Source organism: Gasterosteus aculeatus, chromosome 4 (genome assembly GCF_964276395.1).
Source record: "Gasterosteus aculeatus chromosome 4, fGasAcu3.hap1.1, whole genome shotgun sequence".
Lineage (NCBI taxonomy): Eukaryota > Metazoa > Chordata > Actinopteri > Perciformes > Gasterosteidae > Gasterosteus > Gasterosteus aculeatus.
In genome coordinates this window covers 31,113,531-31,222,411 of record NC_135691.1, presented here as the reverse complement: position 1 = coordinate 31,222,411, position 108,881 = coordinate 31,113,531, and the positions used below count along the sequence as shown (strand labels likewise).

Here is a 108,881-nt window from a genome sequence, read left to right as displayed (position 1 = left end):
AGGCTAAGCACAGCACAATCGATGTGCGTTGGGAGTCAAGAGAAAGAAGACGAGGGAGGATTAAAACAAAGCAACAAAAGCACAGTGAATTAGCGAACCCATCAGGGGTTGAGAAGGAAGGATGCACGAGGTGGGTTCCTGTGGCTGAGAGGGAGAATGTATGTGTCAATATTTGTGTGTGTTTGGTCCTAGTTAATTGGGGGAAATCTTACTTTCAAAATGCAGCTGGAAAAGAGGCTGACATCTTTTTTTGTGACAGTTCCGTGGAAAAGAAAAAAGCCATATCAATTCCATAACTACTGTGTTACTGCTGAGGCCACTGGTGATGTACGAAATGGAGGTACAAGTGAGTATAATAACGTATTAATATTCTGTTTGGAGAAGCCGGGGTCATTCACCATTCATGCCTCGTGGCAGCTCTTCAAGGAGCTTCTACTTCTAATTTAATGAAATACAGATTTAATGCCTTTCTGAAATCTTCATTTCTCCTCCTTTTTTTGCTCCACTGATTCCATTACAGAGGTTATGAAAATCAAACATTACTTTAGCCGCTGGTTGTAAGCCACTCTGTTAATTGTGCGATTTCTCACATGGCACTTTAATTATGTAAAGTTGAGGCTTTCAGTTTAAAATTGAGAATTGATTATTTCTTTATACAGCATTCCCCATAATCGGTGGGTATATTACAGTAAGATCATGAACTCGAGCTAAAAAACGGAAACGGTAGAGTGTTTTTGTCTGGAATGTATTTGTAACTCCAATCTGAACTTTGACCACCTGCACTTTGGTACGTTTTATAATTAAACTTTCAGAATCGAGACATGTCGCCTGCTGCTGTAGCGTGAAATCAGACCTGGTTGCTAGATTTATCCTGCTGGCATTTCATTTGCTCTGCTGCCTCCTTTTTTGCGTGGCGCTATTACAACTATTGGTAGACTGACAGCATGAGATGTGTGTCGGACCCGTTTGATCGCTCTCATCGGTCTCTGTTTAATGCCGTCAGTGTTGATACCTTTGTTGGAGTTTCACAGCGGGAAGACGGGGGCAGTCTGTCTCTGGCCGGAGGCGAACGTAACTGTGATTCTCATCCATAAACCATACGAGCTGGGCAGAGTGCCCACCGCTGCCAAATACAAAAAGCCCTGTGCCGAACCTACTAGCAGTACAAACATAAAATCACATGCACGCAAACACACACGGACACACACACGCAGTACAGGAACAGGATGAGCCGAGGGGTGCACATGACGGACGCAAACCGAAGTACACAAACACACCTCCCAGCCCTCCTTGTGTACAGACTCTGAGCTCGCCTCACGCTGACAGTTTTTGTCACGGTAAATTCGTTTCATAAACCACGCGACTTCCCGTCTCCGGCTGAGACGCCAGCTGTCATGGCAACGGTAGAAAACAGCGGTTTCAGCGCGAGGGGCTGGTTTGTTGGGACAAGCTGCACCACAGCAAGAGAATGGAGATGCGGCAGAAGGCCGGGCTGGAAGAATTAGTCATGAGCGTGTGTCCAATTACCACTCTGAAGCCCACAAAAGGACGTCCAAATAATGAACAAAACCAGCTCCCTTCACTTCACAGTAAATCCACTCAACGCAAGGAGAAAGCTGCGGATGCACGTGTAGAAATAGGAGTCAATGATCTCGTACAAACAAAGATTTTGCATCCGCAAATGAGATAAAAGCTTTTGTTAATATTTTTCCAAATTTAAAACTATAGTCTGTGCATAACACCAAATTGTACATATTGTATGCTATTAAGACATAATGTCTAGACTATAAATATTTGACTGATGACTGCAATGATGGTAATTGCAACCGCATACCTTGTTTAAAACATCATCGGGAAATGAAATGCTAAAGATTATGTAGCAACTGTTTATGCACGTCATGAGCAGCTCGGAGGGATAACAAACACAACCCTATCTATCTCAGGGCTGAGGAGTGTGTGTCTGGCCCGGAGAGACGCTTCACATGCACGAGGGATTGTTAGGAACTAGGCAACCACTGAAGGTCAAAGGGCAGCAGCTGTCCACAATTGCCTTTTGAACCTCCCGGAGACGGCAGAGACACGAACGGAGGGAGACGAGGGAATGAGGTCAAAAGAGGAGATGTGGGACTGAGCAAGTTTTTGGAATTCATCAAAACCGGAGATATGTTTCCGCTTGCACGGCTGTGTGTCTGTCACTCAGGAAATGTTGCCATCACCTTCTCAGCTCGCAGCGGAGGAGGAATCTTCCAGAATCGAGTTGCATGAGGTCATGCCCAGATTCCAAATACCCCTCTGTGTCTGTGTACAATACTCGGAAGGGATTTGAATCAACTTGTTGAAGCAGTGTCTAAAGAGATTTTGAAGTGTGCGTACGCGATGACACTTTGCCCCGAGGGAGAATTTACTTCATAAATTTATTTTACACGATACATCATTCAGGGCGGCTGCTTGCTGCACTCGACTTACTCCACGGAATACTGAGCCGAATGCAGGTGCTTTTTGTGAAATAATACCCTTTGGTTAACGCATTTGGACAAAACTCCATGAGGGTACATCTGTAGACAGAATTGAAAATGTGTCGAGGTGAATGCTTAACAACCTCGGTGCAACACATCAGGCAGAAGGAGACAGAAAACCTTTTTGTGGTAATTGTTGAACACTGTGTCTGAGTTTTGCATTTATGTTGACGCCGATAAACAGAGTTAAGCATCCAGATTTAGTTCTGTGTATTAGTAATGCAGAGGTTGAATGTATATAATGATCCCTTGGAAAAACACCTGATGTTCATTGAAATCAAAGACGGTTTAGTTATAAAGGTGATCTTCTTGAAGGAGTTTGCTGCAAGACTTTGATTTGTTTGTTTTTTTCTGCTCTGCTAAACCTAATCCAGCTTTGGTGAGCAGAGCAGAACAGAGTTTAACGGAGTTTGCGGAGTAGGACTGTGAAGGACAGTAGCAGTGTACTCAGGTATGCAGCATAGCCCCATTAGATATGGACATTTTAAGATGACAGTAGCCCAAAATGTAACTTTCCCTGAATGTTACTAACAACGAATCCCATAAAAGAGACCATGAACCCATTGGTTCCTACTGAAGAAAATCATTTGTAAAGGTACAAAGTCCAATTTTAGAGCATTAATGTAGCAGAAAACAAATAATGGAGTAACGTCTACGTGGCCGTTGATCGTACTTCGGTCATCACTGAAATCGCCGCCCTGACCCACGTTGTCGTTGCCGAGGTGTAATGCCCTCCCTGCCCCCCCCAGAGGTAAACACTCTCCTTTTCACTGTTACCATTGTTTGCACTGTACAGGCTGTTAGCTACTCAAGGCAACAGATATGCTCCCAATTTGTTTTGTAACTCGTAGCCTCTTCGGTTGTTACCGGCAGTCACAACAGGAAAAGTGTGGGTTTTTTTCAGCGATGGATAATCAGGATACAAGTTGATATGTGGGTACTGTGCATGCTGCATTAGGTATGCACTCCGTCCATCAGCCTGGCTCTCGACTTTGTGGAATGTGTCTTCTTGTGTTTGACAACATTACATGTTAGCCACGGCCGAGAGATGATGCAAACACACACACACACACACACACACACACACACACACACACACACACAAGCAGAGACAAGTCTGCTGTATGTCTGTTGAGATCAGGTCATTGGAGCTCATTGGAATGGAAAATGGCCTGGGGCGCATTGTCTGTGTGTGTGTGTGTGTGTGTTGAGATGGTGGCTATAAAAGTAGCAGCTACATATGCATTATACAAAGAGTGTTCACATAATAAATTGGGGTAAGTAATTGTTTTGCATATAAACGTGGCAGCCAACGGACATCCGGAGAGGTGAATGTGGTTAAACAACACAGACAAAAAGTTGGTAGCACGATTCCGAACATTATCTACGACCTGCCGTGTGTTTTCATTAACTGCACAAGGGTTACCCTTTAGAATGTTCAGATTTTATAGAAACACAAAATAGATAAAGACAAACTAAAGCTCTGTCGGATCCATCGACTGCATCAAACCCTGCTGACGGACCTCCACAAACTCCGGCTGTCCAGGAGCGATTAGATCACAAATGTAATAGAGCTTGAGCATATGGTGGACGGAAGGATTTCAAAGGGGGACCCCTGGGGGTCTTCACAACCGTCACATGACCTTTGTCCTCACAATCCACCTCTCTCCGCCTTCTGCTGTCTATTTTGACGCTTCTGCCCCCTTTGAAAATTTCCCTCTTTGGTCTCATTTAATATGCATGACACAATTTATGTGCATAGCAATTTGTTGCATAGTCAGAGGCCCTTCCTGTGAAGAGAAAATATTCCGTGCATCACTCGACATCATGGGAAGTAGACTGTGGGCGTAACGAGGCAACAACTTTTGGTAAATGAGCTGGGAAAAGCTGGGAATAGGCAGTAAAAGCTGGAAGATACAATGACAGAAGAGGAGGAGATGGTAATGAGAATAGCATAAAGAAGCTAGAGTAACAACTTGAGTGGGTCTGAGGAAAATAGCTAAAAAGAAATGATTTCTGAATGACAGCATGAAATACGAACCCTAATAGGATCATGCACAGGGGGGGAACGGGGTGCACAATAAGAAAGAATGAATTATGTTTATTGCTAACACATGGTGTGTCTGCGGAACGGTGCAGCTTTTCTTGCTATCACTGTGTGGTTGAGCGCTCCTCACGGGAGGTGGAAGAGTGGGAGGCAGGAGGAGATGGAGACGACGCGACGCGCAGCAGGATGAGAGGAACACAATGGAGATGGGGGGAAAAAAAGGTAAGAGAGTCAGAAACACGACAGGGCAGTGAGACGGCGACGTGGAGGTTTATGAAGCCGGATGTCATTGACCATTAAGTTAAGTGAGCTCAAAGGTTACAAATGCAAGGTCAGATCCAAAAGTGGACACATTCAAACAGACACAGATTTTTTTCATGCGCATACAGTGAAATTCTACCTGCCTGTAAATCCCACAACACACTCAATCTCCTTTTCCTTCCCCTTCTGAGCCGAGCTGGTGCTCGGGGGGCCCTAAGGCTGCCGTACCCTGGCTTCCAGTGTCCAGGTGAGGTTACCCCCTGGGGGGGGGGGGGGGGGGGGGGGGGGGCAGTCTTGTTGCAGTAAGGGTATTTGTCTGTGCATGTTCGCCACCTTCACCTACTGAGAGCTCCCCCCACCACTGCTGAACAGCCTGAGGGAGGGGGGGGGGGGGGGGGGTGGGGAGCAGCCAAATGTTAAAAAGATACATGAATATATCTGTTTCTCATTTAGCTCTGTCAAGTTAAGTCTTCTTACCTTTTGGACATTATTTGTCACTTCTAATGTATGCAAAGTGGCTTGCAGCCAAACAAATCCTCTGTTGTCAAATTGTGCAACTTAGTTTGCTGCAAGGTTTGTATTTGATGTAGTGAATCTCTGATTGAATTCATTGTTAAATCCAGTCGGACTTTGTCTCTTTGCTAAGCTTGACGTTCCTATCCTTGACGGACAAACAGCCCTGAAAAGATTTGTGTCATCCTTAAATACTGTGAAGTTGGTCTCTTGGTAATATGTGAAAGTCTGCTCTGTTAGTTACTGAGGCTGCTTTATTGAAATGTCCCACCATGCTGTACCAAGGCAAACACAGCATGACCAATTACTGCATAAATAGCCGGTAAGTGAACGAGGGCCAAGCATTTGTTGGCTCCTCTGAGTGTATTGATGAATGGCGAGTTCCTTAGTATGCACCGTGTATTGATTATTGCAATTACACACTATGACGGTTCTATTATCTATGCAGAGTGTGTTTAATTACACTGGAGAGCAAGAGGAAGAGTGAAGGAGGAGCGAGGGAGTCAGTCAAAGAGAGAGAGAGAGAGAGAGAGAGACCATACAGATAGATGGATGAAGCGAGACACTGCACCAAACTAATTAAAACAGAAACTTTTTGTTTCGGCAAGTTGACGGGGAATGAATCTGGCAGGGAATTAATCTATCTGCAGGGAACACAGTGAGGAGTCACACACACACACACACACACACTCACACACACACGCCGACACGTACGAGTATAGGGAGGTGCATTGCAGTGTGCCGTTGCCATAGTTACTTGGGGTGGCGCCGCATCATGCAGCAGAGATAATGCAGAGGTGTGCGCTGTGAGTGTGCCTCTTATTTAAGCTTTCATTATATCGCCAGTCTGACCTATTACGACATCCTCTACACGAGCACGGAGGGAGAAAGGTTGCAGAGATGAATCTGTGAAGTGTTTCCGCCTAAATAAGCCGAGCCTTTGCCTTCGGTAACAGCTTCCAATCGGCAGCTCTTACCCTCGGGGTGAGGCATAATTCTGTTTATGGTGGATGAAAGGAACCGAAAGGCAGCACTTGGGAAGGAAAGACAAACGCTTCATGTCTAGTCCTCAAGAAAGTGCTGCTTTGGTTGGTTATGAAAGGGCGCATGTACAACCTGATTATTACTCTTTTATAGGGTTTGCTACGCCGTGAATACTGGCTGTTGTGTGTGTGTGTGTGAGTGTGTACATGAGCTGAGAGCTGAAAGTATTCACATCCCTTATTTATATGAAAGCATAGCAAAAAAAGAAAGCATAGTACACGATGTGTAATATCTTCTTATTTGTTATAACTGATGAATGAACAAGTATTCTAATGCAAGTGACTGTGGAGTAATCGGATACCACAACCGCCCTTACTGGCTGTCCAGCACTTTGAGTCCAGGACATAAAGGTCAGCGCTACGCTTCGTCACCCATTCAGCAAATGTCCAGCACTCAAAACGGCAGATTCAGCATGAACGCAAAACACCCGTTAGAGCTTTAAATGAGCAGGCACGTCCCCTGCCCTCGTCCTCCACGATGTGGCCTCCACGTGGGCCAATTGTCCCCACGTTTCCCGCAGCACCTGTGACTTATTGTTTCACTTTCACGGGCTGTTTTTCCTGGTCGTTAACCTCCTTCTCTCGTCTCGTCTCGGCTTGATTGAGTGAAGCAATCTTATGAAATTGGACAAAGTAAGTCTATGTCTGTCCTCTGTCCTGTGTTCAGACAGAGTACCCGTGAGCACAGCACACACTGTTTGGATCCACCGTTGTCAAATTGTGTTTTCTTTTAGGTTGTTCTACCTCAGCATGACAGCGGGTTCAGCCGGTTTCGTCCTGCGTTAGCACAGTAACACGGAGCGGGGAAGAAGCTCCGGCGATGCAGGATTATCGTTGTATTAAACTCAAGCTGACTGCGGAACGTGACTGAATACATTAGCTGTTGAAAGCAGGCTATTTCTCACAGTGCAAACTAGGAACATTTCCGGAGATTATCTTTGAAAGACTACTCTGAAATGGGCACGTTAACAGTTTATCATAGTGCCATTGTGGTGGAGAAAATTACATATTGTATAATTTAGCACTGAGCCATACAGGAAAGACATAAATTGAAGGTTAAACCGTAAAGGGTAAAAATGTCTGCATCATGTAATATCAATTGCATCCTCTATTGATTTGCACAGGAATATAACTACTGCAGTATGAAATAATCAGTCAAAAGGATTTAGTATTGTTCCAGATTGCCGTTATTTCTCACTATTTGTTGTATTTCGAGCAACATCCTCTCAGAAATTGAAATACAGACTAATTATCGTCTCTCCTCCAGTGGCTCCAGTTTTACAAATGTCACGCAAAATTAATTTAAAACATCAGGCACTTCAGTTTTGTGAAAACTGATAATGTGCTTCTGCATATCTCTCCCTTAACAACTCCCTCCTGCAGGCGTAGAAGGAAGCCGGCCTTTGTTTCTCCCACAGAATGTGCGCTCCTTCTCTCTTTGGTGAAGTGTTATGTCTTGAGGAGTTATGTCAAGATGAAAGTGTCCGACGCGTTTATGTCTCAACGGCTTGTAAAATGAGGGAAGGCGAGTGGTTCAGTAGGCGGCGGGGTGTGTTGTACGTTCACACGGCATGATGATTTAAACTTTCTCCGCGGACAACGTGTTGAATGCCATTGTGGTTTATGATCAGAGAGAGAGAGAGAGAAAGAAATACAGTTAAAGCCACACAACCGCTGTCAGAAGCAAAAAGACATTCGATTTACTAGATGTTGTCTTTTATCTAGTTAAACATTCGTGAACCACTAGCTGCTGCCGTGTACTCCAGCACCGCAGACACACACAGAGACAGATGCATGAACGATAGATAGAAGCCAAAGCAAAGGCGGCGAGTGCAGATCTTCAGAGAGTAAATATAACTGCACATCCACGAAGAGGCAAAATTCCCAGTCACTCATCTGCTCATCTGTTCCTCATGTCGTTCGTCTCGCTAGGCTTGAAGGCTTTCGCAAACTTTATCGTGCACGTAGCTGCATCCACTTATGTTAATGCACAGGAAGACAACATGTTAGTCCACGATAAGGCGCGGTGCACACTGCAGTGAAAGTAGGTTAGACCCCAGGAGCCCTACAGACACTGTCGGCTCTCAAACTCCAAAAGAATTATGACGGGGTTGCAACATCTGCTGCCTGTGAGGAGGACAGACATTGATGGATGGCCAGGTGTGTTTTGTGTGTGTGTGTGTGTGTGTGCAGAATCCCTGCGTACACATGCACACTATATGTGCTAATTCACATGCACACTACAAGCACACCGTCTGCGGCACCATGTGAATAAGCAATGCATACATCTGTGACAGACATTTCAGACAATTTCAAATTACAATGAATGAAAAATGAAAACAGTTCAAAATTTAAAAGACACACGCAGGTGCACAAGTTTGCCTGTATGTGCAACACACACCACACACACACACACAATCTGACAAAAACAGTTTTTGGTATGGCTCACTGTTTAATACCTGTCAACACATTCCATATGAATGCATTTCCAGTTGAATAAATATTCCCATCAGAAAAGATTAATGATGTATTTATCGCGCATTGATAAGAGCTCCACACTGCATACGAAAGATCAGCTTCTAGATGTCGATGGCGAATCCTTCCCGACGACATCGCTGAACAGTAGGACAAGCGATGCCACTTCACTGTCAGGAAAATGAACGCCGAACTCATGAAACATGAAATGTATCACGTCCTTTGTAGACATTCATTTTTTTCAAGATGACCAGACACTAAATGTGAATAAACGAAGAAATAACCAGTCGTTAACACATCACTCTATTCCTCATGACTGAAATGCAATCTGTGTGGGAGCTGTTTTTTATATAACAAATGTCAACACTTTGCCTTCAGGCCAGTGAGCCGGTGAATCTACAAAACACAGCTTTGCCTAGAATTATAATCACATCTCATTCTATATGCATGGTTAATAATGCCAACACTTATCTTTTTTTAATATAGCATTTGCAAAAGATGACGGAAACGTTTCACAGGAAGAGACCAGTGCTGACAGTTCTAACAAGTGTTCATCACATCACACTCTGGGTTGACTTTTACCTTTTGCCGGTACAGACTTTTCATTTCATTTCAGTTTAACCGAATATGCTCATATTTTAAGTAATATCCTTCAATACTTTTACCGACTGAGCTGAGTCTCTACTGAGCTACGTGAAGCTTTCCCTCCCTGTCTACGTCTCCTCCCTCTCGGACCGCTGCGTCCGGGTGGACGGCACTGGGCTGGGGCCACTGGGGGCCGGGCGAGGCGGGGGTCTTGCGCCCGGACGGGATGGGTGGCAGGATGGGCTTGACGTTGGATCCGGGACGTCTATCGGAGGATGGAGACACGGCCACGGCTAGCAGGTCCGTGCCCGGCTGCGGGGCCTCGGGGGTTTCGCCTGATGCCGTGAGGTATGAAATGATAACATATGATGATATAGAAAAACATATTGATTTAATTGAAGCTTATTTATCTCAGATTGAATGTTTTGGCGATTAACATACAGTAAATATTGTTTATAAACTACACAATGAATAACCAAAGATGAATATAAAGTGTTGATAACACAGCAGCATCCTCCCTGGACTATTGCCACTCATGAATCTCTCCACTCTTTGAAATCAATTTATGGCAACACAAAAATGCCCTTTGACAAAAAAACAACAACAATAACAACCTTTGAGTGTTTCCAAGGTGTGTCCCAGGACAGACATGTCTAGTGGCTGCACTGAGGCAGAAAAGCCCCCGGCAGAACCGGGCACATTCAGCGCCGAGCTGGCACGGGACTCGTTGGAGCTGCTGGTGGGAGGAGGGGAAAGGACGGGACGGATGAAAGGACGAACCCCAGGGGGGATGAGGAGAAAGACAGACAGACAAGAGGGGAGGAAAGGGGGGGGGGGGGGGGGGGGAGTTAATGAAGCGACAGGTCTGATGTGTAAACTTAAACGAATTATTAAGTTGTTCAAAGACTAGTGACAACAGCGAGCAAAAGACAAAAAGCAAATGTGTTGGAGGTTTTACCATCATGCTGAGAACATCAAGCAGGACCTCCGCAGCTGGATGTATTTACTTTATCAGCAACAGTATGCCACAACTCAGCAAGGAGAAATTCATCTGAGTAATTCTTGATAAACGAACCGACGCTGGACGCACACATGCAAGAACACCCACAAGACTAAACGTGAAGAATCAAAGAGATACAAAAATATCCTCTGTTACGATATGTGAGAGAGAAACGCACAAGTATAGACACATTCCATTTTTTTTATGCGTTGCCAACAAGTAGACAGATGTCTAGAAGCTTTTGAAGGGAAATGCTGAAGGGTTGAGTAATGCAGACGGCACGTACTGGGGGCGAGCATCGCTCACACCGCGGTGAAACAACTTGGTTTCAACAGGTTTCTCAAAATTGCCCTCCTGAAAGCTTGAAACTGAAGGGGAACAAATGAGTTCGGACTGAACCCCTACTGTATCTTTGCATGTGTCTTCAGTCTCAAAGCGTCTTTGCACAGGTGCTTTTTATAACCATAAATAAATTGTCGATTTCTGATTGAAGCCATCATTTTGCAGTTTGCATGTATATTGAGTTTAAGTGTGAACGTTGACAAGTCAAAAAATTACCGGCAGATTCGAAAAATCAGAATTCAGTGTGTGTGTGTCTGGGAATGTGCGTTTGGATATGTTCCCACATGGCTTGGCACAGTCGAATAAGCTTTATGAATGTGAATATATTTCACTCTGCTCATACATTTTTTGCTTCACCTGGTTTTTATGAAACCACAAGTCTTCCCGTAGATTCTCTCATCTCATCTTAAATGTAAAGTGGTATTATTATGAATTCAAAAACCACAAAGGGGGAAAATCATTCACAACTTTGACGTATTTATCTACATCTGTTATCCTCATATGTCATACAAATCACTTAGTAGCGTGGGAGCACTTGTATTCTGTGCATTTGAGTGTGTGTGTGTGTGTGTGAGTGCTCTTACCTGTTGTCCTCACTAAAATGGGGATCGGGATTCAGCACGGGTGACGGTGCCGTTTGAGCAGAGCTGTGGCGAACAAAAATAATGAGTAAATCCAATAATTCTCCACACGCATGTGGAAAATCAATTTTTACATTCACCTCTCTTCATTCAGATGTCATATGTGGTGACAGGTACATTTTAAGGGCAACAGAGAAGAGAGCGCCGCTACACAAGCCCGTGGTGACAAACACCACGGACCCGCATGATGGTGGCCAATTCACCTTCAAGGTCAAACAATGACCCCAAAACAACCCATCAAAGCGCACGTAGGACAAGTGCACTCAAACCCATTTGGCCCGGCTGAGTGTGTGTTCTTGAAATTAAGCACTGGAGTGCTGTGCGCCGCGCGCCACTCATGATGAACCTTTTGAAGAGCTGGCTGTAGATCCCGGGACTCTTCCCCACAATGGCCTCTCTCACCAGCCGCTCACGCCTCCCGATGGAAGCCAGCTCCTGAAGAGGAGAGAGACAGACATGAGGAGGAGGAGTTGAGAAGAAATAGAAGGTGATTAAAGGCGAGGAGGGCAGTGCTGGGCGGCAGGAGTGATGATGTATGGAATCGAGGAGGGGATAGAATCGTGTCTGTTTCACATTCACTCGGAGGGAACTCACGGCGGCGCTCTTCTGGGGGCCGAGCTCGAACTGGATCTTGTTGAAGTAGTGTCTGTAAGACAGGTCCGAGGGGTCAAGCGCTTTGGCGGAGTGTGGCGTCAGTGACCTCGATCCTGACCTCGACGGGGTTGGAGACAGATGCTTCTCCTCCAGCTGGGGACCTGAGAGGGGAAGAGACCGCATGGTTGGATGGAGCTACAGCCGTCACATTTCCAAGCCTAGATCCTCGAGGGGATGCTAGTCATTTTTTGTCGCACTCAACAAAGCTGCTCCAGAGCCACAGAGGATATTATACACACGTATCACCTGTTTTCACAGGCTCAGTAATGCTTCCTGTCAAAATTTAATTTGATATTCAACAAAAAAAATGTGCAAGGCCTCCCTAGACTGCACTTTCTTTTGCAACTAAAAATGATCCCCTGAGTCTGCAAATGATGATCTGAACAAACAAAGGAACAAATGCACACCAGTTGAGGGGTCGTCAGGCGACGCGCTGTGCTGGCTTTCTCCTTCTTCCTTCTCCTCGACCAACAGGTACTCCTTCACTATTTGCTTCAGCGTCTGATAGGCTTCCTCCCAGTCATCTACCCACACATCCCATGGGCACACACACACACAAGGCGTGACACAAACAATATGGTCGTGAACAGAGCCACTGCATCCCCCATCAAACACTAATGAATCAAAGATACGGGGGAAGATGACCTTGGCGCAATGAGGCGGAGGCTAGCAGTGCATAAAAGTGATGAGGCTCTGCGCTCCCTGTATGTTCATCTCATTAAGAAAACAGCCAACAAGTCTAAGTGCCTTCATGAGGGAATGATAAATACAGCTATTGCGCGACTCCATGCCCTTAATACATGTGGTAATTGGATTGAAAGTGTGGCGCATGGATTTTAGTGAAGTGAGTTCATTTATCCGAGGCTCCACCGATGACACTTTGACTCTGAGCAGCAGGCAACTTCTTCTTAGCTCTGCCACGTGAACAGAGGGATCATATCCAAACGTAGGACATAGGATGTTGTAAATGAACTGTCAACACGTATAATAACACGTGATTATACACTCTAACCATTCTTATCATCTGCAATGTACACTTAAATCAACCGGTAGCATAAAACAACACAAGAAAATACTCGAAATAAAAGGGGTTTCTTTGCCGTACCACAGGGGATGACGTTATCGAAGAATCCCAGTCTCTGCCTATGTGTACTGGCATAGAGCTCCACGCGGGACATCGCCAGTTCAATCTGCGCCGTGGTATCGAGGCCGCGGCTTTTCAGGTTGTCCAAATACTTCTCCACCTGGGTGGGGATGAGCAGGATGTATCGAGGCTCGAAGTGGCTGTTCTTCAGACTGAGCACGCCCTGGGAGGATGGACAAACAGTTGTGCGGTGGTGTTACAATGAGTGTGATTGATATTCTCCAGACGTATTCTCATACGTTTGGGGCACAGTGTGTGCGTGTGACATTGTGACATTGACATACAATGTCACAATGTCACACGCACACACTGTCAACACGTATAATAACACGTGATTATACACTCTAACCATTTATGACTGTATGGTTGCGTCGATTCAAAATTTCCTTAAAAGGCATTTTGTCACGCGCTCCATTTTGGCCTTTTTTGGAGCTTAAAAAGTAATATCTGCAGAAAAAAGGTTTCCAGTTTAGTGTCTGTCACTCGACTGTCTATATCGAGCAACTGCTTGATGCACTCTCAGATTACATACGCACCTCCAGCTCCATGTGCACACAGCAGGCCAGTCCTTCTTTGGCTACTTCCTCTACGGCGTCTCTGCTCAGACCGTAGCTGCGACCCCCGTTCTGCGTGGTCTGGATGAATTTACCCTACGAGGTTTCAGAGACGAAGGGAAAGGATGACAGGTCATTTCATTCGTGATGGTTACCGTAGCAATCAGCTCCAAGTAGTGGTTGACATGCAAGCAAGTCCTGTCGTCCCTCTCTTCCACAGAATCAACGTTGGAACTGGTCTGTAGATTCAATTTCCACATGTGACTTCATTTTGTTCCCCCCAAATAAAAAATGTCTGCTGACTCGCTGCCTGCTGACGGTGTGACGGACACTATTGCATCATAGTAATGAGGTGAAAACTCATTAACTGTGGCCGACTACATTTGAATTCAGTTACATTCGACTGATACATTTTACAAGAAACACTGTGTGTATCCCAGTAGGTACCAAGCTGAACAGGAATTAAAGCTCACTCAAGCACTTGTTTGTGTCCCTGGACCTGGTTACGCAGGTAATTGAAAAGCACTCAAACACTCGATTACCAACGTTATTCTTGTGATTCCATCTTACCGGTCGGACGCTATTCAGACAAAATTGCCCAGCTGGTGTTCCTTGTGTTTACATCACTGTGAGGCCCGTAATAAGTGCCAAGGACTGCTGATTAGGGTTCATTTTGAACATCCGCGAGAAGTGGGTTCAAGAGGTTATGATTGCATGGTTACTGAAAGCGCACGCGAGGGTAAATAAATCAGGGGAGAAGAGAAGGACAGCTGACAGAAGAAAGCTGGGAGCGTGATAAGAAAGGGAGGACGGGGCGGCAATAAAGCACCGAGCTGACAATGAGAAAATCTAGAAAAGAGGGTGAAAAGAAGAATGGTCAAATCAGACGGGGGGGGGGGGGGGGGGGGGGAGTGACGGACTGTAAAGTTAAGCCGATTCCACTTCTACACAAAAGGAATCAATTCCAGCATGAAAGCCACGGCTGTGTGAATCATTACGTGACCCGGGCCTCCATTTATCATCCCCCACAGCTCTTACATAACAGGCAGCTTGACAAGATGGACAAGATGGGAAACAAATGTGTCGGATCCCTCGGCAAGCGAGACGAAAAGATTGTGTAATGAATCAGATTCAATTTCGGGTTGATTAACACAAATAGAGATTGATCATGAATACAAAATAGGGCCCTGGAATTTGCTGACCCTCGATGAAAAGAGGTGTATTATGGAATTTTGACCACGGTCTGCGTGATGATGATATTAAAATCCATAAACTCTCGCTGTCCTTGTCAGTTATCTCAGATTAATAATCAACACTGGCGAGGACGTGTTGAGGGGAGATGCCGTGTCATCGTTTAGAAAAATGCTATTAATACATAACCTCATTAAATAAGGCTCAATTAAAATGAAACGTATCTGCGTTACTTTAAATATCACTAAAATCCATCTATCCAAGTAAAACTAATTAGCTCAACTTATTGAGAAGGCAATGTGAACCTTGCTCGGAGACTTATGTGACTCCAGCAGAAAATAAGCTTTTCAATAGAGCACATTTAATTAGCTTGTGGTGAGCATCTGTTTACATGATTCACGACGCAGACTGAAGATGATTATATGATGATTGCTCAAAGTAACAATGAAACCTTTCTTTTGTCACCTCTGGTGTACCGAGAAAAAAAAAAAAGAGCGTAATGACACCCATAACTCACCATGTGAATCATGTTCTGAAAATTGTCTTCACTGACAAAATGGTAATCAATTCCATCCTCCTCTCCCGAGCACGGCCCCCGAGTGGTGTGACAGGTTCTGTGGAAACACACGGGCGACGGACGTTTGGGTCGCACGTCGGACACCGAACTCTCAAGATGTTTGCTTGACTTGAAGGACACAAAAGACATTTGGCTCCGTATTTTTTTCACGTATGTTTGAAAGAGTTGTTGGTTATCACGGTCTCCGCCTCCTCTCCACAGATGCCCTCGTGCCGAGACTGTTCAGTGCGAAATGCGGGAATCAAATCTGCAGGCCTCGTTCTGTGCGAAGCTGCTGAAGCTTCGTCTGAGGAACAAGGGCTTTCATTCCGTCCCCCATTTCTCACACAAACAGGTTGACTGATAATAACAATTAATACGTCTCATAATGGACACAGGGTGCGAGTAGTGTGTAGAGACAGACTCCAGAATAGCTGAGCTATCTTTTGGTACGTTTTGGTAGCAGATAGGTAGTAACACCTTTATTCTGATCAACAATCGAAGGGTGGTCAGTGCAAATTGCACATCTTTGCAGCTTTCAGCTCATGGCTTTGGTTCACCGGGTATGGTTAATGTTATTAGCAGCTGTTTGACCACCAGAGTACGTGATAGATTCTTCAGATGAAACTGACACAAGTAATTGTTTTACATGTCTGCTAATGCTACAACAGTGTGGGAGCTAATTTATTAACGTCCCCATTAAGGAATATTCTTCGGCTTTTTCAAATAACACCTTGAGCAGATACATTATTTCAACATTTCACATAATGTATATTTTCAGTTGTATACACGGAATGTATTTTAGTACGAGCGCCAGTACTATTAAGTATGTGACAGGTGATGTGTGCACAAAAGGTTTGGGACCGACCCGTAGGCGAAGTATTCGCTCAACTCCTCACACAGTCTGTGAGCCAGATTTCTCTTCCCACAGCCTTGAGGACCGGTCAAAACCAGCATGGGATATGGTGTGTCAGCACTGGGCATGGTACTGTTTGGAGAGAGACACACACACACACATGTAGACACAGGACACCGGTTTCTGAATCACTTCACCGGGACGTTGTCTCTAAGCTGAGCGGGAGTCACGTGTATTAAAACCATTTGAGCACAAGCTTCTTCCGTTAAAGCCACTCGGCCACTCGTCACAAACGAGAGCCGCGTGGGCGACGTGGATGTGCGCGGGAGAACGGCGAATTCACTGTAGCTCCAGCAATTTATTTGCTGACGATGGATGTACTTGGAAAAGCGCTGATGCTTGGACTCATTTCTTTCTTTTAGGGAGTGGACAATACGAGCATCAGAAGCCCTGCAGCTGCACCGCTGCACAGCTGTGTTGGTAGTTGACTTTAGAAGGTGATTATGACGGTTACAATTGGAACGTAAACTGTCACATTCATCTCTAACGAGACATTCCTTTTCCTTGTTTTGTTTTCATTAAGAAAAAACGATTTGTACTAACCTGTCATAGAGCTCCTGAGGCTGCATCAGATGATACACCAGGTGGGTCATGTGATCCCTGGCTGCCACCACATCCAGAGGAGGATCATACTTGTTTACTGCCGACACCTGGAATTTAATGTCAGTAATTACGTTCATCCTAGCTTACAAATCAGATCCCTGATTAAAGATAGAAATATTGTCTATGTGCTTGTAAAACTGAACAATTCCTCATTCCATCGTGGAATGATGAAGGATTCTGTTTGTTTATACCTTTTCTTCAGCAGTGACCTTCTCTTTGTCCAGCGTCGTCAGATGTTGGAGGAGGAAGACGCCTGCCGATCTGTAATCGGGTTGCTCCTACCAAATACATTCACATGGTACTTATTCCAAAAAACAGTATTCCATCAACTTTAAAAGCTCATTTACAGATGGGATGGATCGACTGCCGGGGGGCTGCTGACAGGCTGGGTACAGAACTCTGGTCCGGTGGGGGGTTTACCTGCACAGGGTTTCCCAGCAGGTTGAGGTCCCTCAACAGGAAGAGATCATGAATGTGTTTGCACTCCTGAATTTCACTGATCTGAAACATAACCACAAACTTAGCGGACAGTTGAAGTCGTTGACTTGCTGAGTTTGAAAGTTCACTCTCGACCTTGTCTACGTATTGTGCTGTCGTTTAGAAGGTACATGCATTTGAGTCTTTTTGCTCTTTATTTTGTCTGTACTCATCTATTAACTATTAACCTTCTAGTTTGACTTTTATGTGTGTTGGTACAGTACGGTTCACAAGTGTAATAAATCCACATCAATTTCTGAAATGTAATCCCATTGACTAAAATCGCATTTAGCATTTAGGCTGCCTGACGTCTGTTAAGCCTTAGATTAAGCTCTTAGATTAATACCAGGTTTTTCTCCACATTGATAGAGCCCAGTAGGTGGAGACTCTGGAGGCCAGAGAGAGCGATGATGCGGTTCAGAGACAGGTCGAGAACCTGCAGAGACTTCAGCTTATCCAACCCTTCAATCCTCTCCAGCTGGTTTCCCCTCTGGACAAAGACGGGAGAAAAAGAGAGATGCATGACATTAACGATGATGCCGGCATACATAAGTAACATAAAACTCTACTTTATACGCGGTTAACGATTCCCACTACTAAATATTAAGGACGCTCCGTGGTCACTCCGCAGGGTGCCTGAGCCCCCTCTCACCTCAGTACCGAGTTGAGTGGCAGGTCTGCCTCTCTCCGCTAAATTCTGACAGGTGAGGACTGACAGCCAAACAGCTGGCGAGGGGTGGGGGGGCGCGGCACGCTGCTAACCAACTAAAGAACCTGACCTAAAGGCCCTCCTTCCTTCTCAGGGTTCCCAACCCTGCAATCCCTCTGCATTCCACTGAGTAACGTTGTTATCCAGCCGTCTGGCCGCACGCCCCCCCCCCCCCCCCCCCCCATCCTACTCTTGCCAAGCATGTAGCCTGCTGCACGCATGACTTGAAGCTCCCAGGTCGGTGCCGTGACGGGCTGGGGAATACGGGCCGGATGACAGGGTCGAGCTGCTTTGGGGGGGCGCCAGCGCAGACGGGGATGGGGTTTAGATGGACGCTGGACGGATGACGTACCGGAGGACTTGGTTCTCAAACATCAGCAGCTGGTTTCTGAAGCAGAGCTACAGACACAGCCGGACCGATGGCTGCTGACAACCAGGAAACACTGATAAAGGTCAGAACACACAAACACACACATGCAGAAAGGAGAGAAAGGGCCTGCTGTTGGACCATATGGTGATTCTCGAACAGGGGTGGCAAGGTTTTAAGTTTTAAGTAAAAATGAAGTCAAAAACACAAACATGAAGAGAAAGACCGAGGGAAAAGAATAGAGGCAGGTCAAATTAAAGCCTTCGTGAGGTAAAATACTTGCAATAAAAGAGAACTCCTCTGAAACAACTCCTGCTGTGTGTTCAATAAGAAATAGACAACACATGGGGGGACATGGTCCTGCGAAGGAAAGCCACACATGTAAGTGGAAGTACTGCCAAGCCCGGACAAAAAAACACAAATGAGATTGCTGTTTTTTTGTGTGCCCATGTGCGCGTCATATTCCTGAGTGAAATAGAGCTGGACCTACAAGGCAGAGGTGTGTGAGAGGCAGACTGTCCAGGCCGCTGATCCTCGAGATCTTGTTGTGTTCCAGGTTGAGATTGGTGAGCTTGCAACATTGCTCAAGCCCCCCGATCGCACTGAAACGGTTGTCTGAGTACGAGCAGGTTAAGAAAGACACACAGAGCAAAATGTGTGTTAGGCAGTTAGTAGGTCAGTTTCATGGATATTACCATATATAAAGGAAACTCCATGGGAGTTTTGAAAAGGTTGTGTGTGTACGAAGGAGAAAGAGGCAAGTTCAAGTACTCATGGATTAATGTAAATGTCTCTCAGTAAGGATACGGCCCAGATCCAAATTACTAAGAGAGGAAAAGGCTGACAAGTCCTTCATTTTTGTTATATGGTTGTGGGAGAAATTGACTTCCTGGAAGAAGAAAAAAAGCAGCACAGTGTTAACAAAAGTCATGAAATGCCTCTCGCTAAAGAAATTCCTCAACCGAGTCCCGGGGAGGCATTTTCAAATTGCTAAAGTTCACTGTCGTTCAAGGGCAGTAAATGCCTTGCAAGAATATTCAAAGAGACTACAGATGGGCTATGGAAATCCAGGGCTATCATGGGGGAATAGCACGAGAGAGTGAAGCCCGAGCCACCAATCAAACGTGGTCTTATCCTGTCAGCTCAAGGTCTTGCGGTACTTTTAGGTTCTTGGGGGGCTGGAATCCAAAGAAGCTGGAGATTTCGTTGTGAGAAGCGTCCAGGATGGCGAGTTGGGGCATGTGGCTCACACAGGATAAATCTGGCAGATGAGAAAAGTTAAGAGTAACGGATCAAATAGGATGAAGATGGAAACAGGAAAGTATAATCTTCAAATCCTGATTTGATTACATCATTTTCAAAGTAGTGACAGGCTTTTAAAAATACCAGCTCTTTAAAGGGGACTATTAATGAAATAGAGAAAAGTCACCTTTGATTTTGTTGTGTGGCAGTTGCAGCTTTTGAAGATGGACATAATTGCATAAAACAGAGATGTCCCTGAGATCCTGACTCTAAAGTAGAGAGAGAAAAATACCCAGTAGAGAAAAATACCCAAATAATAAATATTCCTCACAGTTACACTACAAAGAGAACAGTATGACATAAATAACATTTTAAATGGATTATTCACAGATTGCTTGGTCATAAATTACACAAATCAATCAACCAAACAGCCCAATGGCATGCTGTCTGTCTTACAGGCAAACACAGGTGGTGGTACAAATACTGCAGCCCGGTGCCAACTCGCCCCTGGCTGGACACGTGCCTGCAGACCATGTCCGCAGTTAAAACGCCATTCTTCTGTAAACGTAAAAAGATGTTGAATTGTTCAGAAATAAGTATGTGAAGATAATGCACAAGGCCACTATAAGAATCCCCTACACACACACACACACACACACACACACACACACACACACACACACACACACACACACACACACACACACACACTCAAAAGAAGGATATGCTCTATCACAAATTGCATATAAAAAATAAAGTATTTGACCTTGCTGTGCTGTTTGGCCTCCTGGGATCTCTCGTGCAAGGTTATCTGCTTTATCTGTTGCATAAGGGAACAATTATGGAGTTTTGTAGTAAGTGCTCCAAGATAAAAACATTTTTTTTAAAGATATCCACGTTAGCTTTCACTTAAACACCGATTCTAATTTGACTAAAAAGACACCGATGACGCTGAGAAAACGAACAAATGAAGGCAAATGTTGAGGTTTATTCTTAAGCAAAAGGAAAACGCCTCACCTCCATCTCGGCGTCGTCTCCCCCGCGAGGAGCGTCACGGGGGCACCCTGGGGGGCGGCAGCCAGGTGACGCCGACGGAAACTCCTCTTTCGTGGCTTCCTTCATGGTTCCGTGTTAAATAAACTAAAACACTCGGCAAAGGCTTAGCAATAAATTAAGAAAACAAACAGGAAAAATCCCATAGCGACCTGACAGGTTAGCTTTCCGGGTGAAGTGTACGGCGCGGTCGCCAGGGCAACGGCGAGACTGGTGAGCGGTGAAAGGGATTGTGGGCCTTGTAGTTCCTGTGCTCGCCGCGACAAGGTTTCAATGTCCAACATTGAACAGAATAAACATAAAAACCTCAACTGCTTTGACTAATTGTGAGTTTATAGAAAATGTTGATTTTTTTGTCTTAGTTTAGTCTTCCAATGTTCAGTCTTGTTGAATTTGGATTTCGCCATCAGAAAGACTTTTGTGCCATTAGGGCTTATAAGTCACGCATTTGAAATGTCCCACTATAACAGCAGATAGCCCACAGATTTATAACAACAATACGAGCCTTTGGGTAGTTAATGTTGTCTGCGTTTATTTATTTCTTACTTGGCTGCACTTCACACTTCAAATCATGCCAGACAACACATCACAGCTGTCAGGTAAAATACATCCTCGAAATGTTGGTTTTGGATTCGTCGCTGCTCATATGACATCTCGGGTGTATCAAAACAGTGATGGACTACGCTTCATGTGCACAGACGGTGTCAGTGTGAGCACAAACTCACGTCAGCTGCACATCTCACAAAGGAAAATATGACTAAAGCAGCCACACAAAGAGGAGCGCTGTACAAAATACACAAGACATGAGGGACTTTGAAGGCTTTATTTTCTTAGTGGATTAGTGTATGCGTTAACAAATCGTGTGTGTGACTAGGCAAACATTTCAGAGCATTTCAAAGATGACACTCAACAGCTAGAGCAGCCATGAGGATGTTTCAACTTGTTCAAGAAAAACACAGATTTAAATACATTCTTCTTTGAAACACACGGTTTACTGCAAATGTGCAAAATAAAGATCCTTTGAAAATAAAAAGAAACATGACATAGAAATGTGTATGAGCAGTTTTGCCAAATATTTAAAAAATGAATCTTTATTACATTTTACATATTTCATCCGTGAATAATAGAACGGGGTCGTACGTACGCCCCCCAGGACTTTTAGGGGCCGTCTGTGTGCAGTGGGATGATATTATAATAGAATCTCTTTGCGAAAAGACACAACCTTTAACATTGTATTGAAGTTTTCCATTTATAACATTTTCAGAGACGCTCTGAACAGCTGAATGAGCGGATATGAGATTTTACAGAGAAGGCCCGTTTTCAGAGTGGTGGACGAACGCCTCAGCAGCTACACGGTTGTTTTCCCATTGATTTCAGCCCACGTGTCATTATGATGGATTGCTTTGCGGGCTTCGGAAGACCACTACCAGGCCCGCAGTATCGACAACGCTCCCTTTCCTTTCTCTGGCTCTCCGTTAAGTACTTCTCCCCCAAGTTAATCAAGTGGAAACAGGGAGGGGAATGATTTGGGATGGGACGACAAAATAAAGATTCAGAATCGCAATGTTTTAGTTTGTAGAACTAGTTGGACAGATAAAGGGTATTCGTACACGTGCCGTTACACAGAAAGTGCGAGCCACGCGACTGTGGTGTGCTGGATGTGAAATATAACATTTGAAATAAACCTTATCTGTTTTATGGAAGGATTCAATTGTATTCCCGCAAAAATATATTTTATTACAGAGTCCCTGTTGTTCAATTTGTACCCGATGTTAATCAGCTCACAATGTTCCACACTCGTTTACGGCTCCAACTGTAAGAAAAAAGACAGCTACACAGATTTTTAACAGCAATGGTTATGATACTATTCTCTGCGAGGGGGAATCTTTGGGGACCACCTGAAATTGGCAGCAGGCGGGCGACGTGACCTCATTCAGACGGTCTAATCCGACATCTGTTATTGCAGACAGAATCAGTGGGCTCATGGGGCTGCCGGGGGAGTAGAGCTGGGGGTGTAAACGAGGGCACCAGTTTAGATCTAATAGGAAAATGAGATGAGATGGGGGCCTACGTTCGGTACAGTGTCCAAGACAATCGCCTTTTATCTGGAGTCGCGGCAGAGTGTGTGGGGGTATGTTGTCAATTGATACATCCGTGGCAAACTAGACCGCAAAGTCTGCAGTTGTGTTGGTTGTCACCTGGCTTCCCAATTAGAGTGGGCCTTTGCTGCATCCGCTGAGGGACCCTGGAGTCAGGTGTAGCTATGCATACACATGTATTTATATATATATATGATCACATTATAATCTGGGTGTCGAACAAGCCTCTACATCACTTTTTCCCAATTCTAATCTGCAAGTTTTTGCCCTACCATCTATAACTTTTGCATCCATGGCCGACTCATCTGTTCTCACCATACAGAACTGAAGTCACGTGAATCCGATTTCTTTTTTTCTTTTTTATAGGACAGAGGTACTTTTGACGGGCCCTCAAACCCCTTCTGGTGTTTACACCGTGGTGATCTTCTTGTCCTTGGTGGCCTGTTTGATGGCGGCCTGCTCGCAGATGATCTCCTTCAGCCTCTGCAGCCGGATGTTTTGGGTGCTCAGGTCCCCGACACCGGTCTGGCTGCGATGGAGCAAGGAGAGAGCATTGATGTACTCCAGCTCTGTGTAGCGAACCCCCTGGTCCACCACCAGATTCAGCAGCTCATCCGCAGTGTTGTACAGCATCTCATAGTACTGCCTGCGGGGAGACACGTGACACAGGAGGTTATGGGCAAAGAAAATAAAAGTACAGGGAAAAGAATAGAAAGGGAAGTGACTGAGAGGAAGAAAAGAAAAAGGTAACAGCACTATCGCGGTTCGGAATAAGAAGGAGCAACATCAACAAAGGGGAAACACAAAATCCGAACTGCTGTTGCCGTCAATTTTCATTACAATGGTCATTAGAAAAAGGACCGTGAAGTACATACAGATAACGAAAGCACCAAGGGAGCGTAAGTGTTGGTGAATGCCACACAATTCCAACTGCTGACTGTAAGATCCGATATAAAAGGTCACATTTGACAGACAGAAGTGAGTCAGTATGTTGTTGTTTTGAATATCTAGAAGCAGCCCTCCAGTGTCTGTGAGCATCGGATGAAATGCTCATTAGAATCATTTGATAGGGACAGTACACACTATTTAGTCATGAATATGGACACGATTAAAAAACAATTTACACAACCATGGCAAGAAACTGGAGGCAAGGTGATGCTCAGGCAAGTGTTGGGATGCAGGGTGAAGAGGGTTCTTTGCTCGGGGGCAAAACAGGTCAAATAACTTGTGATTGTGTGTGTGTGTGTGTGTGTGTGTGTGTGTGTGGGTGTGTGTGAGGGATTGAGTTGGACTCGCAAATATGCCTTAAGCGCTCGCAGGACCAACACAACGGGGCGCACACTAGAATGGATGTCACCACCATCTGCCCCCGGCTGAGGACAAATCCCATACTCTGAAGACACGCTTAAAGAAAGCCATCTGTGAAGAAGTCATAGAAACAATAAAAGCAAGAGGACATCAGGTGAGATGCTATGACAAGTATGTCTAATGTCTAAAACGAGGGGGCAGGGGGGGGGGGGGGGAGTAGTTTGTGCGCTGAGCGTCCATTTGTAGTTCATCTGGTGCTAAGCGGCTATTCTGTGCGATACAAAAATCAATAGGGTGACTGATGGAGTTTGCTTGGGTTAGGTAATTTGTTTTTGTCAATACAAAATTTGTTTTTGTGTGCCAATTCAGTTAATTGATGCACATATTTTATGGAAATGGCTACAAACCAAAGGCAGGCTGCAGCAAAAAAAGAAAATGGGATTTGTAAAAAAAAAAAAGGCGCTCTTTGCTGTATGGTTTTTATGAAAAAAAGTATTTAAAGAAGGCCGGCTTAAAATGTGTAAAATGCCGCCGCGACGTTTTGTCCACTTCTACATTTGGTGTGTAATTAATATTGTGATTTACAGAGTTTAAAACTGACCTGGAATCTATATTAGTTCAAATATATTATCTTTCCATTTGTATTTATTCAGATAACTACAATAATTGCGCGTTGGCACAACTGTGCCTGAATGCATCCGGCGGACCGATGCTGCTGCTCCTGCTGCTCCACCAGCGTAGACATGGAAACACGGCTCCCCGCGTGGCAACAGGAGCATACGCATTTCAATCAGCCCGCGCCGCTGTGCGTCAGTGAATATAGCGGCAGTTTCCGGGCAAAAGGAGTTTCCTCTATTGGCATTAACTGTGTGATGTGTCATAATGTCCAGCAGAGCAAATGGAGTAGGCGGGTTTAAGCTCTCTGTTGCGCCGGTGGGAGATGAAAGTAAGGCCATCGTGTCCTTTAGTCATTTCCAGAAAAAAGCGCAGTAAAAGAAAAAAGGGGGGGGGGGCACTTTGGCTAGAAAAACATTCTCCATCTCATTTGTTTAGTGCATCACCCACCTGAGAGCGATTCCTTTCTTGAGATGATCATTTTTGATGCTTAACGCGGCCTTAATGAGCACTCAGGGAGCTTCTGTTCCAAGGCGTTTTATGCACTCATTTAAGAGATTCAACAGCAGCAAAAGACTAGGGAAAAAGTAACGGAGGGGACACATTGATTGAAATGGAGAGGGAGGGATACAAAGAGGGGACAAAAGAGCGATGACTGAAGAGATGTGTGAGGACTACAGGTGCATAATATCTGTTTTTTTGGCCTTCCGCTGACAAGAAATACCCTTGGTCATCAAAGCATTTGCATTCTGTCTCACTCGCCGGCCTGCTCTCAATTTTATCGCCAAGGTCTCCTATTTTTCCTTCCATCCTTGAGCTCATTTCATGAATACGCTTGTCAATATTGATGAGGGTCACAATGGTTTTCTCTTTACCCGGGGGGGCTGGGGAGGGCAGGCCAAGACAGACGAAAGGAAAAAGAGCGGGATGAGGACGGATCCCACGTGTGGTTTTATCTCATTAGGATTTGCGCTGAGGGTTTGTGTAAATGTCTGAGTGCCTCCGCTTCGTCCCCGGTTGTGTATGCAGCGCATGCGTTACGAGTGTTGGAGCGTTCACCTCTCTGAGGAAAACACCAGATCAAAAGCGTAAGCATTTCTCTAAAAACCCGGCGGTTGCTCGAGGAATATCGTATTTCTTTTCACCCAATGGGGAAAACACATACAACCGAGACAAATACAAATATTTCTTCTTCTGAAGGAATTGCTTTTGGACAGAAGGCACGCAGTCAAATATCCATCCTGGTCAATCAATGATGGATGCGCATCTTAAACCTCCCCCCCCCCACACCCCCAAAAAGGGACTGATCCCAGTACAAATGATCTCAAGAGTTGCATTGGCTGACTCACTGACTTGTGGAAGCAGCTCGTCGTTTCAATTAAGGAAACCCTTCTGGTGGACTGCTAAGTTATGCACACAGTGGGAAATGAACAACAACCTGCCGAAGAACTCAAATCATCACCGTGAGCGCTTAGGCAAACTCAGGTTGAACGTTTTCCCAACGACAGCAAAAATCATCTTCACAAATAAACACCACTTTCATGAGTCTTTGAAGCGGGAATACTTGGCAGAGGTAAAAAGCTTTCTAGGCCTCAATCACGTGAGCGAGACATCACGGCGCGGCTGTGAAAGCTGACAAAAGGCCACTTGTGAGCTACCGCCTTTTTGAAGGCACGTAAACGGCAGGGGCAGTTAACAGAAGCAGTTGGTATTTTAGAATATTGTGTTTCGTTAACCACTTACTTCATTTCCGGTATCTGAAAAAAAACAAATAAACATTGATTTTTAGAAGAGAAAAGTACAAAAAATGCTGATTGAATACTCTCCGTACTAGGATTGTGACACCATTTGTCTGATAGAATAGTAAAAAAATAAATAGAAAGTTCTGGAATCTGTCTGTTGATGCATCAGTAGCTACCGGGTGACATTAAGAGCTATAAAGCAGGGCAGAACTCCAGCATAATAGCAGCTATAACTCACCTGGTAGTGAAAACACGCAGGATTTGTTAACAGCTACTGGTGCTCATTCACTGAGGAAATCCACTATGCATCCGAGAATAAAACAGGACGCTGCAGCTACAAGACTGTCTGCTGGTTGTCAGCATCCGCCCGTGTGTGTGTGTGTGTGTGTGTGTGTCTCTCTGAGTCAAGACGACAGCTGGCAATCTGGCCTCTGCTCAGCACAAAGGGGGTTGTGTCAGAAAGAGAAAGTGTAAGATGTGCTGGTGTGTGTGTGTGTGTGTGTCTCAGAGTGATGTACGTTAGCGTGTGCCGAAAAACCCCTTCAAACAGTTCATTACCCAAGCAGTTGGTAAGCCATTTGCCATTCAGGGTAAGCGCTGTTAATAAGATTAAAATCTCTCAGCACCCCCTCCATCAAGAGGGACCCCCCTCCACCTCTCCGTTGAAAACACACAACATACACTTCTTATTTTCCTTTTCTCCATTAAAGAAATCGCTAGTTGATGGAACCTGAATCCCTGCCTCTTGCCTTGAAGTCCCATCTCTCAGGGCACCGCTTGGTAATCCGCAGGCGAGAGCGCCAACGTGCCTCCATGGTGCACTTTCGATTAAACTTTAATTAGACAACCCCCCCGACACTCCTCTTTCCTTGCATACAAGAGAATATTAAGTCAATTTATGGTGCGTGGATGTAGCATCGGACGGACCGCTATGTATGAAGAACATGGGGCATGCAAGGCAGGAGAGAAAGACAGGAATCAGCACAATTCGTTGGCCCCTTATTTCCGTCGTGGACCCTGTTGAGGCCGTTACAGGCTGCCTCCGTCAGCGTGTTTGGAGCAACACGTTAGTTAGTGGGGCCGAGATGAGGCGAGGAAGGAGGAGATGAGAAGCTCGCTGCTGCTTTAACAGATTCCGATTGGCTCCCTCTCTTGAAGTGTGAAATTGAAATGATAATGTGAGGGATCTTTACAAAACGATTTTCTTGTGTTGTCTGATGCTGTTTTCAAATAAAACACTTTAGTGTCTTTACACACCCTTTTCAATCTCTCTCTAAAGTATCTCTCCCTCCATTCTCTCTCTCTCTCTCGCCCTCTCCAAGGCAGCACATTGGTCTCTCTTCTGGTAATGAGCAAAAAGGTCTGCTCAGAGACTTAAGCTTCATCAGCAAAGACCAGTCCCATCATGCTTCTGCAGACACACACACACACTGTTCACAGCATGGATGGTGGACGGTTGCAGAGAAAAGAAGGAGGGAGGATGAAGAGATCGAGACACAAGGTGACAGAAGCAGAGCGAAGTGACAGTGTACTGAAGTCGGGCCTAAATACAAACAGATTTATCGGTTGACTCACTACCTCCTGACACAGACGTCAGCTGTACTTATCGCCACATTCTTTGTAGACACACCAGCCCCTCACCTCGACACACACGCAAGCAGACACGCGCACACAAACCGCAGCTGAGAGACGCGCAGAGGCTCGGGCACTACGCTTCGGGACAATACGTAGCACACAACGTTCTTGTACGTTTCACACGCGGGCACCGGCGCGCCGCGGTACTTTCCAGTAGCCGACAGGTGGGTGCCTCGGTCTGAACTCTGGAGCGTCTCTGCAGTGGGCCTGTCAGACCGCTGTTCAGCTTAGCCACGGGGTAAAGGGCCCGGGAGCTAGCTAAGGATGTTATGACAGCCCGGCATCCTGGCTGCACGGGTCAGCGGGCAGCACAGAGCTCCAGCGCGTGTGTGTGTGTGTCGTTTGTTGTATCTCACCGTGTTCTGAAAAATAACCTAAATGCTACCACACCAGAGAGAGAATATATTTACACAGACAAACATTTATTTACATACGCTTTTGATGTACACACACACACACACACACACACACACACACACACACACACACACACATTTTCCAATGATCCTATGCTTCGGCATCCAATGTAGACTCCATTAACGGCATTAAGCCAGTCATTCCCTAAGCTTACCTGGTGACAATAATAATAACCAGGTCTCTTGTTAACCGAGGAAACAATATGTGCTTCACATTTCAAGTCTCAGTGACAGCTCATTATTTTTAGGCTACTTTTTGGGGCTTTCTTTGGAACGATTGCGGTCTCCTCTTCATAAAAACGCTCACCAACAACATCACCTTTATCTCATCGCTGCCTCTGTAATTGAACTAGCAAGCGGCGGCAGAGGTGGACAATGAGCAGATCTCAGCGGAGTGATAAGGTCGAGGGCGCAGCCATCACAGACACACACACACACACACAGATGTGACATTGCGGTGCCACTGTTCTGCAGAGCCACTCAACTGTATTCTGAGCAGATGGTCTGTGTGGGTCCACTTGCGCGCGTTCAGGTGCGTGGTTGTGACCGCGTGAACTTGACCCACGGGCTGATGTCGCTGGCAAACGTCCTGACAGAAAGACACAAGACTTTCCGTACAGACGCGCAAACTCACACACATACGTGTGGGTCTCAACACCCTGACAACAATAACAATTGGGATGCTGTAGAACGATGTGCAGCCACAAGGGCGCACTGTTTCCCCATCCTTCTTCACATTCGATGATGGAGAGAGAAAGAGAGAGGGGTGAGGGTGTGTCTGTGTGTGTGTGTGTGTGTGTGTGTCTTCATGAGTTCTGCAGTGCAGGTTACCGGGCTTCTCCTTAGTTTTAACTCAGATCAATGGTTATTACTGTGCCCTTGCCCTTCTCTCTCCCTCTCATCTCTCTCTTTCCCATACAAGCGCACAGATGCAGCAAAAACAGCCAAAAACACTCTCACAGGAACCTAAAAGTACACGGACAGACGGGCGAAGATCTGCAGCCTCTCTCTCCCTCTCAAAAGCAGGCCTCCCCGCTGTCAACCCTTCCATCTCACTCAGGTCCCTCTGGAGGTGGGGGGGGAAATAAAGTACTGATGAATGAATTCAACTTTTAGTCCCTTGCTTATTTCGGTAGGCCAATTTTTTTTTCACAGCATCTCAAAAGGGAAAAATCTTTTACAGTAATTAACTTAATTCAATAACTTATAACTCAATTATGAGCCGGAGTCTATCATTCAATATCTCAAAATCAAGGTCTAGATTTTTGAGACGTCGAAGGATTGTTTATCAGAGTACGTCTTCTGAAAAATGATTTTTCGGTAAGCAACAAATGCATTATTTTATGTCTATCATATTTTCCCACACAGGCTGTACGGTCACTTCCACTCACAGGTGTGTGCTACGAAGCGTGCTTCATGAATATTCATGGCCTCAACATAAATATGGTGATTTCAATATGCTGATTGGCTTTGGCTGAGAGTGTGCATGGGTGAGAGCAAGGGATACATATCACATGTGTGTGTGTGTCTTGTAGCCGGAGGCCGACCAATCCAAAAAGCCATGAATGTGTAAACAATGCGGTCTGCAATTCCCAATCAAAACCTCCACACCACCCACGCCTCGTAATCAGAGAGTGGGAGAAAGAGAGAAAAGACAGAGAAGCCATCACCGGCGTTTCTCCATAATCAAAGTTGACAGAGGGTAGGAGTAACACGCTAAGCGCTGGTCCTCCACATCCAGCACGGCTCGGGGCATTTTGGTTCATTTCCTGGAGGCAGAGACTTGGCTGGCGAAACCGGCGCGTCGGGAACAATAGCGACGTCCAAACAGAGCGCACCTATCCGCTCAGACACACAGCGAGCACCCAGAGGGGGGCCGTGAAAAGAAGCTAATCGACCGCATAGCAGCCCGACGCGTCCCACCGCAACAAGTACACGATGCGGGAAAACCGAGGCTAGGAAAGTTAGCGCATGGCACAAAGTCATTACATGTGAAAGTCAGGGGAATAAAAGTGTTCATGTGTCCTTCTCATCAAATATTCTTCATATTTCAACTTTCCCCTGTACTTGCCTTTCTTTCTATTTGTGCCTCTCTCACTTACATCTCTCAATGCTCGCTTTCTATCCAGGCTGTCCTCGGCAACTCCCCCCGATGCCTTTTTCTATTAAAGACATCTTCTCTAGAACTCCCTTTCACTTAGTTTTTCAATTCCTCCCCCAAGCCCTCCTCTCTTACTCCATCTTTTCCATCACCCTTCCTCTCACACATACTCTTCTGTCAAGGACACAAGCTTCTGAAAGAGCGAAGAAAAGAACACATGAATACTATGAATTACCCGACTCTGTATGTCTTCTTTTCTCTATCCACCCCTCTGCTCGCTCCCTCCCTCCTTCTTTTTCACAAAGACATCTGAGGGCTGATTGCTGCTGCCCCCCCCCCCCCTTCCCCATCCCTGTCTGTCAGGGCTGGACATCACTGTGCAACAGCAGGTAGACTCACAAAATATAAATGTACAAATACAAAATAAACCCCAACGTGCACGCACGCACAAACACACCTACACACACAGTTTGCTTGACAATCTGTCTGACCATCTGCCAGCCTTGTGCATTGATATATTTGCTATCTGAACTTAAAGGACATTGTGCATGTCCGTGTGTGTTTGTGCAGGTGTGTAACAGGGTCGCACCGAAAACACAGCTAGATTTGATCTGTTCACCAGCCAGCGTGTATCATCTATTCCCGAATCCATACTAGAGTTGATTTGCTTCTATATTTGATGCATCTTATTAAGAAATGTTAATTCATGATCAGTGATTGTGGAACAGATTGCAACACATTAATATGTGTTGATTTTACTATTTATAATGTTATAACCATCTTGGGTTTCAGGAGGAAGTCCTGAGCCTTTATTGCCATGACAACGGCAAAAAGCAAAGGAAAAAAGGCGAGCACTTATGAAGTGTTGGCAGCTGCCAGCTCCTCCGGTACAAGGTTACGAGCCTTTCCCAAGCCACACTGCAGGAAGTGTGGGTTTGGACTAAGTGCACCTACAAGTCGAGCCTTTCTGGTTGAGCGTTTTTTCATCGTCGCAATCTCGTCCTTGCAGGTTTGCATCCACGTCCAAAGCGCAATCACTTCATCATTTTACTCTGTCAGACATAAAAAATGTCCCTGCAAGCGCTCCGCCAGTGGAGAGGAACCGTGCAAAATATGTTAAAAAAATAAATAAAATCCCTCTCACCTGGCAAAGTCGAGGTCAGCCTCCCGGGACATGGTGATGTTGGTGAGGTTCTGTTGGAGGACAAAGATGTTCCTGCACATCTTCTTGATTCCGGACTCGCTGATCCTCTTAAAGTACTGGGCCCCGTTGATTAGAATACAGGAGATCAGGTGACCCAGACCTGGTGAGAGAGGAGAGGAGAAAGACAACACGGGCCGTCGTCAGCTTGAGAAGACTCAAAAGGAGGGAAGGGCACATGCAACGACACCCCACTCTCGCTCCCATGCTGACCTTCAAAGATGTACTGGAACTTGTGCTGCTGCAGAGCGGCCCCCATGGCCTCCTCTATGGCTGAGATGTCCTTGTTCAGTTTCACTACCAGTGGGTCGTAGTCCATGCTCTCCACGTTAGCCACGATGGAATAATTGCCTTCCTTGGCCAGCGGGATCAGGTAATGGAAGCAGTGCACCCTGGAGGGAGACGTGGTAGGAGAAAGAAGTGGAGGGTTAGGGAAGGAGAAAGTGGAAAATGAGATATTTGACTTTGTTCTCTTTACATTTCAGGTCAGACGTATCCTTTAATTCCCCAGAAGTGACCTGTTAATTCCCTCACAGTTCACTGCTGATGTGTTTGAAAATATCACTGGTAAAGTCAGGGAAAGAGAGAATGTACGAGGGGTAATTTTCTTAGAGTTCCTAGTAGTTAGAAGCAATTTATATATACCTACTCCAACACCTATGATTTAGAATAAATGATGTCTAGAGTACACAGAACGTATCCACTTACTCACTTATCACTATTGAGCCAAAAAATTCTGCTAGTTAAAGGCAAGAGCACAGTGCCAAATTATTTAAACAACAGTTTGAGGGGTCAAATATACTTACACATGCATTAAATGCAAAGCCTAAATAAAAAAAGGGCGTCTTGAATTGAAACACAACAACCTTTGAAAGTCGGATTCCTCTTCATACCACGAGTCCTGTTGTGTGCCTTTATAAGCATTTGTTAATAATGGAGAGTATGTCAGAGACGCTGATCCTTCCAACCTGAAATAGAGCCTATCGTACGTTTCGTCGCTCATTTTAACAAGATTTCTTTTCAGGGAAAGTTGAATAAAAGATGTGTTCCAGGGCTTTGTCACCTTGGTAAATAAGTTAATATCTAACATAAAAAAGGCAGAAAAATAACACCCAAAAAGATAACTTTTAAAAATTGATAAAAAAAAATAAAAAAAATCTAACATTCTGGGGCTCAACATAAAAACAAAACATGATATATCTAGTGACCAATGCAAGTATACCATCTCTATTTATGTATTATTTGGAAGACAGTAACGCAACGGTAGAGGGAGTTCATTTTAACACACATTTTAATGGGGGTGCTACATCTTTCTGCCCTTTTAAACACCTCCATCACAGTCGGAGCTCCTTCAGGTCCGGAGCAGGCTCATTTGTGACGAGACTTTAGAGAGTCAATGCTCTCATAATTCCATCATCGCAGCGCCCTGAGCAAAAAGGTATAAAATGATATGGGTGAATATCTATTCCGCCTTGAGGCAAAGCCAACAACTACACCAAAGCCTTCATCTCACCCCCACCCACTCCCCCCTATTCAATCATTTCTTCCACTTAGCTACTGTATCTCCCTTCTTTAACCCCCACCATCGCTTTAACCTCCACACTCATCGCTCCCCCATCTCCTGTTCCCTCCACTCTTGGTCTCTTGGTCATGGCTTCATTTAACTGGTACCACTATCAGGGGAAATTCACTAGATGGGGAGAGTCAATGGAGTGTAGCATATAGCTAGACATCAGCCTCGGGTTTTCTGCTGAAATCATAAACAATATTGCATCAGCTAAACAATGGTCTTCGGGGAAATGGTGGTACATGGAGGGATGGAACGAAGGGGAGAGGGGTGATGGAGCTGGGAGGGGGGGGGGGGTATATGGTGTGGTAAATTAACTTGGTTATTGGCATTCACACAAACAAATATTCAAGAGCAGAAAGTAAAAAGCGAACTCCTGAACCTCTGCTTTCATGGTAACATTTAACGAAATCTCCTCTAAGCTTGTACAGTGCGATGGCAGACAGAGATACTGATCGAGGTGTGCTAGCCGGGGGCACAAATGTAATTAAATATGCTGCCTTTCTGTTGAGTTATCATGCATCCAACCTTGAAAAGAAGCCAGCGGCACATCGGCACTTGGAACTCATCAACCCGCGGTGGCGTGCTTCAAGATGCCGCCACTCGGCCCGGCTCGCGTGGTGAACATTGGGTGCACTTGTTTTTTTTTTTTGTACATCACGCCGCTGTGGGCTTTATGGAGTTCATTTAGAAAAATGGAACCTAATCAACCTGCTGAGCAGCATGTAGAGATTATAACGTGCAAAAACTAAGTGGTTTAAAGCACGCTTAAATAAGAAAATTGATTTATTAGCAATATTCGCATAATTCGAAATAGGTAGACTTCCATTTAGAATTCAGTGTTTTACCAAATAAAATTAAGCTCTCTTAAAGATTTATAGTCCAACAGTAACAACAGTCCCCCCCCCCCCCCCTCACCCCTTTGCATACCTGACCTCCAGGTGCAATACCAGGAGACACCGGTCTGCAATATCCTGGAACCCCCTCGACAGGTCACTCAGGGTCTGGAGAATCTGCTCTCGGCTCCGCTCGCTCTCGCCGACCACCTGGCTGTCCGCCGAGCACGGAGACACACCTGGATGGACGGAATGGACAGGAAAACAAACGGTGATCATCTGAGTGCTGTTCAGAGTGCCCGAGCAAGCTCCTGAAGCCCCTTTAGCTCCACAGGTGTGACTCTGACGCAGTTGACCCTGACTCGTGCCCGCGCGCGCAAACGCACGCACGCACGCACGCACACACACACACACACACACGACCATACTTCAAAGTTAAATGAATGCATGTCGTTACGTGGCAACATGATCAGGCAGTGAAAGTTGCACCAGACACAAGAAAACCTTTAGCTTAGCCTCCACTTAACACCGACTTCCTCGTCAGGTTCTTGTAATTTCTTCTGGCCACTTGGGTGCAAGACACCAGGAGTGTGTCGGTGCGAGGCATTGTAAACCGCACAAAACACCTTTGTGTGTATGTGTATGAGGGAGAGGGAGCACAATGAGTGTATATCAATTCAGCCCGGCGCAGATCAATGGCCATAAATTAGCAAGTCGTGAAAAGGGAGAGAAATTGGCCCCGTCAGTCATATGCGAGTGTGTTTGGTCAATGAGGCGAGTATGTGTGAGTGTGTGTGTGTGTGTGTGTGTGTGTGTGATTGTTGAGCAGCAGAATGCAGGGGTCTGCGATCGATGTGCCGCAGTCAAAGCCAGCTGCCCAGTTACTCTTTCTGCCCTTCTGAAGGTCACACGTCCTCCGTTTGTGCTGACGAATATGTGCTTCCGTCCCCGTTGCGGTCGCTCTAATTCAACCACCCGATAAGAGAAACTATTGGCTTACTCAAACAGCGCGAGGGGTCCGTGCGTGGCCGTCCAATCAACAAAGCAAACACACCTGTGACATCACTCTGACAGCCGTGCTCATCGCCTCTGTGTCCACACAGAGATAAATCCCCGAGACTGTTATTTCCTATTAAAATGTTTCCATGCAATGTTTGGCGGCCGTGTATGCAGAAGCTTTCAACCAACCTCCGCAAATTAACGGACTTCTTGAGTCTACCTCTTGAGAATGTGTGTGTGTGTGTGTGTGTGTGTGTGTGTGTGAGAGAGATGGGAAACTGCAGCCCAGAGTCATTTGCAGTAGTTAAAGACACAGAAAAAAAAATCCTGCTTCAAATATATATTTAAGAAAAGCACGTCTGATTTCTGACTTCTAAACACAGATTATCAAGTTTCTATTATCAACAAGACCAAACGAGTCTTCTTTCATTTGTTGCTACACAAATAGGTAAACCAAAAATGTTAAGCCTAAATTCCCTCTTTTCAGATTTCTTTTACCACTGCTGGAAACATCACTATCGGTGGAGATAATAAGTGGATAGCATGGTTAACATTTTACGCTGATAATATCGCTTTATTTTTTTATCCATCGTACTTTTTCACAACTATATAATCATCGATCTCAAACAATACACAAAATGAACATATCATATCGTCACAAGCAGCAGAAGTGTGAGAGCCAAGGATTAGATCTTGACGGTGGCAATGTTAATGTTAATCCGGCTAACTGAGCCACAGGAACAACAAACGAGAGAGAATCCACAGCGATTTCTCAAGGGAACGGAGCACAATGACGTTAATAGACTTCATTTGATTGTATTTAGCGGTTGTTGTTTATTCTCCCTCCTCATCTTATCAGATCATTAATAGATACAGAACGCCGCACTGAAACACAACACTGCCACTCAAAGCCGGCGCCACCGTCAGCAGGCAGCTGAGCGGCCTGTGGGCCGCGCTGACTGATCGGTGACTATTTATGTCGATTGGCAGCATGATGATACACAACAAGAAGTGATTGGTCCCGTTTGTTTATACAGAGATACAACTGTCCTTTGGATATATATGCATAGTCTTACTTAAAGCACAAGACAAAAAAAGGCACAGGTATTTTTGTTGGATAAAGCCCATTTCACCTCGTCTCAGCTCGCGTTGGTTGTGGCCCTCGCTGGACTCTTTTCCCACCAAAAGTGCATGTGCACACAGGCGAGTGTGTGAAAGTGACTCGAAGGCTTCTGCTTCCTCTCATGTGCATTGCATTCACTCACTTTGGCAGAGGATAGAAAAAAGAAAAAAAAAGTGCTGCGGCACACACTGCTGGAGGTCTCTCCAGGGGGCATTCGTGATAAAAACACACGCAGAGGCACATAGACAAGCTCTGATCCCGCCCCCCCTTATTGCCTCAGTGCTTTGATGGTGCGAGGGAGGGGTCGCAGCATGGGGGGCACCATTAGTTGGGGAGGCGAAAGGAGACAGCTCATTGGTCCTGGCAGACATCTTTCTTGCCCTCCTTTTCTTACTCTGCAGTGTTTTTCTCCCCCCAAAAGTATAGAGATTAAAAATATATGTACACCACCTCTGTGTATGAGCGCAGAGAGCAACAGTATTCCCCCAGCGGAGCGGTACTACTGCACCCCCCGCTCCCCCCTCAAAGTTGTAAACCTTGGGGAAACACTGTTCTGCGGACAAGATGCGAGGATGAGCATGCGCCTGTCATGCATCTCTTTACGCCCTCATGTGCTCGCGCACGTGAGCACTGTGCTTATCTAATTACTTCTCCATCCCGTCTAAGACAAACGTCTGGCGCTCGCCATCTGCAGACGGTGAGGGAGGGGGTCTTTAAGGGAGAAAATCAGCGATAGAATTCATATTCTAACAAGCATATACAGCATGCGTCCATGCATACATACGCAGACAATTCATATGAAGGCAAAGCTAATCTTGCACTCTTTGAATTGCGATTAAGGGGATCAACAGTATCAGGAATGCAACAACAATATCACTTGACATTTGTGAGTGCCATTGAGACATCCAGATGGTTATATTTGATGCAAATCATGATATGCTTTGTTTAAAATACACAAAAAAAGGAGCATGAAGAGCAAAACGAGAGATGGGACGGTCTCCTGCCGTAGTGGAATGATGAATGATTCATAAATGACGGAATAGGAGAGAGAGGGGAGTTATTAATCATTTTGCTGCCTCTGGTGGAGGATGAACATTTCAACACGGGGATCTCAACTTCTGTCCGGAGAGAAAGTGAGAGGCAAGAGAGTTCCGATACATACATTTGGACAGACACTAATAAAACCCACATGGATGGAACCAAAGACAATATTTCACACTGAAAAAAACAACACCATCTTCTCCCGTGGCAACGTGTCCCAGAGGCGTCTGCGGTGAATGAGTTCTCGGTCAACTAGCCGAAGGGGAAGACCTGCACTCACCATAGTCAAGGTCAAAAAAGTGCATTCCATAAGCGCTCTGCATCTCAGCAAGAGAGAGGGAACTTATTCCCACGAGGAGATCACTTGCTTATTGTACAGAGGCCCTGCGGCGCGTTTCTGTCTAATGTTGGTCAGGCCTCCTACATGAACGCCAGCATTTGCACACAAGACAATTAAGTGTTGCTCAGCAGCAAAAAGTCTGCAAAGAAAAAGAAAAAAAAGGGGGAAAAAGAAGACTTTTCTTGATCCCCTATTTGCTGGTTGATGTCGAGTACACAGACATCCAGCGTGGCTACCAGACTAGCAAATATTATTAAAATGTCTAAACAAACAAACATTGCAGTCCATGGTAAAAAAAAAAAGAAGAAGCTGTCAAGCTGACATGCCCTTCAGGCGCGTGTGTGTGTGTGTGTGTGTGTGTGTGTGTGTGTGTGTGTGTGTGTGTGTGTGAGCGCGCTGGCGGGTAAATATTGTCAGAGTGGATTAGAAGTCCAGTCCTGCGACCAGATGGGTGATAAGACCCTCTCTGCAGCCACCTTCACGGCCAATCACCATCCGTGGACTGTCTGCATATACGCACGCACGCACGCACATCATTACCAGAACATACACACACACACAAAAACAAGTCTGACACTCACAGATATTCGGCTACAAAGCAGAAGTACACACTAACTGAAATGTATTTTTTATACTTCAGAGAGTAACAATGTGTGCAAACTACACAACTACACACAGAAGGATTCAATCACACAGGAAGGGGACCAAACCAAACATCCACTGAAAAGATTATCCAGCCGTGGACAGAATCCACTGGACCCACACCACTCAAAGAAAGGGACCAGTGCCACCCCCCCTCGACTAGGACTGGAATGAGGAAGGGCAGAAGGAGGCAAAGAAGGACGGGAGAGAAAGATTTACTGACAGGTAAAAGGAAATGCAAAGAAAGAGTTAGGCAGTAATGTCAGAAAGAGAAATGAAATAAAGAAAAGAAAAAGAGAGCAAAATGAGTTGTTCATACCTGACTGCTTCTGTAATATAAAATCCAATTTGGAGAGGCAAAGACGTGAGGCACTGGACGGGATTGGGGGGGGCTGGCTGAGGGTGGAGGAAGAGATAAGGCGGGTCCTTTTCCCCCGCCGTACCCTTGTCCCATCTTACACAGTGCGTGCTTATGTACACCCGCACACACTGAGACCCAAACCAGCGCACACGTAGTTGGTCATCAGCTCGGCAAACACTAAATAATGAACAATATGGAGGCTGTCCCGGCATGATAAGTGACCCATTAGTGCCACCCACCGGAATTAATGATAATTATGTCACGTCCCTTGCCGTACTTTTATTGAATTCTTATCTGTGAACAAACGAAGGAAGCTGGCCTCGGAGTGGGAGCGAGGGGAACAGTTAAAAAAGAGAAGATAGTGACAGGCGAGTCCAAATAAGAGTATCTGAATATCCTCATTTAATTATTTCATGACTGAAAGAGAGCAAAATAGTGACGAGCGACGGACGCGGGAGAGTTGTGACTATAGCAGATAACTCTTTCAAATTCAGCTCGATGGCGTTAATATTAAATTGGCGGTTCAGAATGACGCAAACAGCATATTAAATGAACATGAGGATGAAATAGTCCGAAATCTGATTATGTTGTGCTGCCACATTCACACAAATAAAAGACTGCACCAACAAGTTCAAGCTACAAAATCCAAGCTGGCCTGTCATATGATGTGGAAATAAAAGATACAGACTTGAAGAAGAAGATGACAAGATGCTAGGAGCTCTATAGCGCGAACATGTGCCCAACATGAGTGAGGATAAAAGCAATACTGATGAATAAGTGGTAAATTGTGGTCAAAATAACACACCTAATTTTGACCAGTGATTAAGGATACAAAGTTGATAACTGAGAAGGGGTATGAAATGCAAACAAAAGGCACAGGTAAGAAGTGTAGCTACAAAAGTGCCGCAGCTGAGGATGAGCAACCTCTGTACAAGCCTGACTGTGACCCTCAATAATCCACCCAGAAAATGTTTTTGTTAATCCGCAGTGTATTCTTGTCAATAACTTAATGACCCGAGAGAGACTAGAAGCGACGTCTCCCTAAAAGAAATGTCTAAGATGTCACATTGCTCTCCAGGTGTCTGCTCAGGCTGCACTAAACACTCATACTCCTTAAATCAGTTGGACGTAATGTGAAATCACGCACGCTCACCTGAATGGTTATATTTTTGTCAACAAAACTTGGAAAAAGAAATCAACAACAAGAAACTGGGGATAGAGAAAACACCAGGAAGGAGAATGAAGTTGTTGGTGCAACGCGACCATCTGCCAAGCAGCATTCCTGTGTCAGAGTTGAAGGCAACAATCAAGTTGACGGCAACAGATGTCTGCGTTGGTGTCAGTGTGCGTACGTAGGTGGAAGTATGCAAATGCGCTTGTCAACACTATCACAAACCTTCTTCTTAATTTAATTCCATCAACTATAGTCGCACTATAATATATATACTATAATATATATATATATATAAATATGAGCGAGAGAGAGAAATACATATATATATATATATAAACACATACATACAGTAGGTTGGTCAGAAGGAACAAGGTGTTGGGGAAGAATCCCATATGTCGACCACTTTGCAGATTCTGGCACGTGATGTTAGAGCATCTATGCACGTCATGTCTATGCATAGATACGACAGGCTAATTATGCAAAGAAGTAAAATGACTCAAATGTGAGTGAAGATGTTCTTCATAAATTATTAATTTACTCATTGGTGTAAGCAATGAGTACCATGCGCTAGGCACAATTTTAGTCAATGGTAACCTGTAACTTTCCAAACACAATTTCCCATTCTCATTTTTTGGAGGTTTACAACTGGGTGCAACTGATTGAAGGCCCTCAGTGGCTGAAATGCACGGCGCGATTATCATTATCGAACAGCTTTCCGCGAGGTGTAGTAGACCACAACCTGGTCCTTGGCAATTACATCAACTGACCGTCGGTCTCGATCACCCAATCACAGCATCGAGCACTTCCGCGTCCCGAAGGATCGCTGCCCTTACTTACTGGAGGCATGAGGCAGGTTGGTGAAGAAGGTCTTCAGGCGACTGGCGAGCCACTCCATGCTCTCATGGAGGTTGGCCAGAGCCTTCAGGTCACTGACGTCGCGCAGGATCTCGTTCTGGGGGATCAACTTGTCTCCGAGGTTCCCGGTGAGCACCTCCGACTCCTTGGCAAACGCCGCCCTGTACGATGCACAGAGTCCGCGGGTGAATACAAGGATGTGCGCCACTTCTTGTTGGCAAAGAAGAAACACCAGTTGGCCGTCACTCGGACAGCAAAACACGCTTTCTCAAAAACGGCCGCTATCAGAGAAAAGGCAATTATATGTCTGATGAACCGGAGGTACGATGGTTAAAAAAAGAAAAGAAAGAAAAAAAGCCCATAATCATTCTACGGCATGAAGTTTGCAGACAATGACTAGTTATGGCTTTACGATTAGACTCAACAAGTATAAAAGGCAGTGAGTGGTTTACATAAATGCAATAATTGAAGTCAATTTTCCAAATCCAATGTATGAGGGCACAGCGATGTGGGAATGAGCAGGAGCAGGGATGCACAAATGTCGAAGAATGTCAGGAAGAAAGAAAGTTACAGTGATAAAAGACTTATGTTGCTTGTAGCTAAACAGTCGGGGGGGGTGAGGGGCGGAGGGATGGGACAACAGACGATGGAGAACTTTTAGAAGCGGAACACAAACAGACGGCGGAGATTTAGCGGGTAGAAAAACAAAGGCTTACAGATCAAAACCCCCTTTATTATTATATTTACAAGCGCTCGCGGTTTAGGAAGAACAACCGAATCTGGCAACTGGCAACAAAGCGGGACAAGGCTCAATCTCAACACCGCAGTGCTGCACACTCGCGGCATGTGGATCCGGCCTCTGGAGTCACCGGGGTGCCCACAAGATCAAGATCCTTTGAACAACAAATGGGTGAGGAGAAGCGCCAGACACACAAGCGCACACGTAGCCATGGGTAGTTTATTAATGAGGCTTCATTAGCGCACTGGGTTGCCAGTCGTGCAGAAGCTAATCCCCTTTTCATGGTGATGGAAATATCTACGGCTCTCAAATCAAACAGCGTTGTGGTCTCCCCCTTCTTGCTATCGCTGAGCCCTCGGTGTGTGTGTGTGTATTTGGAAAAAGGAGTTTACGAGAGGGAGTGTGGGAGAGAGCGTGCACACAACAGATTGACTTTCTTCGGCCACATAACCAATTTATTTATTTACGTTAGTATTCCGCTTCGATGAGCTCCGGTGTTCCCTGAAGAGTGCGCACTTTCAAAGGCAATTTTGATAAGACTGACCCCCCTCCTCCTCCACCGCCGTCTGCTCTGCTTACATTTTCGTATTTGGTTTGTCCCTTGTTTCCTTACTTCCTTCAGATTGAGGGTGTTTAAAAGAGCAATCATGACTTATTTTATGGGTGCATCTTAGTCACCAACTGAGGGTTCGACATGTGCAAATAAAAGAGCACAGACGGGAGGGATTAGCTGATTGCTCAAGTGTGGTAGTGTATGTCTACTTTTACTTGTGTGTGTGTGTGTGTGTGTGTGTAGCGTGCGCTTGTTACTCTACTCTAATAGCGTTTTTTTTATGACACAATTACAAATATGCAAACAACTGCACATTTAAATGAAATAGTACATATGGTTTGTGTGTGTTTACCTGGTAAAGTCCTCTTCATCCTCTCTCTTCTGCCGCGCCTGTCTGGGTTGCGCCATGTTGGCCCAGTTTGGGAGCGACTGGAGAAGGCGGCTGATGTCCTCGTCTTTGGACCAGGAGGCACTGATGGTGAGCTTCTCCTCACACTTGACCACGCCCCTGTTGACACACACACACACACTCAATATATATTATACGGTTGTCATCAAGACCATCATAGGAGACACGATCCGGCTGCCCGCAGCTCGGCACGTTACGGCACCAAAAATGTTGGTGTTAGATCAATATACAGTTACTAATCCTATATAACCATGGTTGAGTTGAACTCATTCCAAAAAGTAACCCTCTAATATAGAAATGTCAAGACATTCCACAGAAAAAGTGATTTGAAAATGTCCAGCGACAAACTGCCACGCAACAAGTGTGGCTTAGAAGTAGTCAACTCCATAACATTAAATAGTCAAGTAGCTGAACAGGAGCATCTGTACCGACGTCAGAGAGCAGCTCTGATTTGGCGTGAAGAGGAATTGGGGCAGCCTGCCAAAAAATTTGCTTTGTGTGCATGTGTCTTTGTGCTTGGTTCTGCAATTAATACCCTAATACACCATGTACATGAGACACACACGCAGAACGGTGGTTTCCTATCCACAACTAACACAAACAGTCCTGTTCATGCGCAAGTGCACACACACACACACACACACACACACACACACACACACATTTTGGCAGCCTCGGTTGGGCTGTTTTTTAGCACTGCGAGGCCCCGGTGAGCCCGAGGGTGACCTGTGACTGAGTCCAGATGGACTCCCAGCAGTCTGCTTTCCTTTTCCCTGCACCTCCTGGCCCGTTGCTCACTCCCTCCCCATCCCTCCATATTCTCTACCCACACCCCCCACCTCCCCTCCACCTGGCCAGGTGTTACATGATCCCGGAGGAGCACAGATGGAAGAAAAAAAATGTCAATGCTATGAGCCTTCAAGAAAAAAATAATCTTTTTTTCAAACACTTCGATCAAACTGAAAAAAAAAAGTTTTGTTTTTGTTAATGTTACAGAAAGGGTAAAAGCATATTGTTAACGTAGCTGTAATCCTCCGGTTAAAGCATTGCAGGTGAGCCATCCCCCTCTTCGGTCTACTTCTTTTACCTGTAGGCCGAGTTGCAGATGTCCTTGTACTCTTTCAGCTTGTCGCAAACCATCTCAAGGAACTGGTTGGAGTATGCGCTCAGGTCCTGCATCAGGCTCATCAGGTCCTGGATGGACTTCTCCACCACTACTGTGCTCTGGGGGCAGCAAACGTGAGGAGAGCAATGAGGGTTTGGTTACTTTGATTTAGAGGAGATAATATAGAATTTGAAAAGCCTCAGTGGGATCCTGCCGACGTATAACGGGACTGATTGACTGGTGCCGGGGCCACTCCTGCGTGACTAATATCTGGCCTGGGAACAGCAGAGACACTTTGCGCCCTCCCACCCCCCCCGGGCGCGCTCACACATGCACACAAGGGAGCAAACTTTTCAAAACACACACCTTTGAGCTGTTAAATGAGATTAAAACTCAGCAGGCTCCCGTTTGCCGGCTCCCAGCAGTTTACCAATCCATCCTACATCTCCAATAATAGCGATGACTCTGTATTAGTCACCACGCTCCCTGCATAACTCCTGCGTGAGAGGCAGAGCCAATCCCGCGCAGAGATCCACAGAGAGGGGATCTTAAGTTAAACACGCGATTTGTATTCATCATTCACGGATTCTCAATGTTCCCTTCACTATTCTTCCTGCACAAAGTTAATACACCGCCGCGTTGTTTAGGTGTGAAATGGAAAAAGAATAATGGCTTTGTCCATGATGAATGAAATGAAAATTATAGGTGTTTCGCAAACGAGTGGGATGTTTGGTCAACAACTGTGGGCTAGTACGAATACAGCAGAAAACACAGATCATCAACTTCTTGGTTGCTAGAAAAATACTATATGTATAATATATGTGTTCTGTGGCAGATTCTTAGAAATCTCTGACTCTGCATGATATAATAATTAGTAGTAAATAGTGTAATTAGTGTGTTTTGTCGTCGGTCTCCTTTTTTAACTTAAATAATACTCAATGATGTACGGCGCAGTGTAATGGCTCATCAAAACTGTGGAGAGACCCCTGATGTGTTGAATGATATCAATATTAATAGCTAGTTTCAGTCCCCCCCCCCATCATCTCATTCTGTTACAAGCTGGTAAGCATGCGCACGCACGCACGCACGCACACTCACACACACACACACACACTCCACTGAGGGGAGTAATGATCCATAGTCGGGCCCGTGCCCATGGAGTGCTAACCGAGGCCTCGTCTCTGCCAAGGGAGCACCCTTTACTGTCCATGCCTGACTCCCTGTCAGCCTGCCAGGGTGGGAGGGAACCCAGGGACCCCCGGAGGAGGGCGGGCTGTCAGTTCGGCTCTGGCAGCCGCCACCACCACATCGTAGTGTGGGCTGCTGGTGTCGTCAACAAGCTATTCTCAACCCGTGGGCGAGGCTGACAAAGAATGACTATTTTAGCCTTTACAATTTGATTTAATTGGGAAGGTGGTTCTGAGTAGAGGAAAATACTTATATATTATATAAAAAAAAGGGTTGAGAAACCCTGCTGGAAACCACATGACAGTGACCACTGCTCAAAATGCAATGACAATTCCTGATACTGAGACTACAGTAGTGATCCAGAGATAACAATATGCTACTTTGTCTAATCGCTGGAGGGAAATTCTTTTGTTTTCCCCTGTGCTCCAGGTCAGATTAGAGGGTCAGCTCCGCTGAGGTTAAAGGGGATTCAGAGATTGGCTCCAGAACCTCAGCATGACTGTAGTGTGAAAGCTGTTATTATAAAATTGATGTTTGCAATGATTAAACACCTTTGATTGAGGAGATAGCTAGATAGATAGGGAAAGTAAATGAGGTAAACGTAGAATATCCCATAACTACTCATTTAAATACAGTTATATCAGATACTAGTTCTATCCTACTTATACGTGTCATGCGAGGTGTGCTTCTTATTGTGCCCTAATCCAGCTGCTGTTGAAAGATTTTTAAGTTTCAATATATGAAATTAATAAAAAAATAGAATGTTCATGTAAATGTGTTTTCAGAATCAAAAGGCTGGCAGCCCCCCTTGCTGCCTCCACTTTGAGGCATAGAGCTCGACAGCGGGGCGAGCCGACAAATGGAGAGGAGTAAACAATGGACGCCAGATCCATTACTCGCGCTCTAACAAATGCTCTTCCGCTCGGCTCCCTTGTCTAATTCTGCTCATTCAACACCGCCATTCGTCTTAGGCAGCAGAAATCATTAAGAAGTAATCAAGGGACAGATTGAGAAAGGGAGGAGAGAGAGAGAGAGATAACATCCAACATCACACTCTCTTTCACACTTTTCAGGGTCAAAAAGGTCAAGATTCTGCACGACCATGTGAGAATCACCTATAGTTCCAACTATGGATCTACACCCCCCACCCCCCCACAACCCGGCGACACTTAGCTTGATCGCGCTTTGCCTTCGCTCTGTTACATATCATCAACATGAAGCCTGGCCACCAAGGGAAATTAGACTATGAGGCGCTCGTAGTGGCGCCTCAGCGGTCTGTTAATGCATGGTCATCACTACGGCAACCGCACTCAGCTGCCGCTCACAGCACTGAAAAGAACAATGCAGGGCACCGAATAAAGACCGCAGGTGTGGATGTACTTGTCTGTTGCATTTCTTTTTGCTAAGGACATGAATTTCATGCCGTTTTAATTGCTTGTTTTGATAAGGTCTCTGTGATGAAGAGGTTGAAGAGGAGGAGGTAGCGGGGTTGCTGGCAGGGCCTCAGGCCATCAAGGTTGCACCGGGTTGAGAGTGTTTAACCCCCTTTGCCGTCCCAATCAAACCCGGACCCCCGCAGCGCCGACTCGAGTGATGCAGAGACCACGCCTCCCACTGAGGGGTTTGCCAAAATAATACTCGACAGCGGCCAGCCACGCTGACCTGAACACACGCAACAATACCCTCCTCCCCCCCTTTTCAAACCCCCTCGCTGGCTGCCCCTCTCCTAGGTAAAAGGGGGGAGCTCGGCATGAGTGGGATGTTGTCTTGACAGATCATTCATCAACGTCACGGTGGAGGAACGCCCTCAAAAACGTCCCCCCCCGGCGCACACCGCACCCGGACAACAAGGCAGCGGTATATTGTCATTATGGGATTCCGTTCAGTCCAATCCGCAGCCGTCGCTTCAAATAAAATCAGAATTAGTCTACAGAACTCCACTGACCTATTTTCACGGAAGTCCAAATAGAGTGTTTCTCGCGCCTACTTGGGTTCTTCCTACAGTTTATGACCTGGAAGCCACCAATCAGGCGCTGTCCCCTCTAATGAAGTGCGAGGAGTAAACAATCTGATGGACTGCAGCATATAACATAACCGGCATAAGCCCATCATTTTAAAATGTAGCTGGCTATGATTGTCTGCTCGGGACAAACATTCATTTAATTTTGACGTGCCCGGTGTGGTGTTAAAACATTTGACTGCAAAGTCAAGAGAGAGCTTCGCTGCTGAATAAATTGAGATACTAAGAGGAAAGCATCTAGTTTCCCACCTAACACAGTGTTTGTAAGTGCATTCTAATTGAGAGATGAGGAGCCATGTCACACATGGCTGATTACAGATGGGCTCCCATATTACACACACACACACACACACACACACTATTCAAACCCACACAGGCGGAAACATGGAGCTGTGTGTGTGCGAACTCTAGGGATAACCCAACAGCACAGATTGCAAAAAGTAGCCCAAAGGTCAATTTATTGAACCATCTTCACATTGGTGTGGGAGTGTGGGAGGAGGGCGGTTGTCGTTGCCACTTTATATATTCAGAATCAATTATTACAATCAATAAATCACAAGAACAGTTGGTGATCTGCATAAGGTATTATAATGACAATCAATTCTGTCGGGTGTTCTTCTCTGAACCGTATTGATGCATATGGACACAAACACATAGACAAATTCCCACAAACACGTAGGTGCTGGCGGCAAAACAAAGATTGTTATTTGCAAATTCAGAACATTACCTCGCTTCGGAAAAATTCAAGCCGCAACTTTTAATCAGGGAGCTCACAGCCAAACGCTTCATTCAAACCAAAGGGCATGTCTGTGGCACAGCTGACCTTTCAACTGCTCTCTCTCCCTCCGACTCGCTCACTCCGAGGCAAAGATTACGTCTCGTTACCAAACGAGACTCCGTCGGGCGCTGTGAACCTGTACTACCGGAGGCGGCTCTTTTTTTCTTTTTTTTGGCAATTAAATGGTCTTGCACCGCACGCACAAACATATCATGTATATTATACACCTGGCACTGGATGTAAAAAGCATCAACAAAGCACGGCCGTGTCAGATCTGTGAGGACATTTCCGTGACAGGGACGGGTTTGCGGCCCGGGGCAGCCGGGTGAGCGCCTCGGGGGTGTATGTGGTAGGTGTGAGATAACCAGGCGCAGGTGGGTGTTGGGGATTGTTACACCTTGGGGCGGTGAGAAGAAGGCAGATAAAGAGAATGAAGAAAAGAAGAAAAAAAAGCCTTTGAGGGGAACTCGACTTAGACTTTTATCAGGGTTTTAGGCTATTTGGCAGAAGAAAAAATGACTTGCTTAAGAGCAACTTATTAAAGATATACCATTAAATAGTGCTGTACGTAAAGTCAACGGACAAACAGAGAAGCTAGCACAAAATAAGGTTTAATTCAGACACAAATACTGATTGAGTTTATTAAATTAAACCAAGTAAAGTATTGTCCATTTAAAAAAAAGTAATTAAAAAACTTCCCTGGGGTGTTTCCGTGCCCGTGTGGCGTTTGTGTTTCTGGTGTTTGCACACGTGTCCGCACAAAACCACCCCAGTGTCCCGTTTCCTTCTTCTCCCACTTGTGTCCCAATCACAGGGCACGGGCGATGCAGCTAACGGGTGTATTGTGTTATGATTGCTGTCTCTGTTGATGGGGGCAGTGGTATATTGTGTGTGAGCGTGTGTGTGTGTGTGAGTGCGCAGCGGGGAGCCAATCAACAGGAAGTGTTTAGCCCCCCCCTGCAAATAAACCTACACACATCATCACGAATAAAAAGGTCAGTGTCATTACAGTTTCTGGCGGTTGGTGTGCAAGCGTGTGTTCACATAAAACTAACAACTGTGTGTGTGTGTGTGCGTGCGTGCGTATATATATATATATATATATATATACATGTGTGTGTGTGCATGTGGATATGTATATGGCCGTTTCCACCCTCCTGTCTCACAAAGCTACATGTGAATATGTCATTTCCAAAAGGTCAACATCATTAGCAGCTGACCGCATCTGCGATACAGTTGGCTCTGTGGCGGGCGACAGAGGTGAGTAAAATCAGCCCTCATGTGGCTCCAGTCCCAGTTCTGTCCGCATACAAACACATGTCGTCCATGTTTTAAGAATGAATGCGGGGAGACACACACACACAGGAACAAAAGGACTAGTTAGTGACTGTTGTTTGGAGACACTGGGGACGAAGCCGGATGATACGTAGCTGCAAGGAGGGGGCCAATGGGTAATGTAACCCAGCGGTTGCATGTGGCTCAGTGCAGTGGTCTCGGCTGATGAAGTAACGGCCCGCAGAATACAAACAAGTCAGCCGGTTCGGTTCGCCCGTTTCCGGTGGTTCGCTCGGTGAGCTTGTGCGATCTGATGGACTGCAGCAGAATAACATAACCAGCATACGGCCATCATTTTAAAATGTAGGTGGCTATGATTATCTACTTAAGACAAACATTCATTTTATTTGTGTGTGTGACGTGCCGGTATGGTGTTAAAACGTTTGACACTAAAGTCAAGAGAGAGCTTCTCTGCGAGGCCGCAATGTGCACATTCTGTGAATGTTCGCATGTTAGTGAGCGTGCAAAGAGGACACCGGAAGGGAAGGGGGGGGGGGGATTCTACCAAGATTAATGGGGCCAATCTCCAGTGCTATCCAGCAGGGTGACCATACCCTCCCTATCCTACTTTCTTTTCTATTTCCCATCTCTCTATCCCCCTCCTCCATTTCCCTCGATCTAACTCTAATTAAATGAATCAATCAGCGGCGACGCGAGTGCTGGACAGATCACATCGCCCTGCCGGGGCTCGCGGCGCGTACGTTTGTGTGTTACTACAATGTTAGAGGGGAAAAACAAAGAAATGAAATGAGAATAACTTTGGACACTGCTGCCCCTCCTCAGACCCATCGGCTCAGACTATGCGTTCACACAGACGCTTGAATGGGCGTTCACGTCTCCCACTGAACCATGTACTGTCCCAGTCAGCTCTTATCTGAGGCTCCTAGTGGAGGATTTATAGCCAGTGTCAGACTCATAATCACATCATTATTATGTAATATATGCACACGATACGTAAACGTGGCATTAGACACGCTGGTGCATAGTGATAGGCAAATCATTGCCTATATCGCTACGATTTGTTAACCTACGCCCCCGTGCTGTATGTGCATTGCCTTTTGCCGGACTGTTTAAGTGAACCTGTATGTATTCACCTTGACCCCTGTACCGCGTTTCCACAAAGTCAATTTGGTCATTCCCACTGGTGCGATAACACACACAAAAAGGTCAGAGAAATCATACGACGTGAATGTATTGAATAATGTGGGTCCACTTCAAAAGTTAATGCATCTATAAAATATTCTCTCCATGGACCAGAGGCAAACCTCTCGTATGTACGTTGGACGTTCGGAGGCCAAATTTCATGCAGCAATACTTTGAGCTTAAAGTGACGGTAAAGTAACTGCTTAATGTGCATCAATGAGGGTTACACAAAAACTACGACAAATAACGTCTCTGTTTGGCTCAACTCTACTCCAGAACATACAAAGCACACACGCTAAACGCCAATATCCTCCGCCGATTCCAAACTACCGCACACATCATCAACTTCTGCTTCGGTCGTTGCAGAGAGCAGATGCGTCTATAAAATGTGCCCCCCGTCTCTTCCCACCCTATGGGTTTTTTTTTCCGTATGCGGCTCCAGCCACGGTGTTTAATGTGGTGTGGCGATATTGAGCTCTCTCCCGCTCGTCAACCACGCTGGCTCGGGTGCCAGCGGTGTGTGTCTCCCTCTGATGGCACCTGGCACAGTGAGCCTCGCTGCACTTAAAGGGAGCACATACGGTGGGGGGGGGGGGGGGTTGAGCGCACAAACATGCTCGCACTCGAGCCCTGGCATGGGTGGGCGCAGGTAAAGAGGCACACAACGACACACCCACAAACGCATCTGGTCCATTATTGGGAACTAGCGACCATTATACAACACTGTCACGATAATCTTTAATTATCTATTGCATTAACGGAGTTGGTAGAGTTGCCACCTGGCCCAGTTTGAAGCTCCAGTCAGGAAAAAAAAAAAACTCCTTTAGTTTTTACTTTCAGGATTAAAAAGGTGTCAAAAAGCTTTATCCAAAGCACTCACAACAACTGAATGAATAAAATCGACGGACTAAAGAAGCGAGCGGGCTGTCACTGGGGATGCGGGCCATCTGAACAGTGGGAAGGCTCTCAAACTGCAGACCGAAAACAGGTAGCAAAAAAAGGACGCACAAACACACACACACACACACACACATGAAAGACCACTGAGCACTGCCGAGCCCGGAATGTGAACGGCGGGGGAAGAAGAGAGCAAAGCGCTTTTATTTATCCCAATTAAAAAAAGGGAAAAGGCCCAACAAAAGGAGTGTTCCATTGCGCTCCTCGCTATCAGCAGAAAGGCTCATTAGCCACAGCAGCATAATTAGCAAGATGCTGCACTGCTCGTTAAGGAGGGGCCCGAGCCGTAAACAAACCCCGCTGAACTCCCAACGCCCACGGTCTCTCTCTCTCGCTGTAATGATCTGCCACCGCTGTTCCCTCCCCGCCAAAGAAGCAGGCACACAGACGGGAAGGCTCTGACAGCAACAAATACGCTGCAAACCACACACGGGCGTCCGCACACACGTCCGAGGTCTGCTACACAAACACCCAGAGCGGAGACAAACTACTTCAACGGGACACTTTCTTCGTTGACAACTGCATGGACAAACACACAGGTGAACACACAAAGACGCAAGAATTTTAAATATTGGAAAATACAACCAAATTCGGAGAACCTCACAACTGAAAAATAGAAAATCTTGTCCGGTCTGGTTCTCGACTTTGCCACTGCGGTGAGCTTTGAGAGCGAGATGTGAGTGGGGGCAGTCAATGTCACGTTTGGTTAAGTTTGTATTTCGGAGCTTTAAGTTGAACAGTTTGGTGTTTGTGCGGATTTCTTTGAATCCAAGTGAAATGTAATTCACCTTTGTTGAACTTCGGGGACGGCACAAATTTCACAGATGGAGTTCTGAATGCATCAGCACACATACACACACACACAAAACTCAAATCTGCTTTGAAAAATACCAGTCAAAGAGAGTAAATATGTTTTGACTCTGATCTGAGTAAGCCGACAACTTGATTCTCAAAAATGATTCTCAGGCAAGTTGCATACATGCAGCAAGAAAGACAGCTCCAAAATAAGCGCACAAGCAACAAAGCAGTGAAGCAAAGCTTTGTTTCTCGACTGCCGGTGCGGCCATGAAGTCATGATGTGCGACACAACATCTGCGTCTCTCTGGGTAGGTGAACCATCGTAATCGCAGGCTCGCTTTCTAAAGAGAATAACCCTGGGAAACAGCAAATGGTGGATCTCAGAGTTTGGGACAATGTGTGTGTGTAAGTATCTAACTACCAGTGAGCAAAAGTTGAAAACTCAAAGATCGCACCCTATTTCAGCTGCAATTATGATCCTGTGAAATGGATGGCAGGGTGGGGCTAATAATCAAAGAGCAATAGAGAGGTTGAGAGTGTGCTTGTGCACCTGAACCCATTGTGATCTGCAAGGTGAGAGCGCTAAAAGGAGCCCTCCTCCATTGAACAGGAGTATAAAAAGGGAAACACTGCCAAACAAATAGGCCGGAATGTTGTTGTTTTTTTAGCCTCTCTAATTGCCCCCTTGCGGATATGAGACACACACATAGAGTGTGTGTGCACGTGTGTGAACCTGTGCCACCAATAGTTAAAGGCCACTTACAGTCTCTCACCAACACCTGTGCAATCAAAGTCCAATCCAAAAAACAACATGCAACACTTTTTAATGCGCACACTCTGGACTGAAATGGGGTAAAATTGTGAAGCCGTGTACTTCAAAGCTTATTATTAAGTCCCCCCCCTGCGTGTTAAGTACATATTCTGTGTGTTGAGAACGTGAATGCTTGATGTTCCTCACCTGAAGCAGGGGTCTCTGGACGCCCAGAACCTTCATGGTATCAGCGCTGGCCAGGAGCTTCAAAGGGTCCGCTGCCTTGCTCACTGCCTCAATTTCCTTGTTGATCTCTGTTCGCACCTGAGGGTTCGGAGTTCACGTGAAATGAAATCGAGCCAGAATAATGAACAACTTGACTTTTGTGTGCGGACATCAGCTTGATTCAGAATTAGTACAACTGCACAGTCCTAAAAGGGCACTGTACACAATTTAGACCAATTTACCTTAAACAGCCCCACCATTCCATAAGTTGTTAGAAAAAAAATTGTCATGTAAAGCTTTAAACCACTCTATCAATAGGTCATTTTGTTTACCTGGTTGAGGAAGAGGTCGTTGATGTAGTAGGTGAGGAAGGCTCGCAGTTGGCACTGCTTGGCCTGACCCGGGCCCATGTTCATCTCTACCTCCAGAATGAACCTAAAGAGAGAAGACAAATATATCATCACCGCATGCGAGCGAGGGAGGAGGAGGGGGGGGTTGGTCGAGTCACCACCGTAACGTCACCACAGGTGAAACAACTTGCGGTGGCGGGGTTATTAACGGCACTAATGGCGTGAAACAATCTCTCCATTCCACCGGCGGGACGGTCAGTGAGGGCGGGACAGTAATGTATGGCTTTGGCAGAAGCCCGGTCACGCCTCGTTTGTCAGAGAATCGGTGGTCATCGGCCTCGCTTTCGCGCACACACACACACACACACACACACACACACCACGGGGTCGAGCCACGGCACAGCGAGCGCCCTCCCGAGCGCTCGGCACAGATAAATCAAACTCGTCACAAAAGTATTTGACCTAAGAGACGTGCAAATGCATACGACCAAGACCTATAGACAAGAGAGGGGAGGAGAACTGAGAACTGAAAATAAAATACGGTATAAAAGAACTCTGGACGGCCATTTGTAAAAAGAAAGCAGGAAGACAACGACTCCGTTGCCTGGAATCAGTGTGCGCGTGCTGATGTGCAGTGGTGTTGGAGGCGACCAGGGACACACAACCTCTGTGGGAAGGTGGATGATTGATTGGCTGAAAGGTAAGCTTGCATGTAGTTACACATAGAAACACACGCAGGCAACCACACAAAGCAGATCACACTACTTAGTATCTGTCCCCAATTAGACAGCAAGAGTGTGTGTGTGTGTGTGTGTGTGCTTCTTTGTGCGTCGGACTGAGCAAGAGAGAGAGACAGAATGAGTGCAGGACCTAAACCTTTTTCTAAATCCTTCATTGATTACCGCTGAAACTCCACCACAACGGAAAGTTAAGTAGGAGAAACTCTTCTGTGGCCTCATTAAAACCGTCAAGATTTGCGGGACAATGGAGGGAGAGAGGGGGGGGGGGCAGATGTATAGCTTCTCCGTGTAAATGTTTAGAGAGCACAACTCAAACTAAAAAAATATATATATACAATTTCTGCTGACAACTTCATTTCCAAAAATCGATCTCTGAAGGGTAAAAACATCAGCGGGTCAGAAACGTGCATCGTGCCGTTGCGACATCCGTCTCCGGCTGTCATTATTGTCATTGTTTCAATACGGGTGACAAGTTGATGGATCCGTCAAGTTAGCATGTGAGCACAGATGGATTTTTGTAGGCATGGGCGCTAACGTTTGAGTAATGTAGCCGGAGGACGAGGCAGTAAAGCGGCTCTGTCCATCCATCCGGAGCCGAGCAGAGGGCCCCCTTCGCCGAGGACGCCGAGCCCACGGGTCCCTGAAGGGGGCTTCGCCAAGGTAAGTGGGCTAAAAGGACTGTAGGGGCCGGGGGGCTGTTAGCATTACCTTACCATTTACGGCAAATTTACATTCATTTCAGTTGTTTTCCGAGAGGATTCGGAAAAATAGCTTCCTAATGGAGGGATGCGTGCCGGGGGGTGGGGGGGTGGGGGGGTGTTGGAATGCAAATGGATAAATAAGAGGAGCACAGCAGAGCTCAGAGTTCCAAATGGATCCTGAAAGAAACATCTCTCCCAGCTCATTATCATTACAATCCCCGACTTCCAAGTGCTCATGCTGCAAAGTGAGTAACAGCTTCTGGTGAAGATGATGGCGCCGATAACGAATGACACCAAACAAGTTAACACACACACACACACACGAGGGAGCCATCAAACTCACGGACCACCACAGGCTGTACAAGGCCATTTGCAAAAAGCCGCGCTTTGTGCCAAACCTCCCACACAGAGACACGGAGAGACGGCCTGACCTCTCGACGAGACTGACAGCCGGCCTCATTTGATCTCTCGAGGCTAAAACGGAGTGCGGTAGTCTAGAAAGACATTTTCACCACTTGTCATGAGATGCGTACTGCGCTGCTATCCGCCTGGCTCCTGGCAGTGGAGAAAAGTTTTCCAGCAAGTGTCAAGGTTTTAGCAAAGGCAATGCAACGCCGTTTTAAGCGAGCGGTCCCGAGGATGCTACTGGAATGAACATGGCCGCCACCACGGTTACATACCAGCCACTGCAACAATAGTCAAAGCAGTGACCTCACACATGCCCGGGCTGCTATCAACTCTTTCAGAAACACGGGAATTCAGCAACATGGTTCGCCTCATCGGCTGAGGGCCGTCGTAATTGGACCCGTTTAGCGATGTCGGCGCCGGGTGACACACCAGTCGGCCATATGGCAGCTGCAGGCGCGGAGTGCGAAGTGTCGGCCGAGTCGCAAAGGAAGCGCAGCGGAGACACAGCGGCAACTTCACAGCGTGGACTCGCCACTCCGTGTGAGATCTTAATAACCTCAAGTAATCTGCTTATCCACCCTGAGAAACACACACACACACACACATTTCCAACCGGCCTCAAAACCAATGCGTGCGGCAAAAGAGTAGGCGTGGATTACGAGAAGGGAATTAGAACTAAATCGCTAAAAAGGACAAGAGGACCAAGACGGACTTTGAGGTGCCGGGGCTGATTCACTAAATGAGGGCTAGTGATGATCACAATAAATCCCAGTAAGTCTTACTAACCAAACAATTACACAGTGACACTATGGAAGGTGCTTTGGTCTTTGATATCTGGATGCTTTGATATCTATATCTATATATGAGACTTGTTGTTTTAGCCGAAAACATGCATTTGTGATTGAATACAGAAACAATTGCAACAACAGATGTGTAATGATAGCAGAAAGAGTTCGCTGATTAAATTATGAATAAAATCATTTGGAAAATATGATGGATTCATGGTTTGAAAGTGTGTCATCAAAGGAGCTCAGCCAAGATGAATTTGTGCTCTTTTTCTCTGATGTGACGGTAAGGCAACTTTATCCATCTATTTCTCCTTTTTTTTTTTAGTTCATTATTTTTAATAGGCCTAATAATGAATCCATCAATTAAGAAATAGTTGAAAGATTACTCAATAATGACAATTCATTAATCCTTCTATTTGCAAGCAGCGTGTGATTACAGAATGCTGTTCCTCCTGTCAATAGGCTACAATTACAGAGATTCACCTCAGAAGACTGTCAATTCATGACCAAAGGCCCAACTAATGCATCGCCGATGCAAAACGTACGACGCGGTTGACCTGATCCTCAAATTAGAGGGTTCATCTGCAGTTTCTTCGTCTGGATCCAACATGGCTGCACCAGTCGCAAACCCAGTTTCTTTAGCAGCACTTGATTGCACTTGACAGCATGCAATTATCTGTCATTAGCAAACAGATGTCAGAACCTGGGGTCTGGAGCTCGATGATTGTAGAAGCCATGCTCTGTGTGTATGTGCGTCGAGAAAACAACATTCATGAATGTATTTATACCAAGGATTTGGCTAATGAGTGAACTCCCTGCAACCCTGTGGCTCCTGGATAATTCAGAGAAAGCCACGGTTTTGATTCTTTTAAGATAGCAAAACAAAACAAAAACAATAGAGAACAGACAGTGACGAAAAATGTTTCACAGCAGCGCCTCTGAAGTCTTTTCCTGTCGGAAACTAAACCCGAGGAAAAAAAAAACGCTCCTTCGAATGGAAAGGGTTTGGATCCCATCATCCATCTCTATCTGCAGCCGCGGCGTAATGGTGCCGAAAGAGAGACGGGATGAAGACAAAAGATTTCAGAAAGACCGCGGAATAAGAGTGTGCGAAGATCGATTAGAGACTCTGGACTTAAATCCCACCGCCCTCCCCCTCAAGGCCCCCAGCTACGGTGAATTTTGATTTCAGCCGACCAGAGAGAGGAAGGCTTGTTCGGTAAAGACCTGTCACACGCCAAGGACAGGACGTGCTGAGGAGAGGGGGGAGGGGGGGGAAGTGCGACGTGTACCTCTGTCCGCAACACATACTAAATCCCTCTGTCTTTGTCTCAATCACGTTCACACGCACACACACACGGACTGACATTAGTATGTACAGTCAGACGTCAATACATTACTAAGCCACATCCAGTGACACTCCAAAGCACTTATTCTAATACCATTGTCCTTTCTCGAGGCACCTGGCCGCTTAGTAAAGATTTGGAAATCACAAAAAGGATTTTAATGGACGGGGTCACTTTATGGGGTTTATGGCACCGCCAACATTAGCTTTCATTTCATCGGATCAGACAATTAATGCCAGAATGGCGGCCTTTAATTGTTATCAAACGGCACAGTCATTATTTGTTAGAATAATATGGACTCCGATCGACACAGTTTACTGATTTCTAGAGTGTAAGGCGCAGAATAGATCTCTGAAGACCAATTGAAGAGGTTACAAAGTACAGATCTAGCAGTGCGTTCAAAATAAGACGTCTAAAACCGCAGAATAAAACTCACAGTTTGAGGAAGAATCCATCCAAAGACGTGTTGTTTAAAAACGTAAATTCACATTTCAGATAAATGCGTCAAGACCACCTCGCAATCCCTCCCCACCACCACTGGATGGCACTGTGACCAGTTCACTGGAGTCCCTTCTTTTTAAATCACAAATGTTTTTGAGAGAGAATTGAGATTCCAGTTGGTGTGTGCCATCTGACGCCTGTTCACGATTTGTTGCACAGTGAGCGTGCACGTGCGTGGCAGAACAAATGGGCGAGTATATTGTTGTTTTTAACGCGACAATACTGCGGGTAATTAAGTGTACCGCCGTGTTTTCATCAGGGCCTGGTGAAATGCATACGGTCTTCCCACGCAGCGCCCACGCCGCTGAAAAGACTCCCTGCTGTTTACATCCCTCTCTCGCCCCTGATGCTGCATCACACTCGCTGAAGGCTTTCGGTGTGTTTGCACATGTGAGAGCATTTGTGTTTTTGTCTGCAGGGGAGAGAAAGAGGTGGGGGGCTTTAAGAGAACAAAAGAAAGACTGAGAGAAAGAGAGGACTGCCATGGGAAGTTGCAGGGACAGAAAACAGGGGTCCATCCTCTGTGAGCTCCCCCCCCTATAATAATCATGACTATCTTGAAGTCCACAGGAAATCACTGGTAAAAAAAACACATGAGCGACAGGGGAATTTCATTTGGCTGCTTCACAACGTAACAGACTATTGACGACGTCCAAAGTAGGAAAAAAAAAGAGGCCTAATGTGACACAGAGGAAAACTGGCACACATCTGTATATTAGCCACATATGTGCATTCAGTGGCTCTATCCACACGTGTAATGCTTGCATGCAGCTTCTGTCATTGAGTGTGTGTGTGTGCGCGTGTTGGCGCAGTGTGGTGCAGCCCAATTAAAACGGGGGAGATTGATGACCAGGGGTTCTGAGTAGCAGCAGCGGCGGTGGTGGTGGTGGCAGACAGCTGCTTCCTGCAGACAACAGGAAATGAGATGGCCTTGTTTAGCTGACGCCGCCAACACCAACGGCACAGAGCCGCAAAAGACAAATCACCCCCTTACCGCCGCCAGTGGCCTGCTCCTCCATCTTCCCGCAGCGCGCGCCCCACCCTCTGTCTCTTCATCTCTCTCTAATTCCACCCAACGCCGTGGCTCTCATTAGTCTTCTCTCTCAGATTAATGCAGTGCAGGTATATTAACGCAGTAGAGATGTGGCGCACAGATGTGCGAGGACAGATGCCGCCTTTAGACATCACTCGTTGGCCGTTCATTCCTGGATTTGCACTATGGATTTTTATGGAGTGTTTGGCTCAATTTGAGTGGTAATGTAATGTACGGTAAAGTAATGACAATCCATCTTGTGGTCGGCTCCACAGTTCCAGTTTACTAGCTCAACGGTAACAGCATGCTGGTGAGTTGTAGCTGAATCCATGACCTGCTTATTTCTGAATTACTACAGTCACAATTGTGTGTAATGAAGGTCCGTCGAGCTGTGCACGGTTTCAAAGACACACACCTCCCCTGGCGCGCTGCCTGAGGTAAGGAAAGCACAGCAGCAGGGGTGCAGACCTGTCCGCCGCCGGCTCGTTCTCGTTCACAGCAGCCTTCAGAGTTTCAGTGGACCGGATCGTTCCCATTTCTGATGGTTTGCAGGTATGAATTTCATATGATGCAGTCACTGCTGAATGGTGAATACGGATATGGACACGTGGCGGTGATGAGGCTCAGCTACTGCGATACAAAATAGCTGTAGTTCTCATTTGTTTTGTGCGCTGCTAAATTTGGAATTCATGATCAATCTGCTGCTCTATGTTTAACACTGCGGAAAGGGAAATGTCACCCAACCATGAATAGATGGGGATATTTAGAAGCACAGGGCAGTTGTATCAATAATTGTTTGCGGCACTTAAAACTAAGTTTTGTGTTTACCCCCCTTTTGGATTGTGAAGCCCACTCATTATTCACTTTGAATAACATCTTTACTTTCTGCTTTTACCGTCTCGCTAATGGAGAAGCGCTGTGGGAGCTTCAGCTGCGTCACATGCGCCACTGACCCATTAAGATGTCACGATGGGAGCCTCCTGGACCTGAATTGGCTGCTTTCTGTCCGACAATGCGGCCGGCCGGGCAGGTGACGGCTGTGCTCGGGGGCCGCTCCCGTGGCACGCATGTCAATGGGTGCAAGTATCTCCCGCTCCCTCAACCGCCCCCCTTTCAGACGCAGAGGCCGGTTGTTTTTTTAATGGCCGGCACCAATGGCTCGGCACAAACACACCATTCTCCGGTCAGGCGGGGCAGGTGCGAAACAATGCTGTATCTGGTCTGGTTGTACTCGGCTCGAGGCTTTAAGTATTTAAGTGTTCGTCTCCTCCTCGTAAAGACGAGTCTGATTAATAAGCCGAGCATTAAGTGGCCTCCCGCAGGTGACATTTACAAAAAAACAGTGGGAAGGAGACTGCTTTATTTAAGTGTGTCAGTAATTAAAAACAAAAGCCGACGGAGTAGGATACAAGAACCGACACACATTAAATCAAACGACTTATTGTTTTCCTAAAAAAATCCACAGAATATTTATAGTTTGGTCTAAGATAAGTTGTCCTAAAACAAACGCTGATTTGAGGGGTGATTTAATGGCAGAATCAGGCTATAATTATCGGAACAATATAAACATGCGAGATTTCTGCTTATGCAGAAATCAAATAAAACAGAAGAAAATCTGTGCATGAAATCTCCTGCGTCCCACCTGCATTCTTTTCTTCGGCGCTGACTGCTTTAAACTAGTTAACACATGGCAGAGATATGAAACTAAAATCAGGAGGGCGGTCCAGGAGTATATTCTCTACAACTGGAATGATTTTATAACATAAGCTGCCAGCAGTGGAGTAAAAACCTAGAGATTCTCTCAGGTAGAGATATAGCGGCATAAGATTAAATGTGTTGAAGTGTATTTTTCCTACTGTGAGTCATTTCTCAGTTTCTGCAAAAGCTGAAGAAAAGAAGAAGGAAAAAGAAGAAGGCGGCTTTAAACCTAATTGAAGATGGTATTTAAAGTTGTGGTGTTAACGCAGAACTAGAGATAAAGACAGCAAGAGTAAAAAAGAATCATATGGCACTAAAAGTTTTTCCTGGCCCACTGATGTTCTGGTTTGTGTGTTTAGTCACACAAACCACTTTTTAAACAGTGGAGTGGAGCAGTGAGCCGAGAAGCGATAAAGCAGATAGAGCAAGATGATTAAATGAGTGTTCGGTCCATCTTCACTGACCTCGTAAACACTGACACACACAATGCTCTTTTCTAATGAGAGCGGATGGTGATGACAAAGTCTTCTTGCGCTACCGAAGGACACTCTGGGTTCAGGGAATGACTCAGCAAGACTGAAATGGCAACTATCCCTGGGAGAGCTAAGTGCAGAGGCACTTTTCAATTTGCCTGAAAACTACCGAGAAAAACACTTAACCCGCAGCACACAGCGCACACAAAGGGGGCTGGAGGGGAAGATGGACACCAGGAGTCTATTTTGGCCCAAAGGCGGGGGAGTGGAATGGAAAGTTGCCCCGAAGAAAGCAGGCGAGTGAGGTCAAAAGGACTGCTGTGGGGAAATGGCAATGCTTCCGATATATTCTCAGCGATGTAATGGCCACAGGTGAAAGAGTTATACACCGTATATAAAAACAATTTTCGCACCGACAACAAAAACTAGCTTCATCTTACATTCCCATTCGGGTAATGAGTCCCCCTCCTACCCCCTCCCTGGTGTCACCCCTGGTCCCTGATCCACTGCAATGCTTCAGACTTCCCTCTCCCACCTAATTCACCCGCCTCTCTCCCCATTTAGACTCTCATGTTAGCGCAGGACTTTCCATCCTGTGGCGTCCAGGTAGTAAATTGAAATGCTTCTGGGGGCTCCATTCAAGCCCGATTGAATTTAAAAAGAGAAAGTGCCATAAAGAGAACTAGCGGTGAGAGTTCTGTAATACACTGAAGGGCTCCCCGAGCTATGGCAGAGGAGGGAGGTGGGGGGGGGGACAAAGTGGAGGTGAAGGACAACACAAAAAAAAGCGAGAAGGGGGAGAAAAAACAGGAAGAACAAGAGAACAAAGAGGGGCGAGATTGGGACGGCGGACTGACGGAAATTGTGTAAAAGTCTTCATCGGCATGAAAGCCGGCCTATTACCCCATCGAGCGTGAGCTGATGGACAGAAACACAAAAAAAGCCCTCAGCCTTGATAGTGACACCTCACAGAAATGCCTCAATCACAGTTTGCATGGCCCGGGGAGGGTGGGGGGGGTGGGGGAGAACAGGCGGGGGCGACAGGTCTCATATTGGAGACGGCCAACAAAATGCAATTCCAGGAAGTCAGCTCTGGGGCGGTGTGTGTCTGTCACACCTACAGCTCTGGAAAATACCGACACACATCACATTGCACCGGCGAAATAGCCACCTCTGCGCATACGGGGGCCCCCACGCAGAATGAGGGTGGACGTGCACAAGAAACCGCGCACCCGCGCACGCCTTCCTGTATACATTACTGCCAGGGGAAATATGATGTTGGGGGTTAAATTATTCATTGATCCTTTCATTGCCTGTCCGAGCCCCTGCTTGTTGTTGTGTCATGTCTCGGTCTGTGTGTGTTTGTCCACTTGAAAGGGCTGTCGGGGGGGAGGGGAAGGGAGAGAGAGAGAGAGAGAGAGAGAGAGAGAGAGAGACAACCTTGAGCGGGCACTGACCTTTAACTTTGTGTGTTTCGCTTTCAAGTGACGTGTGTGTGTATGTGTGTGTGATGTGTGTGATGTGTTTTCATGTACCTGGCCATATGGGTAAGTAGAGATTCTGTCCATAAAATATTTCTGGCTTCAGGAAGACCAAAGGGAGGTCAGGAGGGGAGAGGAGAGCTTTCAATCCAAACGAATTCCCTGATCAGCAGAGAATAGTGTTTATTTATTAAAGCCGCAAATAATTACTGAGAACAGAATAGATATTGGGAAGCCATTTTAAGCACTTCACTCGGTTTCTATTTCTTTAGAACGGTTGGGTATCCATTAACAACCTTTCAGATACCAAAGTAAACAAAATAGATGCTATAGTATCTCTCATAGTAGTTTTCCTCTCCCCCCCCTCAACAGTAGCCTCGGCCTGCTACTTGACACGTTAAAATGGCTATTTCAACTGTTGCTCCTCCACCTCACGGAGGAATCTGTGTGTGTCTACTGCTGTTGTGGCTGTAACATAACGCCAGGTAAAGTGGACCCCCCCCCCCCCCTTTCCCCTCCTCCTCCTCCTCCTCCTAATAGAATTCTCACAAACCACGACAGTGTCATTCTGCGTGCGCATGCCTTCATCTCGATCAGCCCCCATGAAACGCACTTTGTCGCCTGCAGTCTGCAGGACGCAATCAAGAGCTCCTGCTTGCTAATGGCGGGTTTTGGAAAGGTCAGCCGAAAAAGGCGTTGCTTTGTTTGCGGCCACACAGGCGGAGGGGGAAAGAAAACGTGTATCGGGCCATGAGGCGTTACTGGAGTGCTTGCCATCAGCATTTGGGACCACGCGTCGAATAATAACACCTTCCAAGATGCAGATGGTTTTATTAGTACAAGACCCAAATGTGAATGCGGAGAGAACTTTCTCCGTTTAACATTTACGTGACATTTTCCCTGTTCTTCTTTCAGAGTTACTTCTATTATCAAACTGGCGGTTCTAATCTAGGGTTTCAGAAAATTACAGGACTATTTTATCTTGCCGCTTTTTCTTTCCACAGTCAGAGGGACAAGACGACGAGAAAGGAGGATTAGGCATGAGGCGTTTTTATAATCAGTACACAGCCAACAGCTACAGACAGAGGGGAGATAAAAAGCGGGAAATAAATTGGGAGACAGCGACAGCGAGAGAGCGACAGAGAGACAGCGAGAGCGACAGAGAGACAGCGAGAGGGACAGAGAGAGAATGCAACAGTTGTGTCACAGATGATGAGGTGACCTGCAATAAACATTTCTCACATGCCTGCGTGGTCCAAGGTAATCTCTGAATAAAAGAGTCAGTTTTATGGTCTGGCGGAGACAGCTTCTGATAAAATGTACCTTGGTATGTTAAAGAGGACAAAGAATCAAATGGGTAACATTAAAGCAGAAGTGATCAACTATTCAGTTAAAAAAAAACAAAATTGGCCACAATGCTTTTTATATTTAAGCAATAAAGGTATGAGAGTCTGTACTTTATCGTCCAATAATGTAACAGTTCGAGGGCGTTGTTAGACCCTTGAGCAAAATTATAAATAGTAAGTAAATAGCTGCCTTTCAGCACAAAATAGTATTAGCCACCAAACGTTGTGTATTGCATTTCAGTAGTCTAGAGAAAAATAGTCCCCGTACCTGCATCCAAATAACATTGGATCTCCTTGCAAGATCTCGCATCATCTCATTCATTCCCGAAAAGGCCTTGATAACACACACACACACACACACACACACACACACACACACACACACACACACACACACACACACACACACACACACACACACACACACACACACACACACACACACACACACACACACACACGGTGAGCGGGGGCGGAGTTAGGACAAAGGAAAATAACCCACCTCTATATGTATTCATGGCAATGTATAATAACTGTCAGAGAGACCCGGCAAACCAGAAGCTGAGAAACTAATGAAGCCCCCGTCCTTGCTCATGCATCCTCCAGGTGTGGGTCAGGCGGGCGGTAGCGTTATCTCGTCTTTCTTAGATCACCTGGCCCCCACGGACCTCCTCTTCTTATTCAATCTTCTTTGGGGGTGCTATCTCACAGTGTAACGGGGGCTTTTTCCAGCGTTTGTCTCGGAATGCTCTCATTACTTTGGTGCCGTTGCCAAGGGAGCCGGTGTAATATTCAATACTTTCGTTGTTTCCCATCCCTCCAATCTCATTTACACTTGACACCTGACATTTGCATAATGGCCTCACTCCATCTCCAACCCCAAAACAGGGGGTGACTGTGTGTGCGCGTGTGTGCGCTGCAGGGGTTAAATTACTTCCGTCTTAATTTAGCTCATTAAGACCTCCGAGTGGGCCTCAGTGGCTGATTTGGGACAATTTGCGGAAATGCTGGCAGGAAGACGTAAATGTGGGTGTTAATCAGAGATGGCGTGACCCCAATCGGACTCAGACGGGTATTAGGATGTCAGGCAAACTGATGACAAACATGGGTCTTGGTCCTTTTTTAAGCACCGCGAGGCACTGGTGGAGCGCTGTAAAAAGGGAGGCTCATTCATCACGAGGAAAAAGCGCCGCAGGAAGTTAACCCCAACGTCGTCGAGCGCCGCAAGAACGCTGGACTCCACCAATCAGGAGCTGATCGGGCTCAATCAAAAGGAGAAATCAAGCTGCGTCTACAGCAACACACCTAGCCATCGTCTATAAGAAAAAAAGCCTAATATTATGTGTTGGAATTTACATGGTGTAGTGTTAAAAGCTAGCGTGTCTGTCCCCCAGATGACATAAGTGCACATGAAATGCAGACAAATGAACAGGCACTCAATCCTGCTTCTGATGAAACTACTCTTCTCTGCATACCTCTGCACATATTATTGAAATAATCTCTCTCTGTCTCCCTTATAATAAACCGATTTGTCACAAATACTTTGCATCGAATATTCATCATGATATCTTTATGTAGCGCCCCCCTACAAAAAAAAAAAAAAGAAAAGAAAAATAGCATAATCCTCCCCCACATCTCTTCCAGCCTGAAAGCTAGTGAGCCGGAGCTGAGTGAAACGCCGTACTTAGCAAATTGCATTTGAAACCAGGGGGGAATAAATACTACAGATAAAGACTGCTCTAATGTGCTCAAATCCATTAGAAATCTCATATTCACACATAGCTGAAATCACATTACAAGACGCCCCTAATGTCATTTTCACAGGGCTTTTCCACCAGCATTTGCGGCCAGGGTGAGACACCAACATCAAACATAATGGATTTTCGCCTTTTCCCATCTCTCCCCACCTTCCTTCTGATGTCCGCTCCTCTCATTGAGTCTGCGCCGCCCCACTCCGGCTGAAATTCCCCACCCAGTCGTCATTGTTGCGGGTGTGAGCTCTATTTTGAAGGTGGACGTGATGAATTTAGCCACTCGGGTCTCAGAGAGGTGACCAATCACAGACACAGGGGGGGCTGCGGCTGAACGCGTTGCACTCCTCGACCCTGGACAGAGGCGCCCACTGTTGTTTTCTACTTTATTGCAAGTGTTTCAATCCCGCGGCGCTCAAAAAAACGGGAGAGCCGATGGGCCAATGCGGAAACGAGTTCTTCTGGATGACTTTCAAAATGAAGGGGAGTGATAGATGGCCACATTGATTGTTCCTCCTGGGAGGAAAGATATGTAGTCTTGGAGGGAAGGGGGCAATTGTCTCAGAGATATACATTTACACTAACCATCGCCTCTAAATAAGTCATGCAGGGGGAAGGGAGGAGAAGTCTCTTTTCCATTGGTTGCACACTCAATGAGCACACCATGACTCCAGCATGACCGGTCAGAGATCCAACCATCGCTGATAAGGGAGGAGGGAGGGAGGGGGGGGAACATCCATCTTTAAAAATGTGTGCGTCGTCCATATCATGGTTTTTGGGTTCTTCTTCATCATGTAGGTTTGCCGTGATTTATTTTAAGCACAGGGGAGACGCATTTGGTTTTACATCCAGAGCTCTAATTGGAAAAAAATAAAAAACTATGGGAGCTAGATAGAAAACAAAGTTGACTCAATTAAAATGTGGTGTGTTTCCAAATATATACACACGGTTATGTTGATATCCTAACAATCGCTGAATTATGAGAGAGGGGCAGTTACACAATTTGACACACAAACCCTAACCTCAGCAGACCTTGACTTACCAACACACACGCAAACAAGACAAATATTCTCCGGGCTCGCTTACTATCTGTGAAACTCACAGGAAAAGGCGCCGAGTGCGTACAACCTTCTGAGGGGGAGCTTAAGCATTGCAATGAGGTTTAACAATTCCCTGATTGGTTTGTGGGGGTTTGTTCAGGGAGCTATCCGGGGCAGATGTGAAAAGCAAACTCCCTGAGCCCTCTCCATCATCTGGTACCCGCTGTGTGATGGACACCAACAGACAGCGGTGAGTGGGTATGCATGTGCACGCGTCAGCATCCGTGTAGAAGGTCGGTGTGTGCTTATCTAGAGCTCCAGACCAGTACACGCATCCCCATACACACACACACCCACCCTCCCCTCCCCACACACACATCTGTACTGGCTACTTCAGAAGCCGAGACCCAGACAGGGTGAGCAGATCAATCAATTACATCTCTGCTCCAGCAATCAAACAAGGTTATTATCAGGCAGCAGCTCACCGACCTGGAAAGACCTGGCCAATCAAAGGCTGCTGTGATGTGGGGGCTGGCGCTCGCTCATGTGACGGTAACACAGAGTGGCATCTCATGTCGGCGGGGGGGGGCGGAGGGAAGGAGAGAGGCTGAATTCAAAAGAGGAGAAGTGTGTGGTACAGGATGTCGGCGAATTGCCCATCTCCGGCGTCTCTGTCTTTCACTGTGACATCACTGCCAGAAGATGGGGAACGCCGAGTACGGCGCTGTACATCTTCTTTTTCAGGATTTCAGGTAGTGAAAGTCCTGCTTTGACACCTTTTTTAGGCATCCAAAAAATCCACAGAGAAATTAGGGGAATTGAGCGCTGAAAGCGTCTGCTCATTGTGGGTCAGCAGCTCCCCTCCGGAATTTGAGGAGCATTCGCTGATCCCACTTCTGAGATGGGAACTGTGTGAACATCTGTGTGATTATGACCGGGTCATCTGGACAAGAGCCAAAGACATACCCATGGGTGTGTGTTCTCCACGTATCTGAGGGGCAGAGAAATGTTTGTCTTTTGTGTCCCTGATCTGAGCAGGCATCAATTCTTAGTATGCTATTTGTCTCCCTCCCTCCCCACACAGACCTAAAACCTCAGGGACCCACAAAGCCGACTTCATAAGAAGTCTGCTGCTGAGCGCCGATGCCAACGAGACGCCGGTCTGCTTCACACGAGCCTGTTTGGACAGGTTGCCCTGGGAACCGGGTCTGATTCCATTATGAGACGGATAAACACAATCAAAGAGTTTATCCACCTTCTATTGCCGGAGAAAAGACCCCCGCAACGATCGATCCAATCTGTGTGTGTGTGTGTCACGCCGGTCTCTGTACATGCAAGCTCTTGTAAGACATAAAGAGATTAAAAACGCTGGGTCTCACAGGGAAGTATCACTTTTGGAAAGCGATAAAAGTATTTAGATCACGTTGGTGTGCGTGTTGGTGTGTGTGTTGTCCTGTGAGGGGTTTGGGGGGTTCAGAGAGATAAAATAAGAAAGACACAGCGGTGCTGCAGCACCTGCCAGAGTCATACCAGACATCCAGCAGCTTTCACTCTCCTTTACATTCCATCTGTGTTCGGCTTCCTTCCTTCAATTACTTCAAGTAATTCCATGTGTATTTTCGTTTTCTCTTTTCTATGCGGACGTACTGACTTTTTCTCAAAAAAAATGATAAAGACAATGAGGCCAAGCGGCTTCCCGTCCGGTTCCCGAGGGCTACACCTCACTGCTCAGTGGTCTCGGGCCTTTCCGTCCTCGCCGGTCATTTTCTCCCCAATGCGTCACACTGCAGATGTATGAAGGGTAAACACACGTGTGCACATGCAGCGAACAACTCCGATCCAAAAGCAGCCGACACGACGCTCCGCAAACCTGCAATCTAAGAGCCTTTCTATTCCTCCTCACTCTCTATTCGCTCTATTCTCGCCCCACCCGTCTGTTTCTTTTCATATCATCTTTTCCTTTGTGCTTTCCTCTCATTCCCTTCCATCTGTTCGCTCCTGTCTGTTGTTGCTTTCTTTCCCCTACCTTTCGTATCCCTCCGTCTCTGACCTTTCCGGCGTGTAAAAATCCTCTCTCTCTCTCTCACCTGATTCCCAGCTACTCTCCCAGTTTTTAATGTGGTGTTGGTTAGAGCGAGGGAGGGAGGGATAAAGAGGGGGCTATTTACCAAGCAAAAATCCAGCGAGAGAAGATTAGAAGGGAGTGCGAGGGCCCGCCGGAGCACAGCGGTACGTGCGTTTGAGACTCGGGACGAGGCGTCCAACGCTGCATTCTAATATAGCTGCACCTCTCTGAGCCCCACTATGTTTCGCCAATACTTACAATACAATACCGCTGCCTGGCTACTGGAACTCTGGGGATCAAATCTTTTTTTGCTCTTTTTCCACATCCGCCACAGTGGGAATGTGCATGTTTGATTTTTCTTTTTTTTAGCCCTTATCTGACCAGACAAATCGTCACGCTTCCGTGTAAGTACTGGGAGCGGGCCCGTTCTGCTCTGTAGTGGATCAACATCATAACAGACTATGTAATTGCTTCCATTGTCTTTGAATTAACAACATATGGTGACAAACTTGAAGGAAAAAAAACAAAGTGATAACACAACATCAGGATGATCTTTTGACGCCGGGTGTCTTCCCCTGCACAACACTCAATAAGCACCTAATAAACACCTCTTCTGATTTCCCATTTATTTAAAATAATGGCACTTGGCAGAACCGAGTCTCGTAGTTGACGAGGTCTCCTTTGACAATCGACGCCAAAAAGTAGCGCGTAAAGAGTTAAAGAAAGAACCTAAAAAGTCTTTAAAAGAGACCCCAGTTTACCTTTAAGTCCTGCTCTCTGCTCTGTGCGTGCCGCTCGAGAGGGGAGTTGATGAGAGTATGAAATAAAGTGCAGAGTCGTGGTGTCAGTCGTTTCTCACCACAGGCTGCAGCGCCGGCTCCATTGTGCCAAGCGCTCTCCATCAAAGCACGACCCCTCTGACTCCTTTCTCTCGGCCGCGGACTGCAAGGAGCGACTTTGAGTAGGGCGTGCACCGAATTGAGTACCCGCACATCACCGCGAGTACTTTTTAATAAGCTAATGCTGCGAGCTGTGGACTCAATCGGCTGTGAAGCACCGTTCAATCCAGGGCACCTACCGGGCTGATAGCATCTGAAGAGCGTTTTAATACGCAGATGCGGACAGCCACAACGTGCACCCACATATACATTTGCAGAAGGGCAATGAGTCATATTCTGAAAGGGACACAGCAGATTGCTTGGAAAGATGCCTGAAAGTTCCAACCCGATCACCCGTCCCCAGGTAATTTCTGTCCAAAAATCTATTTGGAGTCAGAACTGGTAATTAGAAAGCAAGCGAGATAAAAAGTTGAATTAAATGGAAAGGAAATTAGCCAAGCGAGAGTACGGTACTATTACATAAAGCCCTTCGGCGAGAAAGTTCAGGACTTTTGAGTCACTCAATTAAACTATTTCCATAGATCTGGCCATCATCCCTATCAATTATGATAACATTTTACAGACTAATTAACTGAGATACGGCAACTCTGCTCGACTGGAGGGCTTCAACTGCACACACGCGGACCCAAATGTGGCAGACGTCCTCAGGCGCGCGCGGTCATCCTGTCGATGGCGGACACGGAGGGATTAAGGGGCCCGCCGGAGCGGTTTAAAATGCCATCCTCGTCCGTAGCAGGGGGCGTAAATGCCACCCAAATGTCAGCAGGAGACCCCACAAGTCACCGCCACATGCACAAGCACTCCGCGGCCCCTCTTTGTTTGTGTGCGAGTGTCAAAGGACGGGGCCCTCTACTCCGACACAACAGGTCAGATTGCTGCACTCGTGAGGGCAGAACCAATCTCGCTCGAACTTCAAAGACCAGGTGGGATATATATATATTTAACCCCTCCAACATGGTCCGGAGCCCAGATGCCGATATGCAATTCTGATCACTGTTCACGGTCCGTCCCAAACAGAGCTTGAGTGATCCATTGCAGAGAAAGCAGACACCGCTCACACCTGTATCACGTAGGACGAATCCAGTTAACTCTGGGTTTACCGCGGTTAGATTCGTTGGTAAGCCTTTTAACGGATCTCATCTGTTAAACTTCATCATATCTAAATTCCTGAAGGTCCAGATGTTGCGGTTCTTTGGGAACCAGATGTAAACAAAGCACTTTGCACATAAGTGGTAAGAAAAAATGTGCATTTGTAGCTAGACATTAAGACTACGTATTCCCACATATTGCCACACACGCCACTGATTTCCTGTGCCCCCTACCACTCCCGCCTGCTTCCATCATTAAAGCTGCCACCAGTAGCGTGGCTGGCCGCGGGAGGTGTAGTGATCCATCAGCGGAGTGCCGGAGCTACGCCATTAGAAAACCATCTGCAAGAAACAGCGCTCCATTGGCACTGCTAGTCTGGAGAGGGCACGACAGAGAGAGAGAGATGTGCAGAAGGCAGTTTGGCGTGATTGATCTGAAACATTACAGACAACATGGAAGAGGTAAGGCAGAAAGCTAGTCACCGTTTTATTTTTGGTCATTTGGACACCGGCTCGGCCAGACCCACGGCGAGCAGGGGTGTGTGTTACTCGGAGAGGAGGGGGATTCAGGAGGCCAATCAGTTTGTTAGATCACATGTCTTCTGAGTACCGTCCAGCTTTACTAAAATAACCTCACGGATTTTCGGCCATTCCACGCCGTTTAGCGGGCGGTCCAGCGTTCAGTGATCAGGGTGTGTGCATCATTGATCTGCCAGTATACCAAACGTCCGTCGGTAATCAAACGCCAGATGGCCTGCGAGGAGCTGTGGCTCTCCACGAATTTTATCGTCACAACATTGAGATTTAAGGGATAAACGAAGGCGTATCCAGCCTCAGTGTGACAAACATGCACTGTGATGTTAGAGTTGTAGAAATGTAAGCCAAGCATCAGTGCAGACGTAGGAAACATCTCAGTTCAATAGATCCTAGGAGATAATGTATCCATGCATGGAGGCCAATTCAATTAAATTGCCTCACTATTAGATTTGAACCACTCGCTTGGGACCACTGGGCTGTATAGAAAACTACCAGGCATTCGTTTCATACACAAATTACAGCGGAAAAACCTTCACAATACTTAAATTTAATAGGGAATCAAAGAGGATGGTAGTCGATTTGTATTCCTGGATGGTATCAACCAAACATTTGGAACTGAAGGAACAGTGTATTACATCAAGTTTGATTTACGGTATCCCATTTAACATTAAAAAGGTTGAAATCGATAGCTGGTCACTAAGAGGCCGTGTAATATAATTAGTTTACATTTTACTGGTATTGAGTCATGTCCCAGCCTCCACACGCCTCGTATGGCTTGGTCATTGCTCTCTGATGGACCAGCATGACGCTTGTGGCACTTTCACACCCACATGCGTCGTAAACTTAATGGCATCCGGCCCAAATTGTTCCGGTAAGAATCGCAAATTGGTCATTTGTGCAACTTTGCCAGACATCAGTAGTGTCCTACATCCACAAAAAGTGATAAACATAACAAGATTTAGTGCTTTGGAACTGAAAAACTATTCCTCTTCCATCTGTAGAAATAACGGCTTGTTCGAAATCTGCTGACCACATTCCCAATAAGCCGGAAACCCGTGTTCCGGATGGGCCTCCATGTGTGGTGCGTCACTCTGTGCCGTACCTGAGAAGCGGCTGGAAGATGACGGTGATGTTCCTCGCTCCCGGTTTACACACAAACTTCATTTCTCCGCCTTCAATCAGGTTGTCATCAGCACCACCTGGAACGTAGATGAGACGGGACTTGACACGACCAAACATGACAAAATAAGCATCTACTCAGGCGGAAGCAGAGCGGTACGCGAGACTTGGAGGCGCATAATCACATGTAGGGTGACATTTACGTGGCTTAAGGAGGATTTCACAGCAGCCCACCCAAAACGTTCTTTCATCTGCGAGCTGCGTCCTTCAACAAGACACTGTATCCCAGACAACCCCGAGAGTGCTGCCCCATTAATGACCCTCAACTGATCTAGCTGACGAATGCAACAAGTAGGTTCTCTCCGTCAATCAACAGGATCCTAATACATCTCAAAATGATCCTGAAACATTCTTAAATATTTAATATCAGTAGATGCGTACAACTTCAGCCCGAATAATTCTGCCACTCGACCATCTCTGCTCTCCATCACAAACCCAAGCGCGTCCCACATGCTCCCGCACTCCTCCGCGTCACCGCGCGGGTAACGGGGTTAATCAGGAAATCATTGGCATGTTACACGCGCCCAGAGGAGCGGGGGAGTCGGACAGCGAGGGGAGAGGGGCTGCAGAACGGGAGCAAGGAAAGAACAGCTCATTACCTCCACTCATCCTGAAGAAATCAATATAATTGGGGGAGAAGAAATTGCGCTGCGTTGTCAATACAGGTAACTGCAAAGCAAAAGGAATGTCAATCTGTGTGTGTGTGTGTGTGTGTGTGTAACGGGATGAAAGGGGCATTTTGCATGAACGCACACGCTCATGTTTACTTACACGTTTCTACAGAACAGAAGGTGAACTGCCTTCATGCAGTGGATGTTATACATAACCACTTCTGGACCTATGTCGAAGTCCCACAGCACTCAGTAATAATGCATCCATGAAAGAAAAAGAAAAATGCAATAAATGTCCATTGAGCTCTGTGAGAGGCGAAACGTTTGCGGGGGAAAAAGTTCGAGACTAAGAATAACATCGGTTTGCTGACCGCACTTTCCTCTGGAAAGGGTCTTCAATCAAAATGAGGTGGCGCAAAGTGAACGGAGTCAGTTAAGTGAAAAAGAAAAAAATCAAACGAGACGGCGATCCACGCTGCTTTGACTGGGTTTTGAAACGAGTACGCTTGTGTGCGTGCACGTGTGCAGGAACGGTGGGATTTCACTCTGCCACAAAGCCCTGCTCTGCGGTTTCCTTCCGTTTCATTTCCATGTCCAATACGACCTCGCGGGGCTTGTGTGATACAACACAAAGAAACTTCGCCTGGGAAAAGCCTTTGCCGCATTACCTGCGCTGCCGGCGTAGCCGCGCATTCAAATGCATATCGAGCCATTGTTCCCGGTGCTCGGCTCCATAATACATTTCTAATGGAACAAGCTCCTATTGAAAAGTAGGGGAGACCACACTTTTCTTTTTGTTCAAAACGACAAGAGAAGCTTTCCACACATCCCAAACTTTTCAAATCAAGGCTTTCCGATTGTGATCTGTTGCCATGAAACTGGCCTGCACGGGGAGGCCGCGTGGAGACGGAGGCGAGTTCCAAATTGCTCAAACTCTCTTTCTCCGTCCTTCCTTCCTTCCTTTGGTGCCAGTTCAATTAAGACTCAATTACAGGCTCCTAAACAAAGCTGCCGCCATCGCACACTCCTGCTCATCCCCTCTCCCCCCCCCTCTCGTGCGGCATGTTTCTCTCCCTCAAACCATCAAAGTGTAAAGAGCTGGCTTAAACCTCCCCAAGTCCCCATGAATAACATCAACATGCCGCAGGCTCCGGGGAAGTTTGAGTCACCTGTCCACCAGGAACCGCGTCTAACTGGAGACCACACACACACACACACACACAAATTCACTACCATGTCCGTATTCCCGATGGCAGCGACCAATTTAATTTCATGCTCTAAACATCTGCATCCGTGTCAGACAAAAGGGGCGAGGAAGAGGCCTCATTGATCCGCGGGGTCTGGGACCAGCTGCCAACAGGGGCACGGCGCTGATGAATATTAAATAGGCCAGCATTAATATGCATGGAGTTCCTCCGAGTCGTCTCGATGTGACAGGGGGGGCTCCGGTTTCGGGTCAGGGGGCCACCAGACTGCTGCCAACCGTCTCTCTAAATAACATGTAAAAAAAAGTCCCACTTTGTTTGGGAGGGACTCGTGCGTTTGCGCGTGTGCGCTCGAGTATCGGTTGGCACTCATTGGACGAGTGTCTGTTCATCTCGGTCTCTTGGTGTGTGGTCTGATCCAGGATTAGTAGGAGGGGTGTGTGTGTGTGTGTGTGTGTGTGTGTGTGTGTGTAGCTCACTGGGACGGCAACTGAAAGAGGCAAAGGAAGAGGGCGACGCATTCTAATGTGGCCAAATCTGCACAAAATCCCCCTCGAGGACCACTGCTCAGTCTGCAACACACTCGCCTCCACTGATAAAAACACCCGGGGATTCGGTGGGGGGGACTGACAGGTACAGATATGTATACACACACACGGTTCAATGAATTTAAACAAAGTTACACAGAAAGAGATAGAGAGCCTAAAACACACACACACACACACACACACACACACACACACACACACACACACACACACAGTGACACCCATCCAGCCCCCTGTGGTGCCTCAGCATGGGCTCTCCAGCCCACATGTAATCAAGTCGGGCAGTGACTTAGTGAAATTGCATTAGCTACACTTTCGTGGGTTTGATGAGAAACAGGTTTGATCCGGAGATGAATTCCGGCCCTGCCCAGATTTAGGCAGGAAAGGAGCGAACGTGCGACGCCTTCTTTAACACACTCCCGGCGTCCCCGGGGACCGGAGGACGCAGACAGGTCTGCGAGTGTGTCGGCGAGAGCGAGATGAGGAAATCCAGAAGGGCGGGGAACGGAACAGTCGTAATCCCTAATTTACAAGTGGTTTGGATCACTTGTGTGTCTGCAACGTCCAAATAAAATAAAAAATACTATATATGCAAACATGTAAAACCACACATACAGAAACAGATGATAACCAGGTTCAATGTGCAAATATCACCTGATGTTTTGTGTTTTACATGTATAGATTTAATCTGTAAAGTATTGTTTTTTTAAAAAGGATCTTTGCTTTCCACTATCGTTTCTCCTCTAAAATGTCTTATGACAGAATTCTCTGTTGGGGATGATAGGTTTGAGGCTCCTCGCGTCTGAATAAATGTCAGGACGTGTTAAGGGGAAACGAGGACCGTGTGAACGGTTTCTGCTACTTCTGCCAACATCAGTCAGCGTTCCACATCTTTCAAACTTTCAGTCTTGCGAACAAACGCAGCGATCCTAAATGTGTGTGACCTGCGTTGGTGCAGCGGCCTTACCCAGTAGCGCTGAGCGGGGTCTCTGTACTCGAGCCGGGTTCTGATTGGCGCTGGCAGGGGGGGGAGACTGTGTGATTGGCGTAATTGGGAGGCACAATCATGTGCACAAACACGCACAACGGAGGCCCGCCAAAGTGAAAACATCTCGCTGTGCCGGACGAGAACGCACGAGCAGGACCAGGTTGAAGTGTGATGGGTGGGATTCTTCCCGCTCTCCCTTTGATTGAGACGTCTCATCTGTGCCGGTAGCCAGTCCTGCTTAGTTTGACGCTAAGTTGTAAAAGAATCAGACTGGCGGTCGGCTGCATTTTAACCGAGAGGAAACCTGCCGATCTAATAGGAACGATTTCCGGGTCAATAATGTATGACTCTCTGGTCAATTCCGGGCATCCCATTCCACTCAGACCGTCTTCATGTCTGATTAGGTCTTAATGAGAGCCTTCTATTATTAAAATGAATTAGATGGGATGCTATCTGCCGCACCACCAGCCAGGGGACCGAATCCATTCCTTAGCCGGGAAACAAACGTGATAAATAAATCATAGTATAAATAAATTCAGGTGTAAATTGAGTTGGATTAATTATTAAAGGCCTCGCTGTGGCACACGATGAGTCTCCGTGGTTTGGGGTTTAATGGAATGCACATCTCTCAGTGGCGGCTCGACAATAGTGCTCCCCCCGGTAGCAGAATGGAAATTAATTGTGCAGAATGTCTCTTTATTTTGACATAAGGACATATGGCGGTTAATTTTTTTTGAGGACAGGTGGGAAAGTGGGGGTTTGGTGAGGGGGCGAGGGGGTGCAATTGAAAAAATATTGCTTGTCCAGACTTCAGCCTGCACCTCGGCACAGTGCTTTTGCTTTGCTTTTGTTTACACGTTGCAGAAACAGGGACAGACTCAGATACCCATCAACGTTATTTTGTTTTTGATGACCTTGAATATACATCAGAGTTTTACAATTGCTTCAGTCTAGACTGGAGCAGTAGACCTGCCAGGCGGATGGATGTCATGGCCCGAGCGTGAAAAAAACACCAGGCTCTCCGTAACGCCGCCGGTTACGGCACCGTTCTGCCCGTGTAGCATTTTGAGGAAAACCAGCATCACTCCAATCATGAAGGGGTTAAAAAAAAAAAAAAAAAAACATCCTTTTCTTTCCAACCGGCGTGTCTTCAATCTGTCGACCGTAACAAAGAATTACCTCAGGAGTGATTGAGCACATGCACGTGAGTGCACGTGTGAGTGGATAACGACCAGGGGAACTAATCGGCCGGAAAGCAAAGTGTCATCACATCTTTGATTGGACCCAGCAGGGAATCAGACGGCACATTGCACACCACCTCTTTCTTTACCGCGAGAACCTGTTGCATGCTGGGAAAGGAAGAAGTGGGTGTTAGTCTGTCCGGCTAACAGCGAAGCTGCTACCGTGCAGGTGCCATGTGCCTCAAAAGCCTTGTGTACCTTTCTTCCATCCGTCCATCCATCCATTCCTCCATCCTTCCCTTCCTTCCTTCCCCCCTCCCTTATTTGTTCGTCTTTCCAATTTCTCCAATCAGCCGGTCTGAGATTAAAAGTAAACACGGAGGTGACAGCCAAAGCCGCCAATAATGACAACAACCCTGCTGATCAAAATTAGCCCTAGGTTGGGAAGATAAGCCAAGCTCTTCCTCTCTGATTAAATGTCTGTGCTGCGTAAACTACAACAACCTTGTTCCGGTCTCCTTCTGTACCCCCCCCTGCTCTGGTTTTGATCTTCAACTTTTAAAGTCTGCCTCATCTGCGCGTCACCTTGCCAGTGTCCTCATCTTGAGCCCATGTGAAGAAATCTCGGACCTTTCACTACAGGCGACACGGAGGTGTTTCTCTCGGGAGGCTTTGTGAGATTAAACATTTTTACATTTTGGTTACGTGACAACACGCTTCGCTGTGGCTGGCGGATGTCGGCCATACCTAAGGTTCAGAATCAGCTTCGGGAGGCCAACGGCGCACAGCCAGGAGACCTGAATCCGACACGCGTGCAGCGTCTAATGTGGATGGGCTTTGGTTAATGCGGGGGTAATTTTGGGTGACATCCAGATCCCCTCCGGGGCTCCAGCAGGTGTTGCTGGCTTGTGTTCGGATAATGAGACCTGCGATTCACATTTTGTCTCGAAGTGGAGAGCCAAAAACAGTTAATGAACAGAAAAAACTGTCTGCGCGGTGCAATGTGTCGGCACCGATTCTGTAGAAGACCGTGGTGCACAAACGCATGACGGCCAGTGTGTTTGCATTGGAGTCAACTTGGTGCATTTTCCACATGGTCCCTGATTTCAGCACCAGAGCTACTGTGATCTGATCACTAGTCCCACAGCAGAAAAATACCACGCTACATTTATGTGTGTGTGTGTGTGTGTGAGCGCGCGCGTGTGTCTTCAAAAGACGACGGGAGAGGAATCGTATCTCTAATGTTTTAACCAATCAACCTTGCTGAAATCTATGTACGAGCAAATTGAACACGATGAGCCCGAGCTAACGCACACAGAAGGCTAGGACGTGTGCAGAAGTGTGTGTGTGTGTGTGTGTGTGTGTGTGTCTCTCTTGTGCAGAGCACATTTGCTTTCATGCTGAACACAAACAAAGGCTTTTCACAGTAATAGCCTGTCAGGTAATTTTTATCTAGGAAACCAGTTCCGACGCTGCTGGAACAAAGCGATTCATACGGCGTGTGGAGCCAGAGGGGAAACATGTCATTTTCTAACGCCATTCCTGCAGGGTTCACAACTCTGGCGCGGACTCGGTCACAACGTGCCAGTCAAATACAGCGTGTCGGATCCGACATGTGTGACACAACTTGGCATGCATACTTCATGTGGTGTTAACAGACACACACACGCGGCTACTATAAAAGCCCTCATCAGTCACTAATGTGACATGTGGCTTTTCTACATCGCCCAGCTTGAAGGGTTATGCTAGACTCTGAATAATTCCCAATTAGAGGGACACCTTTGAAAACCAAAATTGGTCTAGCCGAGGATATTCAGTCTATAGGCTATTTTCTAACATGCTCCCTCGGGCTGAGAGAAAAGAGAGAAGTCCAGGAAAAACATTATAGTCTTAGTCTCTGAAAACGTTCCTGTGAAAACATGTTCTCCCTCTGAAGCTGGGATACAGATTCAGAAATGTCTTAAAACAAGGTTTTGAATTGTTAATGAATACAATATAACCTGCTTAATGGAAGTAAACCCATTGAACTCAATCTGTTCAGAGTTTTGGAAGAGCTTATTTTAAAATGGTAAATCTTTTCAAATAAAGCGCAAATGTGATGTAATCCAGAACGACCTGAGGACTTATAGTCCTCAGATGGAAATCCTATAGTCAGGTAAAATCAGTTCTGCATTTACACAAGAGCCAAATGCTTTCCACATTTTATGGAGCGTCTTCAAGACCCTCGTTTCTCTAAATACCAGATGCATCATTATTTATTTGACATTGGGGGTCCATTTGATTTCATTTGCGCACAGGCCAAAAAACAAACAAAACTGTACACATAGAAAAGAGCACAAAAAATGTAACACAGCCAAAGAAAGATTAGTACGAATCATCTCTTAACGGAGCAAGAAAGCAACAGGAGAAAATAAATAAAACGCATCAAATGTGGCTAAGCAGGCGTCTTCGACGTCCCATCGCCATAATCCTTTAATAATTATTGATATTTCTTCATGGACAGAGTAGAGCTCTTTTATGAATATAATAAATCAGGTCGGCGGAAGTCGAGTATTGATCAGCCGACGAGATGAGTGAACAACCATTACCCTTGGATTCTGACAACGCGTGAAGAGAATTCGTTATTGAAAAATAATAATTGGAAAGGCAAGTTAGTGATTTTACCATAAGCTCAGCCGAAAGCGGTTCTTTGGAGCAGAACGAGATCAGACCCTCGAGCAGCTATTTGAATAAAAAAAAAGGGGGGGGGGGGGGTCTCTTCAAAGGCCAACTTCATAAACAATCACGTGTCCAGACGTCCCTCGGCGGAAAGCGCGGCCTGTGAAAACGTGGCTGTCAACATCTGCTTACCCCACCGCTCACCTACACCCATGTCTCCCCCTAGACATTTTTCCATTTGCACCTCTTCTCCCACCCCCCCCCCCTCCTTCCCCGTCGAGGTGTACGAATCAGCTTGACAAGGAACACCACTTCAGGTTGCCTCCACTCCTCCTCCTCGTCTCATGGGAACACGAGGCTTTTATACATAAACAGGACTCCATAATAAAGCTCGGGCTGTTTGTTTTCCTCTCCCCCAGACTGAGCCTGCGGTATGAAGAGGTGTGGGCCGAGGGAGACGATTGGAACTGTATCGCTCGAGCCGGGGACTCGGCACGACGGCTCTTTTTGTTCGCCGGACACCGCGACAGCGAGGACATTTGAATATCAAAAGGAGAGCGGGGAATGTGTGAAACAAAGAGCGGAACCGAGGTGGTTGTGATTGCATCTCAGGAGTCGAACGGGGTCACAGGGAGCTGGGAATGTGTGCGTGCCTGCAGGAAGACAGGGAAAGTCAGTGTATACTCGTGTGTATGTTTGCTTACACAAATAACCGCGGCGTCCGTGTGTGTGTGTGTGTGTGTGTGTGTGTGTGTGTGTGGAGGGGGGGCATTTGAATGGGCCCTTGGGCAATATTGCAAAAACATTAAGGGGAATAACTAAAAAAAACAATTAGAAAGAGATGATTATTGGGATGTACTCACACTTCAACTACCAAACGACCTACTGCGAGTCATCCGCTGCCCACACACACACACACTGACACGCGCACACCTCAGCGAGGCAATCAAAAAAGCAAGGGGGGCGTGTGATGGGAGACGTGGGGAGGAATATGGGGGGGAGTGGGGAAGCGGTTATTGTCATAATGTATTCATAGGGGAACGTGATTGAATCCGTGATTCCAGAGCACTGATTTGCCAGGGAGACGGACGACCCAGCCCCCCGCAGACACTTGCACACGTGCACATTGGGCCCCCGCATATGGACACCTTGCGCGTGCTCTCTGGCTGGCGGTCTCGCCACATAAGTTTCAAATGCATTCCAGATGTGGCTACATATGGAGCTGTAATAAAGTCTTGAGATGGAGCGTTGGATTAATTGAAGCGTTTGAGGCGTGCTTCGACGGAGAAGGCGAGCAATTAAGTCCCACTGTGTGTGTGTGTGTGTGTGTGTGTGTGGCATTTGACTACCGCCTGTGTAGCTGTCCGCGCGTGTGCAATGATATATGGCAACACTCAAGAGACATACATTACAGATATTACGGATTAATTTCAAACCCATTTGAGATAGGTGGTTGAAAAATCATTAAGCGTTCCGCACACAAACCGGTGCAGCTCTCACTGAAAGATTCGAGAGACGGAACGAAGACACTTGGCCCGTGGTAACCTCTCCAACATGGACGTATACTTTCTATCGATAGCATTCAGGAAAGTGCAGGTAAAGGCTTTTGCAAAGAGCAACATCTGTATTTCTGACTTTGTACCCTACTTAGAACATGTTTTCTACTGCCAACGGTGCATAGCCGGATTTAAAACCAGCAATCAACGCTTATTTCCAAGACCGTGTTGGTGAGCAGCTGAGTTAATAACTACATTGACTCGAAGCAGAACGTTGCGAAAGAGAAAAAAAAAAAAAGAAAAAAAAAAGGAGTTTAGGAAACTCCGAGCAGGGAGATGAAGAGACACACATGACTGAGCATTAAGTGTTGAGTAATCCCACAGCCAGAAGAACTCATCAACTCAATCTCTCGTTTCTAACTCTTTTGCTCCCTACAGTAAGTTTTATTTGAACCGTGAGGGGAAAAGTCCCTTCCCACACCGTCTCGATACATGTTTTTCTAATTTCTTCCTTCAGAAATTTCTTAATGGCTTCTTTGCTGGACCCTGATGAAAACAACGACTTTTAACCTCCCCCCTCCCATCCACACCCATCTTTCCTCTCCCTCCATCACAGTCGACTCGTTTCACTTTCTAAATGATTTCTTACTCCTTCAATCTCTTTTGCAGCTGTCGAGGCCCCGGCCCGGGCTCGTGGCCGGTGCTGCTCATTGTGACAGGTGAAATGAAAGCCTAGAGAAATCTCATCTTCTTATAAACGCTCCGAGGCATTCAATGTGCTGGTGAAAAAATATATACTACCCCCCCCCCGCCCCTCCCTTTTCTGAAACTCCAACAGATGGAAGAAGAAAAAAAAGTGAGCTGTTATTTGAAGACCATTTGAGGTTGTCCACAGTTAGTCAATGCTGTTCTTCTGTCGGGGGGAGAGAACCTTTTCCATATATTTACAGACTGGCTAATGTAAGAGTTTCAGTCAGCATTGAAATGTCTTCCGGAGTGTCACTCAAGTCGGCACGTTGCTTAGTTTTGAGATCCTAATTATTTAGATCGTTAACAATCGGTCACGATTAGTTATGCAAATATTTTCCAAAGATAAATAAAATGTCCCACGTGCTGGGGAGCAGTTTCTGCAGATTAAAATCACTTCAATGTTTATCGTCGCTCTTTGTTTTTTTCCTCCCATCTAATCCCAAGACCGTCAATAGAAGCTGGAGCGAGAAAAAGAATAAGAAGCAAATAGTAGCAGACCAACGGCGCCGCAGATTAGAACCTCAAGGTCACAGGCGGAGAGACGGAGACCACAAGAAGGAGCCGGACAGCAGCCCAGCAGGTTTTCTGTAGGCGGCTCCCCCGCCGTCTGCCTTTTTGGTTTCTGAAGTGAAGCTTCTCCATCGCCCCTTGCCTAAGAGGAGCTTTTGTTGCACCGCTGCCTCATTCCTCCATCTCAAGCCTCCTCCTTAGGCAAATCAACCTCACCTTCCTCCACCTTTCTATCCCAATGCGGCTGTCATTCAAGACGCCTTTGCGTAAACTCTCCACCTCATTTATTTACTCAGTTATGTTTGCATGTTATTTTTTTTTTGTGCTCTTCTCTCTCAACCTCCCTCCCTCCCTCTTTTGTCCTTCCATCCAACCTCAACCTTCGCTCTGTCTCTCTCAGCTGCTCTATTCTCTGCTGTTTTATTCGACACTCACCGCCGTTGTGTTTTCTGTCAGATTTTTCCTTATCTTGTGCTCTATAGAAGGCTTCACCTTCTGCCCTTTCATTCGTCTTTTCCTCCGTTTGACCCACTATCGCTCCACCCGTCTTTCCCGTCTCCGTTCCAGCGCTTCCCGGGATCTTCCATAGCCCCGGTATCTCTTTCTCTCTAACATCCATTTCTCAGTTTGTGCGTCCTCACCTTGTAATTCTCCACTCTTGCTATAGAGTTCTCGCCTCTGCTCTCTCAAGTAGGCGCTCATGCTGATGGCATGGGAGGAAGATTCAAACCTGCAAAACACACAAAAAGGCTTCACACACATGACAGAGGAGTATATATCTACAAGGAGCAATGGAGCGATTTTAAACACAGCAAAGCTGTTTTAGTCATCTGAGGCTTTAAATTTAAGATTTCTTTTATTATTTATCGAATTGAAAGAACAGGATCCTTACTTGAAGAGCGACTGCTTAGCGCGCTGCGGTTTTTTCTTGGCGAAAAAGGCAGCAAACTCACTGCCGGTCCTGGCGTAGGAGAGCTGAGCCGACGGCTCGGTGGCACTGCGGCTGTTCTTCACGTCCAGATACTCCATCAGCAGGACCTGAAACGGCAAACAGAGCGCAGGGTCAAAACCTCTTCATGGGAGCTTCTCCTTCGGCCCGGGTCGCATGGCATCAATGTTCCCATGCACGCACGCACACACGCACACACACTAGGACCTGCATTTCTTTTTTTTCCTGCTTTTATTTTCTTATCACATTTAATGTCAGATTGCAATTAAAAAATCTCCTTGTTCGGCAGAGATAAACATCCAGCAGATCAGCACGAGGTTTGGTTCTTAACGCAGCTTTTAACACCACCTGCTCAGCGCATCCTTAAAAACAAATGAAAATCAAAACTTTTGAGAGAGGAAAAGGCCACCGTCCCTTTCGCCGCAAAAACTTTGTTGGCCTACATCTGTCTACGTGATCCATCGTGAAGTCCATCAACGTCTTATCAGGCTTCATAAAAATCTTATCAACTTCTAACAATAGCCGAGGACAAGCGCACTGGAACTGCGGGCTGACAGAAAAAGTTTACTTCCTCTCCTCCATCATGTGCTGCTTTTCATTGGCTCTCATTTTTCAAAACCTATCCGTGCTTCATAATCTCTTCTCTCATTTCTATTTTCTCCCTCTCTCTCTGTCCATCTTCCGCATTTCATCCTCCCCTTTCTCTCTTCCCCCCTTCGACGCTCCTCTCTCCGTGTGAACACATATGTTCTAAAATAGCCTCCCGTATCTAATGGCTTCATAATTTAGCAGGGCCATTTAGCCTGCGTGTGTCTAATTCTGAGGCGCCGTGCGGGTCGGCCCAGAACGGAACAGGAGTAATGGCCGAGCAGATGGAGATCCATCTCCACCGTAATGATGTAATTAACGCGGCGGAGAGCTCCCCGAATCACGCATGGGAAAGCCATTTTACCGTCGACGGTAATTCGGTGACATGCACACACACACGAACACAAAAGAAAAAAAATACTTGAGCAGGTATCCTGCATCATGAAGAGGGTAGGTACTTTTACAGATTTCAATGGCTTCAAAAAAAGGTCAATTTTGTTAAAAAGAGACTCCTGAAATTGATTTCTCCAACCAAAAATTGTGCTCTACGGTTCCACATGTAATTACTCCGACACACTTTCCCGCACCGCAGGCGGCAGTGGAGGGCCGTCACACGCGCCCTCCTCCAACCCGGCAACACCAGGGCATCCACCCGCCACAGGCCTCACGCAGCAACTAATCCTATCAGCGTATTAATTACCGATGATGAGCCGATGGAGCGAAACCCCCCCACTTGCTTGCCAGCTAACGCCCAAGTAGACTTAATGAAATGCCAGCACTGGGCTGATGAAGGGGCTCCGACCCCACTTAAATTGCATTAGCCCAGAGACAGAGTGAACTTTGGAGGCAATTAGCTGGACTGCTAAGACAGAGGGGGGAAAAGAGAGAGAGGAGGAGAGGGATGAGAGGCAGAAAGTAACAAGGAAGGAGACAAAGTGGCTGTTGCGGGCAATAGGAGCAAAACTTTACAAGTGTGAAATGAACACTGAACATAATGTTAAACGGACAGATTGGGAATGAAAAGACTAAAGGGAAGAAGAGAACTTGTGTTAGACAAAGAGGACACGGGTTAAATAACCAGTTGCTGCATATTCTTGTAACAAGTGGATTGGAACTAAATATAACTCAATCTCTGCGCAAAGCGGAAGACTTCATCCTTGGTTGTTAAGGTCATAAATGTTTGTTTTAATAAACCACAATGTTTTTACAACTACAAACAAATCACAACAACAACGCCTCATTTAATGCAAGTCGCTTCTTCGTGTTGACGTGAGCCAGGCGAACTGCAGTCGCCCCCCCACCACACCGCTCGATGCAAACCAGACGACCCGTAGCTGCCGAGCGCCGTGTGCTCCAAACACATCTGAAGCGATGCAGTGTGGTGCTTGATTATGATACACATTTTTATGTGCTATAATAAATGTGATGTAACTGCATCTATACAGAACCAAATCTTTTGTCCAGTACAAGTAAGATACTAAGATATTTGGCGTTTTTGACACACGTCGACCCTCCTGTGAATATTTTACTCGTCTGCTATTGGCCGATAAAACAACAGAGCCGTCCGTCTTTCTACAAGACTTGTGTGCGCTGCACTTGTCTTCCGTCAGACAATCTCCCCTTCTTCCTCCCTTCCTCCCCCTCGCCCATCAGGTCAAGCACATGAAATCTCATTAAAACTGCTATTACTCATGCAACAAAGAGGCCTAGATCCCATTACTGTCACCTGAGTGTGACCGCACAGCTCACCGGCGAGGCGAGCGCTCAGAGTGGCGGAGACGTGTCAAAAATAAATCAGGAATTAGTCAAAATAAAAAAAGGAATTGTAACAACAATTAAGGAAAAGGTGACGAGATTTGTGTTCGACAGCAAAAGACGTAATGAGACAGATTGAAAGGTGTGGGGAAAAATGAGGGACACACAAAAGACAAAAGTACAGCGTTTCCCTTCAGAGGAGAACACATGAACAAAATAAGCACATTCAATGTTCGACAAAAGTTATGGATGGCCCCTGGAGATCAGTTCCAAATGGGACCGTATCCAATTCAGTAAACGGAACGTCGATAGGTCTGATAAGGCTCTGATATCAGAGGAGGGCAAGTAGTAGTAGTACAGGTCTGAAATCTGGGAATTTAACATCTTCAAGGTTCCCACTGGACCCACTTCTATAGTTCTACAGATCTAAATACGTTCAAATCATCAGCATGCTACGATTGGTTCTCCGAACTTTCATTAAACGGGGACAAAAAGCTGAAAAGCCTGAACTGGAGGGAAAAAAAGTAATTGAAAAAGAAGCAATATTCACAGAAGAATGTAACACAATGGATGACAAAGAGGGTTTGTATGTACGGATGTGAGACATTAAGAGAATGGGAGTGTGTGTGTTTGTGCAAAACTCACATCTCGCTCATGCCCCCCCCCGACCTAACGAAAACAATAATTTCCAACTGTTGTTCCATCAACCAACCAAGCAACCTTGGTCGGCACCTGAACGTCTCGGGTTCTCGTGCCAATATTCGTGACGGGTGCCAACTTCCATTCAAGATTTTTTTTTTAAAGGGAAAAAACCCTCATCCAAGTCTGTGTTAGTGATTCATCAGCACTCCCCGTTCATTACTCCTGAACCGAGCGTCCTCATGTCACTCTTTGTGCTCACAGAAAGTGTGCGCTCGCCCTCCGTTCCCTCCATTAGGGCCCAAACACCCAACAAATCAGTGCAATTGGGGAGCGCGTCACCCTGAGCGCTGCAGGTGGGCACTTGTCATTGGATGAACTCTGCAGTCGATTGGCTTAAATTGAAGGAATAAGCATCACTTCATTTCCGCCCTTCCCCGCTTTCATCCCCCCGCTTCCTATTAAGTCGTCAACAACCTCCACGCTTCTCAAGGCTTTATTGAAATCGGCTGTTTTCTCTTGAAGCCCCCCCCCCCGGCCCCGCGGCCCCCCTCCGCTGGCGTCTTGTCACAAGACATATTGACCGACATCCCTCGCCGCTCTCCGGAAACTTAAAGCCCAGACTGTCCTTGGCCGTCAAAGAGACGTGTTCTTTGTATTGATCGCGCTCCGGAAACTTCAATAACCTTCACAAGTTCTGACAGCGCTCCGGCCCCGGCTGTGCTCCCGCAGTTCGGACCTACCCGCCACCCGGTGGGCTTTCCCACCCGGAGCCCTGCGCGGTCTCGTCGATCTTTTGAAAGCCTTCCTGCTGACACAGGGGTGGTGGTGGTGGGGGGGGGAGGGGGCGGAGGCGCCCGCGTGTTCACCGAAAGCCGCTCCCTTGCTCTCCGTGTCCTTGAAAGGCCCCGACATGCTCCAACATTTCTTGGTGCGTTTATTGTTTTTGGATCAAAGCGGGAGGCGGAATCATGGAGGCGTTGGGGTGGTGAATGTTGTTTCTATGGATACTGTCCATTAACAGTAGTTGAGTCTTTTGTGTATGTGTTGAAAGGGCCGTAATTGCCATTTTTTGTTTAATGGGCAAAAGAGAAGACAGCGGTGATGAACCACTGATAAATTACTATTCACCATAATGGGTTAAAATTATGGGTGAACGTTACCACAATGGTGGTAAAGCCATCACCAATAACCATCATCTGCTGAATTCTATTGTACACACAGTAAATACAGTTACGCATGTTATTAAGTTCCATGGGAACCATTCAGCTTTACTTATTTGTCGTCAAAACAGCACCTCGTATCCTCCGGGAATCACATATTGAATATTGATGTATGCTCCCGGTCGCGTCGTAACACCCACACCTAGAGCGCCGCGTGCAGATGATCCTCCAAAGAGCACGCCGTGTGCTCTGCAAGACGGGATATTGTGAACCCTTTTTTGCACCATTAAGTCAACGTCGAGGAAATGATTGCCAAAACATACACGAGCAGTTGATTAAGTCCTCAAGGTCTCCAGTGATTTGATGCAGTAGATATTACGTGGTAAGGTGTAAGAGGAGAGCATGGGGGGGGGGGGCAGGATACTTTAGAGATGGCAGACTTCTCCGCGCTCCGGCGGTGTGTAAATATGACGGCGGAATAAATGTGACACGTTGATTAAAATGTTGGCCGAGGAACAACGTAGCGATGTCTGCGCTTCGTTTCTAATTAAAAGCGTCCGTTGTCTTCTGGCTGCTTTCTGGCAGTTCAATTCTCTTTTGTTTTCACTCCGTAACAGTACATGTACACATAATCGGGTCTTGGTTAATCTATGGCCTTGGAAGGGATTCACGAGGCAAGTTTAAAAGCTACGGGAGTCGTCTGAATAAAAGACAAAAATAACAAACGGAAAAGGAAGGAGATCAGAACCACACAAAAAAAATGAAGCGAATGTTAGTTCCTGTTTGAGGAGGAGGGGAAAGGAGTTCACTGCAAAGTACATGCTAAAGCAGAGACCGGTCCCCTTACAACATGTCATTCATTTTATGGAGCCCACGACCAGAAAGACTTTCTCATCTACGACTTCAGAAGAAATGGTTAATAAAATTCTCTTGTGACTTTTCTATCATCTAGAAGTCCGTTCCTTCGCCAGGCAGATAGCCGGAGTCGCTCCATATTTTTCAATGCAGGCTCAAAGTCCCCTGGTCTGCAAAGAGGAAGCCCCTCATTAAAAGTGGGATTTGCAATACACACACAAGCAGACAACGGACCCGAGCAGTCGCCAGTCACCAAAAATCCTTGCGGAATGCACAAATGCCGAGCTGATTAACAAACGGGCCGCGAGCGCGAGGTCGAAGGGTGACCAGCGTTGGTGTCCAGTGACACTACGTGGCAAATACATATCAAATAACACTCCCACTGGGTGGTCTTAATGAAGAAGAGAAGAGGGAGGATGATGAACTGCGATCTTTTGTGAACCGCGTTACCCAATTACCCGATAACATATTGGGACTTCTATCTCGTTAGTGATTCAAATGAAATTCTGAAGGGTTTTCTTTCTCTTGACACTTAATGTTGTTTAGACGAACATTGACAATGAATTCAAAGTCGTTGAGCCTGACAGACGTGACTATATTGTACTTTAAGAAAATAGAAAAGGCACATTCGTCATTGATGGGTGAACACGCACAAAAAGAAATCCAGTCACTTTCAATACAACGCACGCTGCCTTGAAGGACTGGGAGAAGTTTCTGATGGAAAAGGGAAAAAGGCAATCACGGATGTACGCGGCAGAGCGGCAAAAGGCACATGGGGTGTACACTTAGAAATGTAATTCAATAAACGGTGTGAATAATCAATAGATATACTCAAAACACATTCTGGAGAAAGCAGAAGATTACGAGGTAACCTCAGCACACTCCCCTCCGGCATCAATACCCCCGATTACCATCCAGCCGTCTCCGCCTTCAATCAATAGTTCCACACAGGAAATTAACAGTAGAAGCAGCCGCAGGAATTCCCCGAAATGGGGATTAGAACCATTACAGGAGCTCTAAGCCTTCTGGGCCTCGGCCACACGTTCCTCTGCCAAAGGGCCTCGTCACCGGGTGCGTTTCTCTCGGGTCATGCATCCCTCCGCCTGACAGGTCACGCCGAAAGGTCAACTTGGTAACTTCTCAAAAGTGGGTGAGAAAAAACCCCAACATCTACCAAGATGTTTCTGCACATGTCAAGAATGTGAACTGCAGTAAGCTAGAGGAGCAAGACTGAAAGGGTTTCTCCGTCTACTTCGTTGTTGCGGTGCAACTTCATATGTGGTCGGGTTCTAACAAAGATCATAAGCAGATTTGGACCAATATTCACAAAGTTTGGAGGGGGGGGGGGGGGGGGGGGGTGGCTTAGGATCTCAGATAAGGTCTCATTATCCCGTAAAACTGAACCGGGAATTTTAGATTCTCCCCTTTCAATCTGTGACTCTCTCAGACAGAGTGGGCCGAGCCGAAGAGGGTGGGGGGTGGGGGGCTAGGAGATGAGATGAGGAAGGAAATTGCACGGAGCAGGAGGGGTATGCACAAGGCGTAGGGAAATTGGGAGACCGGGAAAGGTGCCGACGATGGGAAGGAAGAGGGAACGGGAGAGCGGCAAGGGTGGGGGGTGGGGGGGGGGGGGGCGCGATGGACGAGGGGCTTTCACGTTGATAGAATCGGTCAGGAAATAATAACACGAGTGAGTGAATAAGAAAACCTCATTTCACGTAATGAGTATTCTAATCAAGAGATTACATTATCTCGCATCGCGTGGGGGGTGGGGGGTGTTCGGCTTATTGCCTTCTGGAACTGCGCTGAGCACATGCCTGTGCAAGATCACGCACGTGTACCGTGCGCACCGAGACACTCCCGTAGTTATGAATCCATGCTGCACGCCATCTGAGGGGGGGTGAGAAGAAAGACGAGATGCACAAGATGCGTGAGTTAGAAACTAGATGGGCTTTCAATTTAAATTTTGCTCGGCAACAGCACTGGTATTTTTTGGGGAGTTTTGTGCCTAGTAAAAAACACCGTCTGTGCAGGGAAGAAGACTGACCTTGCCAAACATTACCATGACAACAATCAAAGCATTCAGCAGAGAGTACAGCAATTCTTATTCTCCATCTATCTCTCCCATATATATTTTTTTTAACAGGCATCTCTTACCAGGACGTAGACTCTACTCCATGTACTGTGCAGAGTAAATCAAAGTCCTGGTTGGGTGAGAAATGCCTGTTGAAATTAAGTAGGAAGCACATCCTGCTCTATCTGGTGAAAATGTCCCGATACATATGAAAAATGTTTTCTTGGGTGTGAACACACACACACACACACACACACCGATAGCAACTATTGCCACAGATTTTCCACAGATCAGCTCAACAGCTGCTCGTCCCCATCAGCCAATCAAACAGGAGCAGGGAGCACGAAACCCGGAATAAACACACGCCAATTAAAGAACATTAAATGATTCCAAGCAATCAAGCTTCCCCCGTCTTCTTCACTCGCTTCTTTTTACTGACAGATTGAATGCCATCCATCTCATCGCCGCCAGTTTCCCAAACTGATTAATTTACTATGCGAGAAGGTGAATTAAACTGGGGTTTTAAGACAAGTGCTGGTTGGAAATTAAATCAATGACAAAATAGTCTACACGGCGCCTGATGAAAAATAAAATTCTGGGGATGTGCCAGCAAGGAAGGCAAAACAAATATAGTATAATAATATGTGCAGGGCTACCATATGGCCTCAGATGGACACAATAACGTCCAATAAACATTAGAAAAGATTATTGCCTCACATCAAAGTAGGCTGGATGCAGAGATGCTACAAAGCTTTGCTGACATTTGAGACCCGGCAAACTTTCTTCTTTTTCAAACCAGCACATCGCACAACAAACACATTGCCACCTTTTCACCGCCGCCGCTCGTGTATGTATAGATCTGACCTGCAGCACTGTTTGGATCTTGGCGGAGACATCGGCCTGCTCGTAGAGCTTGATGCCCTCTTGGTGCGCGCCGCCGGGGCACTGCACCGCAATCTGCTGAAGCTGGGCCAGCACCACGCTGTGAGCATGGGCCACCGCCTTGAACTTCTCAAACAACAGCTCCAGCAGGTCCAACAGCAGCCTGCAGAGGGAGCCAGAGGGAGGGGAGAGGGAGGGCGAAGAGGAGGGACAGGTAAGGATGGAGAACGGTGGGAGGGCGTTAAGAGAACCGAAGCAACACAAAAATTCATGGGATACATTTTTGTTTTTTGGGGTAGGCTAGAACAAAATTCACTTGACAGTTAATCAGAATTATTTATAACACACTTCGACAATAAATAACACTGGCATTGGATTTCTGAATGAAAAAATAGAACGAGGAATACAGATTCTGTTTTCATTAGAAAGGGAGTGTGGTGAGACTGCTACTGCCAGCCAGCACACCTGTATACACCCACAGGTATATATTGATTTTTTGTTTTTTCAACCAAGAGTAAAAAGCACAAGTCTCCTTGCCCGCAATTATTTAAAAAGGCCTGAAAAAAAATACTGCGGATCATAGTGAACAGCATCCACATGCCACCCCCAAGCAGAATTTATAACAAAGTACTTGTTGGAAAAATCTTGTCTTCCACCAGAAGGGAGAATATGGATGCATTTTACTCAATGATTCCGATCCAAATGATAAAACTGCGATGAAGGAAAACTGTCAAAAATGATCAAAATAACACACGCGACAGGTCCCACAAGTGCATTTCACATTTACACCAATTAGGGCATTTCGGTTACCTGTTTCCACTCGCATATTGTATTCACCACGCGCTCGCTCGCGGCCATTCCTCAGACGGCAATAACCTGGGCGCCCTGAGCCGGCTCTTTTGAGAAAAGCGGCGAGTGGCTCCTCTCATTAGCACCAAATGGCTCCGGCTGAACAAGAGAGCCCAGCCAAAAGCAAAGAGACCTTCCACTTGATCCGAGTGCCGCGCTCTCTCTGTTGCTCCATCTACACTAATGCTTTCACGCCGACTCCGCCGTGCCGGCTTTCTGCGGCAAGGACAAAGCTTTCAAAGCAACGGGTTGCATTAGAGTCTGAACGAGAGACCGGTTCGGCCGCGCTGGTGAGTACCCACTTTATTTTAGTGGAGTTTTATCACAGTTCCAAAGGAATACAGACACACGGTTTGTCGTACACTAGTCATTTAGTTCTCTCCTCTGGCTTTTTTAATTGTTTTTTTGTTGTATTAGGGACCTTCTCGAAGCGACTTCAGCTTAAAAGCTCAAAATATTGTGAAGCGTGCTACCACAGAACAAACCCAAGCTTCCTCGCTGATGAGACAGAATCAAAGTGTATGCTTCCAAACCAAAGTAGCTGATACTGCCAAAAGCAAAAAAGTGTCCTCAAAAGCACCCAAGAGCCCTTCACACGTCAACACAAATGAAGGCTGCGAGGAAAGAAAGCATGTTAAAAGTTTTTTGGAATGGCCAAGGTTTCCTGGGAAAAGCATCGGGATAATGGAGAGGCAAGAGAAAAGTTTCACCGGGCAGGCGGGGGGGGTGGGGGGGGGGGGGTACTTCGGTGGTCTGTCCATCACTACACTGGCAGTGGCGGCAAGTAAATGTTATTAATGGAGAGGAAACGCAGGCACAAATCACCGCGAGCTATAACTCAGCGGACGGAAGACGCTCGTGAGACAAAGAGAGAGGACCTGTGAAAATGCCAACGAGTCGCTCTCCCTCTCTGACAAATACAAAATGTATGACTTCGACCTTGTCATCAGGGTTCTGGTCTAATATCTGATGGTTTCACTTCTAAGTGCATTCCGACCGTAACCCCACTACAAACACACACCGGTAGACAGACGGACACACGTAGAGCGCAGACAGCTTCGTCCTCCTCATTATCTCCCAGCGGAGGCCGACCCGATCCATACCGTGTGTTCTTTGAGGCCTCACTTCTCATTTCCCCTCAGAGATCGAAGCTTCCACACGTTGCTGATGGAGAGTCAGGAAAGACAGCGGGGAGCACACACACGCGCACGCACGTCTACCTGAGGGTCCTTGAATAACCGGTCGGTCGGTGTGCGTTTCATTGTTCAGAGGACAACGATAGGCGATCCAAAGAAGATGGTTATCGAGTTGGCTGTTGGCCACAGAAATGGTTGTAAAGTGGCCAGCAGAGTGTTTAAACAAGCAGTTTTTAAATATCAAATATCATTATTACCACCAACACATCATAACACATTTGTCCCTCGGGCCTCGAGAACACTGTACTGAACAGGCAGGGAAAAAAAAGAAAAACAGTATGAAAGACAAGCAGTTAATCTTGTGATCAATGTGGTTTTCTTGTTTTTAAATTGGATTTGAAATACTTATTTCTCATTGCCTTCTGGTCAATCAAGCATTTCTTCCCTTTAAATCACTTCCTTTGTCATGGGATTCAGAATCTCCTACACAGTAAAAGAAAAAAATATATATACCTATTTTTTGGAATGGAGAATATGAAAAAAAAGGGAGTTCATCAAGCTTCAATGCAAATTAAGCCGAACTACTCACAGATCGGCGAGGCGTGATAATAGCGCTGCTGAGTGGGTACCTGTATGGAGTTAAAGTAAAAATCGAGTGAAAAGGAGCTGGAGTGGGAAGTGCACTTCATTGTGGCGAATAACCAAGGAAAGCAAATGATAACATAAACCTCCGAGAGTAAGCCGCACACCGCCTTGTCTATGCTGTAAAGCGCTTCAGAGTTGCCTACCAGTCGGCGGTGCCATAAAATATAGCATGCAATATGAGAGACCATTGTTCCCTACAAGTGGTACACTGGTTGGAGTTTCCATAGCAACAAGCCTCGACTTTAAATTGAACTGAACAGATCTAGGTGTGTATGCATCCGAGAACGCGCGCGCGCGCACACACACACACACACACACACACACACACACACACACACACACACACACACACACACACACACACACACACACACACACACACACACACACACACACACACACACACACACACACACACACACACCTCTAAGTGTTTGCCAAATTGACACAAATACTGTGCTAAGCACACACGCGCCTACACGCAGAAAGGCAATTTTACAACAATCCGTAAGGAGTGGGGCCGGCGATGAGCTACACGGTGGCCTGTTACACCGAGGTCAGATGAGAATCAGCAGCCAGCCGCAGAGAGAGAGAGAGAGAGAGAGAGGGAAGGAAGACGAGGCCGTGGAGAACATCCCTGACAGAAAACAAGACGTTCCTCTTAAATGGTTCAGGTTCAGTGGACTGAGACCTGCGTTTCCCCAAGTCGGCTCCTCGCGAACGTCTGCAGCAGTCAAATGACTGCTTTTTGGAAAACGTGGCAGTCCTCTACGGCAGATGTGAAGTTGTGTGCGAAACCATGACTTGTCTAGGTTTAAAGCAGCAGAGGATCCGTTTTCATGGTCGAAGGCGGTCCCAGTCTTTACGGCGTTTCACACCTGGTTGAATGTCTGACTACGAGTGCCCCGGGACCGCATCCACAACGCGGCGTGCCCCGCCCTCACTCTCGGCCGCGCACACAGACACAAGACTCTCTGCGTGGTAACGAGACAACTGGCTACCAGTACGAGCCGTATCAGTAGCAGCTGCTTGACTGTATTAGTTAGAACATACTTTAATGTACTTGATGACAGGAACCACGTCTAATGAGAGTACTATAACTACAGAGGAATTAGTGAAAAAGGCTGCTTTAATACCTTTTCCATCCAGGTATTTTTACAGTACTTTCGTGTTTCCTGAACATCCCATTATTACTGTACCTCGGCTGGCTCTCCTGGGCCAAGTTTTCTCCTCTCTGGTACGCGTGGTCTGCTATCTGGGTGGTGGACCTCTTGACGATCTGTTTCAGCTCAGGTTCCAGCCGCTCCATTATGGCTTTGATGGTCTCGGGGACTTTCTTCAACTTGGCCAGAGCCTTAAGAAAGAGGACGATCGTTAAAAATAATCTCCACTTGAAGCAACTATGGAAATTACGCGAGTAAGACACGCGAGTGGACGGGGGGGTGAGCACACGAAATTCGTGGACGGTCTGCGTGGATCTACCTTGATGAGAATGCCCATGAACTCGGCGCTGTTCTCCTCTGGATCAACCTCAGAGAGGTCCGCTTGGTTCGACTCCCGCGCGTCCTGCTGCAGCTCACGCACTGAAGGAGGCGCAGGCGCGCGCGCGCACACACACAGGAGCAAATAAAATGTGAATTCAATCGTTTTTAAAGACATTTGTAAAAAGACAGTAGCAAAAAGAAAGGAAAAATGTTGGGTGTTTTAAGCTGTTTGGCTCAAAGACAATGTCCTCAGAGACATCAAACATCAATCAGACATCAAATACTTAATTTTGACAAATCTAATTGTTGTAAGAAAGATTAGAAGATCCCCTTCATAATAACACTGTTACGATGAAATGAATACAACTACAATAAAATACTTTGATTTCCTCCCATAAACAACGCACACACCTGTCACCATCCTGCCCCCATCATGCTCTTTTTCTCTGACTTAGCCGCTAAATTGAGAGTGACAGCGTGGAATGATGCTCTAATTTCCATTAGATGGGGCCCCCCAATTCCCCATCAAAGCACGTTAACAGAGTTAATGTTTATGGCAAGTTAATGGACTTTGGGTGCATTTCCCCTTTTCCCCCATTCCGACTGGAGCTTGTGTAATAATTATGACAATTACAAGCAACAAATGAGCTGCTCTAATGCCATTAGACGGAACAGCAAAGCTAGACCATTGATGGAAGCTGTCTGATGTGTCGTGATCACAGTGTGTTAGCATGATGGCGCATATGCACTTACCACCTGGCGCCAGCTAATTGCCAGTGTTCTCTATGCATAATGTGAGATACCGTGGTTTAGCTTTTATGTTTAGGTCTCCCTGGTGGGTGAGTTAAACAAATATGTGTTAAAAATCCATGGAGATTCATGCCACAAAGCGCTGTCTAACCGTCTGTTTGAACATTCACAAGAAGTAGAGGCACACAACTGAAAAGACAGTTGAACCCAAGGTGACATAAGCCTTTAGTGAATCAGGAAACATTTATTGCCAAAATATGTCAAACATAGACACAAGGAATTTGTCTTGGCGGTTGGTGCGTGACAGTAGACAACAAGACAGCAGTGCACAAGTAATAAAATAAAATGCTAATGCATTGGGTTAGTAGAATAAGGCTATGGGTTAGTATAAAATAAGAATAAAGTTAAAAAATATTAAAAAATAAAGTGCACTATCGAACAAGTGACCAAGTGACGACAAAGTGACGAGTGAGAAATGACAGTTAAAGTGACATGTGCAGTATGAAGGGGAGTGACCGGTGGAATGTCAGAGTCAGACAGTGGAGGATCGGGCTCTGTTGATGAGCCCGACTGCCGACGGGAAGAAACTGTTGGTGTGGCGGGAGGTCTTAGTCCTGATGGACCTCAGCGTCCTGCCAGATGAAGGGGCACAAACAGGTTTTGTCTGGGGTGAGAGGGGTCAGCTACGATCTTTTTAGCTCGCTTCAGAGACCTGGAAGCGAACAAGTCCTGCAGGGACGGCAGATTGCAGCCGATGTTCAGCTCCCACTTGAGGTCCTGGGTGATGATGGAGCCCAGGAAACGGAAGGAGTCCACAATAGTGACGGGGGAGGGTGGGGCTCTGTTCCTCCCGAAATCCACAACCATCTCCACTGTCTTTAGAGCGTTGAGCTCCAGGTTGTTCTGACTGCACCAGGACACCAGATGGTCAGACCCACCTGTAGGCGGACTCATCCCCACCAGAGATCAGTCCAACGAGGGTGGTGTCATCCGCAAACTTCAGGAGATTGACGGACTGGTGACTGGAGGTGCAGCTGTTGGTGTACAGGGAGAAGAGCAGAGGGGAAAGGACGCAGCCTTGGGGGGAACCGGTGCTGATGGTCCGAGAGGCTGAGACATGTTTCGCCAGCTTCACATGCTGCTTCCTGTCAGACAGGAAGTCTGTGATCCACTTCGGGTGGATCGGGTACGAGCAGATTGGAGAGTTTGTCCTGCAGCAGAGACGGGATGATGGTGTTGAAGGCAGAGCTGAAGTCCACAAACAGGATCCTGGCGTAGGTTCCTGGGGAGTCCAGATGCTGGAGGATGTAGTGGAGGGCCATGTTGACAGCATCGTCCACAGACCTGTTGGCTCTGTAGGCGAACTGCAGGGGGTCCAGGAGGGGGTCGGTGAGGGTGGGTCAGGACTAGCCGTTCAAAAGACTTCATGACTACAGAGGTCAGGGCGACGGCCTGTAGTCATTGAGTCCTGTGATCCTGGGCTTCTTGGGAACAGGGATGATGGTGGAGGCCTTGAAGCAGGCTGGTACATGGCAGTACGTGGTCTCCAGGGAGGTGTTGAAGATGTCAGTGAACACCGGAGACAGCTGGTCAGCACAGTGCTTCAGGGTGTGAGGGGAAACGGAGTCCGGGCCGGCTGCCTTATGGGGATTTTGTCTTTTAAAGAGCCGGTTAATGTCTCTCTCCAGAATAGAGAGGGTCGTTGCTGGTGGGGGAGGGGAAGGTGATAAAGATGTAGAGGCGTGAGACCCTAAGTATGTATGTATGTATGTAGAGCTACATACATAGAGGACAACATCAGTTTAATTGAGCAACCATTGAATGGGATTTAAAGTGTTGGCCGCACCTTAGCTTTCGGGGGAAAGCAACAAGAAACATTGCTTTTCAGCGAGTAATTTGCTAAAATTGAACTTGATTTATCCCGAGGGATAAGCAGCAATAAGCCAATACGTTTGTGCCGACTGAGAGGTATGCACAGGGCGGCGTTCGGGCTGCACGACATCGACGGAGCAGAGAAGAAACTGGGAGTCGCCAGCTTAGCGTGCCGGGGGTGGGTGGCGGGGAAAAAAAAAGGTGCTGGGCTTAAAATAAAAACTCAGAGAAACACCAAGGGAACGGCGAGTTATTGCAGGATTAACTTTTTTCATTATCTCCTTGTTTGCGCTCCACTGTTCTCTGCCTGGGAGGAATGCAGCACTGATTCTACGCCCCTACAACCAACAGAGAATTCACACATTTCTGAATACAGTTATAGTCGGCATTAGCGGTTAAAGCGCCAGGGTACCAGTATGGGCGTAATGAATGCCGTTCCCCTGCTGTGATGACAGAGGTGCTGGGTGACTAATGGTACAGATGGGGCGGGGGGGGGGGGTTAGGATAATTATAATGTTAACAAGGGATATGTATATTATGATCATAGTTGAAGGTATTATATTGATATACATACACTGCAAATAGAGTGGGTGTGTGTGTGTGTGTGTGTGTAAAAAGGCATCGGTGGTCTGGTTAGTCCTTGGTACTACAGCACGGATGAGCAGCTTCTGGTGCATTCAATTATACTAAATGTGTATGTGTATCCGCAAGAGTGAAGCTAAAGACTTCATTATCACTAAGAGGAAGTGGAAGTAACATTGCAAACCAAAATCTTTACGATTTGTTATGTTAAGAGACCAACAACACGGCTTTGTTGGTGTAATTATCTCTGTAGTTTTCTCTTCTTTTTTTTCATGAGACACACTGGTGAAGCTCTTAGACTCTTACTTAACCCTCTTACTCCCCGATCTAAGGGAGCATCTGAAGATCGAGGGAACGTACCGCTGCAGGATCCAGGTGTGCTGAACTGGGATGAATCCAGGAGCTTGCGTGGGGTGGACAGGCTGCTGACATCCAACGCGGCGTTCGGAGATGCGTCTTTGGCCGCGGAGCTGAGACGAGAAAAAACAATCCGGGCATCCGGTGATTATCGAGATAAAGCAACAGCTTCATTCGCACACATATAAAAGTTTAGTATGCGCTAACAGAAATGCGCCCACTAAGCCGGCCTTCTCTAACAAAACCAATCTAACGCTAGAACAGCCCTGAATCTGTAGGAGGGATAGCTGCGGATTTCCAATGAGCCATTTATCAAGCTGGGAGCCGAAGGTGGGAGCGATCCGGGTCCCCTTAAGCCGGGCTGTTTAAACACAGTGTATCTGCTAAGTGAGCGGCGTGTATGGAGGCTGGCTTGTTGTTAGAGGCAACCCGGTGCGGGAGGGCCAGCACCTGTCACCGGCTGACCCCCGGTAATAAATCACTGTACTTCACCAAAGCCCCGGCACCATAATTACCGCATCTCACACACACACACACACACACACACACACACACACGTAAAAGGGCAAACCAACACAACAGCGTGTTCCAAATCATTGTAGCCAAATTATCTCTAATAAGTCATATGGGCACATGGTGAAACTAGCGGAGTCGCTTGTGATTCTCTTAGACGGTGCAACAACTGCAACATCAAACCTTTGTGTGTGTGTGTATATATATATATTATATATATATATATATATATGGAATTCCTGTGATTGAATTGGTAATGTTGTCCTGGTTAAAATAAATGATTTGTTTTTTTGTCCGTCTCTTTTAAACTTCACAGCACGAAGAAGAAACATCAACAAGTCATGCAAGATATAATTGTTTTCGGCAGTAATTGGCTCGGTTTACACACATTCAGCAATTGGCAATTTGTTCCGGCAGTGGACTAACTCACAATGATTAGAAAACTATACAGTTTCCAACTTTCCAAAGGAAGCGCTTTGAAGGCCACATTTCTTACCACTGCAATTATGGGGGAAGAAGAAAAGCTTTTGGTACCACAGACCAAACGAATCGCATGCTCCTGTAAACCAGCATATTAGTGATAAGAAAATGGAACAACACATACTCCAACGATCCGGTGTGGTTCCACTAAAGACCAATGTTTGCAAATCTTATTGGGATCTTAACAAGGAGAGGAAAATGTAATGGGATGAAATCAAATCTCTAATCTGTGCTGGATTTTAAAGTTAAAACGGGTATATTTTGTCACTCCAGTGCGCAATTCTCTAAGCCCCTTGCACAATCAAAAGGAAGCAACGATAAGACTTCTCCCAAGTATTTCATGCATTCACATCTGTGGAAATGGCCAAGCATCCCCTAAAGACACAGAGGGAGTATTCTCCAATTTTCCGTTCCTTTGAGGAGCAACCAAATAATAAGAGATTTAAGAAAAGTGCCTCCTCACCCCAGCAGGCGAGCAGCATTTTTGTCCTTGTTCTTGTGTCCTAAACGGCTGGTGGACTTGATGTAGAGGTGTCGGTGCAGCTCGTCGATGAGCACAAGGTGGATGTTGAGCTTCTTGCTGTGGAGCTCCAGGCGCAGATCTCCGAGCCCTTCCACCTGCAGCAGGGGGCCTTCCAAGGACTCCACGGCAGACACCTGCACACATGACAACATAGCGACCCATCACACGTCATCCTTAGCTCTACATTTAGACTTTCCTAGTTTGAAGATGTCCTTCTGGCTTTTTTTTTTTTTACCGGACAGCTGACGGTAGGAAGCCACAAAAGAAAACCAGGACAGCGGAGGGACAACACATGACAGATACACACCACCGAATGGTGAAAAATCGATATATATGCGGCTCATTCTGTGGCCAATTTACACAAGACTTCCATGGCCTGTGAAGAATAAACATCACACAACCAATGTCGGTGGGCGGCTGTGGGAGGGTTGCTCCTTGTCTACAACAAAACTCAATCTTACAGACATGCCAACAATTATGTACTGAAAAAAAAGAAAACAGAGGTGCAATATTGAATTTTTACACACAACAATAACTGTGTGGGCTATACAGAGACAATAAATTGGATTTATCTTCACAATAACCTGTGGTTAGTGTTGATCTGTGAAAATCTGCCAGAATCTTATAAAGGTGTCTGATGGAAAGATGATTTTATTGATGAAGTCAAATAGGCCAGTAAGACCAGCTTCAGGTCAATCAAGAGACCCTGTGGTACGTCATTGTTCAGTCAAAAGGCTTATTTATCCCTATCATTCCGTTAATATATAATCTAATATCAACTCGCACTTGTGTATGAGGTTACCTTTTTATTTCCATTGTGCATTGCTGTGTGTATTTCAAGGTGTACTAATAGCCAGATGATACTGACGTAAAGAACATTTGCATGGCCAATGGAGGAAGAAAGGGCATGGGTAGAGGGTGGTGCAGGGGCGGGGTCAGAAGGTGGGGTGGAAGGGGGGGAACGCTGGGCAGAGGGCATGAGTCAAGTGAGTGTTGATGCAAATGAGAGCCACATTAGTGGCAAGAACAAATGCGCTCCCCCCCTTTGGTTCAATAGAATAATTCTGCATGCCTGTACAGCTTCTTGCCCGTCCTGTGTGTATGATCACATGTGTATGATTGTATGACTGTAAATCATTTAAAGTGTTAGTGTCTGAATGTGTTAGAGGAGGAGGAGGAGGAGGAGGAAGGGGGGATCTCATTACCATTGGGCTGGGAAGACAGAGGTAGGTTGGTTAACATCATTAGAGGGCCGGGCCTGTCAGCGTAATGAGGGATAGGAAGCCTCTTGTGAGTTTGCTCGGAAGCAAGAGACACTGTGAGAAGGATAGGCTGGGGAAGAGAGTGTGACAGGTTATCACTAGCTTTGAGCTCCGACTGGAGGGTGGTGGTGGGGGGGTTGCTTTATGTGTGTGCACCTGGGTTTTGTGACTCTCGAGGAAAAAGAAAATGAGAGAGGATACAGGAGAGGACAGGACAGGACATTTTCTGGAACCAAAGACAGTCTGGTTTTAAACAAACCCAGGGGGTCTAAAGCTGCCATTCAATAGCCGACACAGAGCATAGTCTGAATTCTAATTGTCAACCCTCAGAGATAAGAGACACACACACACTCTCTGCTATGGAGAGCAAGAGAAAGTGAGGGAGAGACAGAGCGGCAAAGAGGTTTATTCCTGTCTAGTCTATACTCTCGTCACACTACACGGCAAATATGTCAAAGAGATTGTCAGCAATAGACTAAAAGAGGGGTTGAAACGGTTTCAAAGGTGATTGGAAGCAGAGAACGCGAGCGAGAAGGCAGGGCGTCGTTAATGAGTGACGGCGAGGCGGGAATAAACACTTGAGGGACTCTCAGAGAAGTGACACGGGCGGCACCATGTTGCAGTGGAGTGCGTCTGGGCAGTACATGGTACATAACAGAAAACATACAGACGCCTAATCGATGTTCCTTATTTCTAAGTCTGGTTTTGTTCACACTACACAGAAATGTGTAAGCAGCAATCTTCTTTATTCATCTTTTAAAAAGGAGGTGAAAGACGGGACGGTCCGTCACTGGCGTAGACTTTCTGGCCAGATTGAGTGATCTAGCACTGCTTGCAAAGTCGGACAAATGTTTGCATTGATCTAGGGTTGATCTTTCTTGTTTCTCCAACGTTGTCCATACAGGCTTTGAATGCAAATGATTTAAAAGAGGTCTTTCCGGACTGCATAAAAATAATTACCAAAGCATAAAAAAGGTGGAATGAAGGCATTCTGATATGTGGAAGCGTGTAAAATGTCCCTTTAAATTGCGCTTTTGACACGCCAACGAAAAAGCACAATCCCGATCAAGCAAAGCGTACAGGAGAGGAGGCGACCGACTGACTGAACTTTCCACAACCTTTTGAAAACACGCCACGCCGACTGAGCACAGGTTGAGTGAAGTTCCACCTCTTTCCACCCCCCACACACAGGACCATCATCATCTTTTTTTCCCACCTCTTCGGATAAACCCATTTCAGCAAAGTAATTATTGCCAATGACTCAAGGAAGATGTGTGGGTGTGACGGAGAAGGGAGAGGGGAGAAGAAGGAGGGAAGGAGCAGAGGGATCAGAGAGCCCAGTCATTCAAGTCGTCCACGGCATCCTTTTCGCCCCCCCTTCCACGCCCACCCACCGCGGATTCTTCCGAGAGATGAGAGGAGCCGGCGAAACGATCTTCGCATTAACACTTCAGAGAGCCAACAATCCAGTTTTTTTTTTTTTTTTTACACCGACCCGAAGGACAGAACAAATAATTCCCCAGCTGATTCATTTGTTCTGTCTTCCGTCTCTTTGCCTCGGACCGAAACATCTGGCCAGCTCAGGGGCACTCACACGTACAGAGATGCTCCAGCCGCACTCACCAGCATGTCCGTGGCATGGAGGTAGTGCTTGCTGGCCATATAGGCCACCAGCCGCTGGGGCACCTGCTTGATGCTTTCGATTTCATCCAGCAGCTGGAGGACGTGCTTGTGCTCGATGCCCTCGATCCACAACTTCCTCAGCTCGTCCCGTTTGCAGTGGAGCAGCATCTTACAGGACAGGAGGTTCTCCTTTACCTGAGGGGAGACAGGGGGGGATTAAAAAAAATTAAAATACACACAATACAATACCATTTTTGTGCAATGGTACCAACACAAAAAAGGAGATGCTTTGTAGAAAGATGAGTGATCACAAAAACGCACAAATAAATCAACTTTAACCGCCGGAAAAGAGATTCATGTGTAATCAGCGTGGAGGGAATGTCTGATGAAAGTGATCATCGTCCCTTGAAAACACTTGATTTGATGGCGTGCGTTACGACTCTCTGGGAGTTCTTTTTGGCCTTGCACCCCTTCGCAGGTGTTTCCACTTCTGGCTGATTAGCTTAGCTGATTGGAGGTCGGCCAGTGCTACAGATGCTGACACCTAGAATACCCTCCTTCTGTGATGGGGAGCTTGCAGTGCTTAAACCAGGTGGAAATGACAAATGCCGGTTACATTTTCCACTGTACTTTTGAGTTATCATTTTAGGACAGAAGCCGGCCAGCATAAAATGTCAAATCTTGTTTGCGAGGACTGAGGATTCTGACTGACGGTTTCTAAATTGGCAGCTTCCTTCTTGGGTGAAAGGGATTTGTGTCTTTGAATCTTAGAGATTAAAAAGGCCTAAAAACTGAGATAAGAACGCCTTCACGTACAAAGAGACCAATAGAATCTAAAAAAACATGTCTGATTTTGTATGCAATTACAAAACTTGGAGTCACTGCTTTTAAATCCATGAGCTTCAGTGGACGCACTAATACTAGTTATGGTTTCATCCAACCCTTGAGTGTCCATCTTTGTCAGTAAGTCTCTCAGTTTACCTGTTTGATTTTGTTGCGGGAGCTGGTGATGCGCTCTGTGATGCTCTGGTAAGTCCTGATGGCCGTGGTGAGTTCGGCATAATGCTGAACAATCAGCTCATCTAAATCCCTGTCGCATGTCTCGAAGGCTTCTTCCAGACGTCCCTTCTCCGTCTCCCGGTCCTGCACATCGTCACTGCTCGACAAAGTCCTGCATTTCAGAAAATCAGATTGAAATCATTAAATAAATCCACGTTATGAGTCTAAATGTAGCAACTGAAACAACTGAAAATCACAACTCAAAATCCCATAAAAAAATGACTCCAAACCAGCACATATAAATTCGTAAAACCATTACAGTTACAATATATACATAAAACAAGCTTCATATCATGACAACCACAAAAATAGGCAGGAAGGGTGCAGTTAGATGAATACACAAACGGAAAAGGTCAATGTTGACTTCAAGGTCGGAAGGCCCAACCGAGCACAGTTTATATCAATGTGGCAACACAAATAGTCCAAGATGAAATAAAGCATCTCATATATTTATACTCATAATATTTCAGTTTTCTAAAACTTTATTGATGGTGAAAGTAGGGGCGTAATGAATATTTGTATTAATTGCTTTTCATGCAATTCACTTTTCAATTTTCCAAAGATATTTGGCGATGATTAGCTAATTGCATCTAAATCAACATATAAGCACATACAAAATAATCTCAAACTCCCTTTAAAACCTTAACAACTGTTGCTATAGACATCTCGAAATTGCAAGCGTGTTGATATTGGCTGAGCTAACCAGAATAACAAAAATGTAAATAACCCGATAACGCTTATGACATTTTTGTATAGTTTTTATGATTAAAAGAAAGCAGTGTCTTTTGAAATGAATAAAAGAAGAACTTCAAATTTTCAAGAGCCACATTCTGTGGCCGATATTTAACATGTTCTTCTGCACCAGCAATTAGAAGGAAATGCTATTAAAATGAACCATAATATAATATATATTTAAATGAATACTGCTAAAGAAAATAGCTAAGGTGTGAGATGTAATTTCTTACACACAATCAGCAATGCAGGGAAGATGATGCTATCGTAGCTTTAGCTTTAGCTACCTGCTAAGCCGTTAGACAGCAAATGGGAGCGTAGTTCCGAAGCTGTCTGACGTCTCAAGATAGTTTTATGGTTTATATAATACATTTAACAAACCTTACCTTATGACGGAGATAAGAAGACCAGAGGGGTCTTTGTTTTTGCTAACTGCACTCCTGTATCTTCCTGTCTCAGCTGCCATTTTTCAGCTGCTGCACCCAAACAGGAAGTGAGAAGCGCGAGGTAACGCGAAGGATGGAACTCTGGGAAATGTAGTTTCAACACAGAAAAACAGTCAATTCTGCTTTGGTCACGGTCTAAAAAAGTGTGTGTACATTATACGGCAATTTTCTTCCACTAAAGATATTTGTAGATAAAACAGATATTAAAAAACAATGTAATGTATGAATATAAACTGTGTATGCTTATATGATATTCATCAACAAGGATCTCCGTTTTGGATGATGAAGATGTTTATGGTGTGAAAAAAGGTACAGGCAGATACCGATTTGGGTTGATGAGGAATAATCCTAACACAGATTTTTGATTTCAACAAAAATATCTCATGGAAAAACTGTTTTGTTGGAACATTCTCAATCCAGTCGTCTTTAAACTGATAAATCAAAGGTTGAGCAGAGAAAAGGAGGGAGGCACTGTGTGTCAGTGAGTTAATGGCCTCCCCTATTTAGAACATATAGTGCCGGATTTGGCAGGGCTCTCCTGAGCTGTATCTCTGGCAATCTGCTGTACCAATGAGAATGGGCGAGGGCATTGATTCTGGACCAAAGGAGGTCAATTCCCGGCAGCCCGGTCTCTGATTGATGCACTGGTGGACTGACCAGATAACATTGTGGGTGATCTTTGTGTCTCTTGTTGAGACAAAAAAGAAACAATCGCTGTGTCATGCGGTAGCCACAGTTTTTCTTCTGAAGGCGCAAAGCTTCCCAGGTCCAAGTTTCATTATGAAGTTCTTATCACCTTTCCCTGTGGCCCATGTTCCATCAGTCCAACTAATCGACAGGGCCTCTTTTTTCCAATAACACAGCACCAAGGTCATTTTTTTCAGCTTGACGTGCGTTTGGACAGTAAGTGATTGCTTTAACTGACTGACCTGTGTGGATTAAATACAAGGACAATAAGGTGCTTGACAGGCCTTTATGATCTGTTAAAATAGATCTAAATGCAAATGATGCATCTGAATTGCTTTGTGTCCTTTGGGTTGGTAAAGAATATATAGAAGGCAACATTTTACAGCACTTTGAATAGTTGGTCAGCCGCTTTAAACAAAACAACTCAACTTCTTCAAAGTAAAAGATTATTCCGCTTTTCATGAAACTGCAACTGATGATCAGGGATTGAGGTGCTCTATACGCAGCAGGCTCTTTCCCCTCAAATAGGGTTCTTGTAGTCATTTCATCATTCATGTCCTTGATTTGGGGAATTTAACCTATTGTTTTTTATCAGATGATGAGTCACTGTTAGACATTGCGAGAGAAATACCATTGAAATATAAACATTGTGTGTCAATACAGTACTTTAACTTCTCCAAAAACCCTGTGGAGTCTTAAAATAAAAGGGTATCCATTGGTGATCAAGCAGATTGTTCTTTAGTTGTTTCCATGGAAATGTGGTTGAGGGAAACAGCAAAAGTGCATCTATTATGTGCTTTTGTAGTCTTGAATTGGATCAAACAAAACATGTGCCTCATGTCTCTAACTTAATGTAGCACCTGAAGGATACAGTACCAAACTAATTTTATGTTTCATTCCATTTCTTTTACAGACATGCTTGATTGTACTGATATCTCCCTTGAGTAGAGCACTCAATTTTGCAAGGATGACAGATAAATCAAATCACATAAGGATTTATGGATGTCTAATGTGGAATCAACTCAAGCACCATTAGATCGAGGCAAAGTAAGAGTTATTGCCAAAAGCAGCAATGACACGGTTAAGAGGATAAAGCAAGAACAGAAAAGTAAATATCCTCGCTATCAACTTTTTACGGAACTAACAGACAATGAGTTTCAACACATTCATTTTGCACATGCAGGTTGAGGTGATAAACATATTTATGAAAACATATTTATATCATCGAGTTTTATCAACGTCAGAGAAACCATCTCATGTGGTTCATATTGTGAAGAGAAGTCGATTAAAGACAAACCATCGCATTCACAAAAAGTCCTCTCTAAACTGATCATAGGCTTTTGATAGTATTTGACATGAATGTGTTCCATTTTGCAATAGCAGCAAACTCAACCTTTGTTAAGTAGTTTTATATTTAAATATGTATTTAATTGAACGGTCTTTATTGCGCTAAATATTTGAATAGGAGACTTGTGTGTGGATACAATTATTCAACACAATTACAACTACACAACCACGATGAATTATTAAAAGGGGTTTTGTTATTTGTGCTTGCACACCATTGCAAAAATACAAAAAGCTGCAGAAATGAGCGCATTAAAACCATGTATTTGATTTCTTTCTGGTTTATATATTAAGTTTGAAGGATTATTTTTATGAATTTTTCATAATATCTTCTCTTTCCGGCAATTCTTTTGCTTAAAAGCGGTCTCCTGCAAAGCTGTGTTTTTTAAATGAATATGACGTGTTACATGGCAGACAAAACAAAGATGACCAAAATAAAAAAAGGAATAACTAAATCAATACATCTAAATTAAGTCATACAGAGGTATTTATAACATTAATAACATAATAAGAAATTAATAATACAAAACACAAAGACGTTCAGACTGTATTAACAAATAGTGCTCTGCCCCAATGTCTAAGAAGAGAAGTGCTAAGTGGTGTTATTTCACCAAAGTACATTGACATTTTCACATCATCGAGTTCACATCTGCTCTTTCTGGAACGGAGGTCATCAAGAATCACCAAAGGTCTCCGGAAGTCTGTTTTGCTGTTAGTTAGTGTTGTTAACGCATTCTATGCTTTGCATGCCTATCATGTTCTTCTGTCTTCCATTATTTCCCTGCTTGCCTCGCCCCTTTGGATTTGTGTGTCGGTTTTGACAGGCTGCCTGCTGCAGACTAACGGCCTCTTCACTACAAACTAAAGCCTTCTTTAATTAAATGAGTTCTGCTACAGGAGTCTGCTTTTGGGTCCATGAACTGTCCACATCAGTGAAGCTGACTGCAGGATGTTTTTCTGTATTCCCCAACCTCTCCACTGGGAGCAGAGGGCCGATTTAGAAAAAAAATAGCAATACTCATTGTGTAAAATCAAACCGACAGAATATATTGGTCACGCATTATTTGCCAGGATAAAATGCTCTGCTATACAAATAACAATTACACACACTGAGATAAACATCAGCGTGTATTGATGTGTTTCAAACAAAGTGAGGAAAGCCAACAATGATAAGCAGAAACATACTCTGCAGGAGCTAGAAATTGAAGGTGAACTGGATTGCGTTGATTTTGAAGACACATGTGATGCCGGGAACAATGACCACTGAATGTGTATGTGATGGAGAATAAAGAGCAAATCGGCATACTAACTAAAGA

The 108,881-nt window shown here is 46.0% G+C and overlaps 2 protein-coding genes across 3 annotated transcripts; both read right to left on the bottom strand.

The window, feature by feature from the left end:
• Positions 1–8,812: 8,812 nt before the first annotated feature.
• On the bottom strand, positions 8,813–21,092 carry lrguk (leucine-rich repeats and guanylate kinase domain containing). 2 transcript variants are annotated; one of them, XM_040175094.2, is made up of 21 exons: positions 20,854–21,092; positions 20,603–20,656; positions 20,293–20,394; positions 20,024–20,105; positions 19,755–19,855; positions 19,402–19,483; positions 19,085–19,209; positions 17,865–18,008; positions 17,462–17,542; positions 17,233–17,319; positions 16,982–17,088; positions 16,391–16,510; positions 15,484–15,580; positions 13,758–13,871; positions 13,183–13,384; positions 12,485–12,601; positions 12,018–12,178; positions 11,770–11,858; positions 11,367–11,429; positions 10,055–10,176; positions 8,813–9,775 (listed from the first exon to the last, which is right to left on the bottom strand). In XM_040175094.2, the coding sequence occupies exons 1-21, from the start codon at positions 20,956–20,958 to the stop codon at positions 9,537–9,539; spliced, it is 2,394 nt and encodes a 797-aa protein (XP_040031028.2). In that variant the 5' UTR covers positions 20,959–21,092; the 3' UTR covers positions 8,813–9,536. The 2 variants fall into 2 exon arrangements, with proteins under 2 accessions (XP_040031028.2, XP_040031029.2); XM_040175095.2 differs by having other exon boundaries at positions 10,055–10,173.
• A 605-nt stretch (positions 21,093–21,697) lies between these two features.
• On the bottom strand, positions 21,698–105,662 carry exoc4 (exocyst complex component 4). The gene is made up of 20 exons (XM_040173427.2): positions 105,475–105,662; positions 104,279–104,468; positions 103,298–103,492; positions 100,353–100,546; positions 98,900–99,009; positions 95,334–95,434; positions 95,051–95,205; positions 91,204–91,384; positions 83,209–83,354; positions 82,958–83,046; positions 72,293–72,389; positions 53,278–53,380; positions 52,928–53,044; positions 43,733–43,869; positions 42,589–42,744; positions 40,927–41,105; positions 34,504–34,648; positions 32,220–32,398; positions 31,950–32,109; positions 21,698–23,634 (listed from the first exon to the last, which is right to left on the bottom strand). The coding sequence occupies exons 1-20, from the start codon at positions 105,552–105,554 to the stop codon at positions 23,397–23,399; spliced, it is 2,952 nt and encodes a 983-aa protein (XP_040029361.1). The 5' UTR covers positions 105,555–105,662; the 3' UTR covers positions 21,698–23,396.
• Positions 105,663–108,881: the final 3,219 nt, after the last annotated feature.

Bases quoted from the DNA above. Each gene is read 5' to 3' on its own strand.
- lrguk (XM_040175094.2), bottom strand. From the start codon at position 20,958: ATGAAGGAAGCCACGAAAGAGGAGTTTCCGTCGGCGTCACCTGGCTGC. The intron at 17,543-17,864 runs GTATTAATCTAA...GTTATGTTTCAG, and splicing joins TCAATGTGGAGAAAAACCTG to ATCAGTGAAATTCAGGAGTG. The intron at 17,089-17,232 runs GTATAAACAAAC...ATTAAATTCCAG, and splicing joins AGGTCACTGCTGAAGAAAAG to GTGTCGGCAGTAAACAAGTA.
- exoc4 (XM_040173427.2), bottom strand. From the start codon at position 105,554: ATGGCAGCTGAGACAGGAAGATACAGGAGTGCAGTTAGCAAAAACAAA. The intron at 95,206-95,333 runs GTAGATCCACGC...CTCTTTCTTAAG, and splicing joins TCATGGGCATTCTCATCAAG to GCTCTGGCCAAGTTGAAGAA. The intron at 42,745-43,732 runs GTAAAAGAAGTA...GTGTGTCAACAG, and splicing joins ATCTGCAACTCGGCCTACAG to GGGCGTGGTCAAGTGTGAGG.